At 42.3% G+C, this 141344-nt stretch overlaps 3 protein-coding genes across 6 annotated transcripts in view; 1 reads left to right on the forward strand and 2 right to left on the reverse strand.

Annotated features, from left to right (window-relative positions):
* Positions 1-426: 426 nt before the first annotated feature.
* Positions 427-82522, reverse strand: znrf3 (zinc and ring finger 3). Of its 2 annotated transcripts, none has more exons than XM_074638948.1 (8): positions 82046-82522; positions 36729-36851; positions 13795-13869; positions 10954-11085; positions 9648-9755; positions 6669-6836; positions 4153-4255; positions 427-4047 (listed from the first exon to the last, which is right to left on the reverse strand). In XM_074638948.1, the coding sequence occupies exons 1-8, from the start codon at positions 82289-82291 to the stop codon at positions 2294-2296; spliced, it is 2709 nt and encodes a 902-aa protein (XP_074495049.1). In that variant the 5' UTR covers positions 82292-82522; the 3' UTR covers positions 427-2293. The 2 variants fall into 2 exon arrangements, with proteins under 2 accessions (XP_074495049.1, XP_074495048.1); XM_074638947.1 differs by having other exon boundaries at positions 9648-9758; positions 82046-82513.
* Positions 82523-105583: 23061 nt separating this feature from the next.
* xbp1 (X-box binding protein 1) lies at positions 105584-108881 on the forward strand. Its single transcript, XM_074638949.1, is given in 6 exon segments — positions 105584-105969; positions 106509-106605; positions 107261-107377; positions 107499-107555; positions 107558-107665; positions 107808-108881. Coding segments are annotated over 6 exon segments (1194 nt in total). The 5' UTR covers positions 105584-105730; the 3' UTR covers positions 108384-108881.
* Positions 108882-140469: 31588 nt separating this feature from the next.
* Positions 140470-141344, reverse strand: part of LOC141769656 (nuclear factor 7, brain-like) — a 3013-nt gene continuing 2138 nt past the window's right edge. Inside the window, exon 2 of one of the 3 annotated variants that reach the window (XM_074638950.1) lies at positions 140470-141044. The gene's annotated coding sequence lies outside the window, so the exon portion shown is untranslated. Of the gene's footprint in view, positions 141097-141344 lie in introns of all 3 variants that reach the window. The other 2 variants (XM_074638951.1, XM_074638952.1) reach the window with 2 other exon arrangements.

Consider the following 141344-nt stretch of genomic DNA (forward strand, 5'->3'; position numbering starts at 1 on the left):
TAAAGTCAGTTAATTATGTCGAAAAAAATAAAAAAAGTTATAGTATGTCGAAAAAAGTCGTCTTATATGCCGAAAAAAAGTCATAAAAAAGTCATAGTATAGTATGTCGAAAAAAGTAATCTTATGTGCAAAAAGACTGGCTCTGTGTTTCAGACTTTTTCTGTATGACAAACTATAGAAGGGTCAGACATGAATTTTAGAGCATGAAACCCCAGATGTGATTCATGACTGGACATATTTATTCATGTATTTTGAGAAGGCGTGTAGTTGAGATCAAAATGAAGGCAGAGTTCGAAGATGGGTCTGGTCCGAGCAAGATCGTCTTTCGTATAACGATAATACAACTACTAAGTTTCAGAAAGCAAAATGTAAAAATCTCAATATGGAATGCAGATAATGGAAAGGAGGCCACCACAACATGAGTTACTTGAATAAAACTGTATATTTTACAGATCTTTGTACACTTTAATTACAAAACTGTATGGTACTAAAGTTTTAAAATCAGTTTTTTGGTCAGAGAAGATTTAATCGTGTGCAATTACCATGTATATACAAAGTCTCATGTTAGTGATTTTTCTCAAAATAAAAAGCAACCAAATAACTCAAACGTTCATACACTCTGAACATAAGACATGGCTTAAAGATAAATATATTAGTAAATAAATATTCAGAGAACATATTTCCATTCATGAAATGTGTTTGCTATACAGGTACAGAAATATACACGGATTGATTTCTAGCCTTTTTAAAACATTTGTAATGGTAATGACAGAAAATAATTATATTCTTAAAAAATTAAAAAATATTAATTTTTGTACACATTTTAATCTTCTTAAGTGCTAGAAACAATAACAAAAAAATTTAAATAGTGACTCAAGTACCCCAAAATGTTATATTTGCAGTAGGTACATATCTCTATGCAAAAGGCAAGATTAGATTCTCACTTGATTACAGCACTGGGTTAACTTATAAATAGGGTTATTTCAGAAAGTTTTCCTCTGTGGAGAGAATGTGTATATTTCATAGAAACAGTATAAAAACAGTCTGTAGGACAAACAGAAAGGCATGAATGACAAGCATTGATATCGCGAGTATGTATTATGCATGGCACGATATGATTCAAACGGATACACTGGTATGTATAACTGCATTGTTTTAAAAAAAAAAAAAAATAGTCACAGTACAATAAGGAACTCTTATGAAATATGAGTCTTTTCCAGCTACTTTCCTTTGGCCTTTTGATACATGCTAGAACCTTTTTATAGATATTTATAGAGCATGCCTCATTGAGGAAATTGGGTAAGTGACAGCAAAAATACACTTTTAAGGGCTTCCAATCAAAAGGTCGAGTGCTACACTCTACTTCTGACCCCGAGACACTGTCACTTTAGACTGGAGTTGGACTAAAAGCGGTGCAGTGTCCTTTAGATATTGCTACAAATAGCTTCCCAGCGTAAGGCTTTTCATGTTGCTCTGGCACATCTCATACAGGTAGGCCACTGCTGGATAGAAATGCAATGCATAAAACAAATTCTGTATTATATTGAATAGAGACCAGTGTCAGCCTTGCATTCACATTTCTATGCATTTTTTTCTGTAATATATAGCTTCTTCTCCTCAGAGAAATGTGTGGGTCAACTTGACACTTGAAAGACCCATTTTCCCTGCTTTTTGAAAAAAGTAAAAAAAAACAAAAAACAATCATGTCTTTCTGTTTTGGTATAGCTATGTCCGTACAACCTATTTGAGTTGGTGGTTGAAGCTTTATAGGCAGTCAGTGTTCATGTGCGCACATATACATGTAGATGCAGATGTTTGTGAATTAAGAGTGTATGTAGAGACAGAAATCTCAGATTCCTAGATCTTGCACAAAAGAGTCTACAGATCTTGTTCTTGACAAAATCTGAATAAAATCTCAAAAAGAAATGGGCCCGGATTACTGAAGCGCTGAAGGGGCCTAACCCTTGATGGCAGCACACAGTCCGCGAATAGATGCCAATACCAACCTACTTCTAGTTTCAGTTAACAACCTCCATCCATAGTTGTAGTATCACTCCGTCTCAGTTCTATGGTAACATAGTTTGGTGCCGAGACATTTGTGGCCACAGGAATGAACTTGATACACTGTCTAGAAACGACAGGCCATTTCAGTAGAAATCCACACAATCGAAGATGATAACATTCAGTGCTCAAGAGAGCAAGGTTAGAACAAGGCAGCTGAGGGTTTCAATGATTGACTGATTCGGTACCAAGTACATACTTCTGACTGAGTCCCTTCTCTCTGGGCTCAAATTCATATACCCAGACCTCCCTCATTTGTTGAAGTACTGCTTCCCAATGCAGTGGGGCTCGCAGAGAGCTGAGGGTGAAACAAAGCCCTGGTCTCCTCCTCCTGAGGGTATGGCTGACCTCTAAACTGTCCTGAGGTGAAGTACCCCTGACTGGGCTCGTGTCGCTCCCCTGTCCGCACCTCTGCCTCCACTGTGACATTAATGGGCAATAAACTGCTCTGGGTCTCCGCCCCTGTGCCCATTTCACAATCTGTGTCCTCGGGAATTATGGGTATTCTCTGGTTGAGTTCGCAGCAGCCCTGTCCAGAGCAGGCCTCTGAGTCTGCGTGTGCATACTGCACATTAACAGCGTAGTCCTCGGTGTAGCGCCCCGTTGTGGCCCTGTGCACCTTCATCTCTTTATAGAAGCAGCAAGGTAGCCCTTCGTAGCTCACCTGCTCAGAGGAAGGGCACATGTGCTCAGGAGCAAAGTAGTTCTTGGAGGTCGAGCTCTGAAAGTCCACCCCCCTGTGAAAGCGTCCTGTGGCCAGAGGCCCTGCTTGGTCCGAGTCCTGCCCTTTGCACTCCACATTGGGAGGAAGCACCTCGAAGCAGCAGCTACAGGCTGCGGCCCCGAGCTCCCCCGACTCCTCCTGAGCCCCTTTCCCCCTGTCTGCTCCGGCAGCCTCTGGAGCCCCGGCTGAGGTAGTGCTAGTGTTGTTGTTCTCCCTGGGTTCCAGTGATGAGTGACTGCTGTAGTTGGGCTCCAAACTGCAGTTGGAGAGGTGGTCCCCCGAGTTATATCCTGAAGCTCCAGGAGGGAGCTGGAGGCAGTCATGTCCCAAGGGAACCGGGGATGACGAATCCTCGGCAGGAACTGCGGTGCAAGCCGCCGCAGCCCCCGCTTCCCCCAAGGAGCCCCTACACGGACTCTTACTCCGGTAGACGTAAGGATCGTAGTCACTGCTCAGCGAGCTGCGGAAGGTAGAGCAGCTACCGTACACCCCCTGGTTGCTGACCTCAGTACAGTCCAACATGGAGTCGCTGGAGGAACAGTGGCACTGGCCTGAGCTGCTGCTGCTGCTGTCACTGCCGGGGCAGTCAGCAAGGTAACCACTGCATACCGAGCGGTGGCCATGGTAACAGCTCAGGCCAGAGGCGCTGCCGTTATCACCTATCCTCGACGAAGAGGCAGGTGCCATGTGTACCACTGTGGGGTATAACAGCCCCTGCTGAAAGGCCCTGCTGTGGTGGCCCTTGTGGGCCCCTGCTCCTCCACCAAGCTGCCCTGCTATAGCAGGCCCTTGGCCGCCCTCAGGCTGTTGAGGGAAAGTCAACCCCTGAAAATAGTAGTGCTGGTACATTGTTTCGTACTGCGAGAAGCAGGCTGCTCGAGAAAAGTTACGCCCGTGGAACTTGGGTCGTTTAAAAGCAGCGTGATGCGGCTGTGCTGGGTAGGCGGGGGGTCCGCGGTGCTCTAATCCACAATGGTGGGGGTTGAGCGAGTGGTCCAGATGGAGGGTGGGGTGGTAGCTCCGGAGAAACGCCGACGTCGATTGGGGTGGGTACAGACCTTGAGGATCTGGGTGCTGGTCCACAGTGAGCATGGTGATGGGGTTGCCGTGAGGGTCCATGCTGGTTCTGGTTGGGTAGGCGGTCACCTGGCCAGCACGGTGCACCCTGCCGGGATAATGGACTGGCAGCACCACCCGCTGCCGGCTGTGGACTGGGTTGCCAGGATCCATACATGCTGGTCCTGGATTTCCCTTCTTTTGCTCTGTGTAAAAAAAAAAGTAACATGACATTTTACATTTTCCTTCAGTGAAACAAGTGTTTCTGTTACTGACAAAGAGTATTTGATCTAAACATCAAAGCAACTCACCGATGATGTTGTGTCTACAGTGGGGACAGGTGTGATGCTGGAGCAGCCAGGGGTCGACACATTTCTTGTGAAATCTGTGAGCACATGGGATAACTCGCAGCTCCTGTAGAGAAAATACAACAAGATTTAATAGTATTGTCGTGAAACGGAATATTATACCAAGACTTTTTGTGACATTTTTTATCTGTGACATTTTTATGGTATACTAGACTAAGACTTTTTGTGACATTTTTAATGGCATATTAGACGATAATTTTTGTGACATTTTTCATGGCATACTAGATTCTGACTTTTTTTCTTTTTACATTTTTAACGGCATAGTAAACTATGACCTTTTTTGTGCCCTTTTTTATGGCCTACTACTGTGTTTGTGTGTTATAGGGAACAAGATTGTGTTTCTAGCACTCGTGTATTACTGATAGTGCTCTTTGTAATAAACCTTGCATTGGGTTTAGTCACTCAATTCAATCTCTTGTGCTCTGTTCCCACCCCGTCTATCTGAATTATGTTGGATTGACACAGCGGTCCAAGGAGTTATTACAAACTAAGACTCACTCTTTTGTTGTGCTATCTTACAATCAATGTAAGTAAGCAAGTCAATGTAAGTTTAAATAAGCGGTTAGAACTCAAATTGCAGATGAGGTCATAAAATGTAAGGGCATGGGTCTTAAAAAAAATGTCTTGAATATAACTTTGGAATACCTGCATATACCCTGAGGTATTACAAACTACAACGGGTTGTCATTTCTCAGAGGGTGAATAAATATGTGGTCGAGATCAGCTGAATGTCCAGAAGGTGGCAGCAAAGCTGTACAGAACTGTCAACTGTGGTGATGGTTATGAGCCTTAATCAAGTTGTTTTACCTCGGAGGAGCCAACTTTACATCATGCCACAAACAAAACTCTTAACTAGATGCCACACCGCACAGTACAAATGCAACTTTGATGCTCAATGTCACCACTTTCTGGAACAAAACAAACAAAAGGCTTACACTTGAGGATTGATATGAAAAGAATGCAACACTTTGTATTCAGACGGAGAACTGGCATGGAGGAATTCCAAAAACACAACAGCAGGAGCACTATGAATATGAATTATAATACTCTTCTCCAGTGAGAGCTCTTTCACTGCCATGAATACTTTACTCTCTGGCTTTATGTGACTCATCTTTGGGCTCTTTTCCACTCAAGCTTTTGTTGCTTGGTTCACTGCTCAAAAAGCGCTTTGATGCCATTCAGCCTTTTATATCGCCACTTCCTCTGTGCGATCCTGGCGCCATGCTTTGTTGTGTTTTCTTCTCCTCCTTACCGAGGAGACAAATAACCACAAAAAAAACACATCCACCAACTATGTCCCCCTGGGCACTGGGGTTAGTCCCTGCAGCGTCCGTGTAGAGGATGAGCAATACTGTTACAGTAAATCCTCAAAGTCCAAGATTAGGATGCATATTTCCACAATGGCTCTTTTAAGGATTAAAGAAGGCCACGCTGGGAAAACAGGAAGCATAATCACAACCCAGTGCACTCTGGGTACCGTTATCTCTCCAGGTGCTCTCAAAGACGGAACTAAACATCTAAAAGGCGCCGGAAAGAACGTCAGCGAAGATCGCGGGACTGCGGTCCCCGAGCACATCAGGGGAACTTCCATTCTATTGTCCACAGAACTGCATTATGTTTCATGTCTACAGAATATGTAATGAAAAGAAAAACAAGCTCAGTGGGTAGATGACCACACTAACACTGCCAGTTAAAGAGGTTTGGCTCCCACATGGTCCACTTATGCACATAGAGTTTGGATAAAAAGCGTTCACCTAATGCAGATGATTTGTTTTTCTTACAAAAGTTCATAAAAAAATATGATTATGAAGATTTTAAAAAGGAACAGCTCAATTTTGATTGGATTTTATGTCCCAACACAACAAAAAAATGTTGCTTCCTGCTGCAAGAAGACACGGTTCACCAAAGTTTACAATAAATACGATCCCTTGTGGCAAAAAAACGGATTATGTGCATCATAATTTTAAAACAAATTATTATTCTGCAAAGTATTTGGGATGCAAATGCTATTTTTGTAAAATAATTTATAGTATAAATTTACCTGGATTTTTGTACTTATTTATCAAATCATTCTCTTAGCATTTAAAAGTCAAAATAAATATCGAAACATTAATTTTTTTCTCATGAAATCTCAATAGCCTGATTGATTCAATACGGGTAACTATAGCAATTTCACTAAGTTAGTCATCAAGTTGAGGTATTAACACAGTTTTAAGTGTTTGGTCCCTTTTATGCATTAGATACCAATACATGTGGACTAACTTAAAAAAGTTGTTTTCAAAATAGAATATATGAGCATCAAATGTCTACCTTTGTATTCATTGAGGTGGCATAACAACCCATATAGTGAAGCACAGTTTATGGCGAGTAATACCATTGTTTGCATCGTACCGTTTAGACGTTAAAGTCCCTCAAAGCAGATAAAGTCAGCATTATTTAAATCAAGTGTCTTTTCTTACCTCCCCATCAATGTACTTTTCCAGACAGATGGCGCAGTCAGAGGTGGAGCTGCTGCTCAGCGTATCAGAGGCTCCACAGCTGCTCTCGCGCTGGCCCTTTCCTTTGGCCTTGAACTTTCTCGTCTCCATCTTATCCAAGGCTTGGATGGCCATTCTGTTCATCGAGCTCTGTGGTGGGGAGGGAGGAAGGTTGGGACAGGGTCAGCGGGGAAGATCTGCATGTTCGATGAGCCACATTTGACTTTTAGACCCTGTCTACACGTATACAGATCATTTTAAAAAGATATTTTGTCCTCCGTTTAACAACCTTTGTTTTACAACATACTTCTGTCCACACCTGAACGCAAAAAACAACTCCATTCACATGTCACCACAGATCACAAGTTAAGAGTAAAGGATTTTTGTTACCACCCTTCTCACTCCCTTTCCTTTGGCTTCATTACAGTCAGTTCGATAACAGATATTGTTCATGGGGGGGGGCTGGGATTCCTGGTCAAACTGCACGACTGTCATCACTTTGCTGTCATCAACTGTCTCTTTACATGCATAAATGACAAAAGGGAGGTCATTCAGGTTTATGTCCATAGCCCCTTCTGAGTGCTCCAAACCTAGCCTTCAATCGCCCCAAAAGCACATTCAATCAGCATTCAGCCTCAATGTTTAATGTGTTCCCTGCTTTGACCTCCCGTGACTGGAACTTTTTTCAAATGTAAAGTAGTAGCGCTAACAAAACGTAAAAAAGCCTGTAGTCCGTCATCTTTGTTATTGTTTCTGCCGCATGCTCATCACAAAAAGCAACAATGGGCATGCACGAAATGAGAAGAGGACGTCATCGTTTTTCCAAAACACTTGAGAAGGCGTGGTCAAAAATATCCTTTTTCGTGACCCAAAACTTTTTTGGACAAGAGGCCGAAACGTAAAAGAAAATATCTGCTTTTAAAAATCTCTGTATACGTGTAGACATGGCCTTAAAAGACCCTTTTAAAGAATTTACCATGAAAGCCAACAAACATGCAGCCAAAATAAGACATTCAAATGACAAACTGAACTGTCAAAAGATTGAAGTAAACATGCTGTTAAATGTCTATACGTCAGCGTTGGCAACTTTTGATCCGTGTTCCTCTTTGCTGACGTTAATGCGAGAGGGCTGATGTTGCCATGATTTGATACTTTCCCCTCCTTGACACAGTACATCATTTTGCAATGTTTGACTGATGCATTAAGCGCCTCTCTCTGGCTCTGCCTCTCTGGTTTCTTTTTATCTCTTAATTTGTTTCGTGTTGCCTGAAAAATGTTACTTATTAAAAAAAATGGTGACTGATAAGTTGACACACACAGAACCACTTATTAGGATTAAACTCAATGATTCACATGTGTGGCAGACATCGGGATTTATAGCAGTTCCTGCCTGCACTGCTAGTGCATGACTCATGTAAAAGGGTTATTTATGCTCAGGCTTAACTCAAAAAAGGGTCTCCGGAGGGTGTTTTCTTCCGTTATGTTGCCTCACAACTAGATAATTGAAGACTTTTTAAGGACGTGTGGATATCCTGGTCGGCAAGAGAGCAATGAACTCCGGCATGAAAGTCGTTTCTCATCACAGGGTTGACAAAACATGAAACACGAGGGCTTAAAAAATCTGTATTTTCAGTGTGTAATTAACTGTAGCCTTGTGAGGGCAAACCCTTCGCTAAACCCCAAAGTGTTCTACTGTTTACAGTTAAATCGGATAGGAAATGTTAAGACTGTATTAACAATATTTACTCCACAAGAAGTTCATTAATTTTTCACATTTCAGGAAGGAAAGGTTGCTGCATGTGACGAATGTGCCCCCGGTGTGAGCCGTTCTCTTAATTAACCACCAAAGGAAGTCACGACCAAGTCATCCGCTGCTGTGACACACACAAACACACACCCATTATACACCCACACACACAGAAAAAAAGTGTGCAGTCTTTCCACACACACACACACACAGACAGGATTACACCTGTCTTAACGGATGCCGCCACAGGTTTTCTGTTCCGTCATGACACCTCTGTGTGTTTGGCTCCAACCTCTCATCAGCGTTAATTAAATGCTAATCCTGATTCGTGCGCCCGACATAAGCCTCCACTGAGAGCTTTTTGTCAACACACGAGAGGAATCAATCAACAGCAGCACTACTGTCGCCTGAATCGACGCCTGCAACTCCATGCAAAGTCGTGTTGACTGGAAAAACAAGGGCACTGCGTCGTGTGTTTTGTGTAAAGCCGAGTTCACACTACACGACTTTCAAAGTCGTCAGATCGCTGTGCTGTTCACACTACACAACTTGATGTCTTTGATCGTCTTTAGTCGTCGTGGTTTTCACATTACATGACTGACCCGGCGACAGGGGGTCACACACTACAAGATCTTTCACCAGGAGGAATCCCCGATGAGGTCTCCAAACTACGATTTGTCACAAAAACACGTGAGAAATACACGGTAAATGACACGATACCATACGCAAGACACATTGATGATGTCGTCGTTGGCACGTGTTCACAAAATAGCCTGTTTCCACTGGTTTCTACACTTTTTTATTCCTCTAGGTGCGACAAAAACTTTGCAAATGCAACACATACAGTAAGTTCCTATTGTTACAGGTAACTCCTTCTCTTTCAGGTTTCCCCTAAACCCGTGTCTCGCGCTCTCATTGGCTGCAGCTCGTGGCCGGAGTCCCCGACAGGTCCAGATATTTAGCATGCTAGATATCTGGGATGTGTCTGCGAGGCATCGGCGAGCATTGATCTTTGCGCAGCTCATACATGACGCTCGATGTGCGAGCGGCGAGCCAACACCGATTTGCCTCTGTTCTGGGGCTTTTTCAGGGGAGTTGTGTAGTGTGAACTAGGCATAAGAGGCACACACCAGTTTTGGTCCTATGTGACTCAAACTGGGGTTCACAAATAAGGTTGTTTCTGCTCTAGTGGCGATGAGTAGACAGACACTAACCTGGCTTCTCCTTTGCTTGAGTTTGATCTTGATGAGCAGAATGAGGCAAACCAGCGACACAACCACGAAGAAAGCCAGGAAGATGCCCATGTCAAAGTATTCCGTGGGCTGCTGTGGAAAAGGAGGGCAAGAGAAACACAAATTTGTCAAATAATCTTCACATGCAGCTGGTTAAAGAAGTTATTAAAAGCCTGAAAAATAGTTGCATTTTTCATTCAGGATATTAGCTGTTAGTTGCTCAGCAGACCAGAGCACTCGATGATGTGACTCATTCGACTTCTCATTATGCAAATAAATTAAAAAAATGGGACCTTCACACATAATTCGGTGGTGTTTTCTAGAGTAAACACATGGTTGATTATTCACGCAGTTCATTTCCATCTCAGAATCATTTTTCTTCTTCTTGTGTCAATACATGAGTGTGAGTAATTTACTCAGGTAAGTGCTACATCTCTTATACAAATGAGACCATTCTGCAGAGCAGTGTTTATTTTGTTAAATGAAAACGACATATGTTCGTAAAGCATACGTTTACATGTTAGGTGGGCGGATTGGTGGATGTGACCGAACCGTGCATCATTAATGAGCGCAGTCGGGAGGACTTGAACTAACTGCAAAGCTGCATTCTTAATCATTCAAACTGTGTTTTTCATCAGATAATAAGATAACATTTGATGTGAAGGGAGAATGTGATGAGCATCTTTTCCACTACGTTTTGCCATTTACCAAATTAAATAAATCAATCAACAACATAACAGGCAGATTAATTGATGAAGTTATGAAAATCATTAGTTGCAGCCCTACAGCAGAGTTCAAGACGAGAGAAAGAGCAGATTTGATGTCTTTGCTTTTTCTTGCGAGGTTGGAGACTCGGTGAGAATAGCCAGATTGTTTTATTCTTCATCAGAGAAACGTCTCTTATCGGACAGTCCTTTCTCTCGGGCTTTCATTATGTCAAGTTATTTGACCTCAAAGTGTGCTGGTCCTCTTATCAAATATTCCAAGCAAACAAACAGCTCTTTGAATGGCTGATATTAATCTCTCACAGTGCTGCGAAAAAAGTCCTCGGCCTCGGGGCAGCGGCGAGCAGAGAAGAAAGGAAAAGGGTCAGATTTCACAGCTGGAATTTTCGTTTGTCTTCACATCTAAAAACTTCTCAGCGCCGTTTGGTGCGTGGGCCTCACAAACATGTTCACCTCTTCCTCATGTTCCTCACATGTGCCTTAGATTAGCCTCTCACACAGACATACACACACATGCACGTCATCTACTGAGTGTGGTTTTGGGTTTTGGCATGTGCGCTTACCCTCGGTGGTCTGTGTTGTATCCGAGCACGAGCCACTTTCTGCTTGTTGACGATGTTCATCAACTTAACGGCGTCATTGCCCTTCACGTAAACCACCGGCCGCTTCAGAGGATCCTCGGCGACCTGGTTGAGCTGAAAAGAGGAGAGAAAAAACTACATCAAACACAGATGTACTAACACAAGAGCTGTCAATCGATTACAATATTTAATCGCATGATTGTCCATAGTTAATTGTGGTTAATCACACATTTTTTATCTGTTCAAAATGTAGTATTTAATACTCTTATCAACATGGGAGTGGGCAAATATGCTGCTTTATACAAACGTATGTATATATCTATTATTGGAAATCAATTAACACAAAACAATGACAAATGTAGTTCAGAAACCCTCACAGGTACTGCATTTAGCATAAACATGTGCTCAAATCATAACATGGCAAACTCAAGCCCAACCTGCAACAACAGCTGTCAGTGTGCATGTGATTATCATAAGCATGTGAGCATGTCTGTAAAGGGGAAACTCGTGGGTACCCATAGAACCCATTTTCATTCACATATCTGGAGGTCAGAGGTCAAGGGACCCCTTTGAAAATGGCCATGCCAGTTTTTCCTCACCAAAATTGAGCGCAAGATTGAAGCGCTATTTAGCCTCCTTCTAGATAAGCTAGTATGACATGGTTGGTACCAATGGATTCATTAGGTTTTATAGTTTCATATGATGCCAGTATCATCACTCTAACTTTAAAACTGAGTCCGCTACAAAAAAATTGTAAGTTGCGTTAATGTGTTAAAGAAATTAGTGCCGTTAAAACTAATTTGCGTTAACGCGTTAACTTTGTGAGCCCTAATAGTTGTGAATATGACATTCTATTTCTGCTAATAGATAACCCAAAAAGCTACACACTGGCCCTTTAATTATTCAAATGTAACTCAAAAAAGGAAAACATGGATGTTGTCTTTGCTTTATAAACAAAAAGGTGTCAAGGGTAACAACAAAGGAAAAGAAGAAAAGGCACTCAGAGGTCTGAGAATAATAAAAAAGTCTTTAATATTGCATAACACCAACGTGTTGTGGCTGAAAGCCTCCATCGGGGTATAAAAAACGGAACACTTTTAACCAAAACGTGATGGTGTCAACCATGCAATATTAAAGGCGTTTAATTAGACACAGCGCTGTGAGTTTCATCCTTTATTCAAATGGAACAATCTGAAAATCACTCTGTGGTTGAACCGCTCACAAGCTGATTGACAAATGCAGCGTGTGGTGAGGCGTCACAAGCAGACATGGCTTCATTTCCAGGGGACATTCAGCAAAAAAAGTTTGGGAACCACTGCCCTAATGCATGTGTGACTGTGTGAACGCAGTGTAAAAGGCATGAAGAAAATGACCTCGAGGCTCAAGACATGGAAACTGTGGTCGCAGTTTGCCAGAGGGAGCCGGGGGAAACAGTCAATGAAGAGTATGCTCTGGCTTTTGAGTCAGTTGACATACTCCCTCTACTCCTCCTCTGCCTCTCTGTTCTCCCCTCTCGTCTGCTGGTTGGAATCTGTAATTTGAAAAGCCCAGGGGAAATACCGAGGATATTCGCATTTCTATTTCTTCCGCTGCCGTCATGTTCTCCAGTGAAATACTGTATGTTCTGGTTTAAAAAGTATAGACTGTGAAACTTTTTGATCTCTGGCTTGAATTTAGTGCGTTGTTGCCTCTTTGAGAAATGACTCCACTGACAAACAATATACCATAAAAAGTACACCTTTAAAGAAAAAAGAGTGTCTTACTATTTAAAGAAACTTTTCCGCAAACAAGTGTTTCAGCCGCAATCAGCACTTCTTGACCTCACATAAAGAATCAATTGAGACAAGAAGGAGTACATAACTTTATAAAGCTCCTCTCCTAATTTCAGCCCCGGGACTTTAATTCTCCCTAAGCTCCTCCTCCCTGCCCCTCGGCCTTGTGGGTCCTGTCTCTGCTGATCGGGCCGCTCTGACTGGAAAAGCCTCTCGGGGGAATTTAACACAGCCGCCCAGCGCTGCCTTTCATGTGGTCTCGGCGCAATCCCTTTTATCTCTCAGCTACGCGCTTTACGACCCAGCGGCAGAGAAGAGGAGGCGAGGAGGCGAGGAGGGAGGGGAGTTTTTTTTTTTTTTTTTTTAAAAGCCTGCAAGTCCAGACCTGGCGTGGCGAGGATGAATACCACAGGAGAATTCTTGCGACAAAAGGCGCTCAGAGGAGCAATTTGTGCATTATAACAACAAAGACACAGAAGCAAGTACAAGAAGAAGAAGAAGGAATGTGAGCGTCTGGATGTGTGTGACAAGAAATTCTCCCACAAATGTGCTCCTCAAAGACAGATCCATAGTCTCGGGGGATGAGGTAATGTGTGCTACCTGTGCAATTATGAGCTCAACAGAGTTCGGTCATGGTCTAGTGAAAGCTGAAGCTGGATATCCATTTACAGTCCCTGTCAGAGCGCAGTGCACTCCTCCAAACACAAGTTAGAGAGGCTCAAAAGGGCCCAGAGCGGTTGAATAAGCGCTGCTGATCCACATGCTTTTGAACCGGAATAAAGATAGAAAGATCATTGTTTGTACAAACAGCACACACACACACACACACACACACACACACACACACACACACACACACACACACACACACACACACACACACACACACACACTGCCAGTCAGAAGGGCAGGGCATGCCGCTGAGCTTTCTTAAGCAGTGAAAAGCGGAGCGTCTTTTTCACAGACAGACCGACACGGATCAGACCGTTTCAGCGTTGTTGAAACGTGACTGTGTGTGTGAACGCCTGGGTGATTCTAGGTGTGTACCAACCTGGTCGATGGCATCCGGATTCTCCGACACATCAAAGATGACGGCCGTGGCTCCCCGCTGCACTGCTCTCTTTGCCTGCAGAAACACACAGAACAAAAGGAATCATTAGATATATATTCAACAACAACAACAACATAAAAAAGCCAGTGAATGTATGATCACAATGTGAAGTTTTCACATTCAAACTGAGGCCACTAGAGGGAGTTCTCTGCCTGAGTGTAGCATGCAGATCATCTGGAATGAGCAAATGAGAGAGAAAGGAGACCCACCAGACAGTAAACAAGCCATTGGTGACATTTGCTAGGACGCACATGTGGTCTATGTCTCCATTTCTCTGAAGTCACCATGATGTCAATCTGTGTAAATCTGCATCGCATTACGCTAATAAGCATGACAGAAACTAAAACAGTTGCATCCCTGTGTCGAGTACTAACGCATGCTTGGCTCCATGTGATGCAACTCTGCACGGCACGGAGCCGCGTTTGAATTGAATTCTGCTGTGCACGCTCAGGAACGTTTTGAATAAAGTTATCAAGGATTTGCAGCTGCTCAAAATTGCGAGCTTCTTTCATCTGAGAGCAGGGAAAGTCGCAGTACAGAGGTCTTTTTGAAGACTTCTGCTAAAGGCAAAAGATAAAGGAAATGCTTGGATCTGCAGAACTCCAAGTATCTCCTTGCAGAATCCAAATTGGCTTTCCCCTCGTCTGGAAAAAAACTTTACTTTATCTTAACTGCTGCTTTCCCCTACAACCCGTCCTCACCCCGCTTGATTCACGGCGCCCTATTTAGACAACGTTTTGATGTCTGCACTACATGATCTAAAATAGCGCGGCTGGGATCATATCCTGGTATTATCAAGTGCCCTTGGGCTCCTGCCAGCGCTCTTCATAACTGGAGGGAAGAGGAGGGAGGAGGGGGTGAAGATCAAAGCGACAATGTACAGTGCTGTGACTCTGCTGCCGAGTGGCTGGAGAGTGTCATCGCTCCAGTCAGCGGGCACTTACAGAGGACACAGAGAGAGAGAGAGAGGGGGGAGACTGGGAGAAGCGGTATGTGCAAGGGGGGGAGGCGTAATCGCTCCTTTCACAACACATCGTGTTGATTTCTGAGGTAACAACACTCAACAATGGGATGTTGAGCAAGTTTTTTTCACACTTGTTAAAGGGTGGGTCTGTATTTGTGAGTTTTATATATCATTCTGTAGCTTCACAGTGGTGATCCTTATGTATTCATATCAGAACATTCAAATGTTGGTCAAAGTGTGTATGTTTTAGCATCAAAATGCTATTTTCCCAATCCCTTCTAAAAACCTTTCCCCACGTGGCCTGACGTAGGTTTCTGCATGATGACGCTGCTACATGTACAGTATAAATACATCCTTATACTCAGTGTATTCATGTTACATATAGTAACTTAGATGACGGTTGGCGTGCTCCCAGTTTGGAGAAGCAGACAGGAGTACTGGCACGGAAGCTAAGCAATGTACTGCTGTGTGGACGCCACGTTCTTTCGGATCCGAACGTCACACAATAACACAAACAAACTAACTGATGGATGCAGCGATGCACCAGCAACTCCTTGTTCTGCGAGTTAAAATGACTCTTATGACTGTAATGACTAAAATGACTGTATTTGTGAATGGAGTCTGGTCTGGGACGGCGATATAACGGCTTCAGTTCCCCGTCAGAAAGGGCTGTCTGACGGCGAGGTAAAGCTGTGAAAATATTCTAAATATAGCGTACACTTAAGCTGATTTTTTTTTAGGTGGCTAAAATACGTTTTTCTGCTGCTCCCGTCCACAGCCGCTCTACCTCATCGTCTGACAGCCCGTTCTGACAGTAACTGAAGCCGTTATATCGCGGTCCTCAAGACCAGACCAGACTCAATTCACAAAACAGTCATTTTACCTCGCAGAACACGGGAGTATACATACAACCCTACTGGCCACCTCCAGTCCTGTGAGCTCAAAGTGAGGTCTTGTTTTGACTGACCAACACTTTCCAAACCATAAAGATATGAAAAACAAGAAACGTTTGCGATATATACTTTGAAAAATACCTTATCTAAATAGTTATCAGTTACCCTTTCAGCACTACTTGTACCCACTATTCCTCTTTATTGAAGCAGTCTGTTTGGGCACGATTTTAAAAGACTGTTGTAAGAACTAACATATTAAATAATTACGTTTTATTTTGAAGTTTCAGCAGCTGATTCTGCCACTTGTTTACAGCTCTTGCTGCTTTAAACCAAAGCATCATCCGATCTCATATGGTCCAGTTTAGTAACTGTAATTGCGACATTATGTTAGATTTCCTTTTCCACAGGGTTGCAGCATTACTCCCTGTGTGCACTATGAGTCTTTAGAAAGAAAGAGGTTAATGATTAAATAAAGCTGCCCAAGAAGTAGCATGTGTAGCTGAAGTAATCCACCAACGTCTCCACTCAGCACACACTGCAGCCTTCCATTGTTTAAAGAGGTTGTTTTTCCCTCCGAAGTATTTGCATTCTCCAGGCCTGTCAATAACACAGTCAATAACACAGTCAATAACACAGTCAATACTGACACTAAATATAGAATAGGTTGGATTTTCTTTTTTTTTGAACTAGCAACACACATGCGTGGGTCTTCTTCACTGCAGGTACCTTCAGTGGGACTGCTGCTTCATGGACAAGTCACAGCAGGAGGGAAACAGAAGCAAACTAACAAAAGGCCTTTGATATAGAGGGTGGCAAATGTACCACACAACTTTAAAACCAGCTTCAGGAAACCGTAAACACATCACGGCTCTGAAGTGTGCGCGCTACGTCTCAATTAGATTTCCCCTCGGTTTAATCCACAGACAAAATGTTTATGAATCTGACTTTCATAGCTCATTAAAGACTAATTAACCCTGCAAACTGATTCGATCTTTCCCAGCAGCGTATGAAAGCCTTGTCAAACACCGAGACATTAAACACGGCGACGCGCTATAAATACAAGCCCCTTCCAACTTTTCTCTCTTTTCGTCCTGCCTCCTTTACATAAACTAACATCGCTCTTTTCTTTTCTTCTTCCACTTTTGTACTTGGAAAGTTCAAAAGCGAGCGGAGCGAAATCTCGCTCGGCTTTTCCCTCTCACCCAGTTTTCTCTCACTGCCAGGCTCCAGCCCCCATTTAATTCAGCACAAGTCTGCTCCTTTGATGTTAGCTCTCCCAGTTAATAATTAATAGCTCTTGGTAAGACGCTTTGAGAAGAAAGAGATCTCCCTCCTAAAGAATCTCCACTCGGGCAGGCCTGCGCTGCAGTGCAGGGACTTGCCTGACGACAACAAAAATGCACCCACAGGCAAACTGGCTCTCTTAAAGAACATGACACATCTCCTTCCCAACCCCATAAAAAAACTACAACCTCGGACACCAAAGGAAAGATCTGGCTTTGTGACTGCTGTAATAGAATGCTTTTTCTTCTTGAGACTTTCTCATGCTGCTTAAGACTAAACACTTCAGAGAGGAAATACTGTTTACTTCTCTGACTCAAACTGGCTATAAAATGCCAACTGGCAGAGCTCCTCTGTAGGGAGGTATTGGGCAAACATTTTCAGACAGGATTGAGTCTTCGGCACTTGAAACGTGAGCTTTCATTCGTACCAGTTTCACTGAGATCGAACAGGGATTTCAAAAGCGTCTGTTCATTAAGCTTATCGGGGTGAAGTCGATGCGAGATGACATTTTCATCTTCTCATTCACGATTATAGATGAGATCAGATGTTATCATTTTTAGGAATCCAATATTTCAAGGACGAATGCAGCGATAAAGTAGCAACTCAGAACTTGTAAAGAAAAGTCAAATGTTCTTTTTTCAGCCATCACAATGCGAAGAAGAGTTTGACATGTAGGCTAGAAGTTTTTAAGATTTGAGCTTTATACAGTACACCTGCAAGGTGAGAGAGAGTCATTGTTTTGTCACAAGTAAGTCTCAAGTCTTTGCACTCAAGTCCCAAGTCAGACAGGCAAGTCCCAGTAATATTTGCTGAGATAATACTTTGGTTCTTTTTAGGGCGGTCAATCAATTCAAATAGTTAATCGTGATTAATCGCAAATTAATCACACATGGAAATCAATAAACAACTCCAAACAATGACAACTATTGTCCAGAAACCCTCACAGGTACTGCATTTAGCATAATAAATATGCTCAAATCATAACATGGCAAACTCCCAAATCAACAACAGCTGTCAGTGTGTCAGTGTGCTGACTTGACTATGACCTGCCCCAAACTGCATGTGATTATCATAAAGTGGGCATGTCTGTAAAGGGGAGACTCGTGGGTACCCATAGAACCCATTTTCATTCACATATCTGGAGGTCAGAGGTCAAGGGACCCCTTTGAAAATGGCAATGCCAGTTTATTCTCGCCAAAACTTAGCGTAAGTTTAGAGCATTATTTAGCCACCTTCAATATAAGCTAGTATGACATGGTTAGGTTAGGTTTTCTAGTTCCATATGATACCAGTATCTTCACTCTAGCTTTAAAACTGAGAACGCTACAACCAAAAATCGTAAATTGTGCAAATTTGCGTTTGACAGCCCTACTTCTTTTACTTAAGTGAGATTCTAAATGCAGGATTTTTACTCTTGAGTACTTTTACAGTCTTGTATTGGTACTTTTACTGATAGTACTAGAAGTACTTCTTCCACCACCGCTGGACACAAATAGGAAGAAGACCGTTGATCAACAAAAAATTCTACAAAAAGTGCAATAATAATATTCTTCTCATAGCTGAAACACCTCCATGCGTTGTGTTTGATTAGTAGTCCATGTTCAAAAAACAGAGGAAATTGTCATTGTTCAGCCATTAACATAACTTTATATAACATTCCTCTAACAATAAATCAAGGTGCAATCTTTGAGTCAAAGAGGAGGAGCGGATGAACAGGAAGAAGGAAAGTAATCGACTGTCTCCTCTGCTCATATTTTTCTCAAAGCTGAAACATGATCTCTGGTCCCCGACACGAGTGCTTGATCAGTCATCCATGCTCAAAAAATCAGCTAAACTCTCAACCTTTACTGCGCGCTGGGGATTGTGTTTCACAGGTACTTCACAATACTGCCGGCTAAACAAACTTCCCGCTGGCTCGGAGGCATGAGAATTAGGGTACAATCTTCCCAGAGTGAGCAAAAAAAACGCAGCAGAAAGTACTGAGAGAAGCCAGTCTAGACACAGAGGAAAATGAAAGCTATGTTTAGCATCCCTAAGTAAGCCTGCCAGCTTGTAAGATCTGAGGGAGAGAAATTCTCACTCGTCTGGAAGGAGGACTTTTCTCAGCGTATAGCGCTCTACTTCATCATTCACATCATGGACCGGAGATTCTCATATGAACACACCACCGGCACATGCAGCTACAAAACAATGCATAATGTAAATACGTGCACAGGTTCATAAATATGCACGGGAAACGGTGCACACATGCACACCTGGATTACACCTGCAACATCTGGCTCTCCCACTAGTTCCTCCAACACATCCTTCTTCCTTTCCTACTTTCTTCTCCTCTGCTTCCCTCCTTTCTCTTTCCTCCTCCTCTTCATGCTTTCCTTTCCCTCTCTCTCTCTCTCTCTCTCTCCGCACTGCTATAATTAAGGCAATTAAGTCTTCAGAAGACTCTCCACTGCTATTATGCTGTAATTTCATGTTGCCTCCTGGCTTTACGGTTTATTAAAAGATAAAGGCATACTTTTCTCCCATGGATTTTCTTATATGTGGTCGCCCCCTTTTTTTTTTTCTTCCCTCCTTCCCCGCTCCCTCTCAGAGCCGGCATGTGTGCCAAGACATTATTTACATTCAACTAAAATAAAATCAACGTTTTCAACGTGGCTGTGCGTCATCTGATTGGAAGCTTGCGCAGCCCCGGAGAGAGAAATGAAAAGTATACGTTTGAAGCACCTCTTCCTCGTTTATTCTCCTGTACATACTGTACTCTTGCCCATGAAGTCATCTGTGTTATCTTGACATTTTCATTATTCATTTCACGAAGCACATTACTCACCATCTTCCTGATCCCCTACTGTTTGATGTTAACACTTCGCTGGCAGACCGTTAATCTGTCATCACATTTTATTCTGTTTACAGATACTTGATATAATCGTATTGGCTGTGTGACTTATAATCAACTGGTTTGACACCCTATGCGTGCTGGATCTGCTACCTGCTGCGTCACGACAACTTGTTCCCACATAAACACAATCCTGGAACCATTTCCAACGTGAACTCAGGTAACCTTGTGGAGCTTAATCCTGCAAATAACTTCTTTTCACGAATCCCCTTCCGCTCATATTTAAGGTTTTGACTCACAACCAAGACATTTAACTCGTACATTGCAGATTAAAAAGAGGTAAAGATCAGTAAAAACATTCTCTTCTGAAGGTGTGTTCCTCTGAGTTTTAAACAAGTCATTGTTCAATTTCTCCCTCCACCTTCCAAAACTTTTGAACTCTCCCATATTCCTGTTTAATATTCATTTGAATGCTGTTAAGCCCCCGGCTGGAGCACTTTACACAAGTCCAGGGACGTCTGAGGCACCATTTCTCGAGCTGCATAAAACATGTTTACGAAGCACATAAAAATCCACTTGTGTGTCGCACCGGCGGAGGACGGGGGGGGGGCGGCGAGCCTCCTCGAGCTCCTCTCTGTTTCGGCCGCCGTCGTATAAACGGACAGTTTACCGAACGTAAACACACAGGGGAAAGAATCACTTGAAGCTCTCAGGGAGCTCATTGAATGCCATTAATATCAAACTGCAGATGAGAGGTTAGGTCAGGGAGTGAATGCAGACCTGTTTATCGAGTTCAGTTTTAAGAGATAAAATGTGTTCAATGAGGTGATCGTCTTTAGGTTGAAGCTGCATTCATTGATTTTTGACCGCTAGTTGGCAGAAAATCATCAAAACATGCTCACAGATGCACAGCCACCGCAAATCACAGGCTTATAAACTAGGGATGTCACGAGAACCGATGCTTCGGTACCATGTCAAAGCCAAAATTCTGAAGACGTGACTGTACTCCTGTTAGTAACATTAGCTGTTAGCAGCCAGTGGGCAGCGCAGTCCTGCTTGGTTAAATAACAGAGCTAACTGCTAAAGTATGAAAGTTGCATTGAGTTACATTATGATGCGTTCAAGCTCCATTCAGTAATGAGTAAAATGAGTAACGTTATCATGATGATCAGGGCTCAACAATAAGGATTGCCTGCTTGCCCCGGGCAAGTAAAATGCCACGTCAGGCTGGTAAATCTCTCGTCCGATCGGGCAAGTGAGTTGTAAAAAATAATTAAAACACATAGTTGTTTCCGGAGCGGATGATGGAAGTAACTAAGGAGTGAGCCATCACGTTTCCTTCTCATCTCTGTTGAGAGTTGCACATGCACAGTACCATCGGGCACTCGCGAGAAAATGACGGCAGGTAAAGACAAAGCCTATGAGCTGAAGCGCATGTGAGCATTTCAATTATTCTGGAAACAAGCGTTTAGTTGGGTGGCGTTAGAGAATGTAGGCGAAACTCCAGATTAATTTACTTAAATAATGATTAAACATGACAATTAATTTTGGTCTTTATAACCGCTAATAAATAAAACAATTTATATGGGGCACAAATAAAACAAATTTGACTTCAGGCAAGTCGATTTCTGACCCCAACAAGCAAGACACCTTTTGTCCACTGTCCTTGCAACATGTTGTGAATGAAAATGGTGCATAAAGCGTGAGCCACAGGCCGTCAACCTGTTGTGAAGTAGGAGGCACAAAGAATACAAACATACACATTTAAGGCTTCTCTTTCATACTGTGCAGACAGGACAGGGTATCGAACCTCAACACTTTTTCAAAAATAAGCTGCCATCGAATGATGAGATGGACCCGGAAAAATGTTGCCAATTTTAGGCTTTTTTTATTTAGGCAAGATTGACCTATAGGTTAGGTTTTGGCACAGTGTATCAATATGGAGAAACAGAGGGGTTTGTGGGTAAACTGCATGCCAGCCCAGGAAGACAGAGACAGAGCGAAAGAGAGAGAGAGAGAGAGAGAGAGGGAGGGAGGGAGATTTGGGGCGGATGTAATGACCTCACTATCAGACAAAGACAAGGCCCGCCCCAGGTACACTGATCCCCGACCCTGCCTCTGTGCTGTACATCATGTACATGACCAGCCAGCGCGCACAAACACACACACACACTTATATAGTGCGTAATGACTATCTGCTCCACTGTGTCGCCATCCCCGAGGGAAAATCAGTTCCCATGGGTGACGTATCTTCTTTCCACCGGTTTAAATCCCCAAATGGGAGACAGAGTTGTGGAACAAACACAGAAAAAGACGAGACGCCCATAACTCTAGTCCCCTTTGAATCTATTCCCTTTAATAAGAGGGAGATGTTTTTCACCAAGAGGCCTTTCTGGATTGGTGTGAAAAGCCTCTTTTAAAAAAAGGTGGTAATGTCAGCTTTGGAGGAAAAACCAGAGCTCTCTCTGGGGGACAAAAACAACAGATCAGAGAGGGAGCCTGAGGTTTTCCACAAGGATGCTTCTACCATCAACCAGCTCCAAGTCGACGTCTCTTTAAAGCTAAAAATCTCTCAATCTCTCCATGTGTGTCTGACAAATCTGCCTTCTTTTCCTCCAACCAGTAACCACCACCGACTCCCCCCACCTCCAATTCTGTCTCTGCCTCAGCGCACAATGTGGGGTGGCCATTCACCCACCATTGCATAACCAGAATTATACAAGAGAATTGTGCTATCAAATGTGTGTGTGTGTGTGTGTGTGTGTGTGTGTGTGTGTGTGTGTGTGTGAGGGGGCACCTCGGAGGGGGCCTGCCAGTGGACCTTGGCAAAGAGCCGGCCCCATTAAAGAGTCGAGAGAGAGAGAGTGAGGTGTACTGGAGAGCATTCCCTCATCATAAGACCCACACATAGGGTCTCTCCTTCATACGCACTTTTATCCACTTCCTGTTCTGTACCAAATCCTGACCCTGATATTTACTGCCAACTTGTAAAAAATACAGAAAGTGCTTAAACTGCAAATGTGTCCTCAGCACAGGGTATTGAAAACTGCCAAGAACCGAGAGTTGCCATTGAATTCCTGCTCAAGTTCATACTCTTCTTTACTTATTCTTTAATGAGATTGTTCCGGATTTAATTAATTTTTTTTTGCCAATTTTAGTCTGTATTTCCTTCCGATATGTCTTCATACAACGGTTCCTTATGATATCTTATGAACAGTTATTCCTCATTTTTCGTGCGTTTTCCTACGAATGTCCAGCAACACGTGTCAATATCCGCTCGTTATATGTTACATAGTCTTTTCAAAATAAACTTCCGTCTTTACAGGATACAACTTGGTTAGGTTTAGGCAACAAAACTATTTAAGTTTAGGAAAAGATTGTTTTTATTTATGTTTTATTTCCAAACATGATATTTACGGTATTCGTACTAAAACTATGGTATCGGTATTAACTCCGGTATAAAAGAATTTCAAACCAGCCCAAAACTATTTGCATGTTGTTTGAGAGGAAACATTGAGAAGAGGAAGAAAAGCAATGATAAGGTGAAAAAATGCATGCCAAATGTTGTTGCGGTCTACTACCTGTGATTGCAGTCCTTGCTTTTTATCTTTAAAAGGTACGTCTAAATGATGTGTAACTTGAGTCTATTTTCGAAAGGTTTTGGGGAGTCCTCTAACTAACAAAATGAATTATACTTGCTGAAATGCAAGGCAAAAGCACCTACTATTGGAGGTGGATGAACACTATAAAACAGTTTTTGTTACAAAAAACAAACAGTTTTGGGAGAAAGCCTTCATCGAGGTTATATAACAAAGAGATAATTCTGAAATATTAATTTTTCTGAGGAAACACTGCATTTTTTATGAACCAACAGACCAGTTTTAGAACTTTTGTTGGTCCTTTCAACCTTCCTTTTCTTTTCCAGTGCATGTATTTTGATGATAAAATGACAGCGGCTCTTTCTCATGTGTGTTGTGAAGATATGATAAGTTAATTACATGATGGACGAGGCTCTGAACTCAAAGTTCTTGTGAAATTTAAGCATCTTTCTTTCTAAATATACACGTTTGTCTCGCTTGTTGTGCACCACGTGCAGCATTTCCTGTCTCTCTCCCCAGTCTGATGTCTTGTGGCGTCAGACACGCACGCTTCCACAAACACGTACACAGACGCAAACGCGTTGACTCAGACCGCCGCTAATGAAGAAGCCTTTTAGTTTTCTCTCCCCTGTCCGCTGCCCACCGCTCTGCCCTGGGCTGGGGCCGGAGGAATGGACAACCGCTAATTAAATTTCCTCCACTTTTCCTCTGCGTCCCTCCCATGTTGTTTTCTTACCGGTTTTGGGCTCGGGCCCTTTGTGATTCACAGGAAAATAAACAAGCTTTCCGGCCAGGGACAAGAATACTACTTTTTAAGTGCCTCTTCTCAACTAGTGTTTGGATGGAAGTGACGGGAAGTCTCGGCTAGAAATGATTAGTGATAACCTGTTATTTTTATCTGGTGCAAAACACTAATATTAATTAATTAGATTATCCGTAGTGATTAGTCCAACTGTCAGTCAAAAAGCCCTTCGTGTTCTCTCTGTGAATCCGTTTCAGCATGCATGTCTGATTTTTTGATATATATATGAAGGACATAACTTGTAATAAGAAGAAAAATCAGAAATGTTCATATAAGATATATTTTTTTATTATTACTTCTCAGCTCTCAAAGGAACACCCGAAGGTGGAAGAAAACTTTTTCCTGCTATTGAAAATTCAGAATTACCATATTTTTCATGAGATGAGAGCTGTCAGTGTTGGGAGAAAGTAAAGACAAGCGAAACACTCGATTTACGCCTGCTGCAAGTCTCCTGGCACAAAACAGATTAAATGTTGTTCTTCAACTTTCGAGGATATACTGAAAACAGTAGGTCAGATGAGTTTAAGGGATGTGGGGCGGTTTGAGGCTGTGTTATTTTGAATCATACTCTATGCTTTATGTATGAGTTCCTGTTTTTTTCCTCTGTGGCTTTAATGTGACGTACAGCAGCAACAGCAGCTTAAGTCCTCCGTCTGTGTCTACACATGAAGAAGTGAAAGTCAACTGTTCGAGCGCTTTGCATCAATCACCGTGTCCAGCACTGCTTCCTGTTTACACCGGCACGCGCATGCCCAGTGTCGTGAACAGACGTGGTAGTATGGCTGGAGATTAATTCTGTAACAGCCCTAAAACGCTCGTCTGGATGGAGATCGTTGTTGTTTTAAAACGAAAACGTATTAGTGTGTAGCCTCAAACGTACAGGTGCACCTGCCATTGACAGCTGACGTAAATTCTTAGCTTCGTGAATGTTGATTTACATTACTATACCTTCAGTAACTTTAACAACAAAGTATTAAATTTAATGGTTAACTGACATTTCTGAAAGTGACATTAACTACTACAAAATAAAACGGCAACACAGCAGTATTTCCTTTCCTTTACCCAGGATGCCTCCGTGTGAACACACACTATAATCCAAATGTAGTCGGCCACTTCTCTCCTTCCCTTAATTCGTCTGCAGTCAGACGGTTTTTCTCTAATCTCTCTCTGCCTTGAAGCTGCTTTAGGAGACCATGTCCCTGCTTGCATGAAAGAGAAGTTGTTGCTGTTGTTGCCTCTCTCTCTCTCTTGTAATACTCTATCCTGCTGCTGGTGGAGGGGGTGTTGCTGCTGCTGCCTGCTGTCTTCTTTCCCTGGGCAAACAAGGCAGAGCAGGTCAGGACTCGGCCCTTTAACCCCCATTCTACCTCGTCTCTCGCTGTACCTCTCGCCTCCCGCTGCCAGCAGAGGAGACTGAGTTCACCTCTGCTTGTTTATTTCATTTCAGCAGATGAAACATGTAAAGGGTAATGCTGGAGAAGAAGCTGACTGGGTCCATCATGTATTTGTAAGGAGGGGGAACTGTTTTTGCCTTTTGATGACGGAATGTGGAGCAAAAGTAGTGGTCAAAGAAAAGGTATGTACTGCATTAACAGAGTTTAGATTTAGCAACGCACTCTTGTGAGACTCACAGTGGAGAGATTTAAAAAAAAAAAAAGGATTCAAATCGATGCAGCAGAACCAAATATATCATCTTTTTTTATTCCATGCATTCTTCATCCTTGTCAAAAACCTGGCGCCTACATTACCCACAATGCAACCCGACCGTCGAAAGTTCAGTCAGAGATTTGGGTGTGTTGTGCTAGTAGCTGCTAATGTAGCCTCGAGTTGCTATCTTCAATCATAGATGAGGAGCTGGCTGCAGATTTCCTTCGTTTTCAAACCTGTAGTCTTCAGCCCCAACTGACGCAAACCAACACTTCCCCTTTAAGTAATCAATGCTTCCAAACCTCAAAACACAAGACTAAGGGGTCACGAGATGGTTGAAAGGGCAGGAAAGCAGAATAAAACCCATACCGTAGGCCTACTTCTTCATCACAAAACCAGACTTATTTGTTCAGGCTTTCTTCTTATATTTGCTTTTATTCCCTCATGACTAGATTTGACGTCTGCAGGCCTCTAAAAGTATTCAAATAAAACACTCCCTGTAGGAACAATCACATTTTTTTGTAGGCTGAACTGGTCACAAAACTGGCCCAAAAGGCAGGAAACCATTGAACTACAAAATGATGAACTGCTGGCTGAGTCCATCTCTTCACCAAACATAACAAGCACCTTTTCCTTTTGTTGTGTCCCAATAAAGATAAGATCAAAGCAGGAAATGTCCGTGGATGTAAATAGGATTTGAACAAAGCATGGCAGCAGGATGGTGCAATAATCAGGTGTGTTTACCTCATTGGTCTGCGACTCCAATATAACACCTCATTGTTGTCTTATCTCAGCAGTATCTTTGTCATCAGAAATGATACACCTACTACCATACAGTATACCACCACATCCAGGGGTCACGAGGTAGAGTCCTTAAGGTACTGTACCTCTATTTTACTACATTTTGAGGGAAATAATGTACCTTTTACTTCCCTACATTTATCCAACAGTCAGTTACTTTGCAGATTAAGATTTTTCAAACAAATACATTTAAACCAGGGATGTCAATCGATTAAAATATTTAGTCACGATTAATCGGAAACTAATCACACATTCTTTATCTGTTCAAAATGTACCTTAAAGGGAGATTTGTCAAGTCTTTAATACTCTTATCAACATGGGAGTGGACAAATATGCTTTCTTTATGCAAATGTATGTATATATTTATTATTGGAAATCAATTAACAACACAAAACAATGACAGATATTATCCAGAAACCCTCACAGGTACTGCATTTAGCATAAACAATATGCTCAAATCATAACATGGCAAACTGCAGCCCAACAGGCAACAACAGCTGTCAGTGTGTCAGTGTGCTGACTTGACTATGACTTGCCCCAAAACTGCATGTGATTATCATAAAGTGGGCATGTCTGTAAAGGGGAGACTTGTGGGTACCCATAGAACCCATTTTCAGTCACATATCTGGAGGTCAGAGGTCAAGGGATCCCTTTGAAAATGGCCATGCCAGTTTTTCCTCGCCAAAGTTTAGCTGAAGTTTGGAGCGTTATTTTGCCTCCTTCGCAACAAGCTAGTATGACATGGTTGGTACCAATGGATTCCTTAGGTTTTGTAGTTTCATATGATGCCAGTATCTTCTCTCTAGCTTTAGAACCGAGCCCGGTACGACCTAAGTTGCGTTAATGCGTAAAAAGAAATAAGTGGCGTTAAAACGAATCTGCGTTAACGCGATATCACGTTAACTTTTAACAGTCCTAATTAAAACAATTTCTAATGTAAAGAATTATAAACTTCTTTTTAAGCAACCACAGACACGGTCATCCAGATGTCTCCTTAAATTTTATCGTTTTATTGGTCTCCAATAATGTCTCTCCCGGGTTCTGCCAGGTGCATTCCCGTCCTCCACCCCCTCCCTATCTCCATGTTTCTCTTTCTCTTCTTCCATTACCTCACTGTCTCAGAGCATGGGCAGCTCCAGTGTCGCCCTCATACACCCACATGCCACTTCATCCTCATCTCCTTGTGCTGGGCACAACCTCGCCTTGCTGGCGGAGCATAAAAGAAAGTTCAAACCACAAGAGCAGGATGACATTTTCACCCCCGCTAACCCTCCAGTAGAGGAATCATCTGTAGTGGGAAGAGGCATCCGATTAGCCGTGTGGGGACCAGGGGGCTCCAGTTTCCAGCTTCCGTGCCAGGCCGTGGGCCCGAGCCTTAAAGACAACATGGCCCTGACATACGCGGCGGGGCGCGGGACACGAGGATCCTCATGCACACAAGCACATTCCCCTACAAAGCAACAGGCTTAGACGGAGATGAAGAGAGAAAAGACGGGGCTTTGGTTGACGTGGGTGGATGTCTGGTGCTATCTTTTCTAAGATTTACTTTTTCCACGGCTCATCGTTTGATCCAGCGCCGCCCCGTCTTTTCTGGGCGCAGTTTGACAGACGGGAGAGCTTTAGTCGTGGCTGGGGTCCGACTTTCAAATAACAATTGTGATTAAGAACGAGAATGTAAGGGAGGGGCAAAAATAAAAAGAGAAACAGCTCAACAACTTTCCTCTCATTTCCCCCTCCTCTCTTCTTCTCTATTTTCTTCCCTCACCCTCTCTCTCTCTCTCTCTCTCTCTCTCCCTCCATCTCTCTCTCTCATCTTAAGTCCCCAGGGCTCCTTTCTTCTCTCTTTAAATAGGGGCCTGAGCTGTGAAGTCTAATAATGGTCATTTGGCCTCCCATTGAAAGCTGGGTAATTCGGCCCAGGGACGGCTCACTTTGAGCCACATGACACAAGGAGCTTCCCAGTGACCATGGAAACGAGCGCAGTGGGATCCCGGGCGCCTCCAAGCGCCGTGAAACGTGGTGAAGCGGTGATTTAGGAGAGGGACTGTTTTTTGGAGAGGGGGGGGGAGTTTGGGATTGAAGTAGGAAGGTGGGTGAGGGTTCCAACACAGCCGGAGAGAGGGGGGTTGAGAGAGGGAGAGAGAGAGGCCCCTGCCTGGTCACAGTGGAAACCTCTCCCGACACCCCGCCAGGAAGAGCGGCCAAGATAATATCAGCAAGTTGAGGCGTACACAAACATGAAAGGAGAGCCCAAGAGGCAGGCCCCTGAGTGCTCCGTGCTTCACAAGCTTTTTTTTTTTTCTCTTCTCCCCGCTGCTCCTCCTCTCTTTTTGAAATTTCTCTTTCTATCCCTCCCTGCATGCTGCGGTGTTTTTAGAAAGTGTTTGTTCAGGGTGTTTGGGGCAAGGGGCAGGTGGAGAGAGGAAGCTAAAGAGTTAGCTTGTGCATTTTACCCCTCGCGCACTGCAAGAGTAGCTGGACTGATCGTTGCTTAAGTTTGTTTTTGATTTCAAACAGCTAATGTTGTCCCCAAAAAGTTGATATTTGGTTCTTTATTGAGTGTGTGGATGCAATATAATCATGTGAAAATCTCTGTGAGAACTGGGAATCCCTACAACTTTTTTGAGTTTTAAAAACGTGTGAGAAATATTTTCTAGTACGGGGTGTCACGTTTTCCATTTTATATTGGAAATCAATCGAAATTAGCTTCCAATCTTGACCATTGCAATCAAAAACAGGATCGACGATTATATTTTCTCTTTCCGCCCTCTCTACGCCGCGTACATCTGAAGGTATAATACAGATGTACTCAAGAACTCACTCATGGTTAAAACTATAAACGAAAAACAAAACAGACCCATTACATTGCGAACACTAACAAAAGTAACATTTGCATTTTGGAGCATAAAACAGCAAACTTAATCTTCTCAGTCCAGCACTCGGGACGGAGCAGGCATGATGGGAAATGTGGGCCGTCGCTGTTGCTACGATACTCAGGGCACTTCCTGAATACCTGTGGCATTTCACACTGCATGAATTAGCCTAGCGGCTAGCGGACTTTAGTAAGTTAGTTAGTTTCCTTACTCATCATAGCTCTTCTACTCTTACTTGGTTTAACATTAAGTCGCTGCATCTCCCGACAGAACAACACCACGGTTGAATCTCAGCCTACATGCACGTTTTTTTTAACTCAACATTGTTGAATCAGAGCGGCTGATATTGGTTTCAACAAGCTAACGGGACTCTAAAGCTCCACCTCCGCCCTCGGTGACGCACAGCGATCAGCGATAATGACAACAAAACCGTATTTTTGTAGATTACAGCACACATGTAATGCCCTGCAGAAGGATTTATGTTTTGTTTCTGTAATGATTATGTACTGAGGTGGGTCACACAGATACTGGTATTAAAAAGATGCAGCTTTTTATATCGTAGACTGTTGCAGTCTAATTTCTGAAACACTTTCACAGTTCAGTTCTCTTTTTAAAAGAAGAATTTGTAAGTGTAAATGACAGTTGTCAGAGCATAAACCCAATGATCTGTTGATCTAATAATGGTATGTTTAAATTGAAACCTTAAAATTGAAAGTCAAATCAAATCGTGGATTTGGAGAATCGTGACACCCCTATTTTCTAGAACCCTTGAATTTGAAAAAAACATCTTTCAGATGGGGAGAAGCACATTCTTAGAGGAAGGGAACTCAACTTAAAAGTTTAAACTTGTATATCTGACAAAGGCAGAGAAGTTACTACAACATTAGCCTCCATTATGCTCCATGCTACAGCTGCCAACATCAGCCGCCTTCATTCAAACAACCCCAAAATTGACTTTCAATTTGCCACACTCAACTGAAAGGAAGTAAGCCCTATCATTTGTAGCACAAGCGTAGGGGGAAAAAATGGTCTTATCAATATCCTGCATCTTTATGGCTCCGCTATGAAAAGATTTCTTTTAAAAAGTCTGGGGGGCAAAAAAACAAGCTTCATCTGTATCGAACAAAAGCCGCCGTTGTAAATCGATCACCATTGTGGCTTCACTGCAATTTAACAAAACACTCTGGAGACTGCAGAGTGCAAAACTACAGCAATTTAATCTCGCTCTGTTGTGAAGGCTCTCTGCTTCACTGAGGTGTTTGCAAAGAGAGTGAAGGATGAAAAAGGGAAAAGGAGTGAGAAGAGAGTGATGGAGAGAGACTCGGTGAGTCATTCAGCCGTCTGCATCGCAACACAACAGCCGATCCTGCCTGCTTTCTAGTTCTCCTCATCCAGACTGATGAACAGAGGGTGAGCTAATGCGCACACATATCAACAAATACACCCACTGATCAGACGGTATTCCTGCCCATGAAGGCCAGAAGGCTGTATTAGAGGTGGTCTGAAAACAAGGCCAGAAAGCAGCCAGTTCAATCCAGCATTGAAGCGTCTTTACAACAAGCCCTGCGGCTTGACACCCTACTGGCATTGCCGTGGCCTCGGCACGACCTCGAGCACACACCTGAGTGTGCAGGACAGCTAACCTGGCCGCAGGCTCGGAGCCAGTCGCCCGCAATATCGCACTCATCTGTCTGTTGCCATTTCTTTCTTTTAATGCAGGTCTCTCTCTTCTTCAGACACGCACACACACACACACACACACACACACACACCGTCCTTGTAGCCCTTGTGTACTTTCTATATCCCCGTCATTCCTCTCTCTCACACACACACATACACACACTACACCCTCTCTGGCTGAGATGCCAGACACAGTTAGAGTCCAAAAGCCACTTAGCACTAAGACGCAACAGCTGTTTGCTCTGGCCTGCTGTCCCGTAGTGCCAACTTGAGTGCCACGGTAGAAAAAGACGCACTCCTCTGCCATCTCACATTGTTCCATGGCAACTGCGGTTTTAGGATTGTGTTTGTATGTGTGTCAAAGCAGAGCTTTTCCACACAGGATACACTTCTTATGGTTGCGTGCCTCTGGCTAAAACTTTAAAGCAGCCAGCTTTATTTCTGGGAGGATATGTCAATAGAGATGCTGAAACTTTGTCTTGTTGCTCTAGTTATTTTTAAGGGCTTTGTAGCGGCCGGTCTCGAGCCGGTTGCGCTCCGCTGCGATGAAATGTTGTCTTTGGCTGGCGTTTAAGGTGGAACTGATCGCGGTTCAGAGACGAGCTGGTCAAGGGCAGCGCCAGGCCACACACAACAAGCACATACCGGGGAGGTTTACATGCGATGCCAGCCAAGAGGCTTGCTCTACACAAGCTGCAGGGCTGTGTGGGAGGATGGGTCGCATTTTTCTGCTTATGTGCGTACAAAAAAAAAAAAAAAAAAAGTTGTACCAAGCGAGACACAAATCCCAGCCACCCACTTACCAAACCAGACACATTCGCCTTCGTCATCTCCTTGAGAAGCCAAACCCCCAACCTCTCTCCCTTCCCTCTGTCCTCTAACTCCCACTCCTCTCTCTATCCGCCACCACTCCACTTCTCCGCCTCTCCTCCCCCGGTCGCCCGGGGTTGGGGGCTGATGTCATGAGAGCCTGAGGAGGATGAAAGGGGAAAAGCCGGCATGCTAAGGCCCCGTGAGGCCATTGGACTGACACCGCGGTACTTGAAAGAAGAGATATCTCACTGGCACGGCGACAAAGACCCTGACCAGCCTGGGCCACCACCAATGAAAGCCAGTGGCATGATTTCATGTTCCACAGGAGCTGCCAAAAATCGCAGTGTATGTGTGTGAAAGACAGCGTAGAGACGAAGGGAGGGCCAGTTCTGAGAAAGTCAGGCAGCAGGGAGGAAATGACAACCAAAAATATGTTATTGACTGCAATAAATAGTTCAACTTGAGAACGGATATGTGTGTACAGAGGTGTACGCACGGTTTACAACATTTACAAACACCTAAAAGAAAGATAAGAAGCTGGACTGCTAATGGTCTACTAGCACCAGGGCACCTTGCAGTGTCATCCTCATATGACACCATAACTCAGACAACTTAACCACTTCAAAGAGTGTCTCAAGCGCAGTTAGCTACAGTAGGAACCGATTTGCTCATGGTTTTCCTGCTGCTGGGGGAGGGGCTATTGCTGTGGCACACAGAAGTCGGGGGTTTCACAGCCCTGCGGCTCTCACAGGAACCAGACAGGAAGTGCAGGAAAAAACTGTGTACATATATGTGACACACCGACACTTTGGTGAGGTTTGCACGTGGACTTCAGAGGCCGGCATGAACGACCTCTTTACCTCCTCTTCCTCTGCTGCTAATAAATGCTGATTACTGCAACAGTAAGAGCGGTCTGAAATCCTTGAGTCACTAAGCGGAATAATTTAGTAAGAGCTAAAATCAAATTGACATAATATTGACAAGAATGGCATTAAAAGGTCCTGTGAAGAATTGATTTAAAACTCAAACCAAAAAGCTCAAAATAAAGAAAATATTCAAAAGACAAAAATCTGTACAATAGCAAACATTAAAGCTTAGTTATAGAATGAGCTGCAGCAACTTGGAGAGTGAATCTACACTATGACTGCACTCACACCAGATTAATTGTGAATGGGGGTAGTGCGTATGCAAAGATACTGCCCAAAATTCAGGATCGGGTATGGGCAAGTACAATACCATAATTTATTAACCCAGAAAAAAATCAACCTGTTTAACCGGAAATCAATTCTTCTTCGCCGCTCCAAAACAGCAGCCTTACCTGTGCTGTCGCCCTGGATGTATCGTGGATGCCACTGGCAACTACTGTTTTAGAGCAACGAAGAAGAACTGATTGCAGGTAGTTTGTCACGTGACGATAGCAAATAACAACAGCGCGGTAATAGTGGAGAGTTTAACGGTAGTCATTGTGAGGAAAATGTTTGGCAATAATTCACAGTGGAGAATCCAACGGGTAAAAGTGATTAATGAAAGAAAGCATGTATTTGTTCATGTTTTACAGAGAGAGTTTAACCTGAGCCAAGTCATACAGCAAAGATAGTAATCATATCACATCCATACATGGTCAGTAGTAAACAGCTGTCAGGCATCGGAAACTATATTGGGAAGGAAAAAATGGTATCGGAACATCTCTGAAAGTGACTCTCCCACACGGTCCGCTCAACCCTACGGCGAATGACCATATATGCATCAGCCAATTAGGATTGGACAATTTAAATAAAGGCGAGCCCCGTCCTCGTCTAAATAAAGGAGGGAATGCCCGTTGCTACTTGTTGACCAGCTCCTAAGCACAGCTGGGGGCCTTGTGTTCCCAGACACTTTATATTTAGACATGGATTGGCATAAACAGCATTTTTTCTCTCCTACAATTCAGTTTTGTTGCGTTCACTGGGATCCTGTAATTGAATGGAATCTAAATTGACCAGACAAGACCCCAACACTGTTGGTGGCAAAGTGGCAGCAAAGTGGAGTGGGCACTTGGGTTCAGTCAGGGGCCAGTCGGGTAGGGCAAGCGGGGGGCGTGGGCTTGCCGAGCACGAGGCCAGCCGAGGCGGGGTGAGTGTGTAAGAGTGGGCATCGTATCCGGACTGGGACTGAGCATTGGTGGCCTGGCTGGCAGGGCAGAGTAAGCAGACTGGCAGGGGGTAAACACTGCACTGTCTGGCCGGGCAAAAGCGGCGGTGCCAACGCAAAGCACCCAGCTGTGTTCGGGCCCCGGGGCGAGGGTCTGTCAAGATGCAACAATGGGCTTTCCCTCCTCTAATTAAAGTCCTGGCTGGATAAACACAGAGGAAACCGAGTGGTCTAGAGGTTAGGGAGGCTGGCTAGAGGCCAAAAGGTCAAGGTTCCCGCCATCCTCACTACAACGTCCCTTAGCAAAACATCAAACGCAGAACGTATAAAAATGGCCAGCTCATTAGCGCTGTGCTTTGACTGGTTCCGATGAGCGGAAGGGTGTTGGTTTCTGGTATCCGGGTGTCCTCGTGGCTCAGTTGGCTAAAGCACATGACATGTAGCCACAATCTCTGAATCTGGCCCGATCACATCTCACCCGTCCACCCCCATCTCTCAAATCTCTTTGACTGTACCGTAAACAAAAATCTCATCACAACAGCTGAACAAATCTGGTTCTCAATCTCAGCTTCCCTCACTTAGCATCCATCAAAGGTATGTATGTGCTGACGTTAAATGCCCGTCGCTAGACACTAGAGCTCAGCTTCATATTGGTATCATTTCTCAAAAGAGTACTCCACCAATTTAGCATTGCACTCCTATAACATTGCCAGACTCGTGATGGACAGTTATAAAACAGAAACCCAATCAAAATCGATGCAGCAGAACCGGAGATATCATCTTTTTTAATCCACACATTCTTCTTTATTGTGCCTACATTACCCACAATGCAACTCAAACTTTATCAAACTTCACACATCTCCCTCTGGAGCCACAAAAGGCTGTATGCACGAATTTGGGGAAGTACCGGAATTAGACAAGTCGCCAAAACTGATGTGGCGTCTCCCTTCAATATGTGCATGTTTGAAAGCAAACTGTCCTAAGACACATACTTTTTCCTTTACTTTCTATGTAACGTTACTTTTGACAACAATGTCTAGGAGTTAGGGAAGAAGCTGAGCAGTTCTCAGCTGCCTAACGTCAGCCTTACATGGTCAAACAAGTAACTTGATGGCGGTCACTTTCATAAAATCGGCAGAGTTCCCCTTTAAACGTTCTCCACCCACCATTAAAAATCATGTACTTTTTCTCTTATAGACTGAGCCCATGTTGGTGTTACCGTCCTCCAGGCATACTAAATGTTCCCATGACAATTATAGTAGTGGTAAGTGGTAAACAACAAATTAAACCAGTTATAGTTTCCCTGGTTTCCCTCTGGAACTGTAAACTGCTCCTCAAACATGGACGCACCACCTCAGTGAAGACCATTTACTAGCGAGTGAAGCCACCCGTGACAGTGATGTATTCTTAGCTACGGTGGAAGAGGAGTTTGAGTGCTGAACATTAGGTCAGTTTTCAGGTCTCAGCATGAGAATGCATCAGCTGGGTCGCAGCAACCACCACCAAGGAGAGTGCACCATTAGCATGTCTATACGGCACAAGGGCTCCTTAAATTATGAATGGCTGCTCTCTTTCTGTCACCGGGGATGCACAGGATAAATGAGACTATAGCCGCCGCCGCCACCGCCACCCCCCCATCCTCCGGGGAATGTTGGTACATTCCATTAAGAGGAACACTTAATTAAAGCATGATAAAATACCACTCGGAGACTCCAGAGGGGTCTGGGAGCACCGGAGGAGGGGCACGGGGGGGGGGGTGGTGAGAGACGAGAGGGATTCAGTTCACCCTCATTCTCTCAGCGATGGGAAGTAAGAAACTAAATAAAACTAAATCATCCTTCCGTGAATTGTCTCCGTGACTACAAAAGATCACGGATACATTCTTAAAAAGGGTTTAATTAAGTACAAGGGGAAGAATTTTCCTTAACTTGAGCGTAGCAAAGGGGGACTGTCTATATACACAAATCTCCATGCTGTCTGCACGTTTCGAGCCAAAAATCTCAAACATTTAATACACCTGATAGTGTTGTTTGTTTACTTTGATCTGGACCCTTAAGATTTCCAACCACTGTGTTCACAGGCAAATCAAATTATTATTTTTTCAGTGCATTCGTGTGAAAATTGGCTGTATATAGCAGCTGTAAATAAGAAATGACCCTGTATTTTTACCCTGAATAAGGCCGATCTTCCAGCATGCTATGAATGAACTCACAAAATCTATCATATTTTGACAAAGTTACCAACTGCAGCTTTAATATATGGTCTCAAATTAAGCAATTCATCACATTAAGGAGTCAAAATGACAAAAGTCTTAACAGCAGAATGTTCATAACAAAGCGAAGATGGTTTTTCATTGCATTGCATGACTCAACTCACCTAAAGTGGAACTCTAATACATCATGTCATCCTGCTGTATGCATATATAGAGGACTTTTTCATATGAATGCAAAGTGCACGTGTAGTCTTGAATGTGTTGCACGGCCTCTTGTGCTGCTCTTTCTTTACCATGTAGATTAATTCCTGAATATCATTGCCAAATAGAACCGGTTCTTTACCTTTCCCAGCACGGTGAGACAACTGGGGTCCAGCTCTGGTTGCTCCAGCTTCACCACTCCGACCCAGCCATACTCATATAGGTCCTCCTCATCATTATTATTACATAGTCCCAAAGGATGCATCTGGAAAAGAAGACAGAAGTGACAGATAAGTATTTATATCTAAACAGTTATGGACTGACAACAAAAACTGGCTAAACGTTTTGAAAAGACATGTCACGTAAGTCAAACACAGGATTTTGTGTCTCGAGTTCCTGATGCAGAGAACAAAAAAAACTAGCATGTGCAGTGTTTCAAGAGAACATGAAAAGCCGCCCCACACGATGCATCAAGTCAGAGGGTCTTGGCATCAGCGGCTTATAGATTTGCTCCCCCTCGTTTGAGGGAGTGCAACAATTTCTAATCCACTTGTCACCTATTTTCCATAATGAAACATAAGAGCTTAAGAGCATTAGACGTCTCTGAAGTATTCGCTGTGTGCGGCGAAAAAATCATGCAGGGTCTAAACATGCAGTACAGCGTTCCACCAGACCTCTCAGAGAACAGCAGCAGATAAGCAAAACTGGGATTTATGTGCTTTCGCGGATCTGCTGACGTGGCAGATTTTCACAGAATTTCTACTTAAGGAACGGTGCGCGTTCAGACTACTTCAACTGCTGAAAATGATTAATGCTGCTGCCGTTTCTATTGTGTTTGGGCACACATGCACAATACTTTTTTTTATCTGCTTTTATTAAATTGCTGACGTTTCCCACCAACGCAGTCTGATTAGCGTCTATCAGACTATCTGGAGTTGTCCTCTCATCACACTTAAGGCCACTAAATTGGCCCGGTTCGCTGTGCCAAAAAACGCTCCGCAGAGCAAGCGCCTAGACGATGTCTGTAGAGAAGATTAAAGCGAAAGGATGGCAGACATCACAAACACTGACTCACTCACTGGGCCTAAAAAAAGAAAGAGGTGGTAGCCGCCTTAATTGCAAACTAACAGAAGAAGCATTTATCTCAAAGCACCTCCGTTACGTTACTCTCGACTGTGGGAAGAAGGTTGAGAGTGGCTAAATGTCAGACAGGTTGACACAGAATGAAAAATTTAAAACCTGTATTCCTCATTTTTTGACATCAAGAGAGTGCCGGAGACCGTTATCTAATCATTAATCTTGCGTATGTGCTAGTATGCACTCCCAGGAGGCGTCTGTATCATGAGGGAGGTTAACAGATAACGCAGACAATCACATCAGGCCATCACTTGAACTGAACAGTGCAGTAAAAAGACGTGAAACATAAAAAACTAAAAAAAACAAAAGTACAAAAACTACAGCTGTCGGCCATCCACCAGGATGAACTAGTGCTCTGATCAGACAAGGTTGGATTAAAACTAGGGCTATCGTGATAATAACGCGCTAACGCAAATTCATTTTTACGCCACTAATTTCTTTAATGCATCTTGCGATTTTTAGGTTGTAGTTCGCTCAGTTTTTAAAATTGAGCGAAGATAGCTTGTCGTGAAGGAGGTTAAATAACGCTCCAAACTTTTGGCAAGTAAAAACTGGCATGGCCATTTTCAAAGGTGTCCCTTGACCTCTAACCTCAAGATATGTGAATGAAAATGTGTTCTATGGGTACCTACGAGTCTCCCCTTTACAGACATGCCCACTTTATGATAATCACATGCAGTTATGGGCAAGTCATAGTCAAGTCAGCACACTGACAGCTGTTGTTGCCTGTTGGGCTGCAGTTTGCCATGTTATGATTTGAGCATATTATTTTATGCTAAATGCAGTACCTGTGAGGGTTTCTGGACAATATCTGTCATTGTTTTGTGTTAATTGATTTACAATAATAAATATATACATAAATTTGCATAAAGCAGCATATTTGCCCACTCCCATGTTGATAAGAGTATTAAATACTTGACAAATCTCCCTTTAAGGTACATTTTGAACAGATAAAAAATGTGCGATTAACTATGGACAATCATCGATTGACAGCCCTAATTAAAACTGTAACCAAGTGGAGCCCTGGATCCGTTCCCCACCCTGGCAACAGTGGAAAGACGAGCTCCTGTATTAGCATTAGAACTGGGCCAAACTGACCTGCAGGCCACTTATCCTATTAACCCAATGACCACCGCACCCCAATCAGCCAGCACTGTGGCGCCGAGCCGTTGGCCACTCTGCTAGCCCCCCCCCACCCCCGGGCCACCGCTGATGACCCGAGATACCCTTCTCCCCCTGGTGACCCCTGACCTTTGAACCCCACTTCATCACGTTGGGAGCAGGTTAGTCGTGCAGCAGGCCAATTGAAGAGATATTCAGAAGGCGCCTCGTCACTTCAGTGCCACAAGGCAGAGGGGTCAAGCCCCTGACCTGGAGGGTTTTTTGGGGAGGACTAAGCTAAGAGTAAGGGGGTCAAATGCAAATCAGGTGGACTCTATGGAAGAGTCAGAGGGGAGGAATGTGGACAACGTGTGCCGGTACGGAGCTCCACGGTGTAGCATCTTATCTTTCTGCCTTAAGGCCCTGACACACCAAGCTAACGGACGGTCGTTGGCCAATTTCGGGCCGTCGGTGAGCATCTGTCGCCCTAGGTTTTGTGGTGTGTGCTGCACCGTCGGCTCTAGTCGGCCCGCGTCTGTGGCTTTTAGGCCGATTCAGCATGTTGAATCGGCGGCAGAGCTCGTCGGCGAGAGAAATCCCGCTGTTCAGCTTAACGAATCAGTCCACGAGAAGAGAAACGGAAGTGAGGAAAGCAAGCAAACTCACTTTTCATCTTCATTTCATCTGATCATTCAAACACACGGATATTTTCACAACAACATGGCCATCTGGAATGAAGCTAAGTGATCACAAGCTTTAAAAAGGTAAAAGACTGAAGACACACGCACTGTCTCTTAGATTCTGAATTGCACCTTTAAAAAGAAAGAGAAAAAAAACGCTCATCCTTGAATCCTCCTCCTCGGGCCTCCCATACACACAGCATGACAAACATGACAGATCAAACTCCTATTTTCAATCACAACCCTCGTCATTCTAATCAAAACTCAACATTCTCACAACAGAGTAAGGGAAACCAAAGAGGAGGTCATCATGAGGCAAAGCCACTCTGACTCAAAAACACCTTTACACAAATCCACAGGATGCACAGTCACCTTGTCTACCTGCATTTCACAGATTCACTGCGCATTTTGCAGCTTCTTTTTTTTTTTTTCAAGTAAACAAAGGCGAGTACCGAGCCGCCGTGCTCTGGATTTGGAAGATAGATATTAGCCTAGGGCTGACAGGAGCAGCGAGGCAGCACAGGTATACATTACACACACATTTGGTATGATAATTTCAGAGCGCGCTCTCCCTCTCCGCCTTTTGGAGGACGCCAAAATTGAAGAGAAAGACAAAAGATCAAAGAGCGCGACCAAGTCGGGTTTCCATTCAACCTGCGCCTCCCACAAACCGAAACAATTCTCTGACGCATGCCGCACATCCCAGACGACTGAGGTAACATTTTGAATTTCACGTGAGATACCCTGTGAGCATGCTGTTGGGGAGGAAGCAGTAGGAGGGGGGATCTTAAGAGAGGATGAATCTGCCCGTGTCTCAGTCCGGACCAGGACGTGGAGCGCTGCTTTGCTGTGTGATTGTGACCTCTCTCTCCTGCTTGTCTAACAGCCGGGATGGCAGCGGGGAGCCCCGCCTGCGCCCCTGGGTCCTGAACACTGGGCCATTGTGCGGGGGCTCTTGCACTCCAAAATGGGGCAGTGTTGTTGTTGTGGACCATGTTGTTATTTTAGAGGCTGGCCATTGCGCCATTATCTCCACCACGGGGATTTTTCTTTTTTGTCAGATGTTGACGTAGGCGTTTTGATGGATGAGGAGCAAAAAGGAAAAAGGTTCGGATCAGAGACGGTGATCTGGTGAAGTGGGTCAAAGCTACTGGCCGTGCGCACAAAAGAGTAACGAGCACAAATGCAAACGTGCCTTCACACACACACACACACACACACACACACACACACAAAATGACAAGAGACTGTCCTCTCTTGTGTTCCAACTGCTAGCTTTCCCTGCTAGGCCCCAAATCACACAGCCCACTGGAAACACCCCGTTGCTCCACTTTGCTCCGCTCCTCCGTACCCAGGGTTCTGGGTGAAGGGCATCCGGCGCCCCTGAAGTGCCACAAGGGGGCGGCTCTCGTTCTGCCCGGCCCGTCCTGCCCCTGGGGGAGGCAGCCTTTCACATGAATATCCCGTTACAGAGGCCACACTCTCAATGAAATCCTGGCGGGGGTTTGAACTCCACCTGTCACTCAAGCTGGCCACGCCCCCCTGCCAACCCCCCCACCCCCCAACCCCTTTCTGCAAAGCCACCTGTAGAGAAGACTCCTGCTCACATGGGATGCTGTTTAATGTGATGCCATCTTCTTTATTTTTCCTCATTTCATTTTTTATTTTAAAACAAAATTTGTAATTTGCACACGTATATAGTATGTTATTGTTATTGTTATCTATCTATCTATCCATCTATCTATCTTCTTAGTACTAGTAGAGTAGTAATAGATATTTGTTGACGACTGATTCATACTTTGGTGTTTTTTGTTGTTAAATATCGTGACTTCTTCGGTTTCATTATAATTTCCAAGATGCGTTTATAATATCTTTCCTTCCTCTATTGTCATTTTGTCAACATATCTTTTATACACTTTCATATAAATACAGATGGTGACTGTAAAGCACATTGTGACGTGACAAAAGCCCCAAACAAAAACATCGTCTTGGCAGATTAAACACTGAAATTAAGTTTTGGTTCAGCTGAGAGAAAAAACCATAAATCACAAAACTTTCTTTTAACTCCGTCACTCCCAGTCCTTTATGGTCGTCTCCTCCGCGAACAAGTGACCTGATAACAGTTGGTAATGGGATCAAAACAGGGCCCTACTTCTAAAAACTCCCACCACCCCCGGCTACCCCCGCTCCCCAACCCCACCCGGCTCTCAAAGGAAATCAAAATGCAAGTCACACCATCCAACGCCATTCTTCTCCGTCTGTCTGTGACACAATTCGCTGAGCCTTTGATCATACAACAACCACTTCTTCTGCCCCCCCCCCTCCCTCCCCTTTTTCCTCTCTCTCCCTCTAAATTATTGGTGGCCCTGGTTACAGACCCCCTCATCCATCCCACCCCCCCGCCCCCCAAACAGTCACCCTCCCCTGCTATATCGCCCTTCCATGAAAGAGCTCGTCTTTTTATTCTGCACAGCTGTGTGCGCGCTTTACAAATTCTATCCTCACTTGCACTTCAACATGAAAAGTGGTAATGGCCGACATAAAAAAGTAATTATCAGCAAGTTTGTTTTTTAAAAAAAATATTCAGAACGCCTTTGAAATCTTTACAACTTCTCCAAACGTCTGTATTTGCACATGAAAAATCCCCTAGGCTAAAAATAATTAAAAAAAATAAAAGCTTTCTTTGTGACAAAGCAGAAATTTCAAAAAGATTACTCTTGCTTTTTAACACCAGCGGGCAGGAAAGTCTTGTGAACTTAAGGAAAAACTGATGCTCATAGGGTATAAAATCTTGCTGAAACATGGTGCTGTGCATTACAACAAGGCATCCGCTCTACAACACACCAGGAGCTCAAAACATCAAAAGGCGAGTAGGCGGATTGGGGAGGAGAACGATCCCCGAGCTAAACCGATCTATACGGGATACAGATATACACCCTTGCATGTCCTTGAAACATCAACTCTAAAAATAAAATCTTTTCAGTGATCTCAAGCACCAAAATCTAACTGAGTTCCAACACGTCTTCCGACGGCATTTAGGTCACACGGAGGATGAGTTTATGTCGTAACAATCAAAGCTGCCTTGTTGTCTGAAGCGTGCGCCAGCCAGAGACAATTTTTACAAGATGTTCTTTGTGAAGCTGCCTAAATGATTAACCGGACAGTTCTGTTGTTTCTTTTATGAATTTTGGAAGAGCTGGCACCCATTTCACATGCACACAAAATCCAGAGGAAGAAAAACCTGGGCACGGCGCCAGTCCTCGCACCCACCTGCTTGCCCGGCGCCGTGCATGTGTTTACGTATCTCACTGTTTGAGCACAGGAGGCGTGTGTGCAGGTAGCCTGAAACGCATCACGGGTGACCCGAGGGGTAACTCGGTGGCATCTCTCGCTGCTGACCGTCTGAACTCATTCACCCCGGCGAAGAAGCATCCCGCCCACCTCCCCGCGGCCTTTAATTCGGCCGACCCCTCCGACCTCCTCCATCGCCGCCGCCTCCACCAACACTTTCCCCTCCACAGCACTGGGCTCCCTCTCTACAGGGGGGAGTACTGTCAACTTCCCGGAAAAGCACACCAGTCTTGCCAACGGAGGTGGCGGGCGGTTGTGTTGAGGGCTGGTCTGATCACAGGCCACAGACCAAGTCTCCCCTGGGACCTGTGGTGTCTTTCAGAGCCTCATAACACACACACACACAACACTGCTTTAGAAAGGAAATAAGAGGGAGCTACTTCAGGCCAGGACATAGGAGATGTTTGCAACAGGATGTTCAGGACTAGACATTAACAAGCACACAGCCCATACTTGCCAACCTTGAGACCTCAAAAATAGAGAGGATTTCAAAACCAAAGCGGGGGATCTGGCAGTCCTCCCCCAGAAAAATCTGAGTTTCAGAGACGTTGTTTCCTGCATTCTGGTGACTTTTAAATTATGAAAATAACTAAATAATAAGTAAACTGCAACAGCATTTTTTGTTAAATAGACCTACTTTTAATTTGACTTTTAATTCTCTAGAAAGAAAACTGAATAATTCGCCCCTCTGGTGTCAACTTGTGTGAATCTCTGGCATAAACTAATATTCATCAGTTTTCATTCATTCATTCATTCATTTGTCTGCGATTGAGTATTTCTTTCTCATTTCCCTCTCTGTCTCTCACTCACTGAAGGCCCTTTCAGACAACGCATCAATGGTACCACTGCGCTCTGAAACCCATTATTTCCAATGGCTTGCGCCACGCCACGACGGCTTTTTGCTGTGTCAAGCAAAGCCCGACTTGGGCAGTGCACGATGTGATGTGCGGCGAGCGTAGCTCAAACCAGGTTGTGTCAGTTGCGAAAATCCATCCATCCATCCATCCATCCATTATCTGTAACCGCTTATCCTATTCAGGGTCGCGGGGGGGCTGGAGCCGATCCCAGCTGACATTGGGCAAAGGCTGGGTACACCCTGGACAGGTCAACAGTCTATCACAGGGCTGACACATAGAGACAGACAACTTTAACACCTACGGGCAATTTAGAGTCAACAATGAACTTAACCTGCATGTCTATGGACTGTGGGAGGAAGCCGGAGAACCCGGAGAAAACCCACACTAACACGGGGAGAATATGCAAACTATAACAGCTCTCTTCCGCCGAGAAACGACATTTGGTGTAGCTGTATTGTCGTCTGGGTGGAAACACTAGGGCTTATACTGTACATGCTGTACAGTGCCAGAAACAAGTTGAGATAACGAAAAGCAAAAAGGTGTGAACATCTGGAGAAAAAGGGGAGAAGTGAAACCAGGAAAGGGTAACGCTCCACAGACTTAAACAACCTAGAGCCTCATAGTAGCAGCCATTCACACCATCTGGCAGTGTATATATAAAAATAATACCCCATATATATGCAGCAGTCCACTAAAGAAATGTCCAAAAGTTTTCATCAGTATGTCGATGTTAACTAACTATTAGTGACACATGCCGTTAACAGCCTATTGTGAGTGTTTGCAACTCCATCGTTCACTCACAGAGATACCACGGATAATAACAGGACTGTAACTGACAGTCAAATTAATAATCTGACATATTCATATAGGCGGAGGAACAATTTGCAGCTGTCTGTTACTGCCTGAAATGACACAATAGTGGCTGAGCCTGTAGTTAAATCATTACATAGTTAAATTCTTGCACTTGTATCGGCTGCAACCAATGGTTATTTTAAATTTAGGATAATTCTATCAATCTTTTAGTGTGTAAAATTTCAAAACTAGTAAAACACCACCTATCTTTAAGGTATTTAAAGTGATAAAAATGCAATAAAAAGCAGAAAATGATCTTTTTTGTGAAGCTGGAAGCAGCAAAAGTTAGTGACGGTTTTTGTACGGCTGCCCTCTCTTTGCCGATTAGTTGACTTATCGGCCCTTTTGGTCTGAGGCTACATCCACACTAATACTATCTCTAGATCTCCTTCCGGACGAGTGTTTTAGGTCCGTTTCAGAATGTATCTCCGTCCATACTACCACGCCTGAAAACATACATCACATGACCATGGGCATGCCGGTGTAAACAGGAAGCAGCGCTGGACACTGGAATTGATGCAAAGTGATCGAATAATAGCTTGCCTCCTGCGCATGTAGGCAGTAGTAGCATTATAAAATGCAGAATTTGACTGCACAGCAGCTGCACGCAGAGACAACAAGGTCAGCAACGTGTTGAAATTAACCACTGGTGGTCGAGGCTGATGTCGTTTGTTTTCTTCTGGAAAAGGTTCAGGTGATTGTGTGTGACAAATCAGGGAGGGATGTCACGACTGATGAGACCCAATCAGGAAGCGAACGTGGGTGTCCGCGTCATCATTTTTCAAAAGGTCTCCGTTTCTGCTCGTCCAGACTAAAACACAACCCCGGAGTTTTAAAACTCAAACGAGGTCAGCAGTGTTTTCAAACGTCTCCGCTTTAGGGGCTCGAAATCGGCGGAGTAGTGTGGACGCTGGGCGTAAACGTAGCAAAAGTTATGCGTTTTAAAAAAACGAGACCGTATTAGTGTGGATGTAGTCTCAGTCAACTAAGATTTCTTAAGTAGATTTTTATGCTTTTTTGATAATGAATGACTTATTTCCAAGAAACTTATGAGCACATCTCGTGTACATAAGATTTAAAGTGCTGCTTTTGTGTGATTCTTTGTGGAGAAACTCAGTTTTACAGATCTGCTGATCGGTTAAATGGTATGAGTGTTAGTCGGCAAAGAACGTTTGATCTGTTATAAACTTGTGGATTCATTTTCTGTTGATAGAGTACTACATGTGTTAGTGGTAGCTGGTTAGTCTTACCAGGAAAACAATCTAGCGATGCCCCAAATCACACACGACAGCAAATATCATTAGCACCAAAGATTTCACCTAAAAACACAACGCTAACAGGCTAAATCACCACCTGTAATAACTGCAAAGCATTTTACACAAACCAGCTCATAACAGGGATGCTCCATTATGTAGCATCCAGCAAACAGGCATAAAGCTGTTGGCCAAAACACACAAACTAGCAAAAATGTCAACACCATGTTAGCAGCACCGGCCACCCTGCAGCACCCGCCTTGAGAACAACCCCCACCCATATGCCCTGCAGGGCAGACACGGGCGCATGCTTTAACCAATTACGAACCTACTGGCGCTTAACCCGCAACCCTCTTCTGCACTCTTGGTAATAAGACCTCCAGTACACATGTGGAGGGTGAAAGAGATGAGGTTTTGGCCGCTGCTTACATGAGTCGCAGTTCTTGTGGGCGAAAGCGGCATCCTAATTTAAAGTATGTGAGAAATTCACACAGACACAGCGACCGATCTCATCTAGAAACCCGGTAATATGCTCCCAATAACAGCATGGCTGCACTCATACACTGATCAGATTCATACAAATACAAGAAGTTAATTTTCATTCATAACTGCATGTTTCCTATTGTGGTACAAGCACAAGAAGTATGTGGCAGATCACAATAGATTGACAGCCGTATGTCAAAGTCTTGTTGCCATCTGTTCATGAATGGAGGAATGCCTCCTCCAGCTTTCATCCCTCCACATCTTCCTCTATTTCATTATCACGTCTTCCACACCACAGACAAACTCAGACATGATGTTAGAAGGACAGAGGAAGTGTGAAACTGAGCCTTAATCCAAAAGATGACCCCGAAAAACCCCTCGATGAAGCAGGTGAGGATGGTGAGACTCTCTCTACTCTCTGGCAAGTCATTTTGGTTCAGGCGCTGTGAAGTTAAGCCACTGGTGCCGATTGGGATGAGCGTGTCTAACACTCAGACCTCACCAGGAGGATTTACAGCGAGTGTCCTTGGCTGCAGACAGGTTTGGGGTTACCGCCAGCCTCTAAGACACAACGAGTCCGGTGAGGCTTTTCTTTTGTACGCCTCTTGACAAAAAATCACACCAAGTAGGTTTTACAGCGACTTTTAGGAGAAACTATTACACAAATATTGAACTTGAACTTTCATTAAACTTGAGATTTGTGCATCCTGTTACTCCACTGTTACCTCTGCATCATACCATAGTTACTTGTTTATCATAACTGGACACTGGAAATGTTTTGGCACTAAAGGTATGTCATTCATCATCGGGAGATTTGTCAAGTATTTAATACTCTTATCAACATGGGAGTGGGCAAATATGCTGCTTTATGCAGATATATGTAGATATTTATTATTATAAATCAATTAACAACACAAAACAATAACAAATATTGTCCAGAAACCCTCACAGGTACTGCATTTAGCATAACAAAATATGCTCAAATCATAACATGGCAAATTCAAGCCCAACACAACAACAGCTGTCAGTGTGTCAGTGTGCTGACTTGACTATGACTTGCCCCAAACTGCATGTGATTATCATAAAGTGGGCATGTCTGTAAAGGGGAGACTCGTGGGTACCCATAGAACCCATTTTCATTCACATATCTTGAGGTCAGAGGTCAAAGGACCCCTATGATAATGGCCATGCCAGTTTTTCCTCGCCAAAATTTAGCGTAAGTTTGGAGCGTTATTTAACCTCTTTCACGACACGCTAGTATGACATGGTTAGTACCAATGGATCCCTTAGGTTGTGTAGTTTCATATGATGCCAGTATCTTCACTCTAGCTTTAAAACTGAACCAGCTACAACCTAAAAATTGTGTCGTCAAAACGCATTATTATCTAATTAACTTTGACAGCCCCAAAAAAAAATTCACCTAGTTCGTAGAATTCAACTTTTTTGGAGGAAAGAAATGTGGAAAACATGAAATATTTCTCTCATTTCAACAGAGAAATCTGTGAGAAAGAAAACTCTTTACACATCAAGTCTCTTAATTTGAAAATATGGCTGTGCAGCGGACTTTCTGCACTGCTCTCTAAGTTATTCTATCAATTTGTCTGCACCGACAAACTGTCAATCAAGTTATTGGGTGGTTTGTTTTCTAGCCTATAAATAACACGTCTGCAGGGCTTATTGAGAGGTTGATTTATTTACTTCATATCACAATATGTCAAGCACAACTATATGCATGTTCTGGGAGCTTTTCTCATCCTTGCACATATAGGTTCAATGTCAGGCTGTGAAACGGGGTGAAACGAGCACAAGAAAGCAACAAGAGTTTTGAATTGCAGCTTTCTATGTATAGCATGCACAAATAGACACGCAAACTTGAATGCATGCACCGACACACTACACACACACACACACACACACACACACACACACACACACACACCTCCCCTCTCACTCTCCCAGTCGCTCTCTGCCCCTCTTTCCCAGCACTGGAAATAACTTCAAAGGGGGCTGGTAGCCTTGAGGAGAGAGGGAGCGGGATCCAGTTACAGCGGAGCAGCTGGGAGGGCCCTACAGGTGGGGCCGACACTCCACCTCCTGTAACACTATCGCCGTAAAGGGATCCCTCTGCTTCTCCTCTCGAATAATGAAGACTTCCTCCCTTTTGTCTTCTCCACTGGGACTAAAGGAACAATTAGCCAAGCTAGCCCGCCGTCCATCTTTTATTTTGGCAGTCTAAACCAACGTAAAAGGAGGAGTTTAATAAAGAAAACACACAATTTTGGGAGCTGAAAGGGGGAGATTTGTCAATACGAGAACTAAAATTAAATTTTTATGATGTTATCTGGCAACTAATTAAGTGATTGAAGCTTTTACTCTTAACTAAGACACCTTTTTCTTAAGTCAAGGCCTTAAGCGAGCTTTGTGATGCGAGCCTCCGCTCAGTCATCATCTGTTTCCCCCCCCTCCCTCTACTCGCTGTCCCCTCCTTAACCTTCCCCCGAAAATCACCTCCACGCCATCTTCATAGCAACGGGGCAAAGCAAACAAGTGTCATGGTTTCAGTGTGAGCAGGGGACGCTGGCAGAGGACATCTAATATCATGTAAATGTCCTGATATGTAGCACAAGGCTCCGGGGTTGACAGCTTTAACACTGAGCAGGACGCCCGAGCTTGTGACTCTATTAACTCTCTGCGAGTGCATCCCGAAACCGTCAATGGCGTGTGCGTGCGTGTGTACGCACACTCAAAAGTCTCCTCTGGTGTCACTTTCAGCTCTTCAGTCTTTAAAAACCCGGAGTGACACGAACAAAGCGCAGGCCGACAAAGTTCAGGGGTCAACGTTGGGCTGGATGCCACCATTTTGGAAAGAGAAGGAGGGGAGTGGAAACAACAGCTCCTCCCCCACCACCCCGTCCTTCCCCGAAGAGATCACACAGCATCGATGTGAAAAGATAAAGTAACAACGGCAAAGCAAACATATTGTCTCCGTGTGCAAGAGGCATGCTGTCCTTATGAGGACAATTATAAAAAGTAGGCAAACACGCGCATAAATTATTTGTCAGCATCAAGGTGCCACAGTGAATTCATTAGCATGACTAACAATGTAACAAGCAAAGGGGAAACGGGGCTCATTAATAAACAATTCTATACGGCGCACAACTGCAGAGCAGCGAGTACACGTGTTTCTCTTCTCGCCAACACATTTCTCACAAGATTTCATTTAGAGAAAGACGACTTCCCTTTCTACAAAAAAAACAAAACAATCATGACATATCGCCCCAAAAAAAACACACACAAAACTGACACCTTTAACTATTAAATCGTCTATAAAACGTCCGAAAACCGAGAAAAATTTGTTCCCAGAGCTCAAGGTGACGTCTTCAAAATGTTTGTTTTGTCTGACCCACAGTAAAAAAAACAAGACTCGGTCAAAACCGAGTCTATGGCTAGACCGTGGACTGGATGGGTTTGTGAATTTGTGGATAAATTGTCATGTCTATAATGTTAAATGCAGCGCTACATGTCCACCAGTTCCGGCGAGGACACTAGGGGACGCGCTGCTCCACTCAACTGGCCGTTCAAGCGGTGATGTACCCTATCGTGGAATGCACCTGATTGGTGCCTGGTTTTCTGCTCGCCACTACAAACAGGAAACAACGTGGCTGCCTGCTCATAAACTTTCTGTTATTCCGTCTAAACAATCCACCAAAATCTACTTCTGAAATCATTTTAAACGAGAAGTAGGCGATGCCGTTGCTGAATCACGTTTCATTTTAGAACTAGCTCGCCTAGTTGGACAGCTTGGTCCAAGTTTCATGAGCTGGACGCGTCGTGCTGGACGGGCTCATTTGCATAAAGTTGATATTTTTCAACTTTATGCAAATACAGACCCTCTTCAACTCGCTGCAACACTCCCACCATGCACTGGGTAACTGCTTCTCCTGCTTTCCATTGGAAATGAATGGAAAGCGTTGAGACGCCCTCCGTCACAGCATCTGGTGGAAATGCGCCGATAGAGCACCGGTGAGTGAAACCTCTGACACGCCCCCCCCCTGAAAACATAAACAAATAACTACTCCCGCCTTTTGATTTTGAAAGAGCAACAGCCAATGAGGAAACTCCAATACTCGACAGTAATTGACTCATTTCAGCACAACACAATTTATCAAACAACAATTTCCTGCCGTCGTTCAACACACCACATCCAGTGTTCGAGCGGCTAGATTATGTCCACCGCCAGCACCGCCCCAAATATCAGTGGCATCCCCCTGCCCCGGCCCGCCCCGCTCCTCTTCAACCCTCGCCATAAAACAAAAGTCACTACTTAATGAGCTATGATTAATGCTGCTGCAGGACGGCTGGTGAGCCCGGGGGGAGGAAGAGAAGAGGCTGGAGGGTGCGCATACCTGGCGCAGTCGGCCCGCTCTGTGTGTGTGCGTGTGTTAGAGGGCTGAGGGGTTGAGGTTGCTAAAAGTGGACCGAGGGGAGGATTGCAGTCATCAACACCTAGGCTCTGAGTGGCCTTTGATGTTGCGCGGCGTCTTTGATGGCCCCGGCCATGGAGGAATGCTGCTCGCCCTCCCTCCCCGCCCGAAAAGCCCCCGGAGTTGTGGAATGCGGCGCAAGCTGCTGCTGCTGCTGCTGCTGCTGCTGCTCGGCCCGCTGGAATGGGATTAGAGCATAGGCCCATGTTGCCCTTCCTCCCTTCCCTCATCTCCCTCCCACCCTGCCCTCTGGAGTGGACAACATGGCGGCCACCTTGTCCAGACCCCAAAGTTTGGGGCTCAAACTGTTGCAGGTTTACAGTCGGACGCTACGGCAGCTTCATTCACTGATGTGCATTTCCTCATCCAGAAAACATGATGCATCTTACCAACAAGCTGATGGGAAGAAGTTCTCTTTTTAGGGTGCTACTAACGATCATTTTCATTATCAATCAATCAACAGATCATTCTCTTGATTAATCAATTAACTGTTAAGTCTATGATGTCAGAAATTGTGAAAAAAGTCCACTCCAATTTCATAAAGCCCACTGGACGTCTTCAAATGTCTTGTATAGTCCAACCAGCTGACCAAAACCAAAAGCTATTTTGTTTAGCATCACATTAGGCTTGCCGCAGTAATCGCGGTGTTACACAGTGTTCAGGCATATACCGACGGACGCTACAAACTGAAAGTGAAAGTGTCTGCTCCGTGTGGAGCCTCAGCTCAGAGTAGCAGGAGTCAGATTTCCCACACGGGACAAGAGAAAGAGTTGACACACAAAACGATGGCGGAGGATTTGGTGTCAAAGCGAAAACCAAAAGCGCCTATTTAGCAATATTTCAGATTTAATCCCAATTCTATAAGGGAACCATAACATTAATGAGGCAACCATGGTGCGGAGGACGGAGCATTCACAGCCAGTGTGCACGGCTCCGCAGCAAAAGCTCGACCGGAGAGGCCAGACACACATCCATCTAACGTTAAAGATCAAAGTAAGCGCTCTACATGTTGAGCGTCATATTGTCTTGTGAGTTGTCCGGTGTAATCGGTAACACCGGTGTTGTCACAAGTATATTAACTGGTGGGAAAATGTCCTCACATCCCTACGTCACAAAAGACAACACAATAAAATAAGAGCTAAGGCTGGTTGAAATCAAAGCCAGAATATCAATATGAACATTCAACATAATGTCTGCAAAAATCACACAAAAAAAATATTAAAATTTGATATTGAATCCTGTGAAGTTAAAGTGTTCCACTGGTTTGCATTCCACTGAACAAAAGTCTTCATGTGTGGAACAAAACTTTCATAAGTACTTCTCTCAGTATCATAAATTTGGATGAAGAAGGATCATATCATCACAGTATGATTTTACTAAAAGACAATATATAACACTGAATATTTGTCCATCTCTTTCTTCAGCTCAGTGATTCTACACCTGGAACCAACAACGACTCCGATGTGATCAGTCTCCATGTGAAATTTCAGTGTTTGGATTTACAGTATGTGGGAGCGGCGGCAGAGGTGGCCTGTGGAGATCAAACATGTCCAAGGCGAGCAGCTGGCCCGCAATCAAAAGCTGTACCACCTAAACCCCGATGCTTTGAGATATTAGATTAAGGGAACGGCAAACACTCCAGATGACCAACGTCGCTCGCCAAATATGCACAGTGGCCCTGGCATATCAAAGTGGAGAGCCGCGATGTGAAATGACTCTCACACAGATATGTGTGACAGTTACAGCGGGAGATGAGTGTTGTAATCTCCTCAAAGGAGAGACACACCTTCTGCAAAGGTCAGGTTCATATTGTCCTCACACACACACTCTTAACTAATGAATGACCTTCTACACAACAACTGCACAAACAAGCCATTTTGACCAATGCGTCTGGCCGGTGTCTGTCAGGGCAAGGTTAGGTTAGGCTGACCAATGAACGCTGGTTTATGCTGCACAGTGTTTGCTGAGGATTGTGGAAGAGTTGAGAGGTGCACAGTGGAAACCGCTTATAGTGATCACGTCTGTCCGGGTCAAATCGATCACTATAAGCGGATGATTATTATAACCAAATTGTCTGTTGTTGTGCATCATTTCTAATGCAGATTATCTAATTGATATTTGTATATCTATTACATGAAGTAATGAATCGGATCGCTTCGCTATTTTCTGGCTCACTGCCGAGGGCGATTGCTGGCATTGCTGTGTTTGGCCGGCTATGCAGCGCGAGCGGTACTTGCAGAACGGTCCACAGGTGCCTTCTCCGTGCACATTCGTTTTTTTTATTCAGAGAAATTCCTTTTCCCGTCATGATATCAATGTGCACGCAGCATCATCCTCAGGTATCCAGCTGGAAAGCAGACGGTTTGCGAGGCAAAGTATCAAGGAAGTAATGTAAAAAGCAAAACAAAACAAAAAATGAACTAACATTAGTCTTACTAGTATTAAACTGTTTTTTCCATATGTTGTCATGTATGAAAAGACTCTGAATGAACACTGTAAGCGGACTACATGATTACTATATTTAATCGTTTGTATGGAGATGAATCTGTCCCAAGCTTTTTGATCCATATAAGCGGTTGATCACTGTAATTGTGATCACTACAAGCGGTTTCCACTGTATATGCACATGTTCACACATTTAAATGAATGAGCGGTGGGTTCCGTACTGTAAGAGCAACTCCCCCCTTCTCTCCTTACCTCCACTTTCCCCCCTGACCACAGGGTTTAGGGAGGGAGGGAGAGAGGGAGGCGAGGTGGAGAGGCAGCCGGCATTAGCGCTGGTTTCAGATTTCGGCCGCCTCTGACTTGTTTTCTTTAGGAAACACTTACTGCGGCTCCAAATACACCAGAGGAAGTGCTCACCTACATCACTTCCGGGTCGGATGGCTAAGGTCACGCTGCACTCCGGGGAAAGAGATGACGAGTGGGGGGGGCTCCATTAAACCACATGTGGAATGCATTTAGTATCACCGGCAATTAACCTCGTGATTTCGTTTCACATGTACCGACCTTTTAAGAAAACACAGAAGAAGAAGCGGTGAGGAGACGGTTGAGAGATTGATTTTCCTTCTGAAAACTGCCGCACGTAGAATCAGCCTCTGACACTTTCCCCGAGTCTTTTCTTGGCTCGCTTGTGTCGGCTTTTTTCTTTTCCTGCCTCTCTCTCGGTTCTGTGAATGGCTGCACGATCATCTTTCATGACAACCTGGAGGGGAGGAACGCTCGATCCGGGAGCCTCAAGGCCCTCCGAGGAGCTAATGATATTCCAGAGGAAATGAGAATGTGAATAAACAAAGCCAGGGCCATTTCCAGGAATAACGCAATGGGGAAACGTGGATTGAGATGGAATTAGGGGTGGTTCAATGGAGAGAGGGGAGTCATCGCTCAGCTTCCTACTTAGATTCCTTAAGGGAAGATCTTGGATTGCAAGAACAGGAACACCGGAAGCTATTTGGATGCTCTCCAAACTGCTTTTGTCTTTCTTGTAGCTTTAAGGATAAGACGCATAAACGGAATGAGCTTCCAGAGGCTTATTAGAGCCCAACCGATACATTGGCATGGCCGATACTACCAGCTGATCTTTGTACGGTAGATATATGGTATATTTGACGGCCGATAAGCAACAAGAAATTACATTACAGAAAAGCCAAAGCTCTAGTTTGAGGTGATTTAGAAGCAGTGTTAGTTAATTCAACAAAGAGCACTGACACATTTATTTTTCAGCTTTAAAATCTCCTTCTCAGTAAATATCTTGGTTAAAATTCTTTATCAAATAACTTTAAGGGATCCTTATCAAAAATGATTGTGTGTTTACATCAAAAATTAGTATCATTGTTAATGTTAGTAAATTTTTTAAACTCTGAAATATCAATATTGGCCTTTATCAGTCAGACTCTACGATAGATATATGCTAGTTAGGAAACGTTTAGTTGATTAATGGATGGATAGAAAATCTAATTGACAGCAATTCTGATAAACAATTAAAGTCATTTAACAAGCAAAAAGGCCAAACATTGTGTTCCAGCTTCTCAAATCTGAAAAATGGCTGCTTTTTCTGTTATTTATCGTTGATAATTGAATATTGAGTGTTTGGACTGTTAAGCCAAGTTCACACTACACAACTTTCAAAGTCATCAGATCACTACTGTTCACATTAGGGCTGTCGCAATAACCACAATAGTGCAATACTGCAATATAGACAAGCCAACCGCAGAGGATGGCAAGCGACCGTCACAAACACTATGCTAAAATGTTATCTTTTTTTAATTCTTTGCGATGGGAGCGGCTTGGCGAGGCCCTGAGAGTCTGTTCTGCACTGAGCGCTGCACGTACGGTGTTTTTTTCTGGTCGCTGAGAGTTGAAAAATGTTCAACTTTGAGTAAAACTCTACAACGATCAACCGTCACATCCTACATGTAGGCTAAAAGTGCTGGACAACAACAACAACAACGGAGGAGAACTTAATACACATAGACCGACAGGTCAGTCCTCTCTCCCTACGTGCTTCAGCCTTCCCTTCATCCAGAGCTAGTACTCTACCTTGTGCTGACATTTTGATATTCCGTATCATAGCAACCAGACGCAACCACAGCGTCTCAGCTGAAACAACGCCGCGCCTCATTGCCCTTCTTTGTTCTGCATTCATGCAGCAAGTAGTTTTAAAACTTGTCATCTTTGTCATTTAAAAAGCAACAATATACCTAATACTAGCCCAACAATAAAGCCTATTTATATAGCACTGAAATCAGGACAAATTATGTTATTTTGCAAAAAAGAAAAAACAAAGGTTGCAATAATACAGCATATCTTGCTGTTGAGCCAATCATTATCACCGCAGGGGAAATTCCTTCACCGCAACAGCCCTTGTTCACACTACACAACTTGCTGTCTTGTAATCGGGAGTCTTTAAATCGTTGTGGTTTTGACACTACATGACTGACCGATGACGGGGGGGTCACACATTACAAGATCTTTCACCAGGAGGAAACCCCGATGAGGTCTCCAAAATATGTTTTGTCATAAACACGCAACAAGCGACTAGGGCGTAATCAAGCTTGTTGATGTTGTCGTTGACAGGTCCAGATATTTAGCATGCTAGATATCTGGAATCTGTCTGCGATGCATCGACTTGCAGCTTTGAACAGTTCACACATAGCAACTCGAGCGCCAATTTGCAAGCGCCGAGCCAACGCCGATTTGCTTCTCATCATTTTGGGAGCTCCAAAAACTGTCGACATTGGGCTTCAGGAAACAACTGAACGATTAGATAGATTAATCAATGATCATTAGTTGCTGCCCTAAGACCGAGAAAATAATGTCAAATCAGCGTAAACTTTTCAAGGCTTTATGTCGACTGCAACATGAATAAACTTCAAACTATAGTCAACACAAGCCTTCAATAGAAACGGTAACATCATCAACAAAATGTGAGATAATTCATTCAATTAAATACTGCTCATGCGAGTTATTTAATCTAAAGCACCTTTATATTAATATATTGTTTTTATTCTGAGGAGGTCTGAGACACGAGCGATGCTAAAGGCATCAGGATGGACCGGAGGGCAGGTTTATCCCACCTCTGAACTTGAAAGCAGCAACCATCTCTGCATGTGTTTTCGGCGCCTCTCTCTGCGCTTATTCTGACCAGCGATCAGGTTAGACAAGTCCCTCTATTCAGAGCTACACAGTAATACCGATATCCCCAAAGAGAGGGAGGAGGTGGAGGAGAAGAAGAAGAAGAAGAAGGGGGAAAAAAATCCTATCTGAGAGATTAACTCGCAGCACCCAACCGAGCCAGAGCTGGGTTCACTGGCTCACTCAGTCCTATCTTACCCACTAGCCTCTTGTTCTAAAGCAAAGCATGTCTTTGATACTTGACTAGAAGGAATCTGGAGGCGTTACAGGTTTCTTTTGTGCTTTACGCTGCACAGAGAGTCTGTGTGTGTGTGCCAAGGCTGGGATTTCTTTTCTTTACCCACCCTCCCTCCCTCCGTCTTCTTTCTTTTTCTCCCTCGTCCCTTCTGCCTTCATCTCCTGCTCCCCTTCCCCCACCCCAAACACTAAATCAGTGAATCATAAACCTTTTCTCTCCCATCACAAACTGCTATCTTAAACTCTTCCTGAAAAAGTTTCAAACCTGCTGTGCTTGTGGATCAAAGTGGCCATATTTGGGTGGTGACCGCTCCAGAGGAGTTTGAAGGCTGGGATTTTGGACAGAGAAGGAGGGGAGGGTAGAGGGGTACATGGGGGGTGTGTGGGTGAGGTTTGACTCCCCTTGGAGATTTTCTTAAACCCATTACATCAGCTTTTTTCTGCTTCATGGGCTCCAAATCCGGGGCTTTTGTGAGGGTAGAAAATGACCTAAATTGACATTCAGAATGGTTGTGGTTGGTTAATTGTGGCCAGGCATTTTTGGCATAAATAAAACGAGATTCCAGAGGCCTTCTTCTTTAAGCCTTTTGCGAATTCTGCTTCTTTGAAAGCATGGCCTCCAATGAATGCAAAGTGGTCATGCCCAAAAACACGTCAGCTTTCTCAAATATGCTCGAACCTCGCAGATCAATACGGACCCGAATGATTCTGAGAAAAGTATAATATCAAAGTGAGAAGGCCTAATTGCTCAACGCCCACGCTGTGATTCAGCTTTTTGAAGAAACTTCTACAGTTCTCACCAACTGTGCGGCGCTTGAATTTCTGCTTTTCGAGTGGCAAAAATATCGGACTGCCTGCATGGGCTTTGATCACCACAAAGAGGCTGTCAAAGTGGCACATCCGCATGCTGTGGCTCTCTTTCACGTACGTTTTTTCTACATATATGATCGCAGAAGTTGACATTTTGAAAACACATGCTTTTTTTTTTTTTTTTCAAACAGACGGGAGAGCGTGAAATAAGAAATGATGCAGCAGTCCTGCTAAGCTCTACCCACACATTCTAATCAAAAGGCTGAACAATGGCTGGCCTAAAAAACATAAAAGGAAAAGGAGAAATTCAAAAGAGGCCACTTGCTGGTGCCGGGCAAACTGATCAGCAGCACATAGACTGTCAAAAGCTAGTGGGAATGTCAAAAGCACCACTGATCTCTCTCTTTCTCCCCTAATGTGATCAAACGCGGGTTCGTTCCCTGGAGGAGGCCAAAGAAAAGCGAGGCAGAGAAAGTGAATGGAGGCTTTGGTGCACCGTAGGAAGCCGGCCACCAGCAGCACAACCAAGCAGTGAGCACAAAACAACACGCCGTCTCTCAAGCTTTCTTCCAGTCCCACGGCGAAAAAAGAAGAAGAGTGGGCCGAAGAGGAAAGAGTGGTTGGGCAAACAGTGAGGGGTAAGGGCTCAAAGGGGCCTGGTTGCCCGGGTGAGGGGGACCCGCTGCTCCAAAAATGTCCACATCAAGCGTCCGGCTACGGGCCAGGCCCCGCAGAGGTGCGCTCCCAGTGCGCTCGGAGGTCAGTGGCGTGGACAAAAGGGAATGAAACGGGCCTGGCCTGGCAGAGCAGCTGGGCTCAGGGTATAGAGGACTTGAGAAGAGAGGTGTGTATTTGGGGGAGGATGAAGGGGGAAATGAGAGAAAGCAAGCACATGATGAAGTGCGCTTTCAAATCATTTAACACATCCAAAACTTCTGTTCCCTGGGTTGCAAAATGGGAGGTGTCGCTAGGTCCACAAGTATTTTTTCCCCCCCAACTGTAAATTCCCATTTCAAAGTTTGTTCCACAACACAAAAACACAGGGGTAGGATGTTATAATTGGTTACTTCTGCCTACTCCTTTTTGATTATATAACATTTATTTATTTAGTTTATTTAGAATTTGCTGTACTGTTCATTTTATTGGTTAATCTGCTTTTATTTTCTTATCATTTGCAACATGTTTGAATATAATCTATTCTAATCTTATGAAGGGCTTCTTGGATAATTTAAGGATACTACAGGTTTATGTTATGGCCATCCATTTTTGATGTGATTGGTTAAACTTTAAAGTTCAAATATTTTTTTTTTAAAAACAGCTTGTTCCAGCTCTTTGAATCATTCGAACCCAAAGGCTCCCATGCGTTTTTATGACAGCACCATTAAATAAATGACAATCTACATGTTTTGTGCAGCTTTCATTTAGAGCCGAAACAATGACAGGAAATTAATCTGCAAATAAAGTCAAAAATATCAAAGAATCTGTCGTTCCAGCTCCACAGATATGAGGAATGGAAAAATCTCGCTTGCATCAGTTTGGTACGTCATATGGCTCTAAATACTACACTACCCATGAGCCTCAGCCCCTGTTGCTATGGAGAGGAATCCAGTCACAGATTCAGAGGTGTAGAAAATTCAACACACCTCATCTTTGCAATTGGGAACGAAAAACAGCACACCAGAGTTGCTGAATTCATCCAAAATTGACCCACAATCCCAAAGAGAACTGAGTTTCTAAAAAAAACAGAATCTTTAAAAAGGTCTTATTGATAACATTTTTATTTAGACAAATATTTAAAAAAAAGAATTCATCCAAAGAGTTTTTAGAAAGGTACCGAATTAAAGTATAGCTTTTCCTGAAAAAAAAAAAAAGCCAATAGTAAAACGACGTCGGTATCACGTGGTATCTCTAAGTTGTGCTTAGGTGTGGAAAAAACGGAAAAATGGCAACGACTTGTTGTGAAGTGAATGCAATGGAACGGAGGAGGGAGAATGAAACATCTAGTGGCTGAATGTTATCAATGTTATCAATATCACCTTTAACTTCTGGTCACCATTAGACACCTGTGCAACATAAGTTTAAGCTCAATGATTGGATGTTGACCTAAATGCACTTTGGAAGTTGTAAATTACTTCTTTTCTGTCCTTTTTTTAATAAACACAGCTTGTATGTTTGCATTTTTAATTGAAGAACCAGATCTTTTCTAACACAGTTCAATCAGGAGAGTTTATTTCCCATCAAAGACTTGGAAACGCTCCAACTGCAAGTCATCGAACACTTTCTATGCAGACTTTTACTTCCAGAATCTCGGATGCTCCACATAACTCCTCCCAGATATCCAGCTCACTACTTCTTCTTTTTTTGTGGCAAATTTAAGTTACCATAACGATCCAGCCACACCTCCTTCTCGCTGCTTGAAAAACAGTGTGCACACACACACACACACACACACACATCTACACTCACTGTCTCCACACACACACAGCAATAAAAGGGGGGTGGGGCTGCAGTGGTGATCGGACAAACACTGTTCTTGGAACTCTGCCGAGCGAGGCTATTGTGCAGGCGCGCGGTAAAGAGACAGAGAGAAAGGTTGGGGAGGGGCGGGGGTGGCGTTGAGGTTGCTTCAATGGCTGCTTCCATCAGTGGAGATAAAAGGCAGAAAGGTGCCGGGCCAAGTTGAGGCCTGGCCGAGGTGCTGGAGAATGATTTGAGGGAAGGACTCGCAGTGGCAGGTGTTAGCAGGTGAGGCGGTGTCAGAGATCCAAGTTGGTAGAATAACTCAGGATTTGTTCAAATAAGAGTCTAACCACTCCCATCAAATCTCTGAGTATTTAAATGTCAATGTTTGAATTGTAGTCCATAAATATTCATCCATTTCAGATTTGTTTTTGCTTTAACAGATTAATTGACAATGACAATAATCATTAGTTACAGCCCAAGTGTGGATTATCCAGAGAAACAGGGACTTTGTTTCTTGAAAGACAAATTCATGTGGAGTTTTGTACTTTGGGTGAACAAACCCTTTTAACTGTGAAATCCTCTATATCTTGAAAAAAAGGACCATAATGCACAGAGTTATCTTGCATGCGTGTATCCTTTTACTAGTCACCTCAGGGCCACATGGACCGAAGGTCTGGGTGTGGATCCATGTCACCCGGCCATTCAATCCCCCTCATCTCCAACCCCGTCAAAGCCACACCACCGCCTGAGGACAGGGTCTGTGGATTTCACACATTCCTCTGTGGGAGGGGATACGCTTAAGATTCTTCCACTCAAGTGGTTTGGATTTTCAGGATTTCATAAGAAGTCGCTTCTGAGAAAATTGAATAATAAAAAAAGAAATAACATACCCCAACCACCATGAAAACAAGTTATTTAGGACAGTGGGCGGGTAAACCACCCTGTAAATATTACCACAACATCAGTGGCAATTACAGGCAGAGAAAGTGGCATAAACTAGACTGGCATGCCTTTGTCACTCCACCCCCTTGCGAAGCCTGCACCTCCCCAAAAAAAATGCATGTTTGTGCCCTGGGCAAGAGACATTTCCCTTTCTGCTGCAGGAGCAAAATAAATAGTCTACATGAGTGCAAGGGGGAGAGAAAAGTAAACTTTAATTGGTGTGGAAATAATTCCATTACCATATAGCTCCCTATAAAGGGTGATTTGTTCTTTTGATCGCCCCAGAGAGTGTTTATGAAGTCACTGTGGGATCAGCCCGGGCCCAGGGGCAAGGCCAGCCACCAGAATTCCTCCGAACATTTGTTTAGCAGCAGGCCGAGCGCAGAGCGGTGCACAAACGCAGTATTGTTCCTCCCGTTCTCGCTGGTCGCGCTGCCAGAGGTAGGAGCTGACGGGGCCCGGAGAGAGACGGGAGAAAGAGAGATGAGGGGCTGAGGGATGGGAATAAGCAGACCCTGGGGATAACCGCCCCTGAAGAGTTAAACATCAAACCTGCTTTACACACGAGCACTTCCTGCCATCAGCGTTACCGGGGACGCTTTGAAAAGGTAATGGCCAACTTCTAAAGATCGGGTCATTTCACAGTCGAGAGGGCTGCTCCATCGCTGAGTGGTCAGAGCTCCCTCCCTCCTCCTCCCCTCCTCCACCGCTCTCTTCGGCACGTTGTGGCTTATAAATTATACAATCAAAGCCAACAAGTTCCTCCCACATCCATGTCTTTGTATGGGGATATTTGGAAGAGATTTATCTGCCCAAGAGTTCATGACTCTGGTGTTATAAACCTCTAGGGATCCATGTTATTTGATTTGTTTTTTATTAGAAACAAGGAACCACTTAGCTGGCTGTAACCTCTGGGGCATTTGGCGCCACATCTAAGAGGATTGCAGGTCGCAAGTCCTTTTCTGAAAAGGGACAGACATGGCAAATACTGCCTCTGGAGACGAAAAAAAGAGAAGAAAAAGCTGGAAAACGATGCAGAGTTACCATAATTTAGACAGGATGTCACGAAACTGCCAACTAGAGCTTTTTCCGGGTGCACAGGAATTTGCAGATTTGGCAAATTGTATGATGATAAATATGAGCAATGTAGCAGAATTCGCTTTCTCTTTGGGAGTCTGACATTCTAAAAAAAAAAAGCGTGGCTTGGAGCTGATTTATACTGCAGTGTGATTATGTGATTTATTTTTAAAGCCCAGTCTGCAGGGGCCGTTACTTTGAGCCTCCACCTCCATGTTCGTATTGAACAGCGAAGCATTTGTTAGGCCAGACTTTGTCTCTTTGACAGGCAATACAGACCCTTTAGAAAGTCATAATCAGCGTGATGGAAATATTAAAAAGGACGGAGGAAAACGAAGGGTCAGGGAAGGTCTGCCTGTCGCTCCTTGAGCCAAAATTAACATACGCCTCACCATGACACCTTGAAGATGAATACCTAATTCTGAGGATGATGAAAGCTGAAAAAAGAGGACGGATGCATATTCAAATAGCTTGGCAAGTCTGGCCTATTTTTGCATATGAAATTCCATTGCGACTGAGGGTCGGGACCTCTGGGTCCTTAAGGAAAGAATGTGTGACTTGAGATGGGAGACCGAAAGGGCTGCTCGCATCCCCCGGCCCCCCAGCTGGGAGGACAGCACACGGATCAAAGAGGCTCTGTGAATCTTCAAGAGGGGCGATTGGGATGAACTTGGAGGGCATGTGAAGGGTCTGGGAGCCGCTCTTCATGCATCGCGTGCGGACGCCCCATCTTCTCCTCGGACCGTTTACAGCTTCCCCTTGTTTCGTTAATAATTCAAAAACAACATGAAAAGGCCACGGCTAGCTTCAGCCATTAGAGTCCCCAGGGCGTGCTGCTAGCATGTTAGAGGGTGAGTCACACAGCCCAGTGAGCAGTGTGTTCGCCTCACGTTTGTCTTGGCCGGCTGCGCCGTGCTGTATTAGAGCAGAACGAGGAATGATGAAACCTCTTCTGAAACGCGCCCTCCTGTATTTCACTAGGTGTGCACAAGACTTGCAGGCATCATCTGCACACTAACAAGCTAACAGTGGCCTACAGTCAGGAATCAAAGCCTCATTGTCGCTGTTTATAATCTCTTTACTTGACAATTTTTGAACATCTGTGCTGAATAAAAGCTTAACAATCTTTGATAAATGGAAAACAAAATCTCAGAAGGTTGTAAAGTTAAACACACTCCTACTAAACCCATCTAATGTGCGTCTATAAAAAGGCACTGATCACTGAACACTTGTTCACTTATTGCTCTCAGGATGTGGCCAGTAATGATTCGTGAATGCCGATGACAATACTTCATGGTATGTTAAATATCTCCAAAAATAACAAAGTTCAATATTTGCCTTTTTTCTTTAAAGGGGACCTATTATACTTTTGTGCCTTTTCCCTTTCCTTTAGTGTGTTACATAGTTTTTGTGCATGTAAAAGGTTTGCCAAGTTACAAAGTCCACACCAAAGGGAGTTAGTCTCCCCCACAGAAACACTGCTCCCGAACTGCCTGAAATGCCTCGCTTGAAGGCTTTTCTTCCGTAACACGGTGATGTCACCAAGTAACACATTTTTCCTAGCAGCTACTTTGGCACGCCCTCAAACAAAAATAGTTAGAGCGGAGCTGAAGTGGAGTCCAAAGAGTTTGGTTCGGTTGACCAATCATAACAGTGGGCCAGCTGACCAATCAGAGCAGACTGGGCTTTTCGGGAGGGAACGGGGCAGGAGCTCAAACAGAGCGTTTCAGACAGAGGGTGAAAAGAGGTGCTGCAGAACAGCCTGTATGAGAAAAGTAAAGCGTTTTTTGAACATCAAAGTATGCAAACAAGTCTTAGCAGAAACCCCAAATACAAGTATGCACCTGAAAATAAGCATAATAGGTCCTCTTTAATATGGTGGGTATGTCCTCAAAACATTTTGGCTCATGTAAAACCAACAAACAGCATAATAAATTGCCTAGATAATGTTGCTTTACACCAAAAGTGCAGCCTGCGGCGAGCTGCCATGCAATGTCTATTGAAAAGCTGCGGCGGCCGCTTGATTCTTGGCTTGAAGTGCAGCCAAAATAAAAGTTGGGAAAAGTTTAACTTTTAGCGGCAAAGTGTGGCTAAACACCTGACTCCTGTGACATGTTTACATATGTTACAAAGAATTTCTTGCCACCTGAAACGCATGAATACACCTCTCGGCCACAGAAAATTCAGCATCCGCAAACCCATTATCCTGCTAACCCTATAACCATGTCAAAACATCCAAACACAGGTAGGAGATATAGTTGGCGCTGCGGGCCGCTTGGCCCCCACCTAAACCTGTGTGTATAAGTGTACCTGGCATGTCACAATAACAAGGGCCGGTCATAGGCAGAGAACAGAGTGTCTTTTGTAGGGAGAACCGGGACGACCAGCATCCCCCGTCGGGCTCCTGCCCCTATGAGAGAGCTGAAGTCTCCCGACCTCCAGCACCTAGTCTGCCAGCCAGCCAGGGCCCAGCCCGGAGGAGCCTGTCATCACCACCACAGAGGCCTCTATTCATCCCCGCAAAGACAAAGCCAAAAGTGTACAGCAGCCATCCAAGGCATCCCAAGCATCCAGATATCAACCAGCGATATCATTTTAGGCTTTTGTGAGCCCGTGCTTTGGTTTAACCGCCGTTCCCTCCCCGCCATCCCTGCTCTTCGTCCCCTCCACGTCGAGGATTTGACCGTTTCGTGGTGCAAGAACCTCACATGCGCTGCACATCCTCTCTAACACACATGGTTGCTAATTAGTGACGTCATTTTTAATACTTTTGGGTAAATTCATGAAAAGCTACCTGGTGTCAGGTACAGGCTGTTCTACCGGATGAACAACTGGGGTGCGTTCAATGTGAAAAAATGCACTTTTCATTTTTCAACAATATCTTTCCTTTTGGAAAAAAAAAATTCTTTGAGAAACCTTCAAAACCAAACAGAGTACTGATATATACATATACACAACAAAGTGTTTCAAACAGCCATTAACACATCGTCAAACTCAAGATTTCAAATTTAAACCTGGACTTACTCAAGCAGGACCTGCATAGTACCCAAACATTGCGACACAACATTCAGCATAACATTTAGCTGCTGACCATGGCTCAAGATAGCAAGCTTAAACTTCATCAACATCAAATCAAAAAAGAAAGAGAAACATGTCTGCCGGCGCTGTTTGACAAGAAAACCACTTGTGTCCCGGCTTAAGAACAGCAACTAATAAAGGCAGGTGTTCAAATGGCAGTGGGGCTCACATTGTTCAGTGTTCACATTGCACACGTTCCCATGTCAGACCCTTCCGGTGTGGCCCTCCTCTGGCCACGCTGGGCCCCTGAACTCGGTGGTGAAATCTCCACCTGCTGATAGCATCAGCTGCCCCACCGCTCCCCCCCTCCCTCCTCCACCACCACCCCCTTCTCTCGGGCATGTGTGGCGGCCACTGATAAAAGAACTGTAGATAAGAGGAAACACAAGCTGTGATGAGGAACACATTGCCGCTAGGAGAACAGAACAGAACATCAGCCCAGTGGAAAGGAACAAGAAGGAGAGAGGAGGAGGAGGAGGAGGAGGAGGAGAGAGGATCTGAAAGTGATTAAAGGAGAACACTGGGTAGAAGAGAACAATCTGTTTCCCCAGGCTAAAAAAAGGGAGTGAAGAGGAGGTTCTGTCAAACAAAACTGAACAACAATAAATATGAATGGTCAAAGAGCTGAAGGTTATTCTATACGGTATATTTCTGAACCCGACCAGCGCCTTGTGAGATTTGGGATGCATGCGGTTTGTCGAAAAAATAAACAAAAACGTTACCGCAATCAAGTTACTGCAGACAAGTACCCATAAATACGACATGAGACGTCGCATAAATACATAGTACGGTGAGTCCAAGCAAGAATATTACTGAACAAAACATTGTTGTTGTGTTTAGCAGGCACTGCTGCAGTATTTCTAGTGCGAGAGCTTGAAGATGTTCTGGCTGTTGCTGGGTTTAGAAATACTCCTACAGATAAACAATCCTCTGCTGTTTCCAGCTCAGTTCTCTTGGAAAACAAGAGTGAATGTAAATAAATCGGAGCTGTTGACGCGGGCTGAGAGTGGAGGGGACAGGTGCCACAATGACACCGCCGACCTCCAGGGGATGTATGCATCCCATAGCGGTGTCCCCTTTCAAAGATGGACACCGGAGGGGACAAACCAGTTGGTCCACACCCAGTACGGCAGCGGGTCACTCTGCTACAGCCAGGGAAACTCCCGCCGGTGGCTTAGGAGGCACTTAGCGTGCATTGTTTGGGAATTTTTTAGGCATATAAATCACATTTCTGTCCATCTCATGCAAAGGATAATTTGTCTGTCTTGTATAGAAAATTCTCTTTTAGGTCTTATTTATCTTCCTTCCTTTTATTTTTCACTAGGGCTGTCAAAGTTAACAAGATAATAACGCGTTAATGCAAATTTGTTTTAACGCCACTAATTTCTTTAACGCAACTTGCGGTTTCTAAGTTGTAGCGGGCTCAGATACTGGCATCATATGAAACTAGAAAACCTAAGGAATCTTGTCGTGAAGGATGCTAAATAATGCTCCAAACTTACACTAACTTTTAGTGAGGAAAAACTTGGATGGTCAATTTCAAAAGGGGTCCCTTGACCTCTGACCTCAAGATATGTGAATGAAAACGGGTTTTATTGGTACCCACGAGTCTCCCCTTTACAGACATGCCCACTTTATGATAATCACATGCATGTTAATTGGGATTAACTGTGGACAATCATGAGATTAATCGTGATCAAATAATAATCGAATGACAGCCCTACTTTTCACATATTATTTTAGGGAGAACCGCTCTCGGCTTTCTACTCCGCTGTGCTTACTGTAAGCCGTGCTGGATACAAGCAGCTTTGGCATGTTTAAAATGTAAACTAATATATATAGCTCAAAAGAATCTATTAGCCTGCATTTGACCAAGTACGCCCTGCTCCTGGCCAGGCTCCCTGCTATTGGCTCGGAGTCAACGTAAAGTGTCCCGCTAATCCAACAGTTGTCTGGCCACGCTGAAAGTCACCTCTGAGTCCAGCTCTAGCACTCGTGTCAGGAATCCACAGGCTCTTTGCATACCGAGTGGCCGGATATCCTCTAGTTAAAGAGGGCCCTCTAAGCCAGGGCCATGTGTTGGTCGACTGGGGAGGGTGACAAGGGGGTAGGGAGTAGCGGGTTGTGGCGGGGATGTACAGGCGGTGCTTAAAAGGCCTTTAGAGTGACATCAGCATCACTTTGAGCGGACACAAAACGGTGGAGCGAGAGCGCGGCCTGTTCAGGTTCCATAGAAACCGCTGCGTTTTCCTGCAGCCGGCTAAAAGTGCAGTTGCTCCTGCTCCGAGCCCGCGGATCTGTGCATCTGTGAATGGCTTTTGTGTTGCTGCCGGGGCAGAACAAAGTGAGTTCAGGTTACTGCACTCCTCCCGTTATTGGCCCACATTGTCTCTAATTATTCTAGCAAACATTGACACAGCATGTGTGGTCTCACATTTATACCCCACCTCCCCCTTCCCCTCCCATGCTTAACAGAGAGAGAGAAGACAGAGCAGAAAACAAGACAGAAAGAACTTATGAAAGGAGGGGAAGGAATGATGAGACAAAGAAACGTACTTGCATTCATTATGATGCAATTATAAGTGGAATTGCTTGAAGCCGTATTGAGAGGCTGTGCTTGTTTTCTTGTTTTCGAGCCTGTGAAGAGAACGCAGTGTATTCTCAGGGGGGTTTTCCTCACCCTCCTCCCATGCCACCTCAACTCGTGAGAGAACAAATGCACCATGCCAACTCGAGCTTTTAATACACAAGCAACCAAGGCCGACCAGCGAGTGCAAAACGACGGAGTTTTCTAGGATGCAATAACCCAAAACAGAAAACAGCCACAGCTCTAAAGCTCAATCCCACACTCTAATTTGAATTCTGAAGCTTTCCCCCGTTGCCGGGGCGCTTCTAACTCCGGCTTTTGCAAAACAATAATTATGACGAATGTATGCATCAGTAGCTTACCAAATCCTCTGTCCATGAGCTTAGCTTGAGGCAATGCTGCAGAAAAGCTCACCCAAATATGCTACATGTGGTTGCCAATAGGAAATGGCTTAAAGTTAGGCACAAGGACGGTCTGGTGTAAAATCAAATGAGGGAAATATAAAAAATGGTCAGAGAAGGCGAGCTTAGCTACTGAAAAAATTGGCACCATAACCTCTTATCATTTGGTAGCAGTGCTATAGAAAAGCTCAGCTGAGTGTGAAGCCGTTACTGTAAAGTTCCCTTAAAAGCCTTTCTGAGCAGATCTATTGCAGATTTTTACTGGAAGCCATTAGAGCAAATGGACTGACTCATCTGCCAGGAAGTACAGCATAGATGGGTTCTGATTAGTAACAGTGGATTCAGGCTTTTTTAAATTTTACACCTCTCCTCTGAGATTTGATAAGATCATCATGTTTTGTCAGATCCGATTTGAATTGATGTACTGAAGCTGCCGTCAGGATTATCAGACTACTGCACTTTAACAGAAAAGTGTGGTGTGTGCAGCATGTGAGCTCCATGTGTTTCACTACAAAGCATTCTACTGAAACTTGTACCTACAGTACATCATGTGTGGGTGGTACCATAAAATCCTGTCCTGCAAGGTCATTAGATGAAGTTTGTGTGTGACAGTCATTATCTGCTCAGTCATGATTGGATGCTAGGGCTGCACAATCACGGTTTTGGCTTCCAGCAATTAAATGAACATGAACGAATTCAATATTGACATTTAAAGAGGACCCATTATGCTCATTTTCAGGTGCATACTTGTATTTTGGGTTTCTACTAGAACATGTTTACATGTTTTAATGTTAAAAAAACGCTTTATTTTTCTCATACCGGCTGTGCTGCAGCACCTCTTTTCACCCTCTGTCTGAAACGCTCTGTTTGAGCTCCCGTCTGCTCTGATTGGTCAGCTGGTCCACTCTGTTGTGATTGGTCAAGCAAAACAAACTTTTCGGACTCCGCTCCAGCTCTGCTCTAACTAGCTTTGTTTGAAGGCGTGCCAAACTAGCTGCTATAGGCAGGTATTATGCAAATGTGTTACTTGGTGACATCACCATGTTATGGAAGAAATCAAGAATCATGTTTCTGTGGGGTAACTCACTTTGGCGTGGACTTTGTAACTTTGCAGAACATTTTACGTGCACAAAAAACTATATAGCACACTAAAGGAAAATAGCACAAAAGCATAATAGGTCCTCTTTAAAATGTGTGCTCCGCTCATAGAAAACATAACATAATAACGTAATCGTGCAGCCCTAATGGATGCTTCTGCTAACACCTATAGTCAAGATCCAGACTAGCTGTTTTCCCCTATTTCCAGTCTTTATGCTAAGCTATCTAACCGTCTCATGGCTGTAGCTTCAGATTTATCAGACAGATATGAGAAAAGCAAATAAAGTAAATATTTCCCAAAATGTTGAACTATTCCTTTAACAATACTTAGATCAGGAATATATCTGAGCTGTATCTACTGCATGAATAAATCTACAATATACAAATTTCCTCCTGCATCTGTTATATGACAGAACGATGCTTCCAACTCACTGGCGAGGCCACTGTCCAAATCTCAGAGCCGCATCTCTGGGATGTGTTTACTTCGAAATGCCTGCGGGATGCATGTCACCCCGGGGGTGACAATTTGACTTTGTCACATGCTTGTGGGATGCAGACAGAATAGCAAAGGGCTGCATTGGCCAGTCTTTTTCTGTCATTCCCATCTTCTCCCACTCGATCTCTCCTTTCTCTCAAAAACAGCATTCTGAGAAACTAGATTCCTTGACATGTCTGAGGACAAGTTATCATTATAGCGAGCCAAGTGTGTTTGGACAAACTGCCCATACCCTGCCAAGCAAAGAATAGCCAAGATCTCCTCGGTGCCTTTTGTCGTCGCTAAAAATGAAAAGTGCGGCTTTTATAGTGACACATGACAGACGGACGCATCTGGGTAAATAGAGGAGAAGGGGTGGGATTGAGAAAGCACAGTGACACTAATAATGATGGGCTCCATCTCACTACACAAAACAATTTGATTGTTCCTTCCTATTTTCATGAACTTTAATCTATGTTTGAAAAAAAAAATGTATGCTGGTTAAAAAAAGAAAAGAAATACTTTGACATTTTTTCCCTGACAGCAACATGCAGGAGTAATGAGGGGTGAACAGATGGATTGCAAGGGGACAAAAATGGGCACAGCTGGCCAGGAGTAATTGTCCTGACCTTTTCATATACACTCAGGTTCACATTGAGCCATGGGGGGGTTTGGAAGGTGGGGTATCAGCCCTCCTGTATTTCTACAGGAGCGCAGATACGATTTGCATGACGGAAAATGTCATATCCATTAACCGGACTGACCGCGGCGTTTCAAGATGTTGTCTAGACACGTTGCACCTTTCCAACTCACTCATCTAAGAGATCTGATGTAAATGATATACTGAATAAATTAAAATGCCTCGGTGTGCATCTCTCTACAGACATCCGTAAAACGTCTTTTAACCCTTAATTCACTACTTAGAGTAAAGAAAGTCTATATTAAAAGCTCTGAAGCAAATCCAGTTTAGATACTCTAAATCAGTTCTACTTTAAGAAACTAAATATCCTGCTGCGTTTTGTAGAAAATCTGTGGCTGGAAGGTTTGGACCGTCTTTCTTCCCCCACAGCATGAAGTTCAATTGCAGTTTTCACCTAACAGCAGCCCTTTAGAGGCGCAGTGCACCTGCAGACTGACACTGAAATAGAGACAACGTGATGGTTAGCTCACAGTGGACCTGCTGGTTTCTTTCACTGATGAACTATATCAGTGTGGATGCAATTATATATCAAACTGCCGGCCACGATTCATCTTGTTCATGATGCTCTGCATCAGGGGCAGGTTCCAGTGTTTTTAACAGCTGGCGTAGTTGTAGCACGTCGGGTTGGAATAAAAATCAGAGCAGCAAATTAAACTGGCTTTACGAACTGGTTTCAATCAATTACCTACTAATTATGAATTAAAGCAATTAAAATAAATTACCAGCAGCGATCTGTTGAGTGTTTCTCGCACAGTCATGGACTTAAACCATTAAATTATGAATCGATTAGTTGGTGGTCAGAGTTAATTATAACTACTTATAGTGTGAAGTCATTCATCAAGTACAAAGTGATAATGAAACATGTAAGCTACTTTACAGTAAATTGAATATCTTTGGTGCTGTTGCTAAGACACAATAAGCTATTTGAAGAATTTTGTTTTTCATTACTTTCTGGCGCTTTACAGACTAATTGAAAAGATGAACCGATAAAGAATTGTTATTTGCAGCCCTGCGTGGAAGCTTTGGTATGAATTGTGTTTTGTCTCCGTCCATCCACGTATATACAGCGATTAGCTGGATGGTCCTGTGATCGTCATGAATTGCTACGCTCCACATGCTGGAAACAAGGAGGTCTCCTCTTTTACAACCGCGCAATAAAGGCTTTGTGCTGCAATCTTGACTTCCGAGTCCGACCCGGGATGCACGAGTTAAAAAAGGCCGACCTCCGCGTGAACTCCAAATAAATAAAAAAAAAAAAGTGCAGCTGTTTACTGCTATTTTAACATCAAAGGGAACGTCACGTCACAAAACAAGGGGCAAGGAGAAGAGGACTTCAATCAGAGGCATGCAAATAACCTTTGGCAAAGCGAATCAACAACGGTGAATTATTGCCGAGCGCTCTCGACGAGGGAGATACTTCCCTGCCGTGTGTGTGCCTCCCAACTGTCATGGGAGCTGTCAATGAGTTATCAGCCTGATGATCATGGGGGCATTTTGAAAGAATCTGTGTTCATGCTTGGTTTAACACGCATTACAAGGGAAGCACATGTACACACTCTCTGCCACACAGGCACTGTGTAAAGTTTACAAAGACCAGCGTCAACTCCGTTCCACCTGTTGTGTACTTTAGAAACGCCCAGTGGATTAACCTATCTGCTGAAATCAGATAAAAAAAACTCTTTCCCGCTCCAAGTCCTCCATCTAAAAACGTAAATAAAACTCCTTTCAGCAGGATCCTCGCGGTAGCTCAGCGTGGGGAGGTGACCCAACACCTCCGCCTGCGAGGCGTTCTCTGGCTCCGACATAACACGCATTATTTTTCTCACCGCGCTTGTGCAAGGGAACACCTCCACCTTTATTTGTATGGGAGCGGATTTAGCTCGAAGGCCTGCAATTACATCATCATTCAGTTTTGCAGCGCCGCATATCAGGGCCGGCATTACTCAGAGAGGCCTTTGAAGAGTTTGGCCCAGCCCTCGCTCCCTCTCTTCTTCCCTCCTCCCCTCCTCCACCACCCCCTTCGGCACTGCCTTTGATGTCAGCGCGTGGAGCTGCACCGAGCGTCGCGGCCTCCCAGGCCTCCCCGCCTCGCCTGATCCTATCTGCTCAGGCGGCACATTCATGTGGTTTACACCCGCAGCACGACTCCCGGCAGCTATTCACCCAACCCCGCAGGCCCCTCCCTGATCAGGGTCCAGCCGGGGCTGGAGAGGGACGCATGCATGGCCTGAGCTGCCGACGGGGGTCGAGGGGAAGGACAGGGCGAATAGTGGCGGCTTTATCAAAGCCCGAGGTTGCACTGCGGAGCTTTTATTGGCATGGTGTGTTAGTGAAGGTACTATATTTGTGGATTCATGAAAGGAAGAGTCACACCTGACCCTTTCTGGAGTTGAATCAGAAAACAACAGTGACTTATCTCAGCTGCAATGCACAATCCTTCAAAAATAAATACTCAACTTTCAGAGAGCATTCTTTTGCAACAAAAAAAAAGAGGCAGCAAAGAGCAAAATAGAAAAGCCAGTATGCCCCACATATTTTCATACAGTATACCCATGATACAGGAACGACATAAAAAGAAAGCCAATTTTTCATTTTAGAAATGTAGGGCGCATCTTTAGCAACAGGAAGGAGGAGGAGGAGGAGGAGGTGGGAAGATGCAGTGATATATCTTCACTGTGGAGCGGAGAGGACATGCAGCTCTCTACCAGAAAAAGAAAAATGTGGAGATAACCCAGCTTGTTCTCATCTGACCAAGCAAGCCCAATCCATCATACCTCTGGCCCCATTGTGTTACAGCCTGGATCTTCCTCATTACTGGAACAACTACCTACACACACATAAGTGGCCTCTAGAAACCGTTGTAAGAGGCGAGGGTTATGGCAGAGATGAACATGATGGGGTCGGAGCTTCCACCTGAAACTGATTTGTCCCCATCTGGCACCCCTGTAAATGACCTTTGCCACGGTCGTGTTGGAATCCATTAAAGGAAACAAAAGGAGGGGAAATGAAAAATGGTCGGTTATCTGGAAGATGGCCCATCAGTAACACAGACACATGATGCATTAGGCCGAGGGTGATCATGTGCACAAAACCAGAGAGCTTGCAGCTAGGGCTAAAACGTATTAGTGTTAGGGCTGTCAAAGGTAACGCGATAATAACGCATTAACGCAAATTCATTTTAACGGCACCAATTTCTTTAACGCATTAACACAATATGCGATTTTTACTTGACCTCTTGAAAATCTGACGGGCCGACTATCTTTCGGAGGTTTTAGTGGACTCAGTTTTATAGTTAGAGTGAAGATACTGGCATCATATGAAACTAGAAAACCTAAAGAATCCATTGGTACCAACACATGTCACACTAGCTTTTCGCGAAGGAAGCTAAATAACGCTCCAAACGTACGCTCAAATTTGACGAGGAAAAAACTGTCATGGCCATTATTAAAGGGGTCCCTTGACCTCTGACCTTAAGATATATGAGTGTAAGTGGGTTCTATGGGTACCCACGAGTCTCCCCTTTACAGACATGCCCACTTTATGATAATCACATGCAGTTTGGGGCAAGTCATAGTCAAGTCAGCACACTGACACACTGACAGCTGTTGTTGTTTGTTGTGATTTGAGCATATTTTTATGCTAAATGCAGTACCTGTGAGGGTTTCTGGACAATATTTGTCATTGTTTTGTGTTGTTAATTGTATTCCAATAATAAATATATACATACATTTGCATAAAGCAAGCATATTTGCCCACTCCCATGTTGGTAAGAGTCTTAAATACTTGACAAATCTCCCTTTAAGGTACATATTGAACAGATAAAAGATGTGTGATTAATTTGCGATTCAATATTCGACTGACAGCCCTTATTAAAAGCAACATTGTGTCTGCATATGAGGCTGATACTTATGTAATGATGTACACAAGAGAAAGAACTTTGAACCCTGTCTTCTTGAACTTGAGTGAGCGGGACAGATCTGTGATAAGACCTCTCTTTTCATGAAAACAAATGTGAGTAGTAAGAGGGCTGAAGGATCTGAGTATATCAAGAGGTAGGAGGAGGCAGATAGTGCTCGGAGTGAAATGGACTCCCAGTGCAGCTACCTTCCCAGTCTATTGGCAAAAAAAGTACAACAAAAGGGGAGGCTGGCGTTGTGGCCTTCCACGGTTAGTCAGCACATTCCTGGCCGACAACAAAGCGCGCCTCTGCCTGGATGAGCCGCTGTGAGCATTGTCATCTCATAACCCTCGACCCCGTAGCCTTTGTTTTGCAGACCCTCTGTGTCAGTGGATAAAAATATGGGCTGAGGGGATGGACCGGGCCTTTCAGCTCTGTTTCATCAAACGCAGGCAGACACACCAGGGGCTAGTTAGAAAGCAAAAAAAAAAAAAAAACACTCCGGGCACTTCTTCATCTTTGACTCGTTACAAATGTGTTTCAAAAATAACCTGTGTGAAGATGGGCTGTGTGAAAAATCATTTTTTCCAACTTGTCAAAGTGTGACATTCTTTTATGGTGCATTTCCCAGCACTCATTGTAGAAAAATCACAGCCTTGGGGCGAAGCTGAATTAACATTTCCTCACCATTGTAGAGTAAAGCAGAGGACAAACACAAGACGCTCATACAAATGAGCTCGGACACATAATCAATAGCAGATCAGGGAGGAGAGCGACGTTGGGGAATAGGGATCCCCTGGGAGAGGCTTGGATAGTGGAGAGAAACTGACGCTGACTGCTAATCTCTCTCTGAGTGGAACATCAAAGATGGGCTCAGCCACTCAGCCCAGTGGAAACTAACATAGCTACTGGGGCCACCAGTACCAACATGCACTTGTTCCAGGTGGAGCTGTGCAGTGAGCGGGAATGAGGAGCTCAGAGAGAAAGAGTGAGGGGGTAAACAGAGCCAGGAGAGGAAAACAGGGGCTGCTGGTTTGAGAGATGGTGTGGGCCAATTAAAAGAAGTCTGGACACGTACTAAGTGGGGATGCTCCTAACGACTAATTTCCCTGACATTTAAATGGCAGTTTAAACTTAGACTACACTAAAAGTAAGAAAACACTCAGTCAAAAAGAGCACACTTTAATCTATATGGTTAAATATTGTCCAAAAAAATATTGTATATATTATAAGTGCCATATCTTAGTATCTTAGCGTGCAAGTTTGATTCATTGATCTAGCTTGCTTTAGACCGCTTTGTTGATTCATAGCACACTAATAATTAATAATAGTATTTGGGTTTTTAAATTGTTGTTCGGACAAATTAGGCAATCTGAATATGTTATCGTAGTCCGTGGGAATATGAAATGTGCCTTTAATAGCGAGCCGACAGCGAGATTACAGTAAATGAGGTCAGAGAGAGGTGGGGAACGATATGCGAGAAAGATCTGGGGAGCAGGACGTTGTGGTTCATGGTCAGAGCTCAAATACCCTACGCCACCAGGACACCCAAATACAAGTGAAGTTTTGTCAATTCATCAGCACGCGCTGGTTAAGAGACGTCATGCAAATGCATTATAGGATGCATGACAAATTTTGGATGCACCAAAAAGAGCAGACTGGTGGTGGGGGGTGAGAGTGTGTGTGTGTGTTGGAGAGGGGGGCGGGGGGGTGTTAAGCAAGAGAAAGAGAAAAACAGTTTAGTCTGTTCTATTCCGAAAAGGGGAGAAACGCAGCCTCAAATTACTTTGGCCGAGACATGAAAGTGAAACAGGGTGGCGGTTAAGAGACGATAGCACTTAAAATACAGCTGCGACCGCCAAGCCAATAAATGGAAAAAAGTAGGGAGCAGCACTTTTAACCTTTTAAACCAGCGTTTGTGTACTGCTACTGTTGCTTTGGCGCTGGGAGTGGCCCGGTCCCTGGCACCTCCCGTCTGGGCCCGGCCCATTATGGCCTCTTGGGGTTTCCAGCCTGTGGTGAGAAAAGCGCGCTGGATGCCTTAAACCACTAAAGCTCTCATTATAGTCTAAATGCAGCGCGACACAACTCTTGCCAGCTCCAAGGTAGGAGCTCCAGTATTTAAGCTCATCGTTGTCTTAGCTCAAAACCGCCACTTTCCCCCTGCACATCCAGTCGGAGAGAAAAAACAGCCACTTTCAAAGAACCACATCATGAAGTCTCCCAGCTATAGTTACTGGCACTGCATGTGCATGGAGATGAAGTTCAAAGGTGAAACAGCTCATGGGTGTTGGGAAAATAAAGTCTCTTCTTCCTGACGCTGGATTCAGGGGATGTCCTGTGTCCCTTCGGAGAGGAAGTAGGCAAAAGCCACATTATTCCCTCTGGTTCTGGCCCGGCGACACTATGAGCTCCATCTGGTCCTCTCGGTGCCCCTGCCACGTCCCTGCCTCCGCTCCTCACTCGTATGCTGACAGCGCGGGCCCGCTGGAAATCAGAGGCAGATGTGCACTCATGCAGCGCATCGCAGCTCGTCTCAATGCAGGAAAAGACGATTTGGCATCGGGGAGACAATAGAGAAGTGATGAGCAGCAGATGGCGTTTCCCTTCGTCACATCAAACGTGTATTAATCAGGAGAGCCACGTGTGTGCTGTCAACAATGATGGCAATGTGGAGACAATTCCAGAAATTAGATTTCATCTAGAAGCAGAGCGCTTTCAGTGTCATCTGGTTTTGTCAACACCTGCCAGTGTCCATCTTCACACCTGGAACTCAATTCAAGGACGATTTGGTCGTGCCATCAATTGCTCTACTTAACAGGCTTAAGGCCCTGACACACCAAGCCGACTGTCGGCCGCCGGACAGTTTTGGGCCGTCGGTGAGTGTCTGTCGGCCTAGTTTTTGCGGTGTGTCCCGCACCGTCAGCTCTAGTCTGCCCGTGTCGAAGGCTTTTTGGCCAATTCAGCATGTTGAAATCCCTCTGATTGGCTGTTCAGCTTAAACAAATCAGTGCACAAGAAGAGAAATGAATGCCGGCTTGGTGTGTCTGGGCCTTTCAGTCAAAACTGCTGCTAGTGTGTGGAAAGGTATCGCAAGACTACGATATGTATAGAGCCGTGACGATTAATTGATTAGTTGTAAAATATTAAATTAATTGGCAACTATTTTGATAATCGAGTAATCAGTTTCAGTCATTTAAGAAAAAAAGGTCAGAATTCTCTAATGCCAGCTTCTTAAATGTCTCCATTTTCTGGTTTCTTTACTCCTCTATGACAGTAAACTGAATATCTTTGGACAAAACAAGACATTTGAGGCCATCATCTTGGGCTTTGGGAAACACTGATCGACAGTTTACCATTTTCTGACATTTTAAAGACCAAACAACTAATCGATAAATCAAGAAAATAATCACAAAATTAATCAGCAATGAAAATAAACATTAGCTGCAGCCCTAGCCATGTAAAATATGAAGTTAAGCCCAAGTCCTCTAAATCAGTGTTTCTTCACTTAACCCATTTCTCTGGGCCCAAAGCACACAATACTGATTTCTCATTTTCCTTCTAGCAGTCTAATCAGGAAGTATTTAAATCTGGGACAAGAGGTGAATACAATTAACTACCTGGCAGGATGGAGGACCTGCAGTACTCCGCTCGCCAGGAATCAGAGTTAAGAGCCAATGATGTAAATGCGCTCTTAAGGTCGTCTCAGGGAAAGGCCTGTTGCTACACACACACAGTCAGACGGAGTGATTTAAGGAGACATTGATTTTCTTTGCTATTACCGAGTTGAACTGGAGCAATCAGGGGAACTGACTTGGGAAGCCTGGGGTTTGGCACTGTGGCCAGATCTGCATCGTCATGCTTCCCCCCCCTTAGAGCGGAGCGAGAGGCAAATTAACTTAATTTATTATTTTTGGCCCCCTGGCAGCCACTTTTCGCACTCTTCAGGCAGAGCTGAGCGGGTGTTAGCTTTGGGGAATTTGCAAAGGCGAGTTAAGCGGTGATCGTGGTTGGGTCTTTGCTCAGGAACGTTGCCAAGCCTCCGCTTTCCCCTGCATTTGAACCCATACCTGCTGAGGTCTGGCCACTACTGTGCACACAAGGTAACGCAAACCCCTCAGGGCTCTGTTCAAACAGCAGAAGAGTGGACCAGAAGGCCCCGTAAACCTCAGGCAGACCAAATCAAGCGCCCTATTCACTGAACACAAGAAGGCTCAGACCTTGTAAGCAAAAAAAAGTCGACAAGTGCAACGCTTGCGGAGGTCACGGCGGACAACTGGAAGCACAGGAACCTAAATATTTGTGTTCAACCCGATTCCAGTGTAAAACTATATCCGTTACAACACCGCAGCAATTTCCCAACACGTTACTGCAATGTTATTTCACAAGTATAGAATTTGCAAGTGGGGAATTTGATACCGGTTTAAAATTATACTCCTCAAGTTGTATGGTTGTCATCCATTGTCAGTTTCAACTTTCATAAATCTTTTGTAGAATATATGTTGTAAGAAATTCAAGACAGAGCGCCGTGCTGGACAAAACTGCCCCTCATTATAGCCTGACAAAATATAAGCTGCCTCTAAGTGGTCAGAGGCTATGTTAGCAAAGAAAGCAAAAGCCTAAATAGATGTGGTTTTCGATGTAAAGCTGAGGTCCGACATTTCTGTGTGGTTACCGAGTGGCGCCAAATGGCCATCACTGTGTATAAACAGGGGCCATTTTTGTGCTGCGTATCCCCTCCTTTGATGCCCACATATCATCTTTGTTTCAAAGTGAAGAGTCTGCAGTTTGAGGAGAACAAAAATGCCTCTGAAAAGATGCTGCTGTGAAGTCGATACAGACATTGTTGCAGCAATAGATGGAGGGATGCTACTAGATGTGTTAACAGGAAGGCAAACGTGCGAATGATGTCGCCGTCTTCTGACTCGTGGAGGCGTGCTGCAGGAATTCTACGCCACAGTTGAGGTTTCTTGTGACGCAGCCCACCAGTGACACAACATGGTGAACTTGATTAAACTCAAATGTGTATTTGCAGCATTTAAACACCCCCCCACCCCCCCACCGCCCCATTCTCTCTCTCTCCCTCTCTCTCTCTCTCTCTCTCTCTCTCTCTATAGGCTGCACTGTAACCTAGCCTCCCACCACAGACCAATGATCTCATGGAGCTCAATAGTTTCTGCAGTCTGAGGTCACACTTCAGCAGCTACCGGCTTTTATATACGACAAACGAAAACCATCATCTCTGCTGAAACCTCAAATATTTAACCTCACATCAGAAAAACTCTTCATACTGAAGCAGCGTCCAATCGGTCACAAGCTTAGGCGTAGTTTGAACTTTAAGGTTGGGGGTTCACAAAAAAAGAACTAGAGGGAATGTAATGTGTACAGTACACTTCAGAGAGGTCTAATGTATTGGGATGTGTGTAGCCTTCATATTAGCCTACACCCTCCAAACAGAATGCGACACGAGCAAGCGTCAGTGACAAAATCAGTTGGATTGCGTTGTTTACTATTGGCATGTCCTAACTGGCCGTGAGCGACGAAGCGCTGCGCAGCGTGCCGTTTTGAGCTGAACTTTTGTCAGACGGCCCGTTTCTAGTTATTCCTGTCGCTCGCTTTGAAAGCGCCACAACGGAAGAGGAACAGCTGATTGGTGAAGATGAAATGAGGATTTATCTATACGATACCTCCTCATTTTACTACAAAAACCTAAATAAGGTGGCATCACCAGGAGATCGTCTGAAAGTTTACTTATTCTACTGTTGGCTGTATAGTATGTCATTTTCAGTAAATATTAGGGTTGGGGGAAAAAAAGAATTGATTCACCTATGTATCGCGATTTTTTTTATTACGAATCGATGCCAGAATCGATATATTTGCTTCATTTGTGAGGTAGAAAGAAGTTACCGCTTTTATGTTGTAGTCTGAGTAAAGTGATGTCATATCCGTTCCGTATCTGTCAAACCAAAACAAACCGCAACGAGCCGAAACGATAAAGCAGAAAAAGGCGGAGGGTCCGCATGGATATGATCTTCACCGTCACATTTCAAACCCAACATGGTAAACACTACACATACAATAAAGTATGGAAACACTTTGGGTTTCAAACATTGTCAGGAGAAGCAGAGCTAGACATCACAGCTAAAGATGCATGCTAACTCTGTCATGAACAGGAAACGTTAACGTGTGGTCAAGTTAGAATTCAAACGGCCCCGATGGAGCCGACCATGGATGAATAAAGACACTGGGGCTGACGGGAGCCGATTAAAAATCACAATACATATCGAATCGGCACCTTAAGTATCGTGATAGTATCGGGAGATAGCTGTATTATCCCAGCCTTGGTAAATATCACAGTATAAAACCTGTTTTCTGTTTAAAAAACACAAACATCAGAAGATAGCAAGTACTACTCACTCATCTTTTAAGTGGTTACGTCTCTAGTCTGATCTTGACCGCACAGCTGATAGGTACGTGGTTTGTTTACATGATGTAACAGTGTGTAGTGTCCGATGTTTAGGCTATAAGTAAATAAAAAGACCACAAATATATCTTCTTACCTTGTTGGTTTCTTATTCTGTCAATAAGAAGACACAACAAGGTCGATATTATTCAGCACTATAATACATTACTAGTTCTGCGTTATTATAAAAGATATAGATGTATTTGTAGGGTGTTCAGTGACCCCCCCTGAACCAACGCAAACTGCTCACAAGGGACTGAACTTGTTGGCTCAACTATCAATCACACATTTCATCCAACTTGATGTGTATTAAAAGCACTTTGTATTTTATAGATAACTCCAAATATATAAAGATAAAACACCAAAGGGTGCATAGAAGCCATACAAATAACTGCTTCACATTCAAAGTGGCGTCCAATCATTCACAAAGAGCTGCTGCTCTCCTTCCATCACCAATAATAACACAGGATATGTTAGAGGTCAGGACATAAAACATGAAACTTTAAAAGCTCTGGCACATGACTTAAGACCCCCAAACTCTTTTGCTGCCTTTACAAAGCAAGTAGATTAAGCAAGAATTAGAAAACTTCAAATAAACACTTTGGCTCTGGGAGAGAACAAAAGCTCCATATTTGAGTGACTTCTACTCCATCAAAGCTGGGGTGGTTGATCCAAGCATAACCAGCTCTGGGCCAAGTGCACTTGTCATGTTGGGGGGGGTCAGGAATAAAAAAAAAAAAGATGGAAACATGGAGGCTCATCTTATATGATGAATACTAACTCAATACAAAATATGATACAAAATACAAAACATGCAACTTGAAAAGGCTACATAGTAACAAGAGGCAGGGTGTTTGGGTTAGTTTAGACCAAAAACAAACATATTCCACAATTAAAACCAACTTTTTTGGATTGAAAAGCACAAAAAAGTCGCCATTGAAGAGGATAAACAGTCAAAAACTGAGCACAAATAGCAGTCTCAGTAGCCTTCGCTGCTGCCGTGCAACGCGTAAAGCCTGCTCGGTATGAGTTCACTAACTTTGTTGTAGGAAGCGGTTTGGAGTATTTTGTTAGGCTACTTTCTAATGGGAAAAGGAGCAGCACATAGTGAGCTCCAGACATCAACAAAATAACCTGCAAGAGCATGTTTTCCCTGTGAATGAATTCCACAAGATAGGAGCCATCTTGTGACCGCTTTGCACAGCCCATCCTGCACACACACACACACACACACATACTAACCCCCCTCCAGCCTCTATGTGGGAAAAGTTTGCAGAAGAAGAGGGGCAGCTTGGTGGAATTCCACGCCGCGTACCGGTGCTGTTTCTAGGCGTGCTGCTGCTCAACATTCCGCTCCTTCCTCCACCACCACCACAACCTCCACAGTACAACACTTACTTGAACGATCTCCCCCTCCGCGCTGATAGTGGCTCCAGCTTTGGAGAAGCGTCCCTGCAAACCGGTCGTGTAAGTAGTATAATCTCCATTGGGACTGGACTCGAACAGAACCACTTCCACAAAGGCGGTATCCTTGGCGAGAACGGAACCGACGAGAGACGCGGCAACCGCGAAGATCACCAGCAGGACCACCGAGTCGAAAGGTAGGACGCGATCTGAGCCTCTCCGTGCGAGTAAAATCATCATCTTGCCGGCTGGATCTGCGCCGATCGGGACATAATTTCACACGGATTTTTAATTAATCGGGGTGTTGAAGGTAAAATTGAAGTCGATGCGTCCAAAAAAAAAAAAAGAGAGGCAGAATTGTTGCAATAAAAAGAGCTGGAGCTGAGCTGAAGCGTGTTTATTTCAACCACTGCGAAGCCTTGTCAATTACATTGCCTGCAAACGCTCCCTCTCTCTCTCTCTCTGTCTCTCTCTCTCTCTTTCTTTCTCACCCTCCTCCTCGCTACAAAGCGGATCTCCTTTGATCTCCAAACACGTGATTTTAGTTTTTTTTTCTCTCTCTCTCTCTCTCTCTCTCTATCTCTCTCTCTCCCAAAAGGGTTTTATCCCCACCCACCAGTCTCTCTGACCCTCTCTCCTCTCCTCTCCTCTCCTCTCCTCTGCTGCACTCCCAGCTCTCTCAAGTGCCAGCACTCAGTTAAGGAGGCACCGCCAACATCACTGCTCAGCTGCAGCAGAGAGAGGAAGAGGAGGAGAGAGGACTTATTGTTTGATAAAATATTCAAGCTACATGTTAAAGTTTTGAGTTAATTCAGTGTTTTTACATTTACAGCCGCTTGTTGCAGCTCTGAGCAGAACCAGTAGCGTTTATATGCCCGAGTTTTTTTTGTCTGCCGTGCCACCTTAAAATAAACACTACCCTCTTCAGGACGCTTCATGATTGAACCGGGCTAATTTTTCCAATTCATGATTCATGTTTGCTTGCTCACCTACAGGTCACTATATGGTTTGCTTGAGTTTGGTTAATAAAAAAAAAAGAGAAAAATAAATAAATAATAATAATAATAATAAAAAACAACATATTTGTATAGAGAAATTAGGAACTTTAACAAAAGTTTTCCAATGGGGAAATCAACGTTAATATTCCTTACAGTGTCCCTGCGTAATACTTTAATTTACATATATAGATTATGTTGTCAACCTGAATCACTTAAGCATCTTCTTTCTCTTAAATATTATACTTATAATCGTCATTTTATAACTTATTTGTCTCTATTTTGTCTGTTCATTCAATAATGTTTAATAATATAGTCCTACATACCTATACACACCATGCACCTAAATATATATATATATATATATATATATACACACACACACACACACATATATTTATGTATATATACATGTATATATACACATATAAACATATATACATACAGTATACACACACACATATATACACCATATATAAGCATGTATCCATATATACCCACCATATTTACACATATATACACACATACATATATATATACATATATACTCACATATATACATACAGTATATACATGTATACACATATATACATATACTGTATAAACACACATATAATATACGTAGATATATGTGTGTGTGCGTGAGTATACACTAGGTATGTACATTGATTCATGGTACAGTTACTAGGCAGATTAAGATTTATAGTCTTAGTACTTTTTTAAGTTTTATTTCAGTTTCTATAAGATTTTAGTCATTTATGTTTTTATCTATCTATCTATCTATCTATCTATCTATCTATCTATCTATCTATCTATCTATCTAAATTTCTTCCTAAACTGGTTTAACCGTCTTCATTGCTCTTCCGATACGTTATTTAGTCATGAGCTGTTGTATTGCACATGAATTAAAGGCAATCCACTTGCACATCCAGTATAATTGTGCTCCAGTCTTTAGTCAGATGGATCTCCAATTAACTGTTTCCTTTGATGTTCAAAGTAATTGTCGTCAAAACCGGCCTGACAAGCTAATCATAGATAATTTACAAACCTCTAAATGTTAAATGTAATTTGACATAATTTCTATTTGCACAAAGTCAAATTAGTGGCAGGGTGGGAAAGTTATAATAGCGAGCGACTTTGTGAGTCATCGTGCATTTATTGATAAACATCAGTTTCATTATCTACCCTTTAAAATATGCAGGCGCATCCTCCATTTCTCTTTCAAACAAACTGTTGCTGTTATTTACTAGCAGAGGAAGACAATTATTTCTCAATCAGTCTCTGTTGAGCATAAAGAGTCTATTGTCAAACTTCCATGCTGACCAGTTCCTGAGGAACATCTTCTGCCTGGTGCCTTTTCTTTCACTGTGTCACACTGTTCATTATGTCTGTTCAAATAAGCACACTGTGTCTTGAAAGGACACTGGAAGAATAGAAACACACACACGCTATCTTTTCATTCCTACAATAGAAGATGATTTGAATCGTTGTGCCACTGAACAATTGATGAAAGGAGCTCATAGTGCCAAGTGATGATGATACTGTACAAGCATTGTCTTATACTGGACTTAAAAGTGGACTTTTTATCAAGATATTACAAAAGAATGATGTATGAAATTGAATAATAACACTTTGGAAAAGGCCTGTTTTGAATAATTCTACCAAGCTGGCCTCTTGCAAAGACTTCACAGTGATAGATGTCCTAAAAAAAGCCTAGAAAACAAGGTCTCATCTTGCTGTCAGCTGTGTGGCAGTGTGATTATGAAAACCAACTGTGAGGACTTTTTAGGTCAAGAATGCAGCCGCCTCTGGAAGAAAGCGTGATGGTCAACATGTGTTCGGACTCAAAAAAACCAAAAAAAAAAGCGAGGCGGAAAACAATTCAAAGCAGAAGAAGTTCTTCGGCGCCTCCAGCGTGACAATAATTTACAGATCACATTGGACGTCACTCTGTTTTATGAATCCTGATCCACACCACATGTCTCTACAACTAACACTCTGTTTCTCTCACATTAAATACAGATGCATTAAGACTCAATGAACAAATACACTAATGATGGGACTAATGATTTACTTTACCAGCTTGCTAATGGACCACAAAATGCATTAAGGCAACAAGTTATAGTTACTCACAGACGGTCTTGTTCCTCTTTTATTACAAGTCTGCCCTCTGCTGGTCGCTGCATGTTTTCAAGCTGAGTGATTTTTAAAGCTGCAACTCCACTTTTGTAGTTTCCTTTAATTTACCTGAAATAAGTGTTCACACGGGTTACTTTCTAGGTTATTTAAAGAGAGTATTGTGGCTGTTTGGTGGCCTTTTAAAAGTTGTTAAAAAGATATATTATGATTTCAAGAATATGTCTTATTTTCTCGCTTCCTCCCTGACTAATAGTCCCCCCCTCCACTCCATTATGTGTTTTTCATTCGACAGCAGCTGTGGATCCTCTCCTGACGCTCCGGTCTCTCTCTACACCAGTGTCTAAACTCAGGCCACCCTGAGAAGAATCAGCTGTCTTATTTGTTTAGGCTGAGAGAGTGCTGAGGATGAGCATGACTTTGAGAGATGATAACTGGCTCTGGATGTCTGTGGAGTTTTTTTTGTTTTTTTTCTAGTTGGACTCATAGAAGTAAGATTCATTGGCTAATTTACGACGTCTCATGATCATAATACTAAAAAGCTGCACGGCTCCTCTGTTCTGTTCTCTCTTCATCTCTTCCCTTCTGTCAGTTAAAGGTGCAGTGTGTAGGATTTGGCGCAGCTAGCGGTGAGGTTGCAAATTGCAACCAACTGAAATTTTTCCCGTGTGTCGGAGAACTACGGTGGCTGACGCGGAAACATGAATGTCCCTATTTAGAGCCTTTGGTTTGTCCATTCTGGGCTAATGTAGAAACATGGCGGCCGGCTCCGTGAAGCAGGATTATTATAGTAAACTAAAATGAAAATAAAGAGTGAAAAATTTTGACTAAATTAAAACGATACCCTTTAAGAAAAACTACAAGTTAAAGGATTTTGCCTAGGTAAAAAAAACTAATAAAAATAAAATAAAATTGAACGTAAATTCATTTCAGTTTTAGTTTTTTTAGCTCAAATATATCACAACCAAAAAAAGGAGACAGCATGAATTTCCGTCAACTCTCGTGACATTGAACCACAGAAACCAAACGGTCTTGGCGCTATGCCGCAATTGCTTCACCAAAGTAGCACGAAGATTAAACATTAAACATTATGGCCATTCCTACACAGTTCTCCAACCATGTATTTTGTATGTATAGCTACATACTTCTGAGACATTATAGCTGGTCCTAATACAAACAAACTGAAACTACTCTAAAACTAAATACATAAATATTAAACCTTTCTGAAAAATGGAAACTAAACTAAAACTAGTAAACACTCTGAAAACTAACTGAAACTAAACTAAAATTAAATCGAAACATCGACACTAAAATAAAATAAAAACTAGTAAAACCCTGCCGTGAAGAGGACCCGCTCCATATGTAGATATAAACTGCTCCTTCTAAGGTAACGATTCTTATTTTCAGGTGATTATACACTAAAGAAAACATACTTATTAATACTATATTCCATTTCTGCCAATAGATCCCCCTAAATGTAACACACTCTTCATTAAATACTTTCTTCTTCTTCTCCTCTGACCGTGTAAACCTTGCTACAGCTGAAACAAATGGTCGAATAATCTATTAGTTAATTACAAAAAAAAACAATTGATAACAATTTTGATGAGAATTTGCTACTTTTCTTTGTCTTACGTGGTAGTAAACAGAGTTTTTTGTTTTGTTTAGGACTATGAGTCCAACAGGACAAGCAATTTGAAGACGTCACCTTGTGTTTTAGGAAATTGTGATGGGCATTTCTCACTATTTTCTGACATTACATAAACGATCATTAATCAAGAAAATAATGCTTAAATTACTTGATAATAAAAAAATGTAATGTTAATTGTGGAGAACTGGAGATTTCCCCTATTTTTACTTTACGTTTTAGAAGATGAATTAATCCTATATGTGGCAGTATCAAGCAGATAATCTAATTTATGAGGACTGGGGTTTTTAAAGGGGGATAAGTGCATACAAATACTAGATTTAATATGTGCCTTAAAGTGGCAGTAGGCAGTATATTTTTGGCATCATTGGGCAAAAATTCCATAATAAACTTTCAGCATATTGTAATTCATGTGCTTGAAGAAGAAAACTAGACTTTTGCACCTCCTCATTGCTCTGTTTTCAGGCTTTAAAAAAATCTAGCCCATGACGGGTGACTTTGACCAATTACAGATCATTTCATTGACAGAGCGTTCCTATTGGCTGTGCTCCGGTCATGTGACCAGAAGTTGGCGTTCCTTCACCAGATTTCACAATGGCGGCGGCGTCACAAACTTTCTCATTTTACAGCTAAACCGTGCACTACAAGATGATTCTGAAACATTTGAGGTGAGAAATAGGCATTAACGTAACATAATATTGATTCATATTTGATCAGCGCTGCCTAGTTTGACCGTTTGGTCGGAGTTCGCGAGTGATTGACAGCCGGCTCTCAGATCAGCTCTTACTGCTTGTTTTCCTCTGGTCTGTGAAATCCTGCAGATGCCGTTAGGAGCACGGGAGGACACTGGAGGACACAGAGGCACATGATTTTTTTCCGGTTACCTGTGTCATGTACTACTGTCACGATATAGCGACAGTTTTATAAAAATAACTTTATTTAATCATATTTGCTCCAATCTCGCCTACTTCAGCTTTAATGGTGCCCTTGTTCTGCAAACTTATCTGTTGCGCCGTTTACTGCGTCCAAGCCCTCACGTGTCTGTCCAGCTTACCCCCGAGCTACTTCACTCTTTTACACATTTCTATACACCATTATCATATAACTGCGATGATACTTATTGCTTGTGCAAAACCCCCCTTCCAGCCTGTCATTGTGAATAAGAATCTGTCCTTAATTGACTTGCCCTGTATAAATGAATTAATATGAAATAAACACAAGATCACGTGTTACTAATAATACCCAAAGGGAACATTTGAATGTGTTTGATCAGTCCATCAGTGCAGCGCTATGCGTCCCAACCGGGCTCCCAGCCCCTGTGAATTGTCCCTTTGTTGGCACGGTGCTGACGTTATGTTTTAATGAAGAAAGGAGATGATGAGGAGGGGGAGCATTTACATTCATGGCTCCCAGAAGAGCGCATCACTGCAGCATATTATTACATAAAGCAATTAGGGGGCCCCACAGCCCCCCAGATTATGGGAGATGCTTTCCCCATGATGACACAGAACGGTGATGACTATTGACTCCAGCCGGCTCAGAGTATGTTGCATGTTTGCAATGATGTCACTGCACAAACCCCAGTGGGAAACTCTCATGAAATGAATTATAAGTTGAGAGGACTGAGGGGAAAAATATCAACACTGAGGGAGGGATGGTGGAGAGTCCTTGGATGATAATAATAAAAAGGTTATTTATGGAGTGCCTTCACAAACACATGAAGATGTGAAGTTAAAGCGGCTATAATTCATATTTTCTAGAATAACAATGGATTAAATGACAGGGTGAAACAATGTGACAGCATGAAAGGAGTCACTTGTAGAGAATTATGACCTGAATCTGCAGCTCCCCTCGGCTTTACAGAGCTTCATAGTGAGATTCAGCTCATTGTTTAGCTGTCCGGCCCACAACCTTACTATTTTAGTTCACTCCCACTGCTCTCATATTTTCAGCCGCAGAAGGCAGTTGTTTTCAGCATAAAGGCTCTAAAAGCCCACTCACTGTACACTACCTGCCCTCAGGAGTTGGTGGAGACCAAAAACAGAGCTAAAAGACAGTGAACACTGGATTTACATTCGACAGGTATCCAGAAATACAACTCCAAACTAGAAGGGCACTTGGAGTGCACAGACCTCCGCCAAGGCCAATCCGCAACAAAATGTAATGGGTTCTTCCTTGGCCCATGCTACACCCTTCTACCAAGTTTCATGAAAATCGGGCTAGTAGTTTTCTTTAATCCTGCAGACAAACAAACCAACAAACTGAACCGAAAACATATCCTCCTTGGCAGAGGTAATAATGATAATGTTGCTCAGTAACTTCTGGAGGTGTAAATAATAGGGCTGTCAAAGTAACCGCGATAACGCAACTTGCAATTTTTAGGTTGTAGCGGGCTCAGTTTTAAATCTAGAGTGAAGATACTGGCATCATATGAAACTAGAAAACCTTGAACTAGACCTAGTTTGTTGCGAAGGAGGTTAAATAACGCTCCAAACTTACACAAAAGTTTGGCAAGTAAAAACTGGCATGGCCATTTTCAAAGGGGTCCCTTGACCTCTGACCTCAAGATATGTGAATGAAAATGGGTTCTATGGATCCACAAGTCTCCCCTTTACAGACATGCCCACTTTATGATAATCACATGCAGTTTTTTTTTAATGCAGTTTAAATGTGTTATTTTCACCTATTCTAAAATGGTGTATTTGAATATGTCTGCATACTGGGGTCCCTAAACAGTCTTGGAGATACATAAATTAGGTATAACTGTAAAGCTGTGACTCTTGTGGATCCAATGAGCTCAATTATATTCAGGTGTGATGATGTTAGTCCCCATAGTAGTCATTTCATTTTAGTGAAACCATTTTTTGAAACCTGACCTCACTGTATACAATGACCTGTGGTGACCTCTAGGATAATCACAGCCTCATGAAACTTTGCAGCCACAAACCAGAGACCGAGAGCATTCAGAGGATGGATGGCTTTCCTAGGTAGATTGACAATAAGGGGGTTTCTGAGCAGTTTACACAACAGAAGTGCTCGCCATCCAATTGCAGAAAAATACAATTCTTGCTGAAATCTCAAAATGTCAAAATGTTTTGATCCCAAATCACAGCATGGCTTTTTCTATGGTGTTTTTCAAGGTCTTGGTGTCTTAATGTGGTATTTTGGAGGGATTATTAATAATTTTTTATCAATTCCCGATTGGTAAAAAAAATGGTTAAATTTAGCACCAAATCTGTGTAACAAATAGTATCAAACCCAAAAACAACTTATGCGACATAACAGAGCATGGGAATGACCATCATATACTCCTATCATAATGTTCTAAACCCTTATACACTCTCACAATGTATTTAATTAATTAATTATTTAATTAATGTTTATTTCTTTTTAATGACTAGAACACCTTGACACACAGTGCTGAGCAGCATCTCAAATTAATCTTCAGATTCCCAGCTCTCAGATGATGTACACCACTTCTATGTGACATCTACAGCTGACCTGCTATCTCCCCCTAAAGACCCCCTGTACCCCCCTAAAAATACAGGTCTACTGTGGGTCTCAGAGGGTTAAAGCTAATTAAGCATTATTTTATAAAAGTAAGTTTATCCGACCAAAGTTTTGGTCAGACAATTACAGCATCAACTTTACAGTGGACAAACGAAAGCATCAATCTACTTTTTAAAAAAGTGCTCTCCAATTTTCAAACAGCTCCTAACTAAATGCTACAGGCTTTGAAGTCCTAACTATTCAGGGGCTGGGCCCTTTCCTGCTCGGACCGCCCCCTCGGATCTGGCTCGAGGGTGAAAGTCGACTTTGAAGTGCAGACTAGACCAGGGGGAGGTATTTCAATAGGCCTCTAGTTCAGTCGAGGGCTAAAGTTGCAGCCGTAAGGGGGGAGGGTGAAAATGAGAGAGGAAAAGGAGCGATAGAGTCTTTTGAAATGAGGCACCTGTACGTTTGAGGCTTGCAAGAACAGGTATGTTCCCAGGGGTTAGGGGCTTTGGAGAATTCAAAGTCATTTCAGTCAGCTCCAACGCTCATAATCTGTTCTGAGAAGTGAGGAGGATAGGGGGGATATGATGTTGATACACTCACACAGGCGTGAACATGTTCTCAAAGGACTGGATGGATGGATGGATGGAATCTGTGCTCACACTCGCATGCACACACACGGCAACAAGACCAAAAAAACTAAACAGAGAGTGAAAAAGACTAATGTGGTGGCTCACTTACTGCAACAAAAAAGAGGAGCTGAACAATTTTATTCTACTGAGCTGTGAGCAATGCAGAAACTATATTTAGGTCATCTTTATTCTGAGAAATGGAGACACAATATCAAAAAGAAAGAGAGAAGGAGAAAAAAAGTTAGTGGCTGATGTCCTCATCAAGGATCAAAGAGTAGAAGAATGAGTAGGGTTTGCCTTGTGGCGACATGACGGGAAAGTGGATGAGGAAACTCAACTGGAAACAGGAGATAGATGACGACCCCTCAGGACAATGTGTGTGTGTGTGTGTGTGTGTGTGTGTGTGTGTGTGTGTGTGTGTGTGTGTGTGTCTTTTTCCACTTTACAATCTCAGATTTTTATCTATAAACATCCATTTGTATCATTAACAGATATTAATGGGAATACGCTTTCTTGCCAAGTTTAATATACTCTATGTAGCCAGTGTCTGTACTCTCTTAATCACATGTTGGTGTGTGTGTCAGATGGTATCAGCAATCACTTGCGACTTATTCCTATTTATTTATTCATTATTTCTTTAAGCATGTTATACTGTGTCATAATCAGCTGTGATTATATTGCTATTATATTATACTTGAGTTATGCATCTTCTATAGTCGGACTATAATATTCCAACTGGACATTATGGGGTTAAGGTGGTGTGTTTAGTGTCAATAGTTAAAATGCGTTCCTGTGTTATTTGTTACCTATAGTCGGTATCATTCAGCTTTTAGAAGCAGTGTCCCAGTCAGTATGCTCCTACATATTATATAGAGACACATTCTGAATTTCTACAGTGAATAAAAGATACTAGGAGATATTGGGTTTGTAAATTTAAAGGTTTTTGACGTAAAACTTTACCATTATTAATACTAGTTAAATGATTATTTTATTATTTACATTTAATTCTTCTGGAAATGTTTGCCCTAAAAGAGCAGATTCATAAAACTATTAAATAATTAATTTCATTAATTATATTTGTTCATAAATAAAAAAAAAGTTTTCAGTTCACTAATTATTTTACAAAAAGGACGTGAACATTGTATTGATAAATTACAGCACCATCTTACCATAGTTCAGTGTTGTGTTCACAGGTTGTTGTGCTGCCTCCCTGGTGGCCAAAATAATTACTGCAGCTTTAACTAGCCAACTACTTTTTGTTTTATACATTATTATTATATACTTATATATGAAAAATAAAAATAAAAATAGAAAAACGAAGCATTACAATAGTGATTTGGAGGTCGAATACCATGGCAACGGTTGAAGCTCTGAAGCATTCGGGTCAGCCCTATATTGTACTCAGTTCTATTAAATTACTTAAAAACAAGAACAGTATAAAGTTTTTGGACTTGTTTGCTTTTAATGTTTATATGTCTTACTTAAACATATTACTTAATGTGATTACTTGTTAATTTATATATAACAAACTCTCTTCCTGCTCTTCCCTCCAGGAAGAGCTGGAAAATACCCGGCCCTGGATAAGCGGAAGAAAATGGATGGATGGATATAATAAACTTTATTTATCAATTTATCTTGATTTTTTAAAAAAAAATCTTCCTTTTGATTGGAAAATGTACTTCGTCACTTCTTGCTGATTTTCATAGTGCGTCTATATCTGAAAATATGTTGTGTTCCTGTTTTGTAAATAAATAAATACATAAATCCTCTTAATTAATAGCAAGCGAGTAGAACTGACCAACAAGTGCTGACAAACAAAAAGTTGTTTCTCAACATAAAATACCAGTAATTAGAATTTTATAGGCTTATATTTATAGATGTATAAAATAAACTCCATTAAGTTTTATATCTTGCTGCCACTTGAGGCTGCCAAAAACGCAGACACCAAACTTTCTCTCACTAGTTGTTCTAGCTGTTCAGTCTTTCTAACACTTTCACTCACTCTCTCTCGTCTTCATTCATCGCCTCTACGGCCTTGTCTCCATCCCTCCTCACTAACTCCTTCAACATATTCCCCAGCGTCCCATTCAGTTGTGTCTGACTGCAGGCTCAGATCATCACTCCGAGGAGGAAAACAATGCGTCACAGCACTAAAATCCCCAAACATCCAAATCCCCAAATGAAAAGCCGGTCCGCACATCACTCATGCTGCTCTCAAAGAAGGGATCTTTGGTTTGCGTGAGAGGACATGCTGACACAGTGCAACACTGACACATGTGCCACCCAGTGGTTGGGTGGCAGTAGAGATGTAAGGATGGGGGGGGGTTGGAGAGAGGGATGACTGGAGAACTGGTCGGGAAGAGAAATGTGGTTCACCATGACTGGAAACAGATCATCTTCCCTCGTGGGTCTCTTTGATGTCTGTGAGACTTATTTTGTTTTCTGCTGATTTTGTGGTATTCATTCATACCCTCACACAGACACGCATACACATCAGTTGAAGGAGACATCAAAGGAACTTCAGTTCAAACTTAGCCGGTAGACACAAATTCAATTTCCCTTGAGAATCAGATCTTTGTATGAAGCACCAGCTTATTGAATTACTGCTTTACTGTATTCAAATAATTAGTTCACTAGATTTTCAACTTGGATGTGGACCAAAACTCTGAAGTACTGCAAGTTTTTAATTCTTATGTCCTTAAATGTGCAATGTGTAAGATCTGACCAGAATTTTAGTTTAAACCATTAAAAAAATTAACATCATCAACAGAATGTGACGAGGTTACAGCGTTAACGTTATGTCCAAGACGTCTACGTATTGTGTTTGTAGAGAAATGAGCAACCAGCTGTAGCGTCCAGTCTGCTCTCAGTCCAACATTAGAGGACGAAGAAGTAGAGCTGCACGAGGGCTTGCCAATCATGTTGAAGGTACGCTTTGATGATTCGTTTATTGGATTCATTCCAAAATGGCAGAAACGAGAGAATGTTTCAGGAGGACGAGAGCGGGCGGCGGCTACGGGAGAGGGAGCTTCATTTAGCAGTTAGCAGTTAGCTCGAATTCACCTAGCGGCGCAAACCCCAGCACCGGAGGTCTGATCCGCACATGGGAGAAGTTTGCAATCTCCTTAGGTTTAGGCAACAAACCTACATGGTTAGGTTTAGAAAAGATCATGGTTTGGGTTAAAATAAAAGCCCCGTAGGCAAACTTCTCCCATGTGCGGGAGGATGAGACGAAGTTGCGGGTTGTCTACTCGCCACTTTGAATTTGGTCCAATAAACAAACTATCAAAATGTACACGGACCGTCCATCCCCCGCTTAGTGGCACAGTAAACACAATATAAGCCGACGCTAGCAGTGTTATTTGGACCGGCTCTCAGAGTTTCAGTAGTTTGGTTGAATTTTGCGTATTCTTGCCCTGCTGTTAGTTTCTTTATTTGATAACTGATGACTGTATGGACCAGTGCTAAAGGTGAAATGCTGACCCCTATTTCTTTGCAGCATGTGGTTAGATATGCTACACAGTGCTCCTTTAAACAGCAACACAGTCGTGATTGAAAGTTCATCCTTGACCTTGTAAACAGCCGATGACCAAATAATCTCACCACTAATATGTCTACTCAGTGGCTGTTCTGGAGCTTTTGATCATACTGCATGATTTTCATCAGCAGGTGGAGTTGCAAACTCCTTGAGATGAGATTATTTTGTCAACAGCAATGATACTGTATCGTTGAAAACAGCTTTGTGCAGCACAAAAACTGCTTCTTTTTACCGGCTACAGTATCACGTGTATAGTTGTCAATGTCATTCTGACTAGTCACAATTTCATTTTAGATATCTAAAAAGGACAATGTAGATATCTACAATTGAGGGGGAATTAAAGATATCTTGAACTGGAATTATGACTAGTCAGAATTAAATTCTAGATATCTGAAACTGGAATTACAGATATCCATAATTCACATTGTGGATATCCGCAACTGAATTGTGGATATCCGTAATGAGAAACCCCATACACATGAATGGCAAAAGTAGTTTGAATCGTACTAGTCAAAATGTAATACGGATATCTAAAATTAGAGATTTTGCCCAGTCAAAATAGAATTATGGATATCTTGAATTAGAGTTTTGACTAGGCAAAACGACGTTGCAGATATCTCTAATGAATATCCTGTCTGGCTATTAAATGTTAAAACGGCTTGCCATAGAGGCACACTGAACTGACCAGCTTTGTAGGCTTGCAAACTCATCAGCTCAATAACAACATGCACTACCAGGGCAGGAGAAATCACAACAAGCAGGCCAGGCCGAGCAGAGACACAGGATGGGTCGTCACAATGCGACATCACCTACTAACTTCAAAAATTGTTTGAAAAGATTAATGCAATTTCCCACTTTTTGTGGACAATTTCTTTATTTGTGAATAGAAACAGACAATCCAGATTTTAGAAAAAAAAATGTTGTGTGTAATTTGCTGTTTCAAACACCAGAGGGCAGTAGGACACTTGACTTCTGCGTGGGCAGCACACGCCAGACTTCAACCAGTCAAAAGCCTGAGTGGGAGAAGTCTGGTAAAGGTTAATATAAAAGTTTTATAAAAACTCTCGTTGTAGGACGTGTGTCAATCACACGTATCTGAGTTTGACACTCACAAAAAGAAGAGGAAGTGAAAGTAAAGGAAGTGGCATGTCATGAAGACAGACAGGTTGTGGTGACAGGAAGATTAACGTGGGTTTCATCATTTTTGAGGGCCGGACGTCTTCCCCTCTTGCCTCTGTGTTGCATCAGATCAATGTTGCATCATTTAGTGGATCAGATCTGTCCAAGTTATCATGCAGGCTACTGTTAAATACACACATATGATGATTGCTGGTCTTTTTTTGCAGATTTGTAATCTATTTGCTCTTGTAACAGCACATTTTTCACTGCCACTTCATTATTCCTCTTCAGTGCCACTGAGATAAATTCAGTTGGTCCTATATGCATATGTAGAATAGACTCACATTATTTAAGCATTTTACATAAAGAGCCTACAGTCAAAAGTGAGCACAGCAGCATCAACAGGTTATAAAGACGCTCCTGCACAATCTTGCCTTCCTGTATCTGAACGTTACAGTGCCGTCGCTGGAAAACAGTGTTGTTGTTGTTGTGAGTCTGCCAGTACAGTGGGAGCGGAGTAAATGTGGCCCATGGAACAAAAAGAGCGCTATGTCAGCTCTCCGTACCAACAAAGCACGGCTTATCTGGGCAAACAAAGTGCCTGCAGAGACCCTAAGACAATTACGGAGAGGACGGACAACAAGCACTGTTCCACTGGTTGCATTTAGGTCAATTTACACTGAAAGATGCATTTGGCTTGATTGTTTCATTTCCCAGAAATGTCATTTGGTGCAGAAACTGTGTGATGAATGGGTTCATTAAAATGTGTGATGCATCAATGAGGATTTTGTGATCCAAGAGCAGGGACGTTTACGTGCTACTACTGTTGGAGTCTCTCTCGTCTGTTTTACTGCCCACTTACACAGAGAAAATGCATATGCAAAGTGGTGTATACCTTATCTGTAGTTTAGGCTGGCACACATGCACTCACTCACACTCAGATAATGAGACAAGTGATTGTAGGGTAACTGGTGTGGAGATGTCAAAGAGCTGAATGAGTTACTGCAGCATCATATTTCAAGATGGAGCGACACTGCAGCATGTCAACACAGTGCTGCTTTTGCAGGGCTGGAAAAGGCTTTCACACAGTCACAGCACTGAAGCTACATCCATACTACTACATACTACTACTCCACATACTACTTGCATAAAGTTGAGGTCTATGCTACTTTATGCAAATCAGGGGCGTCCGACGTGACTCACCGCCTCTGGAAACTCTCCAGAAACTTTTAAACTAACCGTTGTCGATCCAAAATAGAACAGATTCAGCGACTGCATGGCTTATTTCTTGCATAAATTGTTTTCAGAAACACATTTCGGTGAACCCATTTCATGATGTAAGAGAAGAAAGTTTCCAAACGAGCCGCCTCGTTGTTTCCGGTTTGAAAGATGGGAGCAGCAGCCCACGAGAGAAAGCGTTTGTCTAGTGGCAGCCCATCAAGTGTCCAACGCTGGGAAGCGAGGCGATGGCAAATGGACTTGCATTTATAGACAGCTTTTCTAGTCTTCCGACCACTCAAAGCACTTTACACTACATGTCAGCATACACCCATTCACACACATTCATACACTGATGGCAGAGGCTGCCATACAAGGTGCCAACCTGCCCATCAGGATCCAATCTAAATACTCATTCACACGTCAATGGCACAGCCAGATATGTCATATGAGCGTGCAGGGCGGTGGAGTCCCGTGGGTCTGATGCACATTCATTATGCCGAGGAAAATAACTCTGGCTTCAGCTATTAGTTAATTTTACAGCTTTTTTTATTTAAATGAGGGCTATTTAAGTGTTCATACTGGGAAGTTGATTTAATTATCCTCTGATTTACAGACGTCTCTTTATATTTTCATGGCTGTGGACTCATTGGCGTTTTCAATCCAAAATGTTGGCAGCGCTACTACAGCACAATCTAATGGCCATTGTCACAAAAAAAAACACACCAGAGTTTCTATACTCTTTGGTAGTATGGACGGAGATTAATTCTGAAACGGCCCTAAAACGCTTGTCTGGACGGAGATCGTTTTTGTTGTAAAAGTTTTAAAACTAAAACATATTAGTGTGGATGTAGCCTGGAATGCAAAGTGGAAACGATAAATTGGAAATGATGCAGTACAAATGACAACTTGACATGTAAACGACCAGAGAGAAAAAATGCATATTTCAACATTTGTGAAGAAATAAATGAATAAAAGCAGGTAGAGAAAATGAGAGATCATGATATGCAGAAATTGGCAACGGAGAAATTACTAAAAAACCCTGAGAGAAAAACAACAGAGCAAGAGATACTGTAGAGGCGGAAGGTGTGGGAAGGCTCAAGGCCGAACAAACAGCCCAATGAATCATGGGTAAGGGACGAGATGTGCGATGAGGAGGAGGTATAGGCAAACACAGCGACCTGCCGCCCCCTGCAGCTGGACGCTGTCCCAGGGTGTGACCTCGTTCACCCCTATTGTCCAGCCCGGCGTCGCCCTACAACACCACCGTTTACACCAGTACCCGCCCCGGTGAGCACACACAGGCGTTACTGTTTACCCTACATGCCATGCCTACGCTGTAGTAACAAGGCCTTCCCTAGAAAAAACTAAAAGGCCAGTCTTGATAGGCTGACAGCAGCCTCCAATAAAACATGCATGAGTATTTTTGTTCTTAATTGCAACGTGAGTTGGGACATGCTGTAACCTAATACTAATGGTTTAATTATGGTTACAATTAAGAAAGAATGCCGTGGAGCGTACTGTAGGTTATGCATTTGATGTGACTGATGGCAGCTGAAGCAATTACCTTTAATTTGACAGTTATCAAGCCAAAAAGTACAGATTGTCAGGACTCAATGCACAGAACATATAAAGGTGTTTCTGCAACTACGGGCAGTTTTAAGTCCCAGCAATGACATTTTTGATTTTTCTTGAAATGTACAGTGCAATGCTTGATAAATAAATACACTGTGTTATTACCCAACTTGACATAAAAAAATAATTACTAAATAATGTGATTTAATAAAGTTTCTGAAGCATTTTATGGATCCCAACACCACTTTTCTTCATGTCCCACAACTGTGATTTCAATGTTGAGATACGTAAAATGAGCTAATTAAATTACAATATGACATTATTTCAAATAGAATTGTTTCATATACATATGAAACATGTTTAATTTTTTAATAATTTTTAATTTAATTTAATTTTGAGTCAAAAGTGACCGTAGTTGCAGAAACACCCATAAAAAACGTATAGATAAACTATCCATCGATTCAAAATAATAAAATTCTTTAAGGGGGTTACTAATGCCAAAGTTTCTTTCTATGAATGATATGATGAATTAATTTACAGAAAAAAACCTAACCAGTTGCATAAAACACGTAAAAGTACATTTAATTCTGGGTTTTATAATCTGCTTTATGTAACTGTTGGATATCAGCCATTAGAAGTTTGTTTGGACAGGTAAAAATCATACTCACAATGTGCTGTTCATTAAGCTTTTATCAACCCAAAACATGAACTGGCATAGCTTGAAACCTAAATGTATTAATTCAATAATATTAAATCAAATTACTTCTCTTCAGGAGCCTTGGCTGAGAAAAGTGGGACAAACATAAAAACAGAATAGTGAGCAGTTTGTCAGTACGTTTTACAGTAATCTGGAGGGCCTGGTTATATCTTACATCACATCACCATCTGGAAGAAATAAGTGGGATTTCTACGCCCTGCAATGTTTGTTTTTTTATATACTTTTAGGATTGGTCCATTTTGAATTGTGGTTTCGAGGATCCACCCACCTTAATCACAGGCTCCAACTGTGAGCTCAAGGGAGGATCCCCACTTCTGCATTTGTGAGTGTGAGTGTGTGTTTAAGTACTGGTTGAGCCGAGTCTAGCAGACAGGGCGGACTATAATTGGGTTTAGCTGTGCACACAGTCTCTCTCAGAGCCTCCAAGGAAGATTATCTGAATCCAGGATGTGTAACCAATGATTTAATGCCCATACTGCAAATAAAGTTAGTCAGCTTGTCCCATGTTACAAAATATTAAACAGAATTACTCTTAAAATACAGTAAGTAAACACTGCCAACTGAACTATTTCTACTTCCTTCCAATACAGATGAAATGATACAGGGATTTCTCGGAGAACTTTGTCAATATATTACATTTCTAGCGTATTTAAAGGTCTAGCACACTGGTTCCCAACCTGGGGGTCCAGACCCCCACTAAGGGTCGCCAAAGTTTCACAGGGGGGTCACCATGACCGTCTTGATTTTAAGGGGTGTAAGACGACTTATTTTAAGGTATGCGTTTGGCCAAGATCTCAGCATTTCATTCATTTCTGTGGAGAAATCTACATAAAATTGTTATTTTTAAAAGACAAGATAAGGGCACGGTGAAGACCTGAACACAAGCTATAGTCACAGAGCCGTCCCTTTCTGCTAAACAGGATCGTCCTGCATTAGAAGAGTACGCAGCTAAAACAACCAAAGAGATAAGAGAACAATGGCCGAGAGTCAGGGAGGAGAAAACACTGAATTTGTCAAAAAAGAAGCCTATTAAGTATGTGTTACTGTTAAAAAATAAAAAAAAAATACACAAAACAGAGAACTGTATTAATAGTTCCTAAAGATAACAGGACAACTTCATAGTTTCAGGTGATATATACACTAAAGAAAACATACTTATTCATTTTATTTTCCATTTCTGCCAATAGATCCCTTAAATGTTACACACTGTTCCTTTAAACAAACAAGATATAAAGTGTTAGTGGTCTTAGAGGTTCTGGTCAGCGTATTTTGTTACCGATGGACAGAGCCAGGCTAGCTGTTTCCCCCTGTTTTCAGTCTTTGTGCTAAGCTACGCTAACCGTCTGCCAGCTATAGCTTCATAACACATAACAAAACAGAGTGATTACTACTGGGTTTCTGTGTATGTAGTCATTTGGTGAAGACGTTTTTGTTTTGGAACAGTTGTTTTTAATGATAAGAAGTTCCGAGAAGCTGCAGGGCAAAACATTTCCTCTGCAGGTCTAGCTCAAGTATTCTACAAATGCACTCTGCATTCTTTAGAACCAGTCAGACAGCAAACACCTTTAAAGTTTAAGAGCGTCTTGAGTCTCCTCGTCTCACTCTGCATTCAATGAGTGCTAATTGTTTGTGCTTACGTTATGTTGTTACGCCCTCGTAAGCACATCATGTATTAAGAGGATTTCAATCAAGTACTTACAGAGTATTAGTTTGTGTCTCTTCTATGGGTTAATACACTGGTATGAGTCAATTGGCAGTAGTGGAAGGTAACTAAGTATATTGAGTACTGTGCTTGAGTACAATTTTGAGGTATTTATTGAGTATTTGAATTTTATGGTACTTTATACTTTATATTCTTCTACTCAACGACATTTCAGAGGCAAATATAGTACTTTTTACTTCACTACATTTATCTGACAGCTGATAAAGACTTTATCAGTATATAAATTGTGATATTGTGTTATAGAATTAACTACCTAAAAGTATATAAAGCATCTAAAATGAGCTCCACCACAACTAGCTATAACATTAAAGTACAGTTTACATGTTAATGCATCAATAGTAATAGTCCAGTAATATAATTATGTAACACTGACAGGGCCCATACTCACAAACAAATACTTTTACTTTTGATACTTTGAGTACATTTAGCTGATGATACTTTTACGTAAGTGAAATTTTGAATGCAGGAGTATTTCTATAGTGTGATGTCACTACTCTTACTTTAAGTAAATGATTTGAATATTCTTCCACCACTGTCCACTGAGACATTTTACTAGGAACTGTTTGAATACAATGCGGACTGAACACATGATTTGCATTTTAAATGCGAAGCATTTGCAGAACAAAGGAATATTTTCTGTCAGTTTGATGACAGATACTCACTGACTACAGAATGTAGACACACTTAAGTATGACACACAAAAGGAAAAATCCCCCTGGCTATTTTGCAGAAAGATTTGCATTCTCTTGAGTTACTACCCCTCTAGCCCACTCCGGGGTTAACATAACTTGAGAGCTACACACATTTGGGAGGTCACGTCACTGAAAGCAAATGTGACACTTGTGTCATGCATGATGGGGGATCCCCAACCGACTTCCCAGGTTAAAAATAACTAACCATATTTATAATGTTTATGCCACCGTAGTGTCCAGTGTTTGTATACTGTAATATTTCACTCGCGTACTGTTGGTTTCGTACTAAGGTTTCTTACATACCATAAAATCTCATACTGTTTTAACGTACTATAATAGCATGTGTGTGTGGGGGACTTCGGACGCAGCCTTAGTCACTAAAGAAGGGAACTTTCATAGTCTGACTAATAGGGCTGTCAATCGATTCATATATTTAATCGCGATTTTTATTCTGTTCAAAATGTACCTTAAAATGAGATTTGTCAAGTATTTAATACTCTTATCAACATGGGAGTGAACAAATATGCTTGTTTTTTGCAAATATATGTATATATTTATTATTGGAAATCCAATATTAATTAAAATTATTAAATTAAAATCCAAATTATTGGGATCTTTAGGTTCTTTAGTTTCATATGATGCCAGTATCTTTTTTTCCAATTAATATAAATTGTATTTGTATGTACAACCTATTGAGAAAGTATTGTTTGGGGCCTTATTAATTGCCAAATCTATTTCTATGTATGTATCTATGTTGGTATGCTAACCTTGGAAGGGATGAGGGGTGGGAATGGATGGTGTCATCTGTAACTCTGCACCTATTCCTCTGAATAGAAAAATCTAAATAAAGCAAGAAAAAAAAGTAATAGGGTTAATTTAATTTTTACTAAAGTTGTTTTTGAGGTGCTCGAAAAATAATAATAACTGTGTTTCATCTTATGGCAAGGGGGTAGTGTATAATATTAACTATCTTCACCCTGTTTGCTCTCTTGAGTGACATGAAGAAACTTGAAAAGAGGAAATGTTCACTTGGAAGTTTAAAGGCACACCTAACTTCTTATTTGCTTTCAGTTAGTGTAAACTTCCATTCACGAGGCCCTTGGAGTTTTACTAATTTGGTATATTGCTTTAAATAAAGGACATCCTGCATTCAAATCCTTCTTGAATACTACACTATACTCTGACACACCATCATAAACGCCTGCTCTCACTTTCTCAGATGTTGATTCTGCAGTGACGGTGACGCTTCGCAAACAGGCCAGTGTTTGCTCTAGCTCCTGTAGTTAGTCCTGCGGAGGCGAGAGACGACGGGGGCAAAGGGCTTAAAAGCTGTAAACAATAACGGTGGCCACATACTGCAAAAATGTGAATTCCTGTTTGAGGACAAACAGGAGTTTCAGGAAGAGAGTGTACTTGTGAACTAGCTTGATGTGTTTTTTTAACAGTTCCTGACTGAGGCCTGTTTACTTTGAGGGGGTGGGGGACATCTTTATCTGAAACGATAGATGGCTGCTTGTTGAGAAAATGCTTAAAGCCACCTGAGGAGTTTTATTGTGATGCCACAGTCTTGTAGTCTTGTTATCAAAGTAGTAGTAAACTCTGCTCTATCATATTGATTCATGTCTTTCACCACGAGGCTCTCTGTTCAATACATGTAGTGAACTAAACAATTCACTCTTGTTGTGTTCAAAGTTGAGCAACAGCGTGGTTGCTGAGCTGATCTCTTGTTGTCACCACATCCGCTTGTTTTTGTTGTGTTGTAAAGAACTACTTTTGTTTTATGTTGTGCATTTATGGGTTAAGCAAACCACAGTTTCACTACTAACCTTTTTTAGGCCTACTTTAAATGAAGTTGAGTGTTATAAAAATCCGAAATGAAATGTAACAATATTGTTCAGGCAATCCTTTTTTTTGTTGTATCAAAAGTGTAGCAAACTATAATTTGTTATAGAGTGCTACAGGAATGAGTCCTAAAACCTAGAAATGAGTTAGCAGTTTAGCACTTCTGGTTCCCTCGTCTGGAAGTCAATGGGCTTTTAGTTAGATGCCTGAAATAAGGTCTGTGGTTAACACAAGCTGAAGAGATTTTAATGTTTTGTTCTACGACATAAAATACGTCAGTAAAAACCTTTATGTGTCCTAAAAAAGGCGGTTGCTAACAAGTGGCTACTAAACGTCATGACGCCGGCTCATCCGCCTCCACAGCCTCGTTGTTTATACTCGCACTCATGCGACCGTGGTGTAGTTAGTTTAAAGTAGTGTTGTCCCGAATACCATTTTTGGGCTTTTTGGTGCGGCGCGGCAGGCTGACATGTTCTTCTGTCTCTTTGTCTCCATCTCCCCCGTTTCAGCGTCCACGATATCCATCTGAGAATAACTAATAATAAATAATGTTGCAGGATTATTGCTTATTTTATGGGCTATTTGGGGATTTATACATTATTATAACATACTTATATATATATATATAACAAAAATGAATGAAAAAATACCACGAAGCATTCGAATACTGATTTGGAGGTCAATTTCCATGGCAACGGTCGAAGCTTTGAAGCGTTCGGGTCAGCACTAATTTATAGCCTAACGTTAGCTTTTTACTTCTGATGATTGCATTTACACTACAAAAATAACAAAAGTGATGTTCATTTGTTAAGATTATCTTGCTGAATAAAATGTATAAGTATCATAAGCATATGTTTGCCACAGAGCTTATTTTCTGCAATAATCCAAAACCCAATGGAAAAATCCCATTGGCTTTTTGTCGAGGGAACCAGGGCGATGCCAACTTCCTGGTTGGCCTACAAAAATACGCCATCCATGGAGCACTCTCTTTGATCACAATGTAACAACTCAAAATGTGAATTTTTGATCATATGTACATAAATGAATCATCCACAGTGACATTTATTTTCAAAAAGAGTGCAAACATTGAACAATAACCTGTGGCTTTGTAACATGATCGCTGTTGCTTTTATTGAAAGTTACAGTAATTAAAGGAGTAGATGCAGGAAATAAAAAGCACTTCGGGGAACGCCATCAGAGTGGTTAAACTTGTTTTATGCGTCTAATTAGACTCCTTCAAAGAAAGGAATGAGGAAATTATAATGTACAAGACAAAGAGCAGGGAGCACGAGATGTCTCAAAGAGGAAAACTAACAGCATCTTCAAACTGATGCTTGAACTAAACTAAACAATCAAGAATATCTTGTATCCTGGAAAAAAAAAAGAAGTTTGGCCTGTTATTCTACAGTGACATTTCTGTTCTTAACTTCAGCTGATATAAAATCTAAAACCTCAATGTGACCTTTTTCTTTTAAAATCTACATAAAATACTCAGTGTTGTTTGTCGTTACTGGACAGAGAGGTAGTAAATACCATACACGGATGAAATAGGAACAACGTGGTGGACCCAGGAAACTCCAAATCAACACAGTGAAAGTACTATAGGCTTACAGTGTGTTGATGTGAACTGTGCAAGAGTGTGTGTGGGTGAAATCTGATGCAACTCCTAGAAATAAGGACCTTAGTATACACTGAAATCCCAGTTTACTCTGTCACAGGTCCCATGCTGATAGAATACAACAGAATAAGATGACTAAAAATGACACAATGACAAATTACACTTTTTTTTATTTTTTTAATTTTATGTTGGTTTTGTTTCATTTCTGTTGCCCTTTTCTGTTTGGCACAGCTCTTTGTTTATGTTTTCGCTATGCTTCTTCTGTATGTAAATGTTTTTAATGTTTTCTGCTGTTTCTATGTATACTGCCATTTTGAAATACAGAAGAATAGAATAGAATAAAATACACGAGAAAAAGATGACTAAAAATGACATATTGTTGCCTTGAAACAGAAATTGACACTAAAAGTCTTGATGGGAAATTTACACTTACAAGGAACTTTGTGAGCAATTCTGAGTGAAACTTCATATGTAAATTTCATCAGCACGGTCGACCAATCACAGGCCGTAAACAAAATACGTCAGAGTCGCTGGGAGCCAATCAGCTGTCACCACGACAGTAGAAAAAGCTCGCAGGCGCAGCTCGTCTTGTTGAACAGTAGAGAGAATCACCGGTGATCTATCGGGTAACCAGGGAAACCTTTAAGGTTTCTACTGAAATACAATAAAGGATACCCGATTATTTTCTTAAATTTCAGACACCAGACCAGTAGGATATATTACCAACATCATGGTGGTGATAGCAACAGCAGGAGGCACCGTGGGGTCCCACAAAGTGCTCCTGATTTCCGGGAAACAGACGACCGGCTCACAGACGAGCTTCAACCGGGCCATCTCGGTCGTTTTACCGTCACAGTCACCGGAGAGCCCGGACTCGTCCGATTCAGAGTCCGGCTCCTCAGCTGGGCCGCCCATAAGAAAGAGACAGAGACTCACACACTTGAGTCCGGAGGAGAAAGCACTTCGCAGGTTAGTCCTATTAACAAATAATCTCTAATTTAACATTATTTCTGAGGGTTTATGTGGGGACACGCCCTTTCTTTCTTTTGACGTTTAAATGCTGCACTTTACTGTCTTTTCATTGTTTTTATTATCCTCTTTTAACTTATACTTATATATTCTTTTATTCATTTTTATCTTATGCAATTTGTGCTCTTTTTTTTCTTGCTTTTATATATGTAAAGCACTTTGAATTTCCTTTGTGTATGAAATGTGCTATATAAATAAACTTGCCTTGACAGCACAAAGAAATAGAGTCAACGTAGCATCTCTTAATGTTATAAGCGGTTTAAAAATGGCCTCATAAAGCAGTAACAGAGCAGGATACTGGTATCCTGGTTAAATGCCTGCCTGCGTGGCAGCAGAAACATGGCCGGTGGTGGTGATTGCGCAGTACTGTGAACTCAAAGTCATGTCAGGGGGGGCTTAGTCAGCAGCAGCATCATCATGGAAAGAATGTGTGTTAAAAACATTTTTTTCTTTTTCCTCCTTCCCTCTTTTTTTTCCAGGAAACTCAAGAACAGAGTCGCAGCTCAGACAGCCAGAGACAGGAAAAAGGCTAAAATGGGAGAGCTGGAACAGCAAGTCATAGAGTTGGAGCTGGAGGTACATTTATTTCATCATGTTATTAATAATAATAAAGACAGCAGGGCACACCCATCTTCACCCACTTTCCTCATGTCCACCCATATGTCATCTGATGCTTCAAATGAAACATATCTTGAGACATCACTGGATACAATTAGTTTGTAATAAGGGCATTAATCTGCTCTAGGGAGGACAGATAATACTGCATACAGTGCACTTTCATAGACTAAGCTACTGGAGTTACCCTGCACTATACTCATTTTTAACAGCCTCTTCTGCACTATATTCACTTTTTTTAATAGTCCTGTATCACAGCTGTTACTCTGCACTATATTCACTTTTAACAGTTTTCTTCATCTCCTTGTATTTTTTTTATCTGGTATATGTTTTTGTACTTTGTACTTTGCACTACTATCTTTTTTACTGCTTGTTTTGCACTGTGGAACTGTGATGCTGGAAACTTGAATTTCCCTCGGGATCAATAAAGTTACTCTATCTATCTATCTATCTAATTATACCAAATACACTAAAATGATTTTTTTTAGTGCTACACTTCCTCCCTTTTTGGCGCAGCTTCATTTCTAGTTTTGGTTCGTTCTCGTCATGCATCACTTCCCCTTAAAACGGTTGCAAGTTTCAAGTACAAAACATCTGTCTGTTTTTCGTCCCGCAGAATCAGAAACTTCACATCGAAAACAGGCTACTTCGGGAAAAATCGAGCGGCCTACTGACAGAAAATGAGGAACTGAGACAGAGACTTGGGTTGGACACCCTCGACTCTAAAGAGAAGGTAAAGATTGTGATGCAAGACCGTAAAGAGGAAGTCGGTTGGCTTGTGGTAGTGAATGTCATTCTTCTGAGTGGCGTAACCTTAATTCACCCATTCTTTCCATTCTTTTTTTTCGTCACAGGTTCAGGGTTTGTTGTCCAACGGGAATGACGCAGGTTTAGGGATCGGGTCTTCTGAGTCCGCAGCACTCAGGCTACGTGTGCCTCCGCAGCAGGTGCAGGCCCAGCTGTCCCTAAATCTGAAGACTTCTCAATGGATACAGATGGTCCTGACAGTACAGACAATGAGGTAAGTCTTTAATAAATATGTCTCTTTTCGTTATGAAAAGACGTGTCTTGAGATTTAAATCCAAAGCTCTGTAATAACCAGCAGAGTCAGGTCATGGGTTACTAGGCTAATCTCTAACCTATTCTCTCCCCTCCCTCACTAGTCTGATTTGCTCATGGGCATTCTGGACATCCTTGACCCAGAGCTGTTCCTCAAGTCTTGTGAACAGGAGTACCAGGAGCCGCAGGTGCAGCTGGTCGGAGGGGGGAACCCAGTACCTACCACCACACCTACGGCTCTGGGGACCCCATCAGTTAAGCTGGAGGCCCTTAATGAACTGATCCACTTTGACCACATCTACACGAAGCCCGTGGAGGAGGTGGTGAGCGGCGGGCATTGCAACGACTCGGAGAGCGACACGGAGGAGAAGATCGACGAGGCCGCCTTCCCCATCGCCGACGTGGTGGTGGTCGAGGAGGAGATCGTCTGCATCAAGGACGAGCCGGAGGAAGTGGTCATCCCCAGCTGTGACGGTCACAGTCAGGTGGATGACTTTTTCTCTGGAACCTCCCCGCCTGCCCTCAGCGGCCTGGATAAGGAAGCCTGTCTTGCGGACACCTACAGCGACTCTGGATACGAAGGGTCCCCATCCCCTTTCAGCGACATGTCCTCTCCCCTGTGCTCAGACAGCACCTGGGAAGACATGTTCGCTAGTGAACTCTTCCCCCAGCTTATCTAAACGTCTGAATCAACCATCCAACCAATAAGTTATAATATATATATAAGAGCTAATGTGTAGTGTTCAATAACTACAGATGAGCACACAATGCTTCATAGTAACATAGAACACCACCGAATCCGCTCGTGTATATAGGCTCAAGTTAAGCACATAATCTCCTATTATTACAGCAGGTCTGTACCACTGGCGATGCTGCATTGACTTGTGGGAGATGGAGTTCCTGACAGCTTATTTCGGCATCATTTGATTACTGCAGAGGATTTAAGATTGATTACAAATCTTTCACTCACTGTTCCAGACGACACGTGGGTGGAGTCCAGTATTTCTGTAAATTAACAGGGGGATGGGGAAGGATCATTTAAATATAACCTTTTTATTTATTTGTGTATTCTGCTTCGGAGTCGCTGTATGTCCACATGTAAAAAAACGCTTTCTTCTAATTTGTCGACGCTCTCCATGTAGTCCAATTACTGCATTAAAAAACTTTTTTGCATTGCATCTCGTCTCCTGGTTTCAGTCACTGCCACTTGCTTATACATTTTTCATAAAGTTTTGATCTTTACTATTAAACACTGTTTATATATGCAATGTCACAAAGGATCATCTATCATGAATATGCACATGAAAGCAGAATGTTTAAGGAATAGATAATACAGGTAATATTATACATGTTTCCATCATGAGCTCCATACTAACATGCTACTTACTATGCTAAAACAGTACATGAGATTTCTTTTAGCTACCAATAGTGCATGAATTGCATACTATTTCTGGTGAGATATTACAGTATGCAACGCTGGACACTACGGCGGCATAAATATCCCACAATGCAGTGCGGTAGTGAGAACAACGTTCATAACAGACGTTGACGGACAGCTCTGTAACGTCAGTAACGTTTCAATTTAACTAAGTATAAGATTTCACTTTGTTAGGTGTAATATATATTTTAAATTAATTCAGACTTTGAGTCTCACAAACTGTCGTTTTGGTCACATGAGGATGGCTCGGGTTACCATGGTTACACGTCTACAACCGTTAAGGAAGCTCTCAGGAAGTGACGACACAAATTACTGCTCAGTGCAAATTTTTCTCGGGAAGGACCCCCACACCCTCCACTTTGGTTTTGAAGTCCTCCCTATTTTTGAGGATTCAAAGTTGGCCAGTATGCAAGTAGATATTGCTTCATTTGGAGGGGTCACAAAGCCAAAAAGAGGCTAGAAAACTACTGTACTAAGCAATAAATTATAGAAAAAGGTAGCTGACAGATTAATCAACACTGAAACATCAAGACATCTTTCTGCTTACACAGAGGTTTTATAAAAAGCTTGTATCGTCTTTACAATTTACATCACATTACCAGTTTTAGCCCAAGACATGATAAGAGATAAGGAGTTTTAATTATGCAAATGATGCTTAATCAGATCGTTGTTCGAATGTTTACTATGCTCTCTTAGTTGAGAATGAGGTTAGGGTATTAGGAGCATTTTCGCTAAACAGGTTTATCAAACAACAATCAACATCTATAACTCAATCATGCAAAGTGCAATCTGGTCACAGTTATCTGTCCAACTCTCCTATCAGTGAAATAATCTCACACATGTGCAGACACAGTGTTTATATTCCCTATCTCTGTTGTTCCAGCACAACCTTGCTTTTCTGAGAAGCGGGCCTGCTTGTATTACATAACACTTCTAATGTAACTGGGAGTTTCCCGGGAGTCCAGTCCGAGTTAGAGATTTAGTCTTCCCTTCCCGTCAGAAATAGGTCAGTGTAAGTGTTGTTGGTGTTTTGGCCTGCTGTGAAGAGAAAAGGCAGAGAGAGGAACACACCTTTCTCCTCAGGCCGTTATTCTAATCACAATGAGGTTGTCATTCTGTATGTTAGAGGAGACAGTTGGCCTGTTAAAGTACCTGAGGCCGTGATTGGTGTGACCCACCCATTGAACGAGTCCCTGTTGTTGTGTGAGCTGATTAGATCAGCTTCTCAAATGCTGAACACTGATGTAATTGATCTGCAGGGCCTGGCTGCCTGTTTGCTTTAACTCCTGTTCACTGACTACAAAGCTTTGTATTAGTGATGTCATCCATTATGTTTCACAGCAGCTACTCTCGTACACGACCTTCTCTCTGGCATCAGGACTCAATGTTTCAAAATGTGAACTCTCCAACAAGTTCTCATCCCAACTTGTCACATACTGACGCTTTGTCACTTTTTCCGTCGCAGTAAACACGTGCTTAAAGGTACTGTGTGGAGGATTTGGCAGCATCTAGAGTTGTGGTTGCAGATTGCAACCAACTGAGTACCCCTCCACTCACTCCTCCCTTTCCAAGACTACGGTCACGTGAGCAGCTGAGTGTAAAATGGTGGTATTGACGTTCACCTCGCTCGGAGACCATCCTTACCATAATAACACTACTGTGGGGGCAACGGAAGTCAGACGGCGGCTGGCGGTACCACGGTTTTGCACTCTGCGACTCACATTACCACAGTTTCACAAGCGTGTCGGAGAACTGTGGTGGCCTTCAGGTAGCGTAAAAACATGAAAGGCTCTCTCTAGAGGCAGTGTTTGGTTTGTCACATCTGGGCTACTGTAGAAACATGGCGGACTCCATATGTAGATATGAAAGGCTCATTCTAAGCTAACAAAAACACATCGATTATACGTGATTATACACTAAAGAAAACATAGTTATTAATATTATATTCCATTTCTGCTAATAGATCTCCTGAAATCTCATGTTGCACAACACTGAGGAAACTTTAATAGGTCATATACCAGTTTAAAAAAGTATTAAATACCTTGGAATTCATATTTCTGAAAATCGTAATGAATTTTATTTGGAAAAATAAATGTTCTCGTTTAAAAAAAGAGATTTTTTAGCAAGTCCGAGAGGCGAAGGTATCATGGAGATACTGGACTTCATGGAGGTGAACTACACCTCTCTAATATTCATTGGGAAACAACATGGTTTCTCCCATATAAATTTGTTATCCCCATCAAACTGAACAACATAATTACTTTATGCCATGATGCAATGGTGAATGACAATGAAGTCATGCCTGTTTTGGTATCCGTATCTCAGTATGATGATTCATGTTCTCTGTTTTGTCATATTGTCACACATTGTAATTGATGATTTCTACAATAAAGAAATACTAGGGGAAAAAACCTCTCGTACATGACTGAAAATGATCTGGAAGAGGTTGAAGGGAAAAAACAAAACAAAAATGGCAACTCAGCTATTTCATTGGAATTTGAGCTCCATTTTGTTCCTGTGGTAGGTTAAAGGAAACCGCAGCACTCTTTGACGTAGATGCGCCTCAGCTACCCCGAAAGAGTGTGGTGAGAAATTCACCGTTTCCTGTCTCGTAGATACAAACCACAACATGGACTGAAGCAGCCGTACAGCTGTAGAGCCGAAACTGAAAAATATCTGCTGAGGCAGGTCTTTCGATTTCAGGCTGTAGATTCTGGTTTATTTAGGGACAACAGACTCTTTTCTGTTTCAGCTCGGTGTGTGTGAACCATTGGTTAGATGAAATAAGCTTTGGTTAAAAACGAAAGATCAGCTTGCCACGTTAAGAGATATCTGCACCCTTCAGGAGTTTTCTGCATTAGACATTGAATCACCGCCAAAATCCTTCGTCGTCACTTGGCCGTCGTCTTTTTCCCTCTTACAGTAAATTCAAAGTGATTCCTGCTAATCCAAGATGATTCCTGCCAAAATGCTGAGAAAAAAAGCACATTTTTATGATCACTGGATGTTTCGAAGATGAATTCCCTTTAAAGCACCCAAAAGATTTCCTTGCAGCTGTTTTGAAACCCGACACAGAACTGATATTCAAATCATCAACAGGAAACCGAAGAACATGTTGGTATTTGAAGGTGCTTTTACGGCTGCTGTAACAAAACCAACATGTGAACTTTAATATTGATATCCATTCTTCAAAATTGCCAAAATTTAAGCAGAAAAGTGAAACGCTGTTTTACCCCCAGCACCAATTCAACGTCATCTGTAGACATCAGAGAGCGTAATTTGGATCTTGCTCTTGGCCACTTTTGGCTCGTTTGACTGACAAAAAAATTCAAGCATATGATTCAGTATGTCCCAGGTGAGGACGATATTAAACTGGAGCTTGCCAGTGTTCTCACAGCAGGGGCTTGAAGAGGTTTCATAATGACCATGCAGGTCTTTTGAACTCCAAATCCAAGTCTTTCAATAGAAGGATGCAGTTTCCATTGTTCAGGCAGGAGTGCTGCAATGTGGCTGCATTTTTTCGTCCCAGAGAAGAGGCGAAAAAATGCAACTTTAAGCCGCACAATCACCTGTCAAACTGAAACAATAGACCCATAAGGGACAAGGGCTCGGGGAAAACCAGATTGCTCTCCAGCCTTTTACACTGCAGTTGGTCGGATTGCAAATCCAAACTAAACTAAGTCTAAATATGTTCACCAATGACCTTTCTTTCCATGACGTAGACGAGACGGCATCGACATCATTAACCACTGACTGTGACGATATCAACATGCAATATTGTTGACACAAACTAACAGATCGAGGCAGCAGTAGACCAGCAACTCCCGTGTTCCGTGAGGTAAAATTGCTGTTTTGTTCACTGGAGTCTGGTGGCTTTGGCGAGAACATAGATAATGACTTCAATTCCCTGTCGGAAACATAGACTGTATAGCTGTCGCACAGTAAGGTAAAGCGGCAAAAAATATTCTAAATACAGCATACACTTAAAAATGGCTAAAATACATTTTGCTGCTGCCCCCGTCCACAGCAGTACATTGCTTTGCTCCCGTGTGGTACTCCTATCTGCTTCATCAAACTGGTGGCGTGCCAACCGTCATCTACTGTAGGTAATACACTGACTATGGATAAGTACCTCATACAACCCCACTTCAAAACTATCCCTTTAAATATATATGATAAAAACTAAATTGGACATTTGACATATAGCTGACAAAATGAACACTAATTTGTACAATAATTTAGCCCCTAAATGTATGATAATTTCAACATGTCATAGTTTCAGTTTTTTTTTCTTTTCTTCCTGTTAGTAGTTAAAATGGCACAAAACTAATCTGAAAGCAGCCTGATTAAATCAATAATGTATTACAGAAAACTGACCCTGGATCTCCCATTAATGATTTAATCACATATCTGCTGACATCTTGAGAAAGAGCCACTGCCCCTAATTACAACCTCATATAAACTCTGTGCGACTCTATTTTACGACTTCCATTTTATGTGCTCAAAGTGTCACGCTGTTTCATTTGATATGGTGTATGGTACGCTATCTGTAGCCTATTTGATTACACGCTGGGATGCGTAGTATGTCCTGTAGCCTGCATAATAAATAACAGCCAGTAGTCAAACCCATTGTAGTCAACTTGGTGAACCCATGGATGTATTGTAAAGCGTGGGATATACTGTATGTTACTGATTTGGTTCTGTGTGACCACAGTCTGGATTTAAATTTACTATAGTTTACTCCGAAGTAGGATATGAAATAAGATTGATTGATTATCGTTGCCTATAAAGACATGCTCAGTGTGTTCCTGGAAACCAGTATGAAACCAACCACGTGCTGGATGTCACAGTTCACGCTTAAATTAGAACCAGATTTGTCGTGCTAATATGACACTGTCGTCACCTATGCACGGATTTGGATAAACCTTACCGCAGGCCTCGAGTTACTACGCTCAGCAGTGTTATAAAGAGGATTGCTTAACCTACACTGGCAGCTGCCACTTCGATGTAAATGCGGGTTTTACAGTTTCAAGCTCTTCAGTCTAAACTGTAAACTCAAAATATACATTTAAACTGAGAGCAACGGGGTAAAACTGCTCTGACACAATAACAGTTTACAACAAGGATTGTGAAGAATAAAAGAAGAACCACCTGATCAAACAGGGTTCAAAGACAAAGCGAGTCAGGTGTAAAGCAAACAAGCAGTCAAGGCAGCCATGTGGCAGGTTTCTCATGTTAATGGTGATGCTGGGTGGGGGGTGAGCTGGGGTCGCACTCTCTGCAGCCGTTGAGCCTTGAGGGCTGGGCGACTTCAGTCCCATGACCCAAATGAGGAATGCAAATCAACGACCCCCTTTGGCCTTCTTTATTAAAAGACTAAAGTGTGACTGATCACAAGCTGGATAGGGGAGGGGAGGGGGGGCAAAGCTGTGGTATTTAGGGCACTTTATCAATGACTATGTAAGACAATGCCGACCACTTTCAAATCCAAGATAAAGACCTGCCTGTTTACCATGGCTTTTAATTCATTTTCTTGTAAATCAACTGTATATGCTAATTTGTTTAATGTTCTTTTGCCTGTTTGCTTTTATTGTCTTTATCATTTGTTTCTTGTGTAATCTTTAAAGCCCTTTGGGTATGAAATAAATTTGCCTCGCCTTGCCTAAATGCATACTAATATTCCACTATTACTCCGAATATGACAATTGGGGCCTTCAAATGAAACTTGTGAGCTTGTGTTTACAGCATGGGAAGTCGTGTACACAGTAGCCTATGCTTGGCGTTCAAGTGGTTAAGTCGGAAAAACACCGCTGCAAAGCAAAGGCATAATGACAGAGGAAAAAGATGAGGCCGTTGGGAATATCAAGATTTTCCTCAGACCTATTATAAAATTATGAAGAATATATTAACTTACAATGCACCGAAAAATGAACTTCCAAGGCCTCCGCCATTTCTGACAACATCAACAATCACGTCACAACTCTGAGCCTTCAGAAACTTTCCACTTACGAGGTCGTGAATACGACAAGAGGGGGGCGTTCATATGGACTCATCTTGTGAACGCGGTAAACACGACCCCATCTGAAGGCACCAAATATTCCGTATTTGATAAAGGTCATTTAAACAGCATATTCCGTTTAGATATTCTGAATTAGGCCTTTTCTGATTAAGACATGTGGGATATGCCGATATTATTCAGGTTTTAGGAGTATACCTTGGACATGTACACAGTGCATTCAGAATATGCGTCCCAATTAGGATTTTTAAGTCAGTTTACGACACACAGCCTCTTGCCTGTTTGCAGCCAGCTCTGTGCGTTGTACACAAACCAACTAGCCGACAGTTTACAGAGATGAATGTCCAAAAGAAAAACCCACATTTCTGGATGGAAGGAGAAACACACCTACTTTTAAACATGATGAAAAACTTGGATATCAACAGGTTTTCGCAATATGTGCCGACCTTTTCAAGAAGGTGGTTGAAGGAATGAAAGAGGGAGGCTGTGTTCACACCGGTTACATTAATCGGATTACGCAGAGCTGCATGTAAATAGGAATATTAATGGAATATTAATTTTTATTAGCCATGTAAACGGCTTAGTAGGAACATTGTCTTTTTCATAATAAGGGCAAAAGCAGAATATTTTGTGTATGTAAACGTAGTCAGTGATTCAGTTGGGGAAAAGTGAGTCATCAAATACGTCATTGCCGACAAACAACATCTGTCCATCTCTCTCTGTGGACATGGAGGAACACCTTTCACCAGCATGTACAAACTGCTGCACCCAATCACCTGGTAATATTCCAAGAAACAGGGCTCGTCAATCCCGTCTCCCCACTTCAAAAAGTGTGTCTGTATTGTCATTAATTGTTTATGTCTGGCTTGTTTTTCTGGATTTCAGTCATGTCAAACGTTCCAAACGATCCTTTCACACGCAGGAAATCATTATAAGCCGTCAATCATCTTTCATCTGCACCACCCTGTCTGAGCGGAAAACACAAAAGAGCACAAAAACAACCAAAAGAAAAACAACACTAACATGACAACCCCTCACCTCCTGTCTCGTCAGGATCCATCAACAATTTATTGGTTGCATCACAACTTGAATGTGTGTGCAAACAAGAAGCTGCAGACGTATGTGATCTACTGTATGACGCACGCATACCAGCAATGCACCCACATGCAGACGCACACCTCACTCTTGTGCTCAGTCAAGGTGGTTTGCTCCCGAGCCGGGGGAGAGATCGCTATCCTCGGTTACCGCTGGCAACAAGGGACGGTCAGTGTGTGTGTGTTAATGCATGTCTGATCCGCGGCACTGAGCCAAAGCTCACTGAGAGAACAGTGGGGCTACTTATGGGAGTCAGATGTGTCCCTGAAAGTCAAGAACATGCAATTCTACGAGTTGCTGAACAGTTGTAGAACTGTATGAAAAGATCCCCTTCAGAAATGTTTAATAGGGCTGTGAATCTATTAAAATAGTTAATCAAGATTAATCGCATGGTTGCTCAAAGTGAACTGTGATTAATTGCAAAATAATCATACTTTTTTATCTGTTCAAAATGTACCTTAAAGGGAGGTTTGTCAAGTATTTAATACTCTTATCAACATGGGAGTGGGCAAATATTCTCACTTTATACAAATGTATATATTTATTATTGGAAATCAATTAACAACACAAAACAATGACAAATATCATCCAGAAACCCTCACAGGTACTGCATTTAATATAAAAAATATGCTCAAATCATAACATGGCAAACTCAAGCCCAACAGGCAACAACAGCTGTCAGTGTGTCAGTGTGCTGACTTGACTATGACTTGCCCCAAACTGCATGTAATTATCATAAAGTGGGCATGTCTGTAAAGGGGAGACTCGTGGGTACCCATAGAACCCATTTTCATTTACATATCTTGAGGTCGGGGATGGGTGGGTCAAAAAACACAGGACTTTCACACAGGAGACTGTTGTTCATGTCCCGTGTGAAACCACAAGTCAAAGTTGATTTATTTGTCACGTAACTTCCGTACTTAAAGGGACTATTTGTAACTTTCAGAAATGCTTCTTAACAGCGACACCTGTGGCCGTGAAATCAACGAAAGTCAGCGTCGGGCTCGCGCTTGCTCGCTCTAAATATACCTGAACGAGCATCGCTCAAAACAGTGAGGCGACACAAGTCAGCTAAAAGCACAATATCACTCTATATTTCAGCTGCTTGGCAGTAATGTTAGCTGACCAGACGAAGGTCTCTCCATGAACATGATTTAGATCTGGTCCTAGTGTTGGCTTTTCCTGCCTAAGTGCAGGCTGAAGCAGCGGGGCTCTGCATCATGTCTCCCTGCTCTCTCCGCCCGCAGCCGGAGAGAGCAGAGGAGACACCGGCACCCGGTCGGTAACGAGAGGGTAACGTAACTCTCTGAAGAGCTCCGTCACTTCACAAGACACGGGAAACCTCTGTTGGTCTGGAGGAAATGCAGCATTTATTTCTGCACAAACGTCCCCTGTGCATTCACTAGATATTCTCAGAGTTAAACTAACTCTTCTGCAGTGTGTAGTGAGCGCGCGTTCACGTCTAGAGGTGGAGCGAGACAGCGAGGACGCGCACGCATTCTGAGTGAAGGAGAGCATGCAGCGGAGACGAGGCTCCAGCCACACGCGAGCGCGCATATGCGAACGCGCATGTGTGGCGACCCGCTACATTTATACGCTTAAAAAGTTACAAATAGTCCCTTTAAGTTACGGCACTTCCAGTGTTATTTTAACCCAAACCGCGATCTTTTGCTAAACCTAACTACATAGTTTTGTTGCCTAAGCCTAACCAAGTCTATCTATTCCTAAACCTAACTAAGTACTTTTATTTTGAAAAGACTGTAGTGGAAATTGACTCGTGCGTCACGTGTTGCTGGATATTCGTAGCAAAATAAAAATACGTTATTGAAAGTCTTGCTGAGTGTCACGAAAAAAAAATGTATTACATTTTCGTGACTATTTCAGAAACTACCGTGAGACTGAGTTGTAGTATGACATGGTTGGTACCAATCGATTCCTTAGGTGTTCTAGTTTCATATGATACCAGTATCTTCGCTCTAGCTTTAAAACTGAGCCCGCTACAACCTAGAAAATCGCAAGTTTCATTAACGCGTTAAAGATGCAAATTAAAATGCGTTACTATCGCATTAACTTTGACAGCTCTAGTTTAAAGACATAAAAGTACTAATAATAATAAGTGCCACATCTACTTTTTTTCCCTCATTGAAATGTTCAGAATCTGTGAATATGCAAATACTTTTTATTTCAAAAGTTTAACTACTAGACACAAGATGTCTCCTACTTCACTATAAAGTCCATTCTCAGTGTGCGCTGGAGGCATCAAGTTTCCTTTTTATGAGGCTGCCTTTTGGATGACAATTACAAACTAGTGTTGAACTCACTTTAAGGTGAGCACAGAGAAACTTTCCTCCTTCAGCAGATGAATGTGAAAACAGCCTTCTATGTCAAACTCTGCACAGTGAAGGTAGACTAAAGGTAGACTAAATATTTGGAAAACTAACATTCCTGCAAGATTAAATTAAGAGTCATGTAGATTATCACTCCAATTCATAACTTTTCTGTATGTATGTTAATTGATGAATGGCACACATAAAGCAACAAAAGTGATGGCCATCTTTTGCTTTTAAAATAAATCAACAACATATTCTTTGGAATACAATCCGAGGTCAGCCACGAGGAAGAAATGACACGATGATACATTTCATAGACTGAATGTCAGCAGGTTATCCGAGGCTTCCTGGAGTGATATTTAATAGGCACAAGCTAATGCAAGCTGCGGGAGAACTCATTACACAAGGCTCCATCGCCATGGTTTCACTTCCTGTACATGTGGCAGCCCGTCTGCTGGAAGAAAACATTAATCACTTGGATTCCTCCTACACAGCGTGGCAGATTCTCCCTTTGAAGCTCTCTCAAAGGCAGCAAACCCACGTAACACAGATTCAGAGCGGATCAAGGGGATTTAAACTGCACATCGTGGATATCTTTTGATATTATCTGAATGTTTTCAGCTCTCACAACCTTGACTTTGCATTTTACTCGATCTGCAAACTAATTTAAACTCCAAGGTCCTAACTTTCTAACATAGTTTCTCTTACGCAACTTTTGGTTAGTCTTTCAGTGCTTGCTCAAACCAGGCCCCTGAGGTTAAACGCTCATACCTCAGCCTGCGTCTGCCCGCAATTACAGTGTGTGCTTAGACATGATCACAAAGCACAGACAGACAGGCATGCACACTCATACGCAAGCTAAGTACCGTAATTCGTTTGGAAATTCATCTTTCATGTGTTTTCATCAGGACCACCTACACTATCTGAGACAATAAACATCCCTTAGTTGCCACAGCTTGTACTCTGTCTGTTGCAATATTGAACACTACCGCAGTGACCAGGTACAGGAGTCATAGATCAATAGTGTTTCTGTCAGGGGAAAACTTCGAACTGTATGTTCGCTGTTTGGAAAATCAAAAAAGAAACAACCTTTTGTGTTATGAATACATTTTAACAGTGGTGGAAGAAGTACCGAGTCTAAAAATACTCCATTACAAGTAAAAGTCTCAAATTCAAAATGTTACTTAAGTAAAAGTACAGAAGTATTATCAGCAAAATGTACTTAAAGTATCAATAGTAAAAGTACTCATTATGCAGAAAGGCGTGTTACATTTTTAGAGAATACTATATTATTCTGTATTTGTCACTAACACAGACATGAAAGAAACATTTTAATGTTGTAGTTCCTCAATGTGGAGACAATTATAGATACTTTGTGTACTACTGAGTAGATTGAAGTATAGTACTGCATCATATTATATAAGAATATAATGTGTTTCTTATGTAAAAAGTAATTAAGCGTCAAATAAATGGAAGAAAAAGTACGATATTTCCCTCTGAAATGTAGTAGAGTAGAAGTATAAAGTAGCAGAAAATGGAAATACTTAACTAAAATACAAGTATGTTAAAATTGTAATTAAGTACAGTACTTGAGTAAATGTACTTAGTTACATTCCACCACTAATCTTTTATATGTATTCAAATAAGCAGTTGCTAACAAGTGGCTAAATGACTGGCTAGAAATCCCATTGTGTTTTTGTCGAGGGAACCAGGGCGATGCTAACTTCCGGGTTGGCATTCAACTATACATCATCCCTGCACCACTCTATAATAATAGGCTGTATAAAATATGGACGTAGTCTCCGTGACGTCACGGATAGGTGGAAGAGGGTGGATCGTCAGTGGAGCTGAGGCGAGGCCAGGTGACGCAGCAGAGCAGACAGCTAGTGACCTGGTACGCCACCCTCCTGTCACTCAAAGCGGCCACGCCCTCAATTATGCCGAACTTTAAGCCTTAATATAATTTAAATGGGTGAGTTGTATAAAAGTTCCCCTGTTCCCCTGTACAATTGTCATGAACTGGGAAATTATCTACAGAGACCAAAACCGTTTTTTTTAGTAATTATAGAGTGCTATAAGAAGATTATAATGAATTATAAGTATGTTAACAATGCTTCTTTGAAAAACATTTGCCTTAGTCATTAGCCATTTTATTTCTGCCACTGAAAGGAAATTGATGCAAAATACAGGAAACTACTAAATTTACTTTATTATTCTAAGAAAGATAATGTGATCAATACAAAGTCACAACCTAGTAGCAGACATACAGTGCAGTCATGGTCAGATGTAAACTAATAGTATAGCCAGCGACAGTAGAACAGCCCACTTTCACCGCTGCAGCCACAACAGGTGGTTTCCCTCAGTGGCCTCAGCTGTAAAAGTGTCCCATGTGTGTACTCTAAGCTAACGCTACACAGCTATTTTGGTCAGCGGCGTGGACAGCCTTTAGCCCGGCTTGTGTGACAAGTTACTTTGAACTTGGGCTTAATGACATGTGTCACAGTGACACGAAGAATCCAATGAATCACCAGTTTTTACCCTGATGGACACAATATTTGGGAAGAAAATTCGAGTGTGTGCGTGACTTTGAGAACAGCGTAGGCCCCCCTGACTGTTTGTGCAGTGATAAGAGAGTGTCTACATGTGCAAAGTGCCAGCTGCAGGGACTTTATCAGTAGGACAAAGGGCTAACCAAGGGAACATGCGGGAAGACACAATAAAGGAACTGATACAATTATGTGATGTAGCCATTACAGCTTACATTTGATATTTAAGAAAGTCTGCTATCACCTCATAATGCAAGATTTATGTCCTATTTTCCAATAATAAGGATTACAAAGAACAAATTATTGTACATATACAGTATATTACTACAGCAAAAGTACCATAAAACCTACATTTCACAACCCCTAACGTCTGTTTAAAGTTGATTTCACTACAACTCAGCTTTTTTACGTAATAACGTCGTGATGCAGCTTTTGGTTGCACAACGTTTCACCACTAAGCAAACACTTCTCCTCTGTTCCCTTCCATGCGGCCAAATTCACGTTCCTAACTACACGAGCATGGAGAGGCTGCTGCTGCTAAACTGGAGAGTAAATATTTAATTTTCCTGTAGGCAGCTCGGTCGCTGTTCTTTTGATATGATGTGTCGGAAAGGACACAAGGTTTTAAGATCAGGACGCCTACACGACTTCATCCTCATCTGAATCCTGAAGCAGAGAGCGGCGTTCTGTCATTGTTAATTAAACCCTATTTTCTGGTTCATGTTAACAGAAAGGATTTCAGCAGATGTTTGTACTCCTGACTGCTTGTAATAGTGGTGATCATAGAGTTTAAGCTTGTTCTACTATTGTACTCATAACAAAAGCTTTCACCAAAATGATACGTAGATGCCTTAAATCCTCTTAAAAATGCAATTGTTTATTTCTATTCTGATGTTGCTCTTTTCATTTCTTCTTCTGCCCGATTTGAGTTTAGTTCCTCTTTTATGTACAGTATTTTCTGCTGATTGTCCTTCTTAACGCGGAAAGTTTTTTGCATTAAAGGTGCAGTGCGTAGGAGTCGGTGTGTAAACTGTTTGAAACCGTGTGAGTTTGTATTTATTGTTAAACATAACCGAAAACCGACCGAAAAATGAAATGGATGAAAACAAAATGCCGTGTGTCCTGTGTAGTTGGTAGGCTAGACTCTGAGAAAAAAAGTTGTCTGTTTCCACTTTAAATTCATCTCTTCATTGTGTTTTATAGTGTACTGCTGTTGAGAAATGTAAGATCCATGAACAGCAGGAGTTTGACTGTTTTTCTCCTGGTCCTGGTCCAGTTTTAAGACACTAAATCCACTCTTACAATCACATTCAGTGAACAGGTTTCAGATTCTTGAGCACCACAGCAACTAAACTTCAGGCGTATAGTACATCTGGGATGGATCACTCCACGTTTACGGCCACACTCTATAGTGCCACCAGCAGACCAGCCTTGCAATAGCAGCTGTTTTTAAAAAACAATTCTCCCACACAGTTGACTCAAAGTCCACCCAGTCATTGCTTGCATCTTTCATCATCCACAACTGTTTGGTGGCCGCCCGTATTTATTTGAGTCAGAGTATACTGATATTTAGATTTCACAACGAGACTTCTCCTTGAGCCGGACTTGGACACAAACAAACAGACTTGGTCAAGGGAAGGTAAGAAAAATGTATTAATTCTCTGTAGGGTCCTTTCCATAATGTTGTCAGACACTTATAATAACAATCTGAGCCTGTCAGTGTCAACAACAAGCACTTTTAGTGAACGTAACATTACATTGACGCTGCTCACTTGCCCTCGCAGCGCATTTCGTTGCTGCCATCTACAGCGTTCTCCCTCAATGCTGGAATAATTAAAAAAATTGTTCTCCCCATTAGTCACTTAGATACAAAAACATGGGGAAATAGGGGCCAGGTTGAAAAATACCGAAGTTACCCTTTAAGTAACACCACTTCTGTAGTTATTTCCTAAACCTAGCCAAGTAGTTGTGTTGCCTAGACACAGATCGCTGGTGTTGCTGGACATTCGTGGGAAAATGCACAAAAAACAACAAAAAAACTTTTCGTGTCGTATGAGGATACGTTGATCTATTTACACCAGCTTGCTCATGCTCACCACAACTAACACTCTTCTACAGCTTCAAACCATATTCTATATTATATTTATGTGCATAATTCCACCAGTTTAAATCCACTGACTTGCAGCTATATTTATTAATATCGCTTTTATTTTCTATCTTTGGTCTAGACTTTGTGCCCTGAGGCGTGAGCTCTAAAACCTGAGTGAGAAGTTCAAATGAAAGAATGCTTGTTCCCCCACTCATGTTTTCCTCTGCCGCCCTGCACCCCACCATCCCCCCTGCCTGGGGCTAAGCGACGGGTGTGGGGGTGGGCTGAGCTCAGCTCCCAGACTGTGTGGCATTCCTGAGATGAGTGCTAGCTCTCTCCGTTCCCGATCACACCCTCCTCTTCCAGGAAGACACTTTCCCCTTTCACACTATGCTGCTGCGCCACTACACACACACACACACACACACACACACACACACACACACACACACACACACACACACACACTGAAGTAGATATCTTACGTGGTAAAAATGTTATCATAAACAGATAAGGAGAAGTTACTAGAAGTAAATCGTTTACAAAAGCAGTTGTTAAATGCATGATCTGTATCGTGTTTAATTTCAGTCACATTCACTTTCAATTTCTTCAAAATGCTGATGAGGCGATGAAAAGAGAGTTCATTATTCTTATCCCACAGGCAGTGTTGAAGGTCAGATTCTTTTATTCACAACCCCATCAGGGGGCGAGGCGGGGTTAAAGGTCACTGTGAGTGTTTGGCTGGGTTCAACAGCACAACAGTGTCGGTATATTAGTTTGTTCATCCATTATCCCATTGGACTGTGTGTCATCTGTGGCTTGTACTTTAGCAGTAATAGTGGCCTGTCATATTTTCCATGTAAATGTCTGTTTTACTGCTCTCTACGGACAGATAACACCGTGTGTGATAGTGATTCAACCGAGCCAGCTCTGAAAAGCTTTTACAGCACATCTGCTGGTCTAAACACGGAGTCAAATCGGTGCTTTGTTTAGAATAAATAAAAGAAGAAGTGTTAGTCTGAATAGCAATGGCTGCCATGACAGAACAGACAATATGCTGAACAGTGAACAGCTGGAAATGCAAAATTAGTTTGTCTTAATACTTTTTGCTCCATTACTTTAGAGACTAATTTAGGCTGTTTCAGCCTTGAGCTCACATTTAATTTACAACCCTGGTGTGCCTGTGTTCCCTTTATCTATTCGTCCATGCCTGCAGCCTTCCTCCAGGTCTTAATGAGTGTGGTTCACCTGGTGTTTGGGGGGCTTGGTGGGGGGCTGTGGGACCCTTGAAGACAGCCAGGAATCGTACTCCTCCCTGGGCATCTGGACCACATGTTCTACGGCAATCTGACAGAGAAGAAGAGATTTGGAGTTGTTTAAATAGAAAGAGACAGGAAGAAACTAGGGCTGTCAATCGATTCAAATAGTGAATCACGATTAATCACAAATTAATCACACAATTTTGATCTGATAAAATGTACCTTAAAGGGAGATTTGTCAAATATTTATGTATGCTTGTAATGTATATATATATTTATTACTGGAAATAAATTATATCACAAAACAATGACCCCTTTGAAAATGGTCATGACAGTTTTTCCTCGCCAAAATTTAGTGCGTTATTCAGGCTGAATAACCTTATATATCCTTGAAACGGATAGAAATGTATGTTGATACCTCATACAGTCAAAAGTAAGAAATATACAACTGATGTCTGACAACTAATGACAAATGACGCTACTGGCGTAAGGGATACAGGACAAAAACTGTTACAGATGAAAATCGCGAGCATCTCTATGTCGGCTTTGTAAAAAACACTGCTGGCAACCAAAATTATACTTTGGTGCCCCAAACTTTCCAGCCCACCCTGGTTTCGTCCTGATGAGCCAGAAATGGAAACTAAAAAAAAGTCATCTGTGGTTGTTTGATTCAGCTCTGGTTCTGCTACATAATGTCCTGAAAAGGAACACAGTGAGAATACAGCCAGCGCCCGACCCTCCCCGCTGGCTCTCAACATCACTGAAGCAACTTTACTGTCCTCTGGTGTCATTTATCAGTCGGCTTCCTGTCATTACACCTTCAGCTATCTGCTCTGGAGTCTGGGAAGGATCTATGGCCCCTCATTTCTGACCGGTAGGGGCGTGTTCAGAGGCTCTGGGGTCTGTTAGTTTTGGGAGTGGGGCTCGTCCCTAATTGATGGTTTTGGTGGGAGTGACCGAGAGTTTACTGTCGAGCTTAAAGTTTGGGGGAAGATCAGAGGAGTTTAACAGAAAACCCGCAATTGAATCTCTTTTATTCGACATAGACCCTGTGGATATACATCATAAGAGAATACTTATGGTGGGAACAAACAAGAGAATCTTTAATCTGCAACTGCAATAGGAATTTGGCTTCACCATTTTGTACAATTGCCTAAAACCATATTTACATTGTTACCGAGCTCAGAGCACAGGATCACGTTCAAAGTTGCCCAGATTCCAGTTGTAAAGATCAATAATGTTAAACGTAATTGTGATAATTTCAGCTGGTCTGAAAATTTTAATCTTGAACTTGTACTATTTTTCTTGTCATACATCATTTCTTCTGTATACATTTCTATGAAATTCTTTGCTCAAGCTTTGACATCAATCTGACCTTATTGTTTGTATAATAAAGTCTTTAAAAATGATCCGTTAGTGTATTATTTCATTTCATTTTCTCAGTGTGAGCTGCGGGAAATAAGTTATCAATTGTAACAGCCAGTTCCTTGATTGTTAAAATGTGTTCCAGTTTCCTGTAACATGATGTTCTTTGTGGAACGTGGTGTGAGGAGGTGTTCTGTGTACCTGGATGGCCACACACAACTCCGGCAGACAGAGCTCCCACGGCTCCAGACCCCCCAGCATCTTCAGGAGGACCTGAGGTCGAAACCCTGAGGCTCTGCTGCTCTGCAAAACCACTCAGCTTCTCCAGCACCCGGCTCACCGCTCGCTCCCCGCACACCTCGTCGGGCAGGCTGCTCAGCAGAGTGGACAGCCTGGACGTAAATGACAGAAGTGTCAGATCCACTGATAACATCATGCTACAACACATAGGTCTGGTGTTTATTAGCTCTAATGTGCACGTTAACCTATATGCATACCACATGTGCATGCAGTTCCATAGATCTGACCTCACCCAGCCCCAGTAAACCTCTCATCCCCCCCGACTCCACATTCCACACTAGATAATGTCTTCAACAGGTTGCATACCACACATTGTTGCTGTGCTTGTTTTTATTGCTTTTGTCTGGAGCCTCTGTCTCTTGGCACATGCAGGTCACATGACGAGGAAGGCCATGGGATTCGGTCATGTGACACAGGGGTCGATACCTCCAGAGACCGTTGTTTAACCTCTCTCTGGATGGGACAAGAAAACTGAATTAAAAACTAAAACTTCTGCCTTGTGGGTGTATGCCTCCGCTTCATCACTTCATCATTTTATCTTGTTAGACATCTGTGGGAAATTGTCACAGTTAGCACATGAATTCTTGTTTTGTGAGGTCACAGTGACCTTTGACCACCAAAATCTAATCTGTTCATCTTTGGCTACGTTCACACTGCAAGCTAATGTGGCCCAAATCAGATTTTTTTGCTCCCATGTGACACAGATCTGATTATTTCAGAGTAGTAGTAGACTCAGTTCTTCTGATAGATTCGTCATGTTTCACAAAGCAGAACTCTGATTTAATGAAATCATATGTTATAAAAAATTGCGGGCCTTGCTGACTGGCGGTGTTTCAGGATCTCAAACAGCAACGTTACACATCTTACTTTACTTTAGTTTAGTTCACAGAAGATCTATTACTGTTAAATATCAGCCGAAACGAAAAGTCTTTCTTTAGGAGTCATACAAAGTCCTACGTGATGATTTAGGAGTAACATCTGTGTAACGGGGAACCCAGATCTGTTAAATTGAGCAATATGTTAACAGAGTCTGGTAGTCACTGGACTCCAACAACTCAGGTGTTTATTTTCAGAACAACAGGCCAACACCCATGTGTGTGACTTTACTGGTCGCATGTGAGGCGTTTCAGGGCAGAGATCCGTTCACACTGATGTCAGATATGGATCTTTAATGTAAACAGTCTATGCAGAAAGATCGGATCTGGGCCAAACATCTGAACTGAGCATTAAGCCCTGTAATGTGAATGTAGCATTTGAGTCCAAGTGGACTTTGTGCCAAATTTGAAGAAATTCCCTCCAGGTTCCTGAGATATCGTGCTCACCAGAATGGGATGGACGGACGGACAACCCGACAACATAACGCCTCCGATCACGGCTGTCGCCGGTATGGAGACTTACAAAGGAACTGGAGGAACCCGCAAGAGCTCACATTATCTTCCACTCAGCACAGGGTTTATGCTGCAACGGCATACTGTACTGTACAAATACTGCGGTATTTGACTTATATTTAAATAATTTATGTATTAAGCACACAGCCTGATATAACAGAACAAATATGGTTGATACATGAGTAGTAGCACCAGTCTGAGGGACGTTAAAGACGTTTACCCTCCAAGTCAAAGCAAAGGCTCAGAGAGTATGTGGGTTAAAGGCTATGACGGGATAAAACACGATAACATCACAACAAATAGCAGAATGATCACGACATAACGCCTTCATCCCAGTTGATTTAGAGGTTCAGCAAGGAAGCAAATTTCTAAAATGTGAAACTATTCCTTTAAATATCACTTTTGATCATCTATTAATTTTGTGAAGTTTACATTTTTTGGGAAAAAAAATAGTAATAAGTCTTTGCAGTCACTGACTTGTCAGGAAGGCCCACAGATCTCAGCAGACACTCGATGCTCTGCCAGGCCTGTACTGCAGCACACTTCACTTCTTGCTTATTTAGGGGGATTTTTGCCTTCAGTCTGGTCTACAACGTGTTCAGTTGAACGGGAGATCGGGTGACTGACTTGGCCAGTCAAGAACATTGCTCTAATTGTACCTAAAACTCACTGGTTGCTTTGTATTTAGGATTGCTGTCCTGCTGCACTGCCGTACAACTGGTGGACTATGTATAAGGTATAAGGTATAAGGTGAGGGCTGTGACTCTTACACTGTTCAACAAAATATGGATGTGAACATGCTCCGACACCTTTCAAGCTGAAAATCAGCACTTTAACCTAATAGTTATTGTTATCTGTGTATTTATATCTTGAACAAAGCATACTTATAAACAGAATATGATCAGTGGCCTAATGTAACAAAGTAATAATACTCTGTTACAGTAGTTACATATTTTTTGGAAATATCTGTATTTAACTTAAGATTTTATACTTCTGTCAACTTTCCCTCTTACTCCGATACATTTCCCCTTAAGCATCTTCGTTACTCGTTACTATTTCAAGCAAACAGAATTGGCGAATCAGTGGTCCTAGCTTGCAAGTCATTCATGTGATGGGCAACAAGTGAAAACAAGGTGCTCTCAAAGTTGTAGGTAAGTTTTAATTTCCACTCAAGTCCAGGAAGGCTGTACGTCAGATCATGCTACATGCTACATGCAACTATGAGGAAAGGAAAAACTGGATTTTGCTCTTTAAATCCTTTAAATTGTGACGACTGTGTTTTTTCAAGTGTAATGTAGCCTCCATTTTTCAAGGTGGTGTACATTAGGAGGAATAATAAGGGCACGGTCACACTTGCGCAAATGCAGTCGAGAGACCATCGCATGCAGAGGTGATTTTCAAACTGAAAGTTCACCAAAGTGAACTGCATTTTGAATGCAAAGATGCGAATTTGCTTTGCAACCGGAAGCAAATATTTTTTGCACTTTTATTCGCGTAGAATGGGGTGAACAGGAGGAAAATATTATTTTCGGGCACGTCTGACCGCCCCATAAACATCGTAAATCTCAAAATTCTGACTTGCTTTTTTATTATCAGCATTTACTTTTACTTTCAATACTTAAGTACATTTAATATCAGAAAATTACTTTTGATACTTTAGTACAGCAAATATCAGATACTTTAAGACTTTTACTCAAGTGATAGTCTAATAGGTGACTTTGACATCTACTATATTTTCTAGTTAGATATCAGTACGTTTACTCAAGTAGGTTAGAGAAGTCATTGAGGTCATTTTTTGTCCTTTGCTGACGCATATCAATCATGGGTGCGGTTGCAGTCGCACCTTTTGGGCCGAGAACTCTTTGCGGTCTTGGATCCGGTTTGGTCGTCCGTCCTCAGGGGTGAAGGCTGCGTTTTGGACTCGGATGCTGTCAAACTGGAACGGAGGACGGTTACAACAAGTAAGACTTGTTTATAGAAGAGACGGTTGAAATAGGGAGAGGTCACATATGGTAAAAGTGTCATTGAAACTGAGATTGGATACTACAGTATGAGGCCTGAGATATTTGTCTCAGATACAGAATAAACTCTGGGCCTCGTTTACCAAAAGCACCTTAATACAGCAGGACTATAATTGTCTTAGGTTTAAGTCAGACTGGTTTAATGGCACCATTTCAGTTGGTTTGCTATTTGAAAGTGTAGCAATCAAAAGGCAAAATACTTTCACATGTGTCCTCATGATCTTCTTTTGACATGTTTATTGTGAATTTGCGCCCCAGAATATCCAGTTATGGATATATTTGTGAAGGCTCATCGTTAGATTTGTTGTGGTGTTTATTATGACTGTTGTATGCTGTTATATTTTATTTTATGTACGTTTGTTTTCTGCGTTTATATTTGTTTGTACGTATTTGGCTGCACTAGGGCTGTCAAAGTTATCGCGATAACACGTTAACGCAAATTCTTTTTAACGCCACTAATTTCTTCAATGCACTAACGCAACCTGCAATTTCTAGGTTGTAGCTGGCTCAGTTATAAAGCTAGAGTGAAGATACTGACATCATATGAAAACTAGAAAACCTAAAGAATCTATTGGTACCAACCATGTCTTACTAGCTCGTGAAGGAGGTTAAATAACGCTCCAAAGAGACGCGAAATTTTGGCGAGGAAAAACTGGCATGGCCATTTTCAAATGAATCCCTTGACCTCTGACCTCAAGATATGTGATTGAAAATGGGTTCTATGGGTACCCAAAAGTCTCCCCTTTACAGACATGCCCACTTTATAATAATCACATGCAGTTTGGGGCAAGTCAGCCCACTGACACACTGACAGCTGTTGTTGCCTGTTGGGCTTGAGTTTGCCATGTTATGATTTGAGCATATTTTTTATGCTAAATGCAGTACCTGAGAGGGTTTCTGGACAATATCTGTCATTGTTTTGTGTTGTTAATTTAATTCCAATAATAAATACATACATACATTTGCATAAAACAAGCATATTTGCCCACTCCCATGTTGATAAGAGTATTAAATACTTGACGAATCTCACTTTAAGGTACATTTTGAACAGATTAAAAAATGTGATTAATCGAAATTAAATATTTTAATTGATTAACAGCCCTAGAATATACATGTACCACAAATACAATTTTTAAGTGTTAACATTTTGCACAACAACCATTCAACGTACAAATGTCGATGCAGACCTTGTTGGCACAAACCCATATTTACTGAAAGCTGGCAGAGAGAAAATAGTCATCTGGAACATGTAATCAGTCATTGAATGGAGGTAATCATGTGCAGCCAAGGTAAATATCAGGTAGAAAGCACCAATGAAATGTCCCTGATAACATTTTACAACATGCCCTTTTGTCCTCTCAACCACAACACAATTCCACTAACGCTTTACAGCAAATTCCTGACATAGACTTTCAAATCACTGCCTTAAAAACTAAATAGACCAGTAGAGGAATGAAGATGAGGGGCACTAAAAATAGAAACACAAACTGAAGGGCTGTCACCACAGAGCGTGTGAGAAGAGTATGGGTTGAGCTGCCTCTGTAGCTTTCTTTACTCTACTCTTCTTCTCTTTACACAATCGTTCCATGGTCACAGGAGCACCAGTGCTGGTCATGATGGCTTGGACTTTTGCCCTCTTTATGATTAGCTGCTGTTGATGTGGGGAAATAAAGCTACTGTTATAGTTAGCCATCATAATGGAAGCCCAGCCCTGAAGAATAACAGCAGTCAGGGGTAGAATTATAGGATTTATGGCAGTAGGCTGGTAGTTGTAATCTTTTATACCATGTTTATCCTTCCGGCTGTTGAAAGTCATGAGATGGAGGTTCTTACTTACAAGTTGAACTAACCTGCTGGTTTGTGAGCTTTGACTCTCTTTCTTGACTTTCTGGCGGACATCTGACAGTGTGCGAAGACCTACAGATAAAAAAGAAACAAACTTTAATAAGACCTGCTCCATCTCTCCGTGTCTTTTTCATCTCTGAATTTTATTATAAATCTGTAACCCAACCTCTAATTTTCTAATTGTTTGTATTTAGAAGGGTTCACACAACTAAAAACATGTTTCATGTCACATGGAGTTGAAGGAAAGCAGGGTTTCTGGGGCAGGAATGATATCAAGTCAGGTTTGTACACTATGATTCAGGAATAATGTCTTCGCCCAATGAGGCAACCCCACACTCCTACATGCAGCTGCAACCTACTGCGTGCCATCCTGTCGCAATATAGAAATCAACATGATGTATTTGTCAATGTGTAACAGTAATTAATGACCTCTCAGGCATGGGTGGATGACTGAACGGGCATACCGGGCACAGGCCCAGGGGCACAAAGTGTCAGGGCCCCCCTGGCCTTCACCGACAAAATGTCACCCAAAGAGACACTTACCATCCAGGGAGAGATTAAAAATGACCACAAAGAAAAATGAAAGGACTACAAAAAGACTACAAGGAGACTCAAAATGACTACAAGGAGATATAAGACAGCTGCAAAGAGACACAAAACAACTAGAAAAAGACTCAAATGACTAAAAAGAGACTCAAAATGACTACAAAGAGACAAAACAACTACAAAGAGACACAAAACAACTACAAAGAGACACAAAGCGAGTACAAAAAGACACAAAATGACTATACAGATAATCAAAATGACCACAAGACACAAAACAACTACAAAGAGACACAAAATTACTATAAAGAGACAATTAAAAACAGAGGCTAAACAGCTAGAAAGTCTGTGTGTCTTTTGGTAAGAGAGGTGGTTTTGCATGTGTGTGCCCAGAGGCCCATTGTCTTATAATCCGCCCATGCTCTCAGGTCAACTGGTACACCTGCTGTACCTACGGGTTAATTCATTAACGGGTAGAGCAGCTTTTAGTTGTTCCCTCCCTGATGACTTGAGATGTGCCCAGGATTCTCACTTCTTCTAAAAGCAGCCGTAAAACATTTTGTTCATGTTTTTTTTTGTGTATTGCATCCTTTGTAACTGAATAATTTATGCACCTTCCTGTGTGCTTGTGAATGGTTATTATCATTTTCTCCCCTTCTTTCATTCCTTTTTAATTTTCAGCAGAAAGAACACTGAGTAGTTACCCATTTGAATGAAATGTGCTGTATAAATAAAGCTTGCCTTCAGTTGTGCCTGATAGATTTCCGGACCCCACAAACGGGTCCAGAGATCAATCTGAGGGATAACAAGATGATTAAGGCAGGAATGAAAAAGCTTTTCTATACTTTTCTAAATATTTTTGCATATTTGCTTGTGAAAAATCAAATACTTTATCACTTCAGGCCTGTAAAAATCCTTCAAATTTAAAATCTCTTTGGTTGAACTCCTCACAAATCACAAGCCACGGAGGTTGGGAACTGCGGCTCCTGGCTATACAAGCCATTTGTACTAGTATGTTTGCAGGTTGCTATCTGTTAAATGTGTTCCTGCATCTCCATCAGACCTGTAGTTTAATGTGCTTAAGTGATTTTGAGTCTGATAAGAATCTAAATATGTAAGAAATTGCAGAAATATAAGTAATGGAAATATAAGTAGGCCAAATTGTGCAAAAAAAACTGATTACATCTTTTGCAAGTATTACTGTAATGCATGTATTTCCACAAAGTAAAACAAAGTTAGAATATGAAAACACGTGTTGTGTTTTCATATATAATCTCACAGCTCCCCCTGGTGTTCACATGTTGTTACTACACCATGGAATTGACAGAGAAAAGTTTATCCTGTAGGTAATCCCACTGAGGCATCAGCCTGTATAGATGTCACACACGGGGATGACACAATAAATCTCCATGAAGCTTCCCGAGAGCATAAAGCATCCATTAAAATGTTAAATACCAGCCTAAATGATTCAACTTCTCTATGAGCTGTGACAAAATTAATCACAGTGTGGCAAATTGGGGAGATGAGGCGCTTATTAAAATGTATAGCATGACTTCTCTCGAGGAACAGCTATAAAAACCTGCAGCCAAAACTGTAATAGCCAATAACTTTTGCAAATTGGCTGGCTTTAGATTGAATAAATAGAGTTCTTATTTTAATTATCCCAAATGAATGCGGCGGATTAACTATCTGTGCTGCTAAAAAAACTTCTGGGGGAGGCGTTGGAATGCAAAATAAACCTCCTAATTATTCAAAGTTTTACAACTCCTTTTTTCATCAAAGAGTTTGAAAAACTACTTATTTTTTTTTTCCCCCCAAAGTATAGAACTCCTCTTTCAAATTCATTTACCAGGCAAAACAATGTAGCGTGGACAGAGCAGCACATCTCCAGTGGCCAATTTCTGGATTTGAGACATAACTCTGGGGATTAGCCTGAACAGCAGTTAATTGCTTTAAACCAATGGCGCTGAATTAATACTTTGATTTTTGGACTCCTTTTATGATTAGAGCGAGAGCGCAGGAGGGAGGAGAGGGAAAAATGTGAGAAAAGAGAGAGTAATGGAGATGGAAAAAGAAGAAACAACAATCTGACAATGACTCAGGCGGCGACGGCTAGCTGAACAGTCTTTCATCAGGAGGTAATGATATGAAACCTGTAATCTACAGGAGGCGGGGGTGGTAGGGGAGATCAGATGACTAATTATACTGAAGCAGTGCACTCTGGGAATCAGCGCAGGGCACACGAGGGCTGAGCCCGGGCAGAAAGGCTCTGATCACCCAGCTGAGTAGTGAACTGAACAGACCCAGCTCTGATTTTGGTTTCCATTTCAGACTCAGCAGGTGGTGGCTATAGTGCAAGTATGTGTGTGAGCGTGTATGTGTGTGTGTGAGCGTGTGTGTGTGTGTGTTCATGAGGTTGGACGGGGAATTCGGGTGCCATCATGTTATTTTCTGTAAAGCTGTCTCTACCTCTATCCGCAGGAATAAAGTGACTTTTTAAGGCTTTGTGATCATAAATTGGTGTCAAACAGCCGTTTCTATGACAACAGAGCAGAGTTTCCTGTGAGTGTGTGTGTGTTCATGAAATTTCTTTCTTTCCGTCTGAGTTTCCTATCTTCACAGGGAGGGTGTTTTTGTGAAGAGAGATTGTTCTGGCTGTATATACTCTACTGTAGGTCCAGTTTAGATTTATATTGGGTGTTGGGTTGACTTTAGGTTAACTCTGTTTTGACATAACAAGTCAAGAAGATTAGGATAGGCTTACGTTTTCAAAAACTTAAAAACCTAGATCATGTGCTTGTGCCAATGTGCTTAGAGACTCATTTTCATAATTACATCACCCTCTGAGATGCCCGTTTGCTTTCATGAGCCTGTAGTCCATAAGGACTCCGTGTCCTCCTCGGGGCCAAGAGAGGACACACTGCTGCTGCCCACAGTGGTGGAGGTGAGGGCCGAGAGGGAAGACTTCCTGTGGGGCGTGGATGCGAGCAGAGGAGCTGCGAGGGCGCCTGGGATGAGCTCTCTGAGGCTTTTGGAGGGGAAAAGAGAAAGGAGATAAAAGTTAATGCACGTTCATAAAGCACAGCATGTGTTTACTTTATCACCTAAACACAGAATGTAAAGACAAACTTTGCAACAGACTTTCAACCCATAGAGGTCAGTATAACAAAGCTTTTCTTACAGTGCAGTAGCTCGCAGGAGTGTCCACACAAAGTCCAATTTGATCATATAAAATCATCAGATAAAACTGAAACTTGAAAACACAGTATAGCTAACTGCATACACATGTGTCATTAATGGCTACCACACCCCTCACTCAAACCATAACACCTCTAATGGCTTTAATTAATGTCCTTCATTGTCATCTGTTGAGGCTACTGTCAACAGAGGATCTATAATTGCCTCTTTTCTCCGTGTATAACTGTTGAATGACAGCACAGAAAGGAGGCTCTTGGTATTAGTTCTGAGGGACTGTCTAAAAACCTGGCGGTAACTACTGATGGTTTAGCTCTGTGAATGTGTTGTTTTTTTGCATCAAGCTCCATTTTCTCCATGCTAGAAATATCTCAGTGTGAAGTCTCGCCATCTGTGTTTGGCCAGTTATTCAAGAGAAAAAAGTAAAGCAGACCAACAAACAACAACAAAAAGCCCAGAAATGGTGAAACGCTCCTATAATAACTTTTAAATGTGAATGCGTTTTCTTTAAAGCCTGGAGCTAATTCTTCAATTTATATCAGCTCCTTGAGCAGAAATATGCAAACACACACACACACACACACACGTACACAGACAGGCTGACAGGCGGCAGCTTGGCACACACTCACAGGTAGATCCATCTCTCAACTGAGGACGACATATGAGCAACAGAAAGCAACCAGACTCTCTCCCCGATGCCCTTCCCTCTCTCCTCCCTGTCCGTCAGAGAAGACCAGCCTTAAGTGTGTGTGACGCTCCCATCAGCCTAATTATCAGGGTGGACACTTCAGCACCAGCTCTCCAAATGTCCTCTACTGCCACACACTGCCATCCCCGGAGGAGGAAGTGTGCGTGTGTGTGTATGGAGATGCTTTTCACTTATTGAGCCAGTCAGTGAGTGTAAGCATGCATGTTTGACTGTTTCAGTAAGTGTTCCTGTGCATCAAGATTTAAGGTTTAGTGCTCCAGCATGAGTGAGTAAATGCACCTGACTTCCCATTTTTTGTATGTTTTTGTGTTTGTGTGTGTGTGTGTGCACCTGTGAATGTGTGTGTCACGGTGCAGGATTTCTGTCTTTCTGCAGAGCGTGGCAGGTAGAGGACTTTGAAAGATAAGTTCTGGGCAAACTGCAACCTTCTGCTGAGATCAGAGTTTGTCCAGAACTCAGTGGGACAGATGGAGAAAATGAATACCCTTGATGGACAAAAGTATGTGGACACATGAAGATTACACCCATATGTGACTGATGAACATGTTATTCCATAACAATGTGCTGCTGTAACAAGGCGTTTGACCAGATTTTGGAACCAAGATGCAGGGATTTGCTCCTATTCAGCCACAAGAGAATTAGTGATGTCCAACAATGATGTGCCGGTACTAACCAGTACCCAGTACCGGCACTTCTACATTTCACTCTTTGGTGTACCGGAACATTTTCTTACGCACCGGCACTTCTAACAAGCTGCCAGTACTCTTTTCTGCCCTTTCCATATAAGATTCTCTGGGAGATTCAGGGTTTTCTCTGCCATTATACGGCGGAGCACCAGCGTTTTGATGACACGCCTCATAAGCTGTATGAACATAAAAACAATGTGGGTAGCATCTGGACGAGCCGTCATACGGCACGGGGGAGGTGAGAACGAGAGTGCTGTAATTTATCGATACAATGATTAATGATTGATTAGTAAACTCTTTTTTTATTTGTGAACAAATATAGATAATGAAACATTATTTAAAAGTTTTCTGAATTGGCTCTTTTGATTTTCAGAATATGATTTTACAGGGCAAACATTTCCAGGAGAATTAAATGTTCAGACGAAGGCTGTGATATGTGTTAATACTACAAAGGTCCAAAATGATGCAAAAATTGCATAGTTTTAAGTCAAAAACCTTCAAATTGTATTGGGGGAGGAACTCCAAACCCAATATCTCCAAGTATCTTTTATTCACTGTAGAAATTCATACTTATTTTTTTTTCACTTCAAGCACTGGTGACAAGGTCTGACTTGCAGTCAGTCCAATTCGTCCTGAAGGTGTTGGATGAGGTTATGGTCGGGGCTCCGAGCAGGCTAGTGAAATTCTTTCACCCCAAACTCGAACCCATTTATGCATCGGGGCATTGTCATGTTGAAACATAAAAGGGCCGTTCCCAAACTGTTGCCACAAAGTTGGAGACACACTAGTGTTAAAAATATCATTGTATGCTGGAGCATGAAGATTTTTCTTAATAAAGGCTAAGGCCGGTAAAACTCTATGTTTTCATTATTGTCTTCAAATCCCATGAAAAGACTGGAAGCAACAGTGGGTTACTCCCTCTCTCAATACTTTCCAACTTCCCTGTAGGTCTTTAAAAACAGGTCATGAATCTATATTTCTCTTCTCACAAAAAAGGCTAAGCATTTGTCTAAAGCACTGTATACTCTCTCGCCCAGGAGAGTGTGTCTGTGGGAGGGAGAGAGCTGCGGGAGAAGCGAAACGCCAAAGCGAGTCTCATGCGGGCGGCTTAAAAAAAAAGACAATTAATATTTATACTCAATGTTGACGATATAGTCATTTACTACATCCCACGTAGAACAAGCCACAATTATTGACAGTAAATAGAAAAATCACCAGACTCATCCTTTAATTGGAACTGGGTGTCCACATACTTTTGGCTGTATAATGTAAATAAAAATTTAAAAAGAACCATTAAATATAGATAATAAATATAATAATAATAAAATGAAAGAGTGAGTTCTACCTTGGTTGAAACAAACTGCTCCCATTTGCTCTCAATGGCTCTCTGTTTTTTCAGCGTCTTAATCGTGGTCCTGCCTCGGCCAGGGTCTCTGCCAATGGAAAATGATTGCAGCTGTTGTGATACATTCATCACTCCGGTGACCTTCTGCGACTCACCACTAGTCGAAACCGGCCTTTTGAGGCGGAGACAGCTCGAGAGTCGCTCCGGCCATTATCAAAATCATAATTCATCTTATCCTAAAAACTGTGCAGTGTTGTTAGATTGATGCCCAACGTCAGAGCTGCCCGCCTGGTGGAAAGCCCAGCAGTGTCGTAACCTTGCGATAATGTTTCATTTCATCCTCTCCTTGTCTTCCTGTACAGTAATACCTCAGCTGGATCATTTGGCCCATAAAGCTTAAGACTTTCTGGGAAATTGGATTTGAAGCTGAGTGAAGGCCCTGGAGGCTGTAACATGACGACGTTTGAGTACAAAAAAGTTCTCTTTGTAGCTCTTTTTCCTTCCTTTTCTTTTTCATTTTTCTATCAATTATTCAAGACTTACAGTGGTGTGCAATAATATCCCTGTGCTACATTGTACAAGGAGGAGCCATTGTGACTTTAAACTTTATGAATTAATCTATTCTCCCAGTCCAGGGCTCCTCTGACACTTAGAGAGAGGCCATAAAGATCCTCATAGATCAATATCAAGGCAAGGACAAAAGAAATCAAAAGAAATTTGAAGAGTAGAGCTGTCAATCGATTGAAATATTTAATTGTATGATTGTCCATAGTTAATCGAGATTAATCACACCTTTTTTATCTGTTCAAAATGAACCTTAAAGGGAGATTTGTCAAGTATTTAAGACTCTTATCAACATGGGAGTGGACAAATAAGCTTGCTTCATGCAAATGTATGTATATATTTATTACTGGAAATCAATTAACAACACAAAATAATGACAAATATTGTCCAGAAACCCTCACAGGTACTGCATTTAGCATAAAACATATGCTCAAATCATAACATGGCAAACTCAAGCCCAACAGGCAACAACAGCTGTCAGTGTGTCAGTGTGCTGACTTGACTATGACTTGACCCCAAACTGCATGTGATTATCATAAAGAATATATAATAATAATTATAATATTATATAGAAAAATAGATGCATTTGTTTGTCAATCTACTCACTGGACCGATCAGAGCAGGGCTGAACAACACTGTCTGATATTCCACCACAGAGGGAACACAATATGCCTCTATATGAAAAAGGGCAAGAACAACTAGAAACAACAAAATAACTGATATACAAACACATTAAATCCAACACATAAGGGATTAAGTCAAATATATATTATAAACCACAAATCATCCAGAAAAAATATTAAGCATGAAAAACAATTATATAGAAAAATACATAGAAAATGGGCCAAAATAATATTACTTGCCATGTTCAGACAAGCAATAGGCCAGAAATGTATTAATACCTTCAATAGGGAAAACCATTGAACATAAATGAAAAGGGGATAATGAGCAGGGAGGCGGCCTCAACACATTTCTTAGAGAGACAATCAAAATATATTTGAAAATGACCATGCCAGTTTTTCCCCGCCATGGTTTAGCGTAAGTTTGGAGTGTTATTTAGCCTCATGGTTGGTACCAATGGATTCCTTAGGTTTTGTAGTTTCATATGATGCCCGTATCTTCATTATAGCTTTAACAATGAGCCCGCCACAACCTAAAAAATTGCAAGTTTGCAAGAAATCAGTGGCGTTACTATCCCGTTAACTTGGACAGCCCTAATAAAGAGGGAACCTTCATAACTGCCTTTGAGAAATTAAATCAGACTACAGATGTAATGTAACAGCAATCGTGTGGGTTAAACATGAGTTTTAAGCTTCTGCTTCTGCCCTTCCTCTCCATTTCCTCCCTCTCGACACCCTGTGGTGGGTCAATATCACAGGAGCTGAAACCTGGAGGGTGGGTGGGGGGGGACGAAGATGGAAGAATGCAATCTCTTCGCTAAGCCTGGACCCCCTCCGGAGCTTTGGACTTTATATTTCATCCAGCACTGTCAGCTCGCGCCTGCGGCTCCTGGTCACCACCACCCTCCATCACTGGCCCTCTACAGTACGGACGCTACGTCTCTTCAGGTGGCTCGCTTAAAAACAGTGCGAAGATGACAGAAGTTACTCATCGGTTAGCGTGCAGAGGTCAGCGCCGTAATGAGCCGATGGCTGATGGATATGTCACTCACGCTGCTGTGATTTAGCCTCTAAAATGGGGCTCCAGGCTGTGGATTCACTCTTTAATAGTAAATGGCAGTTAATGTATTATGCATGGAGCTTTTTCATAGTATGAAGACAGTACCTGACATAATCCTAACGCTCTGTGTGCTTCTGTGTCTCATTGCTCACAGTGAATGCACCATTATCCTGTCAAATGTGAACACTCTCTAAAAGAATTGAAGGATTATTAATTCATAAGCACATTAACTACACAGGTGAGGTTTTAACAAATATAAAACAAAGCATATTCAAAAATAATATTCAGGAAAAAAAAGATTCAGATGCACTGTTGTGGCCTAAAAGCTTCAGTACCAAGGAAATATGAAATGTTATGTCTATAAATTTTGTTCATGTTTTTACAGTGAGTTGCAATAAAACAATAAAAGAATATTGCATAATTAATTTGGGACAGTAGAGAAAAACAATTTCTGTGACCTTCAATAAATCATAAAAAGATTAAAAAAAAAAAGATAACAATCAATCAGAGCCAGAATGTGTTTTGATAAACTGAGACTCTGAGTGTAAAGTGTAAAACACTGAAATTATAAATTGGAGCTGAAATAACTCATCAGAAGATCCAGAAATCTGACAAACTAAAAATGTTGTCTGATGATGATAAAAGTTAAAGAGAGACACTACAGGCAGAAACATTGTTTTTCATACACTGGTCAATTTTGAGATTTTTTGTTTTTTTGCTTCAATAACATGTCTTCTTTCAGACTAGTGGAAATAACACATCCATAATACACATTTAGGTGTTTATTTTACTATTTTGTCTATTTGTGTCTGTAGTTTTCTCCTAAATTCACCCAAAGTTAGTTCCTCCACCTCATTTGCATATTTAAATATTACATTTCATAAAACTTCTCAAGCAAAAAATAATTGTCTTAATGTCAGTAATCAACTGGGGAAGATTCATGTCGATATCTATTAGTTATTTTTTTTAACCTATTCATCTGGGGTGTCTTGCAAAATGTAGTGAATTTTACAATATGTATCTTTAAAGGCTGTTTTCTCAAAATTAGTAATTTCGCAGACTCTGAGCCAGAAATCTCCACTTCAGTAGCACTTACATACACCACACTTTCCAATTTCATTCCTATCTATATTCTGATGGTTTTTACAGAGGAGTTTGTTCATACATCGCTTATAGCCTGATTTATAGAACATTTTATTCATAAACATATGGCGAAAATAGATTTTT

Source organism: Sebastes fasciatus, chromosome 6 (genome assembly GCF_043250625.1).
Source record: "Sebastes fasciatus isolate fSebFas1 chromosome 6, fSebFas1.pri, whole genome shotgun sequence".
NCBI lineage: Eukaryota > Metazoa > Chordata > Actinopteri > Perciformes > Sebastidae > Sebastes > Sebastes fasciatus.

Coding starts and splice junctions, on each gene's coding strand:
- znrf3 (XM_074638947.1), bottom strand. CDS start 82,291: ATGATGATTTTACTCGCACGGAGAGGCTCAGATCGCGTCCTACCTTTC. Junction 36,852..82,045: donor CGGAGGGGGAGATCGTTCAA/GTAAGTGTTGTA, acceptor CTTCTTTTCCAG/ATGCATCCTTTGGGACTATG. Junction 9,759..10,953: donor TACAACACAGACCACCGAGG/GTAAGCGCACAT, acceptor CCTTTTCCACAG/CAGCCCACGGAATACTTTGA.